General features: G+C 46.5%; 1 protein-coding gene and 1 non-coding gene across 2 annotated transcripts; one reads left to right on the forward strand and one right to left on the reverse strand.

Annotated features, from left to right (window-relative positions):
* Positions 1-38936: 38936 nt before the first annotated feature.
* LOC8054033 (carbonic anhydrase 12-like) lies at positions 38937-101638 on the reverse strand. The gene is made up of 5 exons (XM_040210740.1): positions 101557-101638; positions 101002-101163; positions 87093-87241; positions 63500-63721; positions 38937-39170 (listed from the first exon to the last, which is right to left on the reverse strand). The coding sequence occupies exons 1-5, from the start codon at positions 101636-101638 to the stop codon at positions 38937-38939; spliced, it is 849 nt and encodes a 282-aa protein (XP_040066674.1).
* On the forward strand, positions 97157-97227 carry Trnag-gcc. The gene has a single exon. It is a non-coding gene; the product is annotated as a tRNA-Gly (tRNA).
* Positions 101639-144179: the final 42541 nt, after the last annotated feature.

The following is a 144179-nucleotide window of genomic DNA, read 5'->3' on the forward strand; positions in this document are numbered from 1 at the left end:
GTGACGTAAAAATCCCTCTTGGCCGCGGCCGCAGCCGCAGCCGCAAGATGAGCAAACCGGCCCAGGTGCAATCGCGAATCAGTCTAAAATCCACTTGGCACGTAGCTTCGACGCGCGTATCAGCGCAGCGCACATGTACGCAAATTGTAACAGCGTACATAATACTGTACTCTGTTCAGTATTTGCTGTCAGGGCAGTAGAAGTTACGTGCTTGTTGGGTCAGTCATGAGGTTATACGTTTCCACGCGATCACTCTCTCCCGCCTATACCCACGTGTAAAAAGCAACTGGGCAAGGTAGGCGATTGGTTGGTCTGGTAAGTAGGTAGTTCCCACCGCCCTGTCAGCGCCTCCTATACTCCGTTTCGCAATCATCATTTATAGTAGATCATTCCGATTTCCCCGATAACGATACAATGCAGGCGCAAAGGTGACGACGAAGTACCGGGTATCGTTATCAAAGTCATCGGAACGGCCTACTAAAACTTTCTATTGCCGGATTTGGGGCAAGAAAATTCAACGGGTGTACTTGAAATGAGAGGCTTATAGGCTACTTTGTATATACACCAAGTTTTGCGATTTTGAAGTTCTCGTAATTGCAATAATCAATTCACCAACTTTCGTTATCTTTGACTGGAGACGAGGCAACATTGCCCAAGTTAGTCGCACCAGGTCCAGCCGAGATTAGAGACTCGGCAGAGGACTATGGGCAGACTGGCACTGGGGGCGCATGAGAATACACCAAATGAAGAAGTGCAGGGAGACATGGGCCGGACATCTTTCGAGGCTGGAGAGGCGATCAGTAGTTTGAAATTTGAACAAAGGCTTGACACAATTGAGGATACACGACGGGCAAGAAAGGTATATAAGCATCTATTCATCAAAAGTCTGAACGCTTAATGAATAAACCGAACCCGAAAATTAAAACTCAAATATCAACAGGAAAGTGCTGGGCCAGAGCAGACGACCTCTTTGACAAAGGAAGTAATAGAAGCCGAGAGAAAGATGTGAGAGGAAAGAATGCAGGGAAAATCAGCTGTAATCATGTACAGGGGACGAAAAAGGGAAATAAGTAAGGATAGATTGGTATGATAATTCACTAGAGAGCTCGTTGTTATTTGAGGCTAGAACAGGATTATTCAGGACAAAGACATATAGAACAAAGTATGAGGAAATGGATACGCGATGTGCCATATGCTGAGGGGATAAGGAGATTATAGGACATCCGGTGCTGAGGTGCACAGGGCTTGCTCCACCCTCCAGTAGAGGGGCACGGATTTGGTCGCAGCGCTTGGGTTTGCAAACCATAATGGGTTGTATCGCGATACAAAGAAACATTTAAAATGTATTTCGATGCAGGAATACAGATGCTGGTGGAAAAATCTATCGCGATACAGAAATAAGGATACGAAATGTATTTCTAAAATACCATCGCGATACATTTGTATCGCAATACTGCCCGAGGCTTCTAGAAGCATACTCTTTCACGCGGTCGCGTCTTCCCTGAGAGAGGTTCGAGCTGAATAACTAAATTGAATAAACAAAGAACGCAAAAGTTTTAAAGTTCTGAAAAAATATCGGCTCGCCCAGTTTGCACGTATACGTAAAAAATAAATATTTATTGCAGTTCTTGTATAATCGAACATCAGCGCAATTAAAAATATGAATATAATTAGTTGCATTACGAGAACGATTTGAAATCGATGAACCGGCGCTCCCGGCCTTCCGGAAACATCCTGCCACGTCTGAAACAGGCGTGCATTGCCGCCGATTCGTACATTCAGTCTCAAACGGGGTCCGGAGAGCCATTTAATTACACCGGTACAGTTGCCGGTCACCGGTCACCCGCCTGTGAAAAATCGTCACCGGTTTGACCAAGCGTGCGACAACCTTGCCCAAACGAGCGGCCCATTTGCCCAGACGAGTGACCCGCTTGCGATAGGAGTGACCTGTTTGCCCGATAGGTGGCCGTTATGGCTCATATGGGGAGCCCCTTTGAGCCACATGGGCGACCCCTTCCAGAAACTGGTGACCGGTATGGATAAACTGGTGACCGGTATGGATAAACTGTTACCGCTATGAACCCGTTTACATTAAAATAGGCGCCAATATATTTTTTTTCCAGTGCGGTATACAATAACTTACACAGCTGAGAAAAAAGACAGAAGAAAATTGGGACTCCCTCCCATGTGGCTCCGGCCCAATGTCTCCCCTCTGTCTCAAGGTGGGCCCGGCCGCCGGAGTAACGCCGAATAGGTTTGAATAGAGGAAAATTGGCGACACCCTCGCGAAAGGCAAACAGCGGGGGTGTCGCGTTTAGATCGCAGCTCTTAGGCCTCATTCCCAGAGCCGTTTTTTCCCCCGGCCCGACGAAAGCGCCGGCCGTCCTTTGCGCCGACGGGGAAGGTGTTGGGACCGGTTTCCGACTGAAATGGGGCCGCCGGAGCCGAAATGAGCCGAACGAAAATGTCCAACGTCCCCGGCACCGTCGGGAGATCGGGAACGCCGGCGCCCCGCCCCATCGAGGTACGGTCAATCACAAAATCGGAAACTTTCGCTGAATCTGGAGGATTCTCAAAAGTTGGGTGACCATGGGCACGGCCGTGGCAGGGAGAATTGACCGTACTGTGCCCTAACGACGAAGCTAACAAGGCTCTTTTCGGGAAGGAGTGATGCCAGCCGGATGACGGGCGCATTGTGTGATGTCTACGGCTCTTGAACAACGGGCATACAGAGATTTGGATTTACCGCTGAGCTGCTGCTCAAAATGGTGAGACCACATCGGTTCCTTTGTGATAGACGTAAATGCGATTTTAACGAAGAACAGCCGACGAAAGAAAATACGGTCGTGGATCATCGGGGACGAAATGCGGCGTAAGGAGTGATTGATGTAAAACGTGCTCGCGGTGGGTCTTGTCGTTTTTCTTTCGATACGTGGAGACAAATAATATGTTTTGAAACATGCAACATCGTTATCAGCGATCCATACGTAAGCTCCAAGGAACAAAACAGTTGGTGGCTGCGCCCATCGACGCCGATCGTCGGTTACATCTGGTGGTCGACGCCGCCACACTTCAGCCACAGATACGGGATTACAAGATTGGTAGTAGAGATCGAGGGAACTGTGAAATTGCCCACGAAATTAATAGGTTATACCGGTTATACAGTTTTACGCGATACAAACGTTCGACGCGGAATTTGAAAGTTGCAGAAAGATTTCTAAGCTAGGAGCGCAAGGTACTGCCCAATATAAGGGGACACAGCCGGCAATATCCATCTAATCCTAAGCCACCGCCGGCAGCTCCGTCGCCGCTGGTTCGAACACTCCTCCGTCCCCGCACCGTCCCGTATTTGGCACGGCGCCCATTCCCGTCAGGGGAGAGGATTTTCGGCCCGGTTTTCGCCGGAAAGCTGTGCCGCGCCGGGTGCCGGTCGACGTAGGAAGCTGCACTACGGCACCGGCGTCCCGACGTCCCGGCGGATGACGGAGTCCCGCCCCCATCGAAAACCGACCAATCACAAAATAGAAAAGTTTCGCTAAGTTTGGAAGATTTTTCATCGTTCGGTTGCCAACAGGGAGCCAACGCTTGTTGTGTTGTTTTTCTTGTTCCTTTTCGGCGGGAATTGCTAATAGCAGACGCAAATCCTTAATTTACAAAAAAAGAAACGTGCGCACTAATGTTCAGGCACAATTATCTCTTTATTTTGTAATTTAAGTTGAATAAATAAGCAATCCGATCCAATCCAATCCTGCCGTCGCGGCCTCCGTCGCTTTGCTTGCGCGGCCTGTTCGGACCTCGGACACCATGCCGCTACGTCCCCGCCCCGGCGTGCTCCCGTGACGGTGCCGGGATGGGAGAGGCGCCGGCTGTGTGAATGAGGCCTAACCGTGAAGTGACGTGCCCCCCCCCCCCCCCCCCCCCCCCCCCCCAAGGCAAATCCTTCTCGTGACGTAGCAGAGAAAGGCAATCAGGGGCGCGCGTCAAAGCGAAGGCAACGCGCGTGGATCGCCCGTCGTAACATGTTTTTAGTCACATATTCGTGCCATATTAGCTCAAATGAGAGCTGCACAGAGCAACGGGTCTAGAAAACACTTTATTACACGAGCAAATTATTACACCGTTAAATAATCGGTACGAAATGTCCCGAGGTATGCGTATAAGACGTCTATAAAAAAAAATGTGATTGTTTTAAGTCGAAAACGTTGAGTCACCAATTATTGTTCTAGGAATCCACATTTTATACAGAAATACTTCGACAAAATGGCGAGACACGCAGTGATTAGAAACAGCAAAACAGGTCAGTTAAAGATCAGGTTGACGTAGCCAACGCGGACAAGGCTAGACAAGTGTCACTTACGATCATGTAAGCGACGTTATCGCGTGCAGTCACTAAATTCTTGCATCTTACCCCGGCCACATACAAAAATTAATGTAATTTCGATCGAATGACATTATGGGGTCGACAGATCCGCTTGCGGCGCTCGTATAATCACTCAAGACCGCGAGCTGAATAAATCCTATATCACTCAATGAAAATAAATTAAGTTCTCCGTGTAGCAGGGGTACTAAACTTTCTACTTAGTCAACTAAATTACTTCTCTCTATGGACTCGAGCTCCCTTAGAACAAAATATAACTTATTTTGTATATAATAATACGATTGCCTTAATACAGTTAAGATTCTAGTATAAACGTGGTAAAGGCAATAAAATAACATTAGTATAAATAAACACAGAACCACAAACAACGCACTTGCAATAATCACACAAACTTGTTTTTCACCTTCCAGTGAAAACTAGATTACCGCGCATATTTACAAATGTCGACGCAACTGCACAGGAATAATGACAAAGAACAAAAGTCCAATCTATCACGCGATTAAAAAAAAAAAAAGAAACAATTGCAACATTCTACTTGCTACCTACATGACCAAGAAAGCCCGTAAATAAGTTGTTTCTCACCTGTCGATCGTATCCGTACGTCCCACAATATCCGTGACAAAAATATTTGACACGAACTCAAAAAGCCTCTCACTATCGAGAGAGAGGTCTATCGATTAATCGACCAGTGTCATCGTTGGTTAGTTGTCACAGATGCCACTCAAACCGTAGCCAGGACTTGTTTCACAAATCCCCGTAAATGCCGTAGTATCAAGCGAACACACACAAAAGAAGGAAAACTACCCGAGACTACGATGATGACAGAAATACGACGGGAAAGAAGTCTCAAAAGTACTACATACGAGAGCATCGGCGACGAAAGGTTTAACGTTGTCGACCCATCTCTTGCTCGTGTGTTCTCCCTGCGACAATGACTGGATGTTTTTTTCGGTTTCCTTCCCTTCTGAAGTGTCTCAGCGTTCCTTTTCAGACAGTCAGCAGCTCACACACGACGTAAATTTACCAGAATCGAAGCCCGTGTGAGGGAAGATGTGGCATCGGAGCCGGTTCTTTCGAAAAGTGTGGGGGGATGCGGGACTGCACGTAGTCCCGCGCTCACGGGGATATTCATAATTATAAATTTGGTACTCTCTACCTTGGTAAGGCATTGTATATTACGTGTATGTTACATATATAATAAATTGTACACGACTGCGCCTTTAAAACGCATATTATTGTCGGATAAACGCGCACGAACACCACCGCGCCGCTTGACAGGAAACATTTTTTTCACGTCGATAGCATCAAATAGCAGATATTTTTTCACGTAGTTGCGCCATGGCCTTCCTTTCTCCGACATTGTGACGTAACCTCTCAGAGCGCTATGGCCTTTTTCTCTAGGAGGTGTTGTCCGAGGTCACGTGACCCCCCTCCCCCGCGGTCACGTGACCCCCCCTCCCCCCCCCCGAGATCACGTGACCCCCCCTTGAGGAGGAGGGGGAGGAGGGAGCTGGAGGAGACGAGGGAAGGAGGAGGAGGAGTATCAGGCAGGATCACGAGGTGAAGTGGAGGGAAAAGGAGTGTAACCTCCCTCAGTACCCTTCCCTTTTCCTCTTCAAGAGCTGCGCTCGAATTCGGTGTTACAGGGAGTTGTAAACGGCTTTCTTTTTTTTAGAGCGCAGCTCTTAGGGGCCCGTTTCCGGCTTGAGCGGCGTCGCCGTCGGCGTCGCCGTCGGCGTCGGCGTCGGCGTCGGCGTAACCGCGCGGTGCATCATGGGAAATGTCCCATAATGCACCGCGCGAGCCCCCCACCAAGGTCACGTGGCCCCCTCCTCGAGGTCACGTGACCCCCGCCGATGTCGCGTGACCCCCCGATGACGTCATCGTCACTGATGACGTCACCGGCATCCACATCGTCATCGTCATCATCACTGATGACGTCACCGGCATCCACATCGTCATCGTCATCATCACTGATGACGTCACCGGCATCCACATCGTCATCGTCATCACTGATGACGTCACCGGCATCCGCATCGTCATCGTCACTGATGACGTCACCGGCATCCACATCGTCATCGTCATCATCACTGATGACGTCACCGGCATCCACATCGTCATCGTCATCATCACTGATGACGTCACCGGCATCCGCATCGTCATCGTCATCATCACTGATGACGTCACCGGCATCCACATCGTCATCGTCATCATCACTGATGACGTCACCGCCATCCACATCGTCATCGTCATCATCACTGATGACGTCACCGGCATCCACATCGTCATCGTCATCATCACTGATGACGTCACCGACATCCGCATTGTCATCGTCATCATCACTGATGACGTCATCAGTGACGTCACTGATGTCGTCACCGGCATCCGCATCGTCATCGTCATCATCACTGATGACGTCATCAGCGACGTCACTGATGACGTCACCGACATTCGCATCGTCATCGTCATCACCACACGTGAAGTCATCAGTGACGTCACTAATGACGTCATCGGTACCCGCACCGTCATCGTCACTGATGACGTCATCAGTGACGTCAGTGATGACACCATCGGCATTGGGGGTCACGTGACCCCCAAGGTAACGTGGCCCCCCCCTGGTTAGTTTAACCCCCCCCCCCCCAGTGCCCTTCCCTCCTCCTCCTCAAGAGCTGCGCTCTAATTCGGCGTTACAGGGAGTTGTAAGCGGCTTTCATTTTTTTTTTAATCCTTAAAGGTCATCTTGGTCATATCCCACACTGCCTGGTGATAGTTGCGAAATTGCAGAGGGCAAGCGAATCGGCGAAAGGAAGAAATCATACTTTCCGTTTCTATATTTCTAGGCTAGGCGGCGCAAGCTACCGCCCGTTCTGATAGAAACAGCCGTTAGCATCCGTTCATCTATCCAACCAAGAGATCCAACCATGGTGCCCATAAACCACGTGATCATGAACGATCTCTCATTCTAGGCGCCCCATGATCGCCCAAGCTCTCGTCGCCAAGCTACGATGAAAACCGCTCACCCATACACAGTGTAGGTGCCACGCCTCGCGTGGCACCCATAGTGTGGAATAGTTTTCTAAGTAGGTGCGGGAGGAACGTCAGTGATAAACTACGAGAAGAGGGAAGATTTAAAATCTTCAGATATATGGATGACTTGCTAGTTTTTAGCAGGACGACTACAGAGGCTACTGGTGAAACCCAATTAATACTAGATATGTTTAAATTTTGTGGTGAAGGCCTGAAGTTTACGCATGAAGTGGCGAAAAATGGCGAGTTGCAAGGGAGGATCTCATATGCTGGACGTATGAGCAGCGCTCCAAGGAGGGCATTCTCCCATACAGCTCAGCCAATTCTAAGTTTGTCAAACGAGGGATTGCTTGAATGTGTCCTGAGGCGTCCATTAAAAAATCTTGTGAGCACACTGCGCAAGACAGCTTCAAGAAACAGGCAGCGCGCCTGCAGAGGGCTGGTTTCCCTCCAAGTGTTTTGGTGGAGGTGGCGAAAAGCCTAATCTAGAAGCTGAAAGGCATGCAAAGGCAGCCTCTGGAAAAAAGGCACAGTTAGACCAGTTGTAATTTCGCAATCGCACTCCATTACCCACAGCCATAAAAAGGTATCTGACCGGTACGACGTAGCAGAAGTTTTCTCGGCACCTAATAAGCTGTCAAGACTGTGTCTCAAAATTAATTTTTCCGCTGATGCTGCAGACAAATGTAAAACTAAACACCGCAAGAAATACACAGAATGCACAAGGGGTGTTGTTTACCAAATTCCAGTGTCATGCGGGTCAGTATACATCGGTCAGACTGGCCGATGCTTCAACGATCGCGCACTTGAACATGACGCGGCTACACGAGAAACTCCATCTGGACATCTGGCGACACACTGCAACCACTGCCATTGCTCCCCGTTATGTAAAGACACAACATTTCTGGCCATATACCCAAATAAGGAATCCAGGGAGCTCCACAAGGCTTTTGAAATCAAAGCAAAGGGCAAGATGTGCACAGGTGACACGTCAATAATCTTATCTACAAAATAATTTGATTTTCTAGAAACAGGTCTACACCGTGCCTAGTCGTGACGAAGCAGTTTTTTTTTTTTTTACGGCTGTATAAGGGATTTGTGTTTTTTTCCCAATAAATGTTAGTTGCTAGGGCGCCTTTGTTTACGTCTCTTCTTGTCCCTGTTTTTTCGGCGCCTATCTTCGCTCACGCAACTAGACAACCAGAACGTTCTCGCCCCCGTCTCCTGTGACCTTCCACCCTGCACGCGTCTGCGAGATTGTCCCGGACGACGGCGACCACGGCGACTTCGTCCGTGACTCGCCGTCACTGGAACTGATCGCCAGCTGGTCGCAGTCAAAATGAGCGACTTCCAACACTTCTTGATATCAGTTACTCTCATCGCAGCTGCGATCAGTGCCGAAAACTTTCTCAGAAGCGAGCGATGCCATAGACGCAATCGTCCCGAACCGCATGCTCAAAACCCGGAAAGTAAACGAGGATTCTGAAGCTCGACAAGACGCCCGAGAGAGCCAAGTCTGTGAGTGCCTGCAAGAGGACGCCGCCGCGTGGTGAGCACGCGACGTCACCAACCCTCCAATCCTGGGGGTCTTTTCGATTGGTGTGGATCCGAAAGTCCACCCCCCCCCCCCCCCAAAAAAAAAAAAAATAGTTGGATTGTAGGCACATACAATGGTTCCTAGCAGTATTCTTATCTCATGTTTTATTTTTTCAGCCAGCGCTACGATTCGACGGAGGCAAAAACGCGGCACCAAAAGGGTACCCTCATGTCGCTCGTCGCCTCTGTGCGCCTGATAGCAACGGCTAAGACGATCACGCATAAACAATAGTGCGGAATCACGCCCCAGTATGTGCGCGTGATTAGATTAGCCAATGATAGCAAACGCACATATAGACGACGACCGCCATGACGGCATGACGGTGCCCTCTTAACAGGCTAAAGCGGAGATAGTTGGTTCATACTTCAGGTAAGGCCATCTGAACTAGAAAAAAAAACCTGCACATAATGAAAAGACCATACATACCGCTGGACTAACAACGGATTTTCTATTTCCTCCTCTTCTATTACGAGCCCCACTCGAGGGAAATATTTTATTTTCTTCTTTATTGCTTCCTAATTCTCCGGAAATGTAACCCCCGCAGGATATATTTTTCTTTCGCGTGCAGCGCGAGAGAAGGTGCACTAATGTAGTCATCGTCTTTTTCCTCAATGGCAAGGCCCTCTAGAATTTCACGCCCCAGCTTTGTCTCTTTCCATACCACAATGTTTACGTCGTAGAACCGTGCTGAACAATGCCACGCACGACAACGTGCAGGCAAATGTGCTGCTGGTGACAGGGTTTTCACTGATGCAGTGTGTTCCCTCGTCGGATCGTTAATGCATTGGCCGGTTTGTCCGATGTAACTTTGGCGGCATGTCAGCCCAATGTGGTACACCACCTCCTTCTCACACGGGGCGTATGGAGACTTCACACATCTTCTCGTTGGCCTATTCCATGTGTCGCAGAGTTAACCATGAGCGAAGTAAGAACGAGAAGATATGTGGCACAACTCACAACTGTCCATACGCCCAGTGTGAGAAGGAGGTCGTGTAGCACATACCGCTGACATGCGGCCGAAGTTACATTGGACAAACCGGCAGATGCATTAAAGATCGGACCAGGGAGCACGCTGCATCAGTGAAACCCCTGTCAACAGAAGGACATTTGCCAACCCAATGTCGTGCGTGTCAATGTTCAGACCGTTTCTATGACGTAAACACCGTGACAAGGAACAAAACAAAACTGGGGCGTGAAATCTTAGAGGCCCTTGCCATTGAAGAAAAGGGCAATGACTGAATTAGTGCACCTTCTCTCGCGCTTCACCAGAAAGAACAACGTTCTCTTTGGGGATTACATTTCCGGTGATTTAGGAAGCAAGAAAGAAGAAGAGAGAATATTTCCATCCAGTGGGGTTCTTAGTAGAAGAGAAGGAAAAAGAAAATGAGCTATTAGTCGAGCGGTGTGTATGGTCTTTTCTTTTTGTGTATGTTTTTTTCTAGTTCAGCTGCCCTGACCTGACGCTTTCTAAGAGCCGCTTGATGGACTCCGTCGGATCTTTGCGTTGATTACGGTTGGACAAGCGTGAAACGAAGTATAAATACTATGCGGAGCGCAGGTTCGTCTGCTTCTTTTGTAAGGGCTGCGGTGACGTCAGAACGCCAACCTCTGATTGGCTCTGATTGAAGGATAGTGGGTAGACCTCAAAGCTGCTAGCGTTGAGGTCTACCCAGTATCCTTTGATCGGGGCCAATCAGAGCTCGGCATTCTGACGTCACCGCAACCCCTGCAAAAGAAGCAGACGAACTTGAACTCCGCATAGCCATATAGTGCTGAATTTTCTGAGAAGCCCAAAAAAGGCTGAGATTAGACAGATCAGCGGTAGGGTGGGCCTCAGTTTTAATCAGTGGGAAGTTTTAATCAGTTTGAATCAGCGTGTTCCATGCGAATTTTTATATATAGAAGTCGAGTAAAGCCTGCCTGGGCCTTCTTTCGGTCACGCCGATATTTCGGCACCGCAACATTATTGAAGAGGTCCTCGCGAGCTGAGCGTCGTACAGAGTGGAGCGATCATGGTTCGCGGAAAAGGTGTATACCGATTCAGGCAGGTATAAACTTTAGCCTGAACAACAGAAGCGCACAATTTTGAGATGGTGGATCGTTGAACAACACGCCTCTCCATGTCGCCAGCATTTCGGTCCATACATAGTTAATAGGGAGTTTTAGAATAACGTACGCAATTTTAGCGCACGCTAGCGCTATATTTAGCGCTTGTATTAGCGCACGCGACGCAGAGGAGTTTTAGAATAGCGTTTCTCCGCCGCGACGCAAAAGCCTGAGCATCTCGCGCTTGCGACGCCACCAAGATAGTCAAATTTTTATTTCACACACGAAATGATGTAACTTTAAAAGAAAACGAGTTTTTTGGTCCAGAGTAGCATTTTAATTTGTTTAAACATGAGAACACGACGCGAGCGGTTGACCGGTCGTGTCCGCTTGCGTCGCCTCGGCAAGAGAGGTCTCATGTACTGACCTTCGCACATCGTTCCTTCGCCGTGAAATGTTCGCGCGTCGCACGCATCAAGTTGCCGGTGATCGCTGCCAAACCGAGTACAATGTCGTCCCGCGTTGAAAATTGCAGTCGCGAGGATGCCGCCGACGTCGCACTCACGACGCCGCCAAAGCAGCCGCCGACATAATCCTGGAAGCCGCCATTTTTTTCAACTGTGCTCGTCGTGGCTTTAGCCAACTTCCCATCACGAATCCTCCTTGGAGAAGCGCAAAGACTCTTTGCGTACGCACGCTATTTCCGAGAAATAGCGCGCGCTAAAATTGCGCACGCAAAGCGCAAAACCTGGTTTGCGTTCGGAGCATGTGCAGTGGCGACGACGCTATTCTTTGCGTACGCAAAGCTTTAGCGTGCGCTATTCTAAAACTCCCTAATATTGGCTTGCAACTAGACGACGGTGCCCGTTCATAGCCCTAGGCAACAGGCATTACCTTTAAAACACTCGCTAGTAGGCAGATCTCCCTGACCGTCCCTTATTTTGAATTTCATTTGAGGCCCCGCTTTGAAATCTTTGAAAGACCCGTGAAACGGCTGCAACTTTACGCCCCTTGCTTTTAGCGCAGAAAAGCTGCTTTAGCTGTAGTAAGGTGGTTAGTTGGGCGAGTTGGTAATGATTGAACATGCTCAAAATCGCGCGTAAATAGAAAGGAACAGTGAAGAGGGAAGAGAGAAAAGACGCGAGTGGTGGCCTCGGCTCGCGCTGAAACCGCGGGCTGTTCTTTCTTTTTTTCCTTCAATACAACGCGTTGTGAGTTTGCGCCTTGTCTCGTCTCTCTTTCCCCTTCACTGTTCCTTTCTATTTGTGGGCAATTTAACCATGTTCTGCTTTAAGCAGCTGATCGATGGTCTCATTCAAACAAGAATTTAGGCGGTTGAAAGAGCCTCCGTGGTACGTCCGCTACTCAGCATTACAAAGGGTACACTGGGGCGTGTTTGTTCAAAAATGCTTGACACAAACTGCATTGGAAGCGTGTGGGAGTTCCTAAGCAGATTTGGTGGTTGTGTTTTGTTGCTTCATCTCCTTGACGACCAAAGAACGAAACGGGGTCACAGTATGGTGCGCGGAACGCGTCCACGACTGTTCCGTTTACCGCCTCTTAAATTGTGATTCCTTAATTTACACCTGTTGACGTCATAGAAGTATCACACTGTCGCCGACCGCGACCCTGGCGGTGCTTTAGCGGCGGTGGTTCATGTTGCAGGCGCCGGTTTTCCTGCAGGTCAATCGGCGGCTGGACAGTCCAGGCAACCTTCGGGAGCTTGGAGTTGAGCCTCCGTGACGACAGCGACACCTGCATTCACTCGTGCCCTTTTATCAGGACCTCTAAGACCAACCGCCAGGGTCGCGACATCCGACAGCATAACAAGCTGGTTTCTGTGACGTTCTCGGTTGTTGCTTGGTGACCATTTTCCATGTATGGGCTGGGTAGGACCATAAGCACGCCAGTCGAAGACGCGTTCCAGGCACAGTTGTTATAGGGCCTCCCTTCTGAAGGCAGGCAGCTTCAGATTGCGGGAATTTGTGCAAACACCAACCAGCTCAAGGCGCAGATACTGCCAACGAAAATCGAGAGAACACAGACGTTGATGGGTAAGTTTAAAAGAACGTTTTCCAGCGGTGTTTTAAATTCACATGCAGACTATAGCAACTAGTCAGGGAGCGAAATAGTGCTTTTACATGAAAAATATTCCGCAGATTTTACAGAAGTTCGGATTCTAGAATGTTATTTGATTGAAATATCTCAGTAATCAATCGACTACTTTAATAATACACTCGTTACAAGCTATATTATGGTGTATTAATCCTTGCCGTGATGAATATTTTATCAGACTTTTATTTATATTCGTAAATCACAAAAGGTAACACATCGGGAAGACGAACTAATTTAATGTTGCAGTTTTATTTTCTTTGGCCAGGTTCCAGTTACACCTAAAGAGGCAACGAAGAATGGTGTGAACCTCCGGACGAGTCAACGTACAATCCATTCCTCCTGTTTGAAGACAACATATGAAACATTTGAATCACCTGCACTAATAGGGAACAACTAGCCACATATTGCGTGTTCGATTCAGCAAATGTTTTCTTTTCCGTGAACTGGAATCGTCTGAGGTATTACTATCACCTTAGCGTCTTCATACACAGACAACGCTCATGTTCGTCTATCATGAAGCCTCGCATATATAGTATTGTCGTGTAGGGTCACTCGCTCATGGCTGTGTGTGGTGTTTATTAGATCAGAACTTGAGTGAGTTGTGCCTCTTTATAGCACACTATTTAATCGGTATACGCGTTCAAGGGACTGTCCTTTGAAAGTTGCCGCTCTGAATCTCCAAAATGTCATATTTTCCCCTCCTACTTTTTTGTGCACTAATTAGATTGCTCGTGGGCGACGAATCGGTAGAACTGCATTCTTTAATGAGCGCGCTAGTTAAAAAGAATGGAAAATTAGTTGTTGCTTCATGTAACAAAAACTGGAACAGTGACGACATAGCGTTGGTGAGAATTTTGCAGAACAAGTATATTACATGCAGCAGTACTAATATGATGAAATATCTCGTTAGAGAAAACACTATCTATGGAATTCCTACTATTTTTATGGCACAGAGTGAGAACATATTAACTTGTCTTGATGCCTTTGATAATGTTAGTGACGTGTTTATGTCCACCTGGATAGTGTTGAACACGAAACAAGATGTCGCTCCGCTAGAGCTCAATAACACATTGGCGTGCACTGTTGTTGTCGCTCACACAAACGGAACTAGGCTTATAAGTTCAGATGTAGCCAGAGACCGGTTCTGGAACTGCGAACGGCATCGTCGAAGCGGCAAGCATGTTGCTTCGGCCATTATCCCCGATGTGCCTCGGTCGATCTCGGAGGTCTCCGGAAGGACTCTGAAAATACTTTGCGCTGCTGCCAACCCCTTCAGGACAATCGGGCCGACAACTTGTGATTTTGACGAACAAAAAATTATATTTAAAACTTTGCAGACCCTGAATGCTACGCTTGTCCCCACGCGAATGAGAAAAATCAATATAGACATGCTTCTTGAGAGAACGTTTGACGTTTACTTGGGTGCCAATGCCATTACCTACTCCTCCACTAAGAATCTCGACTATCCTGAGGTGATTGGTTATGAACGCTTGAAGTTCTTCGTTCCAACCAATGGTATGCGTCTTGTTTCCTTCTCAACTATTATCGCCAACTCCACATTGTGCGTTCTGTTCCTGTCACTTTCCTTCTTGCTCTGCGTCTCCGTCTTGGCGGTCATGGACTTGCTCGGAGACAGGAGGAAACCCTCCTCGTACGTGGCTGCCGACACGTCCATGTTTTTAGTCTCCACGTTCTTGTCCACTTCTTCCTGGCTGCCCACAACCCGTCGTTGGCACACCAGCCAATCGCTGATTGTCGTTTTCTGGGTGCTTGGATCGTTCTCACTCTCAGTTTTTTTCAAGGGCCAGCTGACATCCTGGTTAAGTCTTCAGATGCCTAATGATGTGATGGACACAACAGGTAAACTCGAAAAGGCTTTGGAGGCAGACTCTGTTTTTCCTTGTTTGGTGGAGCGCGGCTTCGCAAAAGGAATTCTAAGAATTTCTAAGGGCGTTTCGCTGACGGAGTCTCTTCAAAAAGCATTAGCCCGTCACCAAGAACGCGGTCTCCTCACTTCAAATACGGCCGGCTGTTTCTTCTGCGCACTAGGACCGGGAAATGTTTGTATTCATTTAACTACACGCTCTTGCTCGCCAGCCCCAACAGTCCTGAGATCTGCCTTCGTAATGTCTAAAGACGATTTTGGAATCGGCTTCTTAGGCTTTTGTGTGCGCAAAGACTTTCCCCTCAGACGTGCATTTCGAATGATGGTGCAGACGTTAATAGAATCGAACATTATAAAGTTGCACAATGATTCATGCGCATCTTACTCTTTCAACACTCAGCATATTGAAGCTGCTCAAGTAAATACCCTTCCGGCTTTTCATGTACTTTTGGCAGGTTCGGTCGTTTCGATCGTTACTTTCCTATTGGAGTTGCTATGCTCAAGGAGTAGAGTTCGCGTGGCGAGAATCTGAATACCGATTGGAACGACTACGCTTTATTTCAAGGAAAGGATCTGTTTTTCAAATGTCGCAGCTCGCCTTAGGAGTGGTAAGACATTGTCAAAACATTCTGGCGCAAGTTGACATTCACACACCGCGTTGCGCACAAAGGTTCCTACGGTTTTTTATGTTATGGCTAGTTTGGTACTGTCACTGTGGTGTTAAATACAAAACGTGTAAGAGCAAAGCAACTCATTTTACATTTTTAGTATTCCATTGTTATTTAAAAATTGTCAACGATCATAGTATTTCAAGTTTTCGGATTCGCACCGGGTTGAGAAATTTCACTACTGGAAGGCAGACTTTTCAATTCCTGCTATACATAAGTAGGCCAATCGGGCTTTGGTCTTTCGGTATTATCACCTCGTGTGGTGCCCGTAGCCGATGGCGGGGAAGTCTCTGGCAGTACTCGTTGATGAACCGCAGCAGAACCTGCACGGTCAGCGAGGTCTTTTAGAAGTAAGTTCCAAGACGGTTATGTTTTGTTACAGCAGGTGCCGGTTGGCGAGGCATTATTATGTCAAGTCTTTGGTCGGTGAGGTCTCGTCACAGCACCAAGTTCCGGTTGGTGAGGTCTTCGTGCGGCAGGTCTTTGGTCGGTGAGGCCTTCTTGCATCCGATTCTTGGTTGGAAAGGCCTTTCTGCAGCGGGTCCTTGGACGGCGAGGTCTTGTTGAAGCAGGTCTATGATCGCTGATATCTGGTTGCAGCAGGGTTTGGTTGGGGAAGTATTGTGGGTGACAGGTCTTTGGTCGGTGAGGTCTTGTAGCAAGTGCAGGTTGGTGAGGTCTTGTTGCTGCAGGTTTTTTGTTGGTGAAGTCTTGTTGCAGCAGGTTTTCATTGACGGAGTCTTGCTAAGGCAGGTCTTTGGTTTTTAATGCCTTGTTTCACCCGTTTTTTTGTCGGAATGGTCTTCTTGCAGCAGGACGTTGAAGGGTGGCGGCTCGCTGCAGGACTTCCTTGCTCAGTGAGGTCCGCTCAACGCAGGTCCTGGTTGGAGAGGTCTTGTTCTGGTAGGTTCTGGGTCGGTCAGGTCTTGTTTAAACAGGTCCTAGGTCGGGGAGGTCTCATTGCAGCAATGCGTTGGTCGGTGAGGCCTTGTTTCAGCAGGTTCTTGTTGGTGAGGTCTTGCTGCGTCACTTCTTTATCGTGAGGTCTTGTTGTAGCAGGTCGGTGAGGTCTTTAGCTGGTGAAGTGTCGTTGAGCAAATTTTTGTTGCAAAGGTTTTGTTACAACAGGTCCTGATTGATGATGTCTTGTTGCAGCGGGTTTTTGACCGGAGAGGTCTTGTTTCGACTAGTTCTTGTTCGGCGAGATCTGGTTGCACCAGGTCCTTGTATCACATGGTCATGTTACTGCATGTCGTGGTCGGTGAGGTCTTGTTCCAGCACGCCGTTAGTTAGTGAGGTCTTCATACAGCCGATCCTTCATATGCGAGGTTTTATTGCAGCAGGTTATTGGTCGGTGAGGTCTTATAAGAGGTCCTTGGTCGGAACGGCCTTTCTGCAGCAGGCCTGTGGTCGGCGAGGTCTTGCTGTGATGTGAGCCTTTTGTTCGTCAGGCCTTATCGCAGCAGCTCCTTTGAGGGTGGGATTTTGCTGCCTTCACGGTTAAATCACCTACGCGGCAGGTGTCACTACGCGGTTGCATCACTCATTCTCGGTTTGTCCCGTTGACTCTCCCAACACGCGTGCCGAAATATCCAGGTGCCTTTCGTCTTAACCGCTTTCCGTCCGCACGGGAGCTCATAGAGTTTTTTTTTTTTTTCTCCAAGACGTTAGGTTAATTATTGCAACAATGCAAGTTCTGGAATTATGAAAATACGCTTTATACCCACCGTTATGCGGGATTCGGAGCTCTTCGGACATCCTTCACACTAACTTGCCAGACTACCACTTGTAGGCATTCAGGTAGTTGGCAAAGGCACAAGGAGCACATATATCTATCTTATAATTGTCGTTAGCTTTAGCAAGCGTTGTACTTGCGGTAGCAGTAGTTTTAGTAATTCCTGTTGTAGTAGTTGTGCTAGTAGTAGCAGTAACCATAGTAGTTGTTCAATTGTTTGCGTTCAATATCACTTTCCCTGCAACTGCTACAGAGTGTACGGGGGTGCAAGAGCTTGTCAAAGCATCCGACGTGCCTTATTCTCTTTGTCCCGGCCCATCAATATTTAAACTTGGTGAATAATTATATTATAGTAGCATTTGCAGTGGAATAGTTTCAGTAGTTAAAAACATTGTGGCAGTGGGGTTAATATTTGGAGTATTTCTCGTTTAAAAAAAATGGTTGGACCTGTGGTTATTGTAGCTTTAGTAGTTGTAATTGTTATAGCAGCTGTGGTTGCGGTTGCAATAGCGGTGTTGTTGTTGTACTTTCAGTATGTGGTTATCGTTACATTGTAGTTTTAATAGTTTTAGTAGTGGTAGTTGCAATACTTGTAGTGTGGTGTTTGTTGTCTTTGCAGTGTGGTGGTGATAGGTGCTTGTGTGATTGGACCCGGCCGGCAGTAGGAAGCACATATTAAAATAAATTAAAAAACACTCTCCATTAAACCACAAATAGGTGTAGTTGCTATACTTGCAAGTAGTAGTCGTGGTAGTTGTTTTAGCTTGAGTGTATTGTTGTTTGTGTTTTAGTTTAATTGTCGTAATGGTTATAGTATCTGTAGTTGGCTTGGTAGTAGTTCTGGTGGTTGTTATAGGAGTAGTTTCAGTTGCAATAGTTGTAGTTATTATAGCTGTAGTATATGTATTTTATAGTTTTATAGTAAAAAAAAAAGAAAAAAAAAACTCATGCTTCAGAAAAACATCAAAAGAGCGAAAAGTAAAAGTAAAATTATCTGCAAATTTTCCAACTCTAGAAGACATTCAGACTTTTTATGTTTAATATTGAAACCTTCGTCTTCAAGGGATGGCGAATTGTCCGAGAAATCGTACTAAGCAAAAACCCTGGACCGCACATGACCGTGGCGGCACGACACGTAGTTGGATGCGGACATTTTTCACTTACTTTATATTATGTATGGATCATGCTGCACAATATTTCGTTAATATGCGCTAATCAAACGTTAACGTAACGACATGTTCAAATGTTAGCTACGCAAAAAAAAAAAAAACGTTTTGTTTTCAAATCATTGTAACTTGTAGCGTTAACTCGTTTCAAGATTGAGAAGGAACGAAGATCGAGCTTTCGTTCCTGATTTGTAAATGCAGGTACTACTGTTTTATACTCGGCGTCAACTATTTTGTCCTATATTGCCATGGCTATAATTGTTTCCCCTGTACCATACCCGGCAACTTTTGCACGACAGCGAGTGCGAATGAGATTCAAGACGACGCTACGTGCTCGTAGTTGTGAGGGACTTCAATACTGTTATATCCTCCTATATACTGTCAAAGCATGGCAGATCGAAACGAGAAGCTGCCACCGAAATGAAAAAGGCGGAGCGGCAGAGAACGGATGAGAGGAGAGCCACGTGACTGGTGCCCCGCTGCGGCGGGACGCCGAAAGACACTTCTACCGAGCGAAGAAGTGTGTTTTGGGTCATCACCGCTGCAAAAGCTGTGCGCTGACGTCCAGATTCCCCAATAAATGTGCTACCAGATCCTAGCGTTCCTAATCTGCGACCGGACACTCTAAGGCTCCGTCGTCGAACTGCCAGGCTTTGTGACTATAGAGGAGGCTGCGATACTATGGAAGTTTTGCTAACCTTGACAACGTAGCACTAAATAGTTGACATCGAGTATAGGAAGGATACTCCGTTATAATGCGAAGACCTCGGCTCTGTTTGGATAGTCTCGACGACTGGGTGACGCTCAGTGTGGATTTCCACTTTGAATATGGAGAAGTGTGTAACGTCATCAATCATTGTGGGCTCATCGCCTATCCCATATTGACATCAAAAAATACCACGGGGAACGTTTGACAAAAATTATAAGCTTTCGTTTCTTGAAGGCAAAGTTATTAAACAGGGAAGTTGCTTAACTTTAACCAGCTCGCTTGTTTAGTAACTACGTCTTCTATCGTCATTATCGATGCAGGCCTTGACTAATGTTCCTCAGTTGTTTTTTTCCACGTCTCCCGCCGTCGACTGTGCTCGTGTTTGCTTAACATATGCAAACACGGTGCGGGTTGTGTGAGAGGGTGGCGTATGAAAAATTTTGTGATAATAAAATATATTTAACGACGTTTGAGACGCGTGTTTGTGCCCTTGTCCTGAGTTCGTCTCCGGTTAAGAATGATCCGTATCTGGTTGCCTCTCTTAATCTAGGGAGCGTCCAAGTCACTGCTTTAAAGTCAATGAATAGGGCACTGCGTATGTAGCCTGTGTTCCCGAAATATGCTAACAGCGTGGGCAGCAATTATCATTGTATGTGATTTTCATAATACAATAGAGCGAAGTGAAAAATCCTCTCCACCATTTTGTTAAAGTCTGGTAAGTGCGCAGCAGTAACAATAAACCAGCGGGAAATGAATCACGGCTTCTGCTGCGTTCCTTTTTAGTTGGTGATTCTCTATAAAGCTCTGCATCCAGCACCTCCATAATGTAGCTGTCTATGACCACTACTGCACGTAAATATTTTGGTGTAAAACTAAGCGCGGTGAAAATTAGCATGTAAAATGTATTCTCAATTTCTGGAGTGTTTATCTCCATGAAATGCCTAGCCACGGGGTCTTATACGTTCCTCGCAAATTATAATGGAAATCATTATTGAGTAATTTGACGTGGAATCACCACGGGCAAAAGGAAACAAGAAATAGTCAGTAGATGATTGGACAGCGTGAAGGCGGTGTGCCATTCGCGGCGATATTGGCTCACGCTGCAGATAATAAATTTAGCCAGTGCACTAGGACTGCTAAACTTGGGTCTTCAATGAGCACCACGCGGTAGATACACTGCTGCAGGCCGGTACAATGATCATCCAGATCGAAACGGGCAGGAGTGGGGATGAAGCTCAGGATAATAGGTTTTCTACAGCGCGGGGTTTTGCTCCATGTGCTGCTAGCTGCGGTGCGCTAATACACGCGGCCACTAATCTTGTTCGATTGGAGTGCAATCGTCAGCCAAGGCGCCGACGTCATGCACGTTAAAAAGAAAAAAAAAACTGAATATGTGATCGAAGATACTCTAAGCTCGCACTAGGTCAAAAAGGCTAATAAAAATTGACTTTAATAGAAAAAATGCGAATAATACCAGAAAGGGCATCTCGGCTCATTCGCTCCTTCAAAAACATGCTTGTTTCTTTCCGATCAGTTATATAAGCATGCATTACCTGGCTGAAGACATCTAGCAGTGGGAGAGAGTACTTCTTTATGTTAACTTGAGTTTACGGGTAATCATATTTTAGCACAAGTGTGCGCAAACAGGTACTAGAGAACGCTTTGACATTTTTTTTTTACATTTTTTCGCGTCTGAACACTCAGGGAGGTTCGAAGATCACAAACTATTCTACTGCAATATTGCAGCCGTCCGTGTTAAGGTAATTGCAGGGCTTTGTTTTCACCCCTTGGGTACTTATATTGTCACAAATGACAGGAGCGCAAGCGAAGAAAATCCTGTTCCAAACTAAAAGTTTAGTGCGGCGAAAAACAAACAAGAAAACGAGCGCCAAGACAGCAGAAAATAGGGCGGTTATTTGGCGGCGTAACACCAAGCGGGAGCGAGACTGATTCGACAAGGTCACGCGCAGCTCCTCATCCGGTGTGAGTCGGCATCTCGAAAATTCGGCGCAGAAGGTTCGAACTTCAAGTGCTCGGGGTGAGAATGAACAGGAGCTTCCCAGCACAAGAGAGTAGGACGAAATTATCAAAGTTACGTCCCGAGTAAGAATAAACACGAATCTTCTAGAGGTCCGTTACCGAGCCTTGCTTGCTCTGCCTCTCGCGGCAACATTTGTCGTCGTTATTGCATGTTTTGTCCCACCCTTTGCCTAGGATTTTCGTTTGTTTCTGGTGTATACTGGCAGTACTATGCATTTTTAAGCTCATAAAATTATGTTTTTTTTATTTGATGAAATTATGAAATATTTCTAGGCTGAATAAATTGCGGTGAATAATCCTACGGTACCATCGTCGATTCCTTGAGCTCCATAGAACCACAATGATTCCGCACAGAATGTATGTTGTCATCTAAATGCCATTTAGGATACAAAATGAATTCTGTCATCAATATTTCTCTATAAAATATCGAATGTATTTTGTAATAAAAATGTCTTGAAATACAAATTGTGTTCCGTCATATGCAAGACTACATTTCTCATGTAAAAAAGCAGATTGACTCTGTCGTGTTTGTAAAAGATACAATTCTTGCATTTCTCGTTGCTTCGCAGTTATGTTGCGCAAACAAACTTGGTACGCATCTTGTACCGCGACGGCGCGAACATCGTCGTGCGTAGCGCTTATGAAAGAAAGCCCTGCCAAAGCTAGTTCTCGAAGGGGTTGGAACGCGAAGGGAGGGCCTCTTGTGGTTTCCAAGCCACGCCAGCTTTTAGCCTTCTTTTTCTCGTGTCCCCGTTTCGTTCGAAGAACGTACTTGTTCTGTCATGCCTGACCTCCCACATGCTCTCCCACTGCATGTACGAGCGGTCTCGCCCAGCACATTCTATACTAATTCTCACGCCAAAAAAAAAAAATGCTTCGCGCATTCTTATTGTTCTGCGCGAAGTACGTAGTCCTGAGAATATTTAGTTGTTGAGAGCAAAGAACGAGGCCTCATCGTTTGAAACATTAATGTCTTGATAATATAAGTTAAATAAATAAAGTTAATCAAAGATGCACCCATACTCTCTTTCATACTAAGTGGGCAACGCTGTCAAAGATGCACCTATACTCTCTTTCATACTAAGTGGGCAACGCTGTCAAAGCTGCTGGTGCGAGCACGGGGTTTCACCTCCCAGATCATTTACACGCTCGCGCCAGTAGCTGTGTCAGCGTGGATGAAACGGAGTATAACCCATTTCATCTCAGTAGTTGCCTGACCGCCGTATAGATGGCGCTAATGCAGTCGCCGCCATGAGGTTTCTTGAATTTTGTTGGTTTCGGTTTCAGCGGGTACGCGGCTGTGTTGCTTGTTTTTGCCAACTTTTGTGGTACAAATGCGTCTTCTGTCACCCACAATCAATGAACAAGTGGTACTGAGCCACGTTGAGAACCACAAACTGTTTTCGAGTTTCAGCGGTCATTTTTACGAAAACTTTGATGCATGACAGATTACGTTCATCGTTACTTTTGACAATGTTTGGAGAAGAAATGGCTGAACAGGGAGGGTTGGCATCATTTACAATCGTACACAGCGACACAAATTTACGGAAAAAGAAACAATGAAAAAATCTTATGCATATTGCGTCGTGAAGAAGCAGGTTACAATTTGATTAACAATATACTGAATCACACAGAACAGATGAACACGGAAGTTTACTCCTCACTGTTTGGCTTTCATGGACATCAACTTCTTGTTAATATTTCGACCTTGACCAAATAGGGCATTTCTTCAATTATCGGCCACGCTAAAGCACTTGTTAAAGGTATTTTGAAATATTGGCCCTAGCAAATAATCTGTTTGTTATACTGTCATCTGATTACATATGAGATAAACAACAGGCCCGTCAAATTAAGCCTGGTTTCCGTAAAATTTGCCCAATGAACTTAAAGAGGGCAAAGGAAGAGAGCTTAGAAAGTAAACACACAGCCTCCTCTATACTCACAAAACCTGGCAGTTTGACGAAGGAGCCATGGAGTGCCCGGTCGCAGATTTGGAGTGCGAGGATCTGGTGGCACGGAGCATCAAAGAACCATTTCTCGGGGAACCTGGACGTTAGCGCACAACTTTTGCAGCGGCGAGGACCCGAAATACACCTGTTCGCACGGTAGAAGTCTGTTTCGGCGTCTCGCCGCAGCCGGGCGCCAGTCACGCGGCTGTCCTTTGATCTGTTGTGTGCCCCTCCACCCTCTTTTCCTTTCGGCAGCCGCTTCTCGTAGCGATCTGCCAGGCTTTGTCAGTATATAGGAGGCTATGGTCTGTCTCTCTCGGCCAGGACATGCTAGTACTTTTAAGTACTAGCATGACCTTTTAATTTCAACCCTCACGTCGTCGGCATTCGACTTTTTCCCCATGCAGGGTTCAGGGGTTGCCCATACACCACTTTTACGCTTCAGTTTTCTTGTTTGATCAATCATGTAGGCAGTCGCTTCCGGCACTTGACGCAATATTTCTATCTGTACAATCCCTACAATCGCTTGCGTTCCTGGTGGGAACTGCATGCCCTCAGCGCTTCGCGGAACGCGTCAAACCACTCCGCGCAGTATTCACAACTGTCTTCGCCGGTTTTCACGCCATAAACGCTTGACAACTTTCTTCTAATCGAAGAACTCGCTTGCGCTTGTTTTTTTCTCCAAATACCTTCGCGCCTTTTTGGTCTTTTTTTTATATGGCTTTACGTCATTTTAATGGAGTTACCGACGGATTAGCAGCACACAAGTCTTGACTCACTTCAGCCAGAATTTCATCAGAGTCCCGGAAACAAGAGTTTGATGTACTTACGTTGTTAGAGGCAATCTCATTCTGGAAGTATTTTTAGCAATGCTGACATAAAAGGTCAGATTCGTTCACTGTCCGTGGAGCCAGTAGCTTTTCAAACTGCACCTTGTTGAGTCTCCCGACCGGTACGACGTGCTTATCGCTATGCACTTTCTTTTTGTGTCTCCGTAGATAGTCCACAAAGAACAATTGCACGGCGCTGTATCGTTGGGTCATGGCTGTTCAATCTGACACTAGGCTCTTACTCGCTTCGTAAGTGACAGAACTTACAACGTCCTCGCAAACGCCTATTTGAGAAGTTCTGAATTCCTCTCTCCCGGCTCCGAATATCCGGTCAGAGTTCCGAAAGAAAATGTCCTTCTGGTTATCAACTTCTGTCTTCCCTTGTAGATATAATCGGTGCGTCGCGCACGGTTAAGTTGGTGTTGCTTGTTTGCAGTTCCACGTATTGAGCAATAAAGATATTTAGTCTCCTGTAAGCATTAGCGATAGTCAGCCGTTTTTTTTTTTTTGTTTTGAATCACCGTGGGAAAGTTTCCTTTATTGTGATTTTTTTTTTGCGTTTTCGGTCTTGATGTGTTGTTTGTGTGTGTGTGTTTGTTGGGGAAGGGGGTGACGGCGGTAAAATAGGAGAGGGGTATTGGGGGTTCTGTCTCGGGTCGGATCACATAGCGGGGTGAAACTCATCTGTTTAGGTCCTTGGGAGAGGTGCCCGTTCCCGCTGCTAGTGATTTACTTTGTCCGGTTAGATTCGGTCAAGTCTTTGCAGTCACCTGTCTTTATCTTCCTTATTTTTTCTTTCTGTGTGGGCATGCATTTATTGTCGTTCTTCTTGTGAATAAGCTCAGCTGCGTTTGAGATTTCGTTTCGCACTGTTCGTTTTTTTTCCTCGTCTCAGGGTTTAGATTGCAATGCTTCCTGACCAACTGACCTGCGTATTTTTCATTACAACTACTCTCACCCAAGGCGAGAGAACGAGACATCGTTAAAGTCTACACTTTGACGAAGCACGTGGTACTCCTGATGTCATTCTACTTTATGCCGGCTCTGTCGAAGACTACTCGGCGTTTCTGAATTCCTCAGCATTAGTCTTGAGCGTGCTCCCCCGAGATGGCACAGCAGAACAACGAGTGCACGTCCCTCGGGTCCAATGCGATGTTTTTCTGCATGACTGGTATTAAGTTTTCCTTTGCCTTGCACAAAATATTTGGTGAGTGCCGTAGGCGAGAGATAAAGAACTACCACGAGCAAGCCGTTGTCGACCTTGGCGCCACAAAGTTCACCAACTTCGTCCGACGTTTCACAGAGATCAATGGGTACAGCACAGACCATTACCCATGAAGATGGCCAGTTGGATAACGAGTACACCACGTTTTCATACGTGCTTTTCTCTGATTTATGAGTGGCGATATCACTTGCCTGCACAATGGGTAGCTGGCATATCCCACCCTCCACCTCCCTCCTCCTCCCCTCCCCTCCTCCTCCTCCTTCCTCCTCCTTTCTCCTCCTCATTCCTCCACCTCCCCTCCTCCTCCCCCTCCTCCTTCCTCCTCCTCCTTCTGCTCCCTCCTGCCGCGACAGTGACGACAGTGACATTTCCCATAATCCGATGCGCGTTCCATTATGGAAACACCACTGTCGCATTTTGGGAAACGTCGCATTACGCCAAGTGTCCCGACAGCGAGAGCGTAACCACGCGTTGCATTATGGGAAGCGTCTCAGAATGCAACGCGCGATTACAACGACGGCGACGGCGACGTTTTGCATTATGGCAAACATCACAGTATGCGAAAGGTCCCCACCGTGACGTTTCGCACACGTCCCGACGGCGACGTTGCGCGCGGTTACGCCGACGGCGACGCCGACTCTGCCCAAGCCGGGAACGGGTGCCTAAGAGATGCGCTCTAAAAAAACGGCACAGAGAACCGGAAGCGCGTTTTACATTCCCTGCGTAATTCTCAACATGGCGTCGTGTTGCGGGCTGGACGTCTGAACGAAGCGGACTATGCGATGGCGGCGGACGACGGGCGTGGAACCTCTAACTCAGAACTGTTGTTCGCGGTACCGGCGAATCTATCTAGCTTCCAAAGAGAATTTTACCGATTAAAACAATTATGATTTCTTCCGCATGACACGCCCGACCACCAAGCTGATTCGCACGAAGACGTTGCCGAGTCATCACCCCTTCTTCTTCTCTGAAGACATCGCTCGGCATAAAGCCCGTTTACACACTTGCAACCATAGGTCGGCATTTCCGAGCCCACTCACTCACCATCACATCACTAATTACAGCAACATCCAAGAGTCACAGCCCTTCACATCACAAAGTACATTGACGTCCAAAAGTCACAGCCTTTCACATCACAGAGTACACCGACGTCTAAAAGTCACGGCCTTTCACATCACAAAGTACACCGGCGTCCAAACGTCACAGCCCTTCACATCACAGAGTACACCGATGTCTAATATTCACGGCCGTTCACATCACAAAGTACACCGGCATCCAAAAGTCACGGCCATTCACATCACGGAGTTCAACCGGACAACAAACTCATCCCCATCACGTCACCGCAATCTCTGAACTCACAAAGTCATTCACCGTCACTTCACGAATCCGTCAAGTTCACGAAGTACTTCACCGTCACATCACGAATCCTATAGAGTTCATGAAGCATTCCCCATCCCATCACCGCCAACTCTGAATTCACGAAGTCGCTCACCGTCCCATCACGAGCTCATTGAGTTCAGCAAGTCGTTCCCCTCACGTCCGTGAACTGATCCCGTTCATGAAGTCGTTCGACCGGTTCGACTTCACGGCCCTTCACCGAGTCACAGCCGTTCACCGAGTCACAGCCATTCACCGAGTCACCGAGGTCACGGAAAGCGGCGTCGGCTTCTGCAGCCGCGGCCACCGCCACTGCCTCCGGCTCTCAGCCATCCTCAAAGTTCTGTCACAGCGGCGCTGACGGCTCCAGATGTGTGTGTCAGTGTGTGTGTGTGTGTGTGTGGGGGGGGGGGGGGGGGGGGGGTATTGGGCTGGGCCGGGCGATGCACCCTGCTCTTGTCATTTTGTTTGTTTAGCTAGTTCCCTCTGGCTTTTAGTTTTGTTGTCCCGTTTCTTTTATTTTCGTTTTGTTTCGCGCTTTCTTCGTCGTGCGCTCATGCTGTGGAGAGCGAGCGGCTTCTTGACTTCCCTGCTCCGAACTTGGGAGATAAGGTGCTTGTTTCCGGGAGAGTTATAAGCCCCACGGATGCCCAGAACCAAAATGGCTGCTGTTTTGTCGGCGAGCGGTATTACAAAGGGTGGCATCACCCTAGCAAAGCGCTCATGAAGGCTCCCTAGACTTCGCCTGGTTGTCGGCGTTGTGATTGTGGAGGGGACCCCACCTCAAAATCTTCTGGCCTGTCTTTTTTTTTTTTTTTTTTACTTTCGTTGCGCACAATTTTTCTTTTCTCTTTTTTTTTTTTTTTTTTTTTTTTTTTAAAGAAGGCGCTTATATTTTTACCAACGACCGCTCGCCGAGGGGGCAAAAAGGAGAGACAGACACGAACCTGCGTGCACGATTTTTGTGAATCATCTGACTAACATTAATACGAGTCCATATTATGTGAACGAAGACGTTTTAGCGAATTACATTTTAGCGAATAGAGATCACATACGCGAGTCGACGTTTATTATAGGCATTTGTAGGGGCGGCAAACTGGGCATCCAAACAGACCGCGCCAGGTGGTCTGTTCGGAACGATAGCAAGGGGTGCTTTGCTATAGTTTGGGAAAAAAATATGAACTCAAGTTCGAGCGTCCATCGCCAAAGGTTGGCAAGCTCGAAAACAGGACGGCGGCGGCCTCCATTTTATCTATTCGGTCAAATGAACGCCGCCATTCGCTGAAATGTCATTCTATGAAACGTCGTGGGCCAGGGTTCTCTGGCTAAACCGTCGTTCGATCAGTACAAAATTGTTCTGTGTGTTTTATCTCAATAATTATGATCCATGGCAACCAGCCTATCGTTGCCTACCTCACTTTACGTCGTAAAATAGCGCGATGATGTCACTTTCATAAGAGATACCATAATAACGCAATACTTCACAACCGACCGCTGAATCACCCGTCTAATATTTTGTCACGGATTTCATCATATATACATAAAGTAGACGCATTAAAACAAGAGTCATCCATTCCCAAAAATTTCAGTGGACTGGAACTACCTTCCCACATCTGTTGCCACAATTGCCACTTACTATATAAAATTGCCGTAAATAATCTATACAGCTCAGACTGAGCTCCAAAGTGTACAGCTTTGTTCTGTTCTCTCCTTACTCCCGCTCACCTCTGTAATGCCGATGGCCCTGAGGGTGTGTCAGTTAAACAAATAAATAAAAAAAGTAAGTGCCTCCCCTGAAAAACCTCTTAAAGAGGCGACCTGCAGCTTGCCGAAGCAATGAAATCTGTGTTTTATTCAAACCCGTTGGTCAGAGTACACCTCATCATTAATTAAACCACTCATTGGATCATTCACCTCAAAGCAATATGTTTACTTCTGAGCGTGTTCGTGTCGCTCAACCTACTTTGAGCGAAATGCAGTCGAGATAACTAATGATGGCGGTCGACTCCACTTTTCTCAGCTTTGAACCGAAGCGAGGCGCGCGACTCACGCGCGCCTCGCGCTCGTTGTTTTACGCCGGGGTTTGGCTGCGCATAGACTCGTATTATAGGTAGCGTACTGTTTTTTCGGAGTTCATTTTTGAATAGAAACGGAGCGTGTTTTTCGGAGTTTATTTTGTAGCATAGGCTACACTGGCCGAGGCTGAGCAGTTTCGCTAGGCTTCTGGAGAGCCGTGCTGCGTATGCGCGAGGAGCAGTGACGTCAGTCCCCGATGCACGCGCCGCGCGCATGGACCCGCTCGAGATCATGGCTCGCTCTGTCCGGTTGTTCTGGGAGGCAGCTTGGTTGCTTGATAAATAACACGGCGCACAGCCGGCCAAACCAACGACGGGCATCTGGCACGCCCCAGCGGAGGATTAATTTGGACCATCTGGGGATCTTTTGACGTGCAACCCAAGGCTCGGTTACACGGCGCCTCCTCCGCAATAAGAAGAGCAGAGGAGCTTAACTCATCGGATCCCGAAGTAGTCACATAATCCGTAAACCGTTTGTGTCATTGAAGCAGCAGTAAGCATGATAATCAAGCTAATCCTAGACAACTAGACAAGGTATGTCCTGGCATAGCCGAGCTAAGCCACTGCAATTTTTTTACAATGAATTCGGGGTGTTTTTCGGAGCTTTCTTTAATGGTATACAAAATTCGGAGTTTGTCGGCTTCTTCTGTGGTGCGAATTAAATTTAGAAAACAGCAGTTTGTGAATTTAGTAAATCAGCCTTTTCATATGCGAGACTTCGACTGTGGTCGTAAGAGAAGCTACCTCATAAGTTGCAACTAGAAAAGATGACAAACGTAAAGCTTGTTGTGAATTCCGGGGAAATATGAAGACCTGTCGGCGTTATTGCTTCTGGCAGCCCCAAATATTCGGGGTTTTTCGGATAAACCCGTATCGGCAAAAGTTTAAACGGCAAGTGTTCTTCGGATTTCATAGGGTTTATTCGAAAACGCGGAGCCCTAATTATACTGTAGTGGGCTCACGCAAAATGCGGAGCTTACTGCATTCTTAACTTGGTTAAGACTGCAGTTCGAAGCCCCGAGCGCGCACTCGCTCCCTTCCGCCGAGATTCGCTGCGCTTGCAAGCTTGTGCTTTTCTGGTGACGCAGGTCCACGAAAACAACATGCATACAAAATCAACGAAAGACGAAGTTCCCGGGGCGCGCGGGATACGCATGCCTCGAGAGTCGAGGCACAGAGAACGTATACCGGCCCCAACAGTCGGATGCGCAGTGGTGACCCGGAGGCTAGAAACCTCGCGCTGCAGGCAGACCTTGCACTGCGGTCGTCACCGGTCACTGAATATAAGTACAATAGCGCAATGTGCTGAACGTGCTTGGCACGCTACACCTATGTCGATACCTGTGGGCGGCATGTTTCCGTATTTCGTTAAACTCCTACGGATCTGAAGCTCCGTTCGACTAAACATGAAAGGAACCGCGGCGCAAGAGGACACACACACAAGTAGAACAGCGACACGTGCACAGCGCTGTCTGTCCGCTACTTGCTTTCCCTGTGTCCTCTTGCGCCGTTTTTCCTTGTATGAACGGTCTTTGTCAAAAGTCCACAGCCCACCAAGCCGCTCCGGCCAGGCCGGTGAATGCTCCGAACTTGCTACAAAGACTGTGAACTATGCACCGACTGGCCCACCTTCAAACTTTACCACAGTTCGACTAAACATCTGTTGGACAAAGAGTCAATCATTTGCTAAAGTCCGACGGGGCGGTGTTCGCGAATATAATAGACTCGGAAACTTGATGGGACGCAAGTTCTTGAAGCGGGAATCTCTACGAAGCGTTTTATTAGAGGACAGGGTCTTCCAGTTTCACCCCATGGCATTGCTTTCAGTCATGATGGCACGCTGTGCGATTGATTGGGAGCTAGTGCGCCACTTTCCGCGAGAACACCAGTAATGCAGGCAGCTGCTACCTACGGAAAAAACTCTGCGAATGACAAGGACTAATGTATCTAGACTTAAAAATGAATTTTCTAACGTTATACTCACATGACGTGACGTGAGCATGTAAAACGTGGTGCTCAGTGGCACCGCATGTCACATCATTTTTCCACTATATTTTATACACCAACTCATGTTTACAAACAAACTGGAGCGCTCCTCACCGACGCCACCGGCGCCGCGCATGCGCGATGGGGTGTGGGCAAGAAGCTCGCCGCGTCGCCGATAAACAAACCATTGAATTGCGTTGTTCTCGGCGGCGGTGTGAGTCCCCGTGCACTTTTCTGCGTTGGAATTGTTGATTCTACGTCTTCCTGGCAATGCCTGACTACTTGAGCAGCCTCAGCGAAATTACCGAGGCTCGCTACACCACAAAACTTCGCGTGAATAATGTGACATGCGGCGATTCATTCCGCGTGGACGCCGCAGAGGGTACGCTAAAGCCTGATTCGCATGATGAAATTTCGGTCACAATTTTCAGTCATGACGTCGCTCGGGTTACAACAGCGTGAACCGTAGCTGAGATGTTCAACATCGATACTGAAAATCGCAAGCAGAATCGGACCAAGTGACTGAGGCATAACAAGTTGTTGATGGTCACTGGTAACAACGATCAACATCTCCTTGTATCCACTGTTTACATCGAGCCTGCTTACCAATTTTCGAAGTTAAGTATTTTGAGGCCTGCACTCACTTCTTATCGCAAGTACCGGGCCAACATTTGGTCCACGGGCCGGTGTCGTCTAAAAGAGCAGACGACGAGCAGAAGCGTTTGAAAAAGCAGATGACAGTTCGTGCGATCAGGCGGCCGTTCGATCTTGAAGACGCACTGAACGTCCGCATGCAGGCGGTCCCAACAACTTGGCGGTATTCCCGCTTTCATGACGGAACAAAACATATAAATCTGATGACAACAAGTATCCGTGAATTTAACCCAAACTGCTTCCCGCCCAAGCAATCGTGGTCCGACGGCGACTGGTTTTCCATTTTCACGGCACATATCCACGTTCTTGAACGAACCGAGCACATGAAAACTGATCTTCCAACCTTTCTCGACTCTTTTGGTACAGCCCCAGTCGCGGCGTTTTGACGAGAAGGCAAGTTTTTGTCAGGTTTTTTTTTTTTTAATACAACGCTAGAATACACGTCTCACATAGGGACTTCAGCCCCAGACCGGAAGTGCGCCCGACGCGCGACCATCGCGCCGTGACGTAACAGAGATGAGTTCGTTGGTTCGTGTATAGCCAGAACATAATTTCGGCGACACATTCGCCTATACATGAACTCATCTCTGTTACGTCACGGCGCGGTGGTGGCGCGCCGGGCGTAACAGAGATGCTCCTTAAAACAAAAACCAAAAGGCTCCTTAAAACCAAAACCGACAGACTCCACACGTAACCCGTAACAAAAAAGAACAGGTCACAACGGGTCGACAAAGGTCGTAAAAGGAAAAACCCGAACAGCGAACTTTTCCCTACACTTGGCAAGGTCAAACTTTGTACCTACAGGTTGCCTCAAGCTTGAAACACAAAAGCTTACCCCAAGCTTGAAACACAAAAGCACTAATCGCAAACGAGCGTGTTGGGGACGAATTAAGTAAGCGCTTATACTTCCTGTTTACACGTCTAAGAAACTAGGGAATTTTGTGTATTGTTCCAATAATCCCGATACTCTTCTGTCGTCTTTGTGCATGTATAGTATCGTTATTGGGTATCGTTACCGAGCACGAAAACCGTCTACAAGAACTCCCTACCGTTTATCGTTTTTCTAGTGAAATTAAAGACGACGTTGGCAAAGAGATGCAAGATAACTAATCTCGAAGGGAAGGAAAACAGAGGTCGTCTTCGCTCCTTCAGCTCCCCTTGATAACCGGTGATTTCTTCAAGCAGACAGAGCCAGTGAGGACGTCTTCAGTGAACATCAAACATAGTCTTTGAAATGAATAGAGGCAGGTTCTTAATTTTGTTTTTGTTACAAAAGAAGGGTCATTTTGGAACAAGGTCTGGTGGGAAATGCAAGATGGGAGGACGGGTAAACAGCTCGTTCACACTTCTAGACGGGCAACACAGCCTGTCAGAAAAACTGGACATCGCCGGCTCATCTGACAAAAAGGTGCAATGCCAGGGTCTAAAGAGCCTGGGAAAGTAAAAGCTCTTTGAGTGAACCGGCGATACGTGCCCCAGAACAGCACGGCGACGTGCATGGAAAAAGTTTAAAGGAACGCGGCAAGCCCGGTTCAATAGTTTTTCATGTTTTAAAAATAACAGGCTTATTCAGCTCTTTGCGCACCTCGTGTGTTTGTTTACCCCTCAGACGCTCTGACGTACCGCTATTTACACCTCGTTTTGACCAGTGACGGCGCGCGCTTTTTTGTCTCGTCTTCGCACGTTCTGTGCGCGCTTTTTATGTTTCCCGCTGATTGTTGTGCCATTCTTCGTATTTACTTCTTTTCAATGAGTCACAATAACGTTCGCAAGCGCGGAAGACACGTTTTGGTACCCCTACTTGCACGTCGTATAAACACTTACTTCGAATTTGACTTCGACCTCGACCGCGCACCTTGTTTTTCATTGGTAGCCTGCTTGCAACAGCAGGATGACGGTGATGACAACGCAATCGCGGTCTGCTTGTGGTCCTGTGTGATGGGCTCTCACTTCCGATCGAAGTGAAAGTTATTCGTATCGCTCCGACGCTGTTGAAAAAACTCAACAGACCTTTGAATGAGTCACTTGCTCAGGAAAATAACGAGGAGACGAATGTCTAAGCGCTTATGTAAGAAGAGTGGTCTCGATTTCAAATGGAAAAGCACTCTAGCAAAATGTGGCCGATATGGTTCGTATGCAAAACTAGCTAGCATAAAAAAAAAGAGATAAATTCAGAAATGGGGACGGCCTATCTGTCTCCTCCCTTGGAAAAGATTTATGTCATTTTATCAAGAATCTTTGAACACTCGTACTCCGCCTTCGCTTTCGAGGCGCTGTTCACGGAGTAAGGCTAGGCTGCTTAGTGGATTGAGTTTCGCCACGTGCTCGTCGCATATTTTCTTATGGGGTCCGGCTTTTACACACAAGTATCGTGCCAGTAGCTGACGTTTGCTCAAATAAACAGAAACAAAAATCTCTTTAGTCAATATTCACGTTCAACGGAAATCGAAGAACTCTGTTCGTATTCCTAGAATTCAACAACTCAGGAATATGCACGACTGTGATGAAAACTATTATCGGCAACAGCAAGCGAAGCCCCCACCTAAACGCCTGAGAGCACGTAAAATCATCTCTGCCTGTTATTGCAACGGACATGTCCGCGCGCTTGTTAGGAAACGTGGGCGACAAACCATGATGCCAATCGGCTGTTTCCTCACATTTTTAAAATTATCATAATTCTCTGGAATATGGATGAAGCCCGTAAACTTCCGTGATTTTTCTAGAATAGCGTCAAGCCTTCCCGAAATCTTAGATGCTAAATGGCGTTTGAAAAAATTCGGAAGCGGCCGAAACAGATCAAATCCAGCGCACGCTTTTTCGTGTGGACGGATAAAAACGAGCGTATGCCGCATATTACCAGCATCCTAGAATATCTCTAAGCATTATTAAGCGAGAGCGAGAAAACAAACATTGCATAGTCCAGTTAGGGTCCCACCAGTACTCGCGTAAAAGCTCCGGGAAGACGGTTTTATTTGTGTTTCCTTGAGGGGTGCGCGCACGCACGCGCTTACAAAAGACAAAAACATGGGCGCACGGACGCACGCAGATGCAATCAACGCGAAGAGAAACCCTCCCGTGGCAGAATAGCACAGTGGTAAAACGACACCTTCCCCGGCCCCCCACACACAATGACACACACACCGAAAGGAGGAGCCGCCAAGCCGCGCCGCGTAAACGGAACCCCACGGCCATGCAGGAGGCTCAAACGTCTGCCGCGCACAGACAAAGCCCCCCTAACGTTCGCTAAACTGCACATGTACTACGCGACGCGGGTACGCACGCCCGCAGTATCGGGGCAGAGGAGCCGAGGCCCGCCAAACTCGTTGGAGTCGCCGCTGAGTCTGTGCCGGTCCAAACATCCCCCCCCCCCCTCCCCCCCCATTCCCATCTGGGAAGCGCTGGTGCCGCTTCGTCTGCAATACACAGTCCCCTCCCCATTTCCGATTTAGCGCTTAAGCCGCGCACAGTCGCACACGCAAAATGTCACATCCTCTCTCAAAGTCCTCCAAAGCAAACGCCACCTGCAGTTGCTTCCCCCAAACGTTACCAGACCACCCCTACGAATCTCGTTCTGGGCTATAACAGAAGTTCCTTCCAAGTTTCTGCTCCGTCTGCAGCATGTTTGTGCGTATAAGGGCACCAACATGCTGCAGACACTGCCAAATGTTAAGTCGGCTATCAGTCGCGAAGAGTACGCACACGCAAGCAAATCCATACCGACATCTCCTGAGTCCTGACTCCTAGTTCACGAACTCAGTCCCCATCACATCGCAAATTCAGTTCACGAATGCATTCACCATCACATCACGTATATACCAGAGTCACGAAGTCCTTCACCACTGCATCACGGGTGCGTCAGAGTTCACGAGGTCACTCCCCGTCACATCACGACTCCTTCCGAGTTCATGAAGTCACTCCCCTTCGCATCACGACTCGTTCCGCGTTCACGAAGTCACATCCCCTTCACATCACGGCTTCTTCCGAGTTCACGGAGTCACGCCCGTTCACATCACGACTCCTTCCGCGTTCACGAAGTCACATCCCCTTCACATCACGAGTTCTTTCGCGTTCACGGAGTCACGCCCATTCACATCACGACTCCTTCCGCGTTCACGAAATCACATCCCCTTCACATCACGACTTGGTCCGAGTTCACGAAGTCATTCACAGCCCTTCACCATGACGCGGTGAGCGTGAGTGAGTGTGAGTGAGCGAGTTCGTGAGTGACTTCGCCGAGGTATGCTTGCAACTGGGCAGGACCGGCTCAGACACGACCGGATTTTAAGCCTCTTGCGACAGCTTAGGACCTGCTCCGCAGCAGCGCATCCTGTCCTACGCCGCGAATACAGGCTTAAAAAGCAATCTTCTCTCAGTCGGCCTTACTCGGTTGCAAGTGTGTGAACGGGCCATTGCGAACACGAATTGCTAAAAGCTTGAAGAACGCGCAAACGCACGACGTGCGTGTTTTTCATGTGTCTCGCACAAAAAAAAAAAAAGAAAAAAATTTGGTCGCCGCTTTTTTTACTTTACTTCCCCTTACTTTTCAGTTCAGTTTCAGGTTCGGTTTCGAGGATTTGCGTTTTTATTTATTACTTTATTAAAAATTAACAGTACGCATTAGCAAAATGATGATTGGGTAGTCTTCGAGCACCATAATAATTCGTCTAGCAAAAAATAAAAAATAAAAATATTTCGAGGGTTTTGAGGGACGCAGCCCGACAATACAAACTAATGGGGCCAGTCAAGCAGCTTCAAAAGAGCAAGTCATTTGGCCTTTTTTGTTTGTGATTGTTCAGCGTTGATAGAACATCTACAGAAATATTACGGGCACCATGATGTTGCACTTTTGACGCTGTCTGATTTGTCTCATCAGCTCGTAGCGTCGGCTGCGTATGGGCTTAAAAGGGGTGCGCCGTCATTTTATTCATAGTCCCCGATTGGCTTGAAAATTTGCTAAACACGCCAACATACATCGCCGAAATAGTAGGCTAAATATTGGGCCTGATTATGTTTTTTTCCCGAAGTTATTGAATTTACCATTTTGATCGTCACCGACGTCCATTCTCTACTGGCCACAATAAAAAAGTGGCGGCAGCGGAGAGCAAGCAGGGGTTCATTCTTTTGACTGGAGACTTCCAAACTGATTACAAGCAGTTTCATTGTCTCAAATGAATGCTTCGGAAGCTCGTTCCAGCACCCGCGCAGCAGCAGCAAACAAGTGTTCGGCGTAGCTCATTTTTGAACTGACCGCTCGGCCTGTAGAACTTTTTTCCGGAGGCCTGAATCCGCGTCTGGAAAAGGTGGGTGACAGGGTTCGCTGCTGTATTCGAACCTCCTTGGAGAATCGCAACGCGCGGTTTCGTTTGAATTATTCGTTGCTACCCCCTCCCTACGTTCGTACACTTCTCTGAAACCACTCTTTTTTTTTGCCTTGTTAAGTGTCCTCAAGGACCTCCATCGCCCTAGGCGCTCCTCCCTAAATGTGTCCGATTTACATTGGGAAAAGGGACTTTTGGGACGCCACTATCAATGTCAACGCAACTCGATGAGTCTACAAGATGTCACTGACGTGCTACGTGCGGCCAACAAGCGCTCGTTTTCTAGCCATGTATTCTCAAGCCCTAAATAAGGAAAAGCGTCCAATCCCGAGAGAACCTTACTTTCACGAATTTTGTAATTTTGAAATACCTGGAAATAATGGAGGCCCCGAATGATTAATTTCATGGTGATGAATATTTAGCATGCTACATGAAATCTGGAAAAATCCTGCCCGCGAAATACCTTCAACTGGCACTTGGAAGAATTTGGAAACCGTCGAGATCGCGAGCCGCCATTACTAAAAATGTGTAATCCGACGCCACTGCTGAGCGTGCCTGCGTGTTCTTCACATGCGCATTCATCAAAAACTCTGGCTGCCCGACCAAGTTCTAGTTAGGCTGTTATGTACGTGCAATGCGTGACGAATGCTTCATGAGCCAACTCTGCCGTCAAAATAAAGCACGGAAGGTGCCATGTCTAAAAAACATGAGTCCCGTTTGTTCCTAAAATATTTCGACATACATTATGTTGCATATCCAGAGTTGTTTCAGAATAAACTTGCATTGCAGCAGCAAACGCGCTTCATGAAGGTCATAAAGATCACAGCAAATGTGATTTTAAGGCAACTCATCACAAATAGACCACCCTTTTCTGACTTTTTATTCTTAGGTTACCAGCTTCCACAACTTTCCAGGTATCCTCGAACGTAATTGAATTACTTTTTAAAAGGGTTTGTACTCTATCCAAGATATTTCGCACTAACAATAATCTCAATAAAACTTTAAATACGTTTTCAAATGTGTATTTCGTATTTTATCTTAAATATATTTGTCGGTATCTGGCACAACAAGGAGCAGGAGTCGCAAGGATTTTATAGGTCTCCGGAACCCTCAAGCAGGTATTCGGATAGCACCGTTTGAACCGCCCTTTGGCTCAAGCATAAAACAAACAGATACGAGTATGAACGCACGAATCTGTGTTGAAGTTTTAGAAGATTTATTCTTGATATTCAATGTTCTGCTAGTATCTACATGTTTTATACCACAGTGCGGGCCAGGCGGATCGGACGCAGATTATGCATAAACGGCACTAAATTGATATCCCAAAGGTATGGCATAGATTACCACGTTGGGACATTTGATAAAACTGAAGATTAGAAAGAATTGCGAGCATATTTCGTTACCAGTTTTGCCAAATCAAGCCCTGTACCGGCGTATGTCTTTTTCTTGTCTTTACATAAAATGGGCTTAGTTCACACATTTCTTTTTTTCAATCTCCCTTTTTGTGTGGGGAAAATATTAAGTTGGAGAGATCTTCCCAAAACAAACGTATATCATCTAGCCGCACGCCTGCGATAAATTGCAGTGACGTGACCATGCACAGTCCATGTGATGGTTTGCCTGGAAGCTGTCTCAACCAACAAATCCTGTATAACAAGGCCGTAGTGCTCTATTAGGGACGCCACCAACCGGAGGTCATCTCGGGGCCCAAAGAAAACACGAATGCTGCGTCAACTTTTGGCTGGGACTTGTGTTCTAAGATAATTAAACGCGAGTTCAAGCCGAACGCTTACGCAGCACTTGTGTCAATACGCGCACAGCGCTGGCCCTCGGCAGGTGACCTATAAAACTCAACACTACGGCCTTGTTATCTAGGATGGACACGAGTCAATACCGCCTAGAAGACAAGGCCTGCGCATGACGTCATCATTAGTGGATCCCCGACGTTCCCCAAGCGCCAAACACGCGGAGGCTCGACGAGAGCCACTGCAAAGCCGCAGACGCGTCCGTCTTGACGTCGCTGCACGGTAACCTCGCGTTCGTTCTGAGATACTGGAAGAGGTGCTGACGGCAAGGCTGACGCAAGGTAGGCGGCGAGGTGTGGAATCCACTACTGGTGACGTTGGCGCCGGCCTTGTCTTATATGTGGTATTGCACTAGGCTCCCAGGTTAGGACTAAATCGTGCGGATGAACCCGTATACAAGGCCATGGCGAGCACGGTAGTACAGCTGACGGAGTGCACTAGTCTGCCGGATGCGCCGGTGACGCCGGTGAACTTGAACGAGCGGTACACTTGGGTCTCGAGCTTTTTGACGGGCCGCAGGTTTCCGGCCACCGTGTGCTTGCAGCTGCCTTCGTAGTGGTACAGGTTTCTGCGGAGGGCCTGGAGCTGCGGGGGAGTGGGAAGCAGAGTGCTTTCATAAAAAATTTTACTAGGGAATTCGTGCCCTAAGGCTGGTTCACAGACAATAGACCGGATGGATGGATGGATGAATACGGCTGAGCCCTTTGGATCGGGCGGTAGCTTACGCCACCTAGCCATTTTGTTTTACCATTTAAGCCTAGAATATTTAAATGTGAAATCTATATTCACTCCGCAGTGCAAAGAAAGTGAGGCTACGAAACCCCCTTGCCATCAGTGAATAAGAAAATACCTAGTTTTCTCTCGATTTCTGCCACCATTCACTTAATCTTTGCTTGGTAATCTCTACAGTCTTGAAATCCACTCTCCCTTCGCTGTCTCTAAAACCCAATGACTTTATTAAATCTATGTTGTCTTCGGTAGGCATAGGGTGAAGCCCTTTACAGTAGAGTATCACGTGCTCAGCCGTCTCGTCCTCCTCTCCACAAGCAGTGCACACTGTATCAATTTCCTGGTACTTCACTCTGTATGTTCTGGTTCGCAGAACACCCGTTCTTGCCTCAAACAGCAATGAGCTTCCCCTAGAATTGTCATAAATGCTTTCTTTGGCAATAACTCTTTTGTTTAATCTATAGCTTTCCAGAGCCGTCTTTGTCTGCATTCCCTCTAGCCACCGATCTCTTTCTGTGGCCTTAACTTTCTTCTTAACTGAGACTTGCTCTTCCGTATCTTCGCTATAGCCCAAAAACTTTCCTCTTAATATCCTAGTGCGCTGTCTCCACTTTGTGTCTACACTCCTCATGTATAAATAGCTGAAAACCTTTCGTGCCCATTGCTCCCCGTCCATTTGCCTCAACCTATCCTCAAATTCTACCTTGCTCACCGCTTCCCTGCTCTCAAATGATGCCCATCCCATGTCTCCTTGTACTCCCTGGTTTGGCGTTTTGCAATGTGCCCCCAAAGCCAGTCTACCTACTCCACGCTGTTTTATTTCTAGTCTCGCATGCACTTCGGATTTCATGCATAGCACTGCGTTTCCAAAAGTCAAGCCAGGCACCATGACCCCTTTCCAAATCTCTATCACCAGCTCAAACCTGTTGTAATTCCAAAGTGCTCTATTTTTCATTACAGCTGCATTTCTCTTGCCCTTACCTATTATATACTTTTCATGGTCTCTGAGATATTCTGCACCATCACATATCTATACTCCTAGATACTTGTATTTACTAGCTCTCTCAACTGTAATATTCTGTATCTTCAGCCTCTCAACTTCATCCTCGTTAAAAATCATGACTGCCGATTTTTCGCTACTGAATTCTAAACCTAATTCCTCTCCTTCCCTACCACAGATGCTCATTAATTCCTGCAACTCTGTCCTGTTGTTAGCCATTAGTACAATATCACCCGCATACATCAATCCCGGTAAGGATTGCTGAATTTTTTGGCCTAGCTTACTGTAAGAAAGGTTGAACCCAAGCCCACTCTTCTCTAGTCTATCCTCCAATCCTCTCAGATACAACATAAACAGCAAAGGCGATAACGGGCACCCCTGCCTAAGGCCTCGTCTTATCTCTATTTTCCCTGTCGCCTTTCCTTCCCATGTTATAATCACCTTGTTATCTTTGTAAATGTTCCTTAATAGTGCTGTTAGTCCTTCATCTAGGTTTAAGTTCTCCATTATGTCCCACAGGTTTCTTTGGTTCACATTGTCATAGGCACCCTTGATATCCAGAAATGCCAGCCAGAGTTGTCTGTTTTCTTTTTGCGCTATTTCTATACACTGTGTTAGAGAAAATAAATTGTCCTCCAACCTTCTTTGTTTTCGAAACCCGTTCTGTAACTCGCCCAGTATGCCCTCGCAATCTACCCATTCCTCCAGTCTGTTCTTTATAATCTGCATTACCAACCTGTAAATAACCGGTGTCACGGTTATAGGACGATAATTCCTAATATCAGACTTATCTCCCTTTCCCTTATATATCATACTCATCCTACTAAGCCTCCATTCATCTGGAATATTTCCTTTTGTTATCATGGTACTCACTACCTCCCTTAGTTTTGCCTTAGATTTAGGACCCAAATTCTTCACCAGCTTGATAGGGATACCATCTGTGCCTGTCGATGTGCCACTAGGGACTCTTCGTTCCGCCTTTTCCCATTCTCTTTGTCCAAAATCCGCGATGTCACAAACTGGACTGCTACTTCCTTCGGTTCTCCTATCTTCCACATGTAACCGTTCCCGAAATTTCTCCTCCATCACTGCTCCTATATATTGTATCGCATCATCTCCCTCTAATTGATCTCCCTGATGCGAGAGTATGAACCTCTGTCTAGCTTGCGTTGTTTCAACGAGTGAGTTCAAGTGCTCCCAAAACTTCTTGGCAGCGTTTCTATCTTTCTTACTTACATTACTCATCCATTCCTCACCCTTTCTCTGAATTTTCGCATTGATCAAACTGGATGCTTCTCGGCGACATGTTATAAAATTGTCCCATTTTCTTTTTACTTCCGTTTCGGACTCCCCACTACGCTTGGAATACCTGTGTTCTCTAGAGGCTTCCTGACGTTTTTGTATCGCTTGCTTCACTTCTTTGTCCCACAGCTTTTTGGTCTATGTCCTTGCTTCCCCTTTCGTTTACTCTTAACTTTGTCTAGTTCTAGAGCAAAAAGCCTAGTTAGGCTCTCATAGGTCCAATCTGTATGCCATTGCCCTGAAACTGCTGCCTCTATTCTTTCAACAACTATTTCCAACTCTTTGTCGCTGCAGAAAGTTTGCTTTGAATTATGTTGTCTAGTTTCAGCATTTACTTCTCTGGCAAAATTCAGCTTAATACGTTTGTGATCACTACCAAGACTTTTGGAACCTTCTTCATCTATTTTCATTACTTGTAACTTACCATATATTTTGTGTGACATGAGTACGTAATCTATAGTTGAATGCAGATTGCCAGTTTCCCAAGTTATGTGCCCGTCACACTTCTGTCTGGTATTACATAAAACTAAGTCATGTTTTTCCACCAGTTCTAGTAATATAATAGTGTCCTTGTTTCTTTTTGTATTTGGTCATATGTATTCTCGTGCCTTGTGCACCCCTGTAACAACCCTAACGGGTTAACAGTATACCTAAATAAAATAAAAAAAATAAAAAATATGCTTCCAGTTGAGTCCGTATACCCATCCAGACCCTCAATATGGGCATTCATGTCTCCCATAATAATTATTTCGGAGCCTTCCCCTAGTTCACTAATGTCTTTAATAATCAATCATTTTTCTGTTTTCCTCTTTAGCACCTGTCCCTGTCCATAAGTAAACCACTCCAAGGACTGTTGATTCCCCAGCGACTTTTCCTTTCAGCCACAAATGTTCGGCGCACTCCTTTCTGATCCTTTGAAAGTTCATATTCTTCTTAATAAATGCTCCAATTCCACCTCCCTTCCTCGTTCCCTCCATTCTGTTGCATTCTTCCCACACATAGTCAGGGTTGCAAGGTGGCTGCTCCATGTCTCTGAGATGTGTTTCCACAAACCCATACACCATAAAATCCTCCTTTCTTAGTTGCTCCTTTACCTCTTCCCATTTTAACCTATTTCTACCACCCTGCATGTTAATATATCCAATGTCTGATTGTGCTGTTTTTTTATACCTGTTCTTACGTTTTCTCCTCTTTTTAACCCTGGGTGCCTCTCCTGACTTCGTTGGGTTTTCAATTACTTCAGTGCCCCCAGGGCCCTCGGTCCCCCCAAAAAAGCGGTCACCGTGAGGCCCATCCTATCCCCCACCCTGTAACCCGTGGCCTCACTGTAGTGAATGCCATCTGCAAAAGGGCGGGAGCCAGCCTCGTACACCTCTCTGTTTACTTCCATTACGTCGTACCGAAGCTGTCGACTCATACCCTTAATTACTCCGTTGGCTTCGACAACCCTCCTTATTCAGATTCGAGCGCCATCTATCGGACGTGGCGCCAACCTTCCTTCCGACGCCATCTTTGAGGCGACTGGCAAAGCGCTGTGGCCGTTTACGGCGCGTGAAAGCGACGCTCAACGACCGCACGACTGCTCTGTTCCGCTATCGTATTCAACGAGGAAAAATGAAAAACAACCGATGTAAAGATTCGAATCCTATGCGGAGGGCAAGTTCGTCTGCTCCTTGCGCAGGGGGTAGCGGTGACGTCAGAACGCCAAGCCCTGATTGGCTGATCGAGCCCCCCTATCTGAGCGTCGTCTGCTTCTTTGCAACGTCGTCTGCTCGCAACGTCGTCTGCGTCTGTCTTACGTTTCCTGCGACTTTCGGGAGTGCAGAGGCCAGATTCACGAAACGATCTTACGCCAAAAATGTGCGTAAGACAAAACTTAAGAACAAATTCGTATTCACGAAACGAAATTTTCGTAAGTTTTGCGCAGGTTACGGCGAAATCCTACGACAGCTCCGAAGATCTTACGCACTTCTTACGATCAAGTCAGCATGGCCGACAGCGTCGCGGTCGCGACGACCCACGGACGTTTATTTTTCTACGTGAGCTTCTCACGCGTCCTGACTTCAAGCAGCAAAAAAAAAAAAAGTAAAAATTATTTGAAACAGAGCACGACGAACAAGAACGCAGGATCCACAGACACCGGGGAAAAGCTCCAACGGCGACGATTCCACCGAACGCGACCAAACGAGCTGGGCAGTTAGGCCTAGCAGGCACTCCGCGACTCGGCGACCGTCTGCCCACGACCGGCAGACGTGCTGAATGGAATATGCCCGCGCGACCCTTGTGAACCCTTCCCGTGTTATACTTTGATCGCTGACCTCAATTTTAAGATTAAGAGGTCAATTTCTTCCTCTTGTTATCTCCTTGTTTCCCGAGGCAACGGTGACTCTCGCCGGTGAAAAAGCGGCGAATCTCCGACAGACGCAGGAAAGGTAAAGAAGCCATCGCTTTGACTAGCAGACGTAAAGCAGACGACGTTGACTGCGCCAACCCGCCGGCGCCGTTAAAGAGTGAGGGTCTCGCCGCACACGAATGGAGGTAAAAAGTATTTGGGAGGGAACTTGCGGACACTAAGCAAACAAACCTCGGAGCCCCGGGACACCTCGCCAGTGAGTCCTTTGACTTCCCTCCTTGATGCGCGTCTGCTAGTTGTTAGACGAAAACAACGTACCGCTCGAGTTATTTCGTCTGCCCTCCCTTAAAGGCCAAGTCGAGTTCGCTCCGAAAGTCACAGGAAAGGTAAGACAGACGCAGACGATGTTGCGAGCAGACGACGTTGCAAAGGAGCAGACGACGCTCAGATAGGGGGTCGCCATCAGCCAATCAGGACTCGGCGTTCTGACGTCACCGCTACTTCCTTTCTCATGCGCAAAAAACGAAAATGAGCCCACTTGCGAGGCGTATTGTTTTCTTTTCAAGTTAAAGGTATTATAGCCAACGTTTTAATCGCCGTACCGCTTTCCTGCACTATTCATGCTCCTAACAAGAGCCGCCCGCGCGTTAGTGTTGTGTGCTTTTACGAGGCTTTTAAACCGCTTTTAATATATGACACCTTCCACAATGGCATGAAGGGCTCATGATGTTTGCATGTAACAACAGCGAGCATCCATTATTTGATGTGATTTTTTGGGAGCTCGATGTTGGCTAGCATCGTAGCTTCGCCCGCGCAGAGGAACGGCGAGGTCCAGTCAACATCACTCAGATACACTGGTTCGAGATTTTCTTTTTTCTTATTTTAAGTAAGTCTTTTACATTCGATTGAAGGCTGATGAACAGTACAGAAGAGCTTGGCAACGTTACAACTTCGTTTAACACATGAATGATAAAGACAACGATGCTAAAAAGCGAAGGTGAACGCCCGCTTACTTTACGCTGTATCATTATTATCACGGGACTCTTACATTTCGAGAAACATTTTCGAGATGTAGACGAAAGCTTAGAAGCGGGCTCTTCTTGACTGCTAACCTGGACCTGTTGGCGAGTTCAACAGCCGCGCTTGCTCGCTTCCCAACAGATCGGGCTCGCGCTGCAGGAGGAGCTTTTTTATTTGGAGCCAATACCGCAAGCAGCCACTTTTATTATCACTGGTCATATTCTATGGCTAGTAAGCATGAAATTTAACTCTATGTAACCGCGCTACCAGGAGGAGCACATTAAAATGTTGCTGACATTTATTAATGCACTTTCTCTCAAGGGCCAAGGAGTATATATGCGCTAAGTACTGAATTTATTCGTTGGTATTATTATTATGATTACAAAAAAAAAAAAAAAAGATCCAACTTTCTGTGAAATCGCTTTTTTTTTTTTTTTCATACGTTATATTTCGCATACTTGCATTGCCGCGACACGCCGGTCATTTCGTTTTACGCTTTTGTGCCTCGCATACGCTTTGGTGAGCATGCTAGTGTAGATCTTCAGCGTTGTTTTTTTTATTTTTTACCTGCGATAAAAACTACTACTATCGTAAATTCGTGATTTATCACACGCTGTCCTTATAATGATGTTTTGAGCTACCATTCGATGATCTCCCCAAGAAACTAAATAAAAATCGATGTAATATATTTGTTTTCATGCCTGTGTGTGTGTGTGTGTGTGTGTGTGTGTGTGTGTGTGTGTGTGTGTGTGTGTGTGTGTGTGTGTGTGTGTGTGTGTGTGTGTGTGTGTGCGTGTGTGTGTGTGTATGTGTAATCGTATCTTCAATATTCCTAAGGTTAAGACAACGGGAACCAAAATTTAATATTCAAGGCCGCAATCATATAATTCTGCAACTCGGGTCTGCAGACGCTGGGCCAATGCGCACTGGGTGAAGAACTCCTCGCATTATTTAGACCCGCAACCGCAAATGCCAAATAAAAACAAACTGTGACACAGTAGCTGACGGCTCTGCTAAATATATCATATAAATCGTCTTTGTGCGAACAGGCATAATCGGCGGATCAGGCAACTTAACGCACGATCCTAAAACAAGTGCGTGCGTGGCCTGCTCTGGTGCTGGAATGAAGCTCATTTTCATAAAAAGAGATTCTTAGTGAAACCGCTGAAAACAAACTTGAGCTTAGTATTCGCAAGTTATTCTCGAGCAACTAACACCACCAATATACAAAAAAAATATAAAGAAAAGAAAAGCGCAGCAAGATGCATGAACGCAACGCGCGGAGAGGGGTTCGTACTGCGGCGGGCGGCGGGGAGGCAAAGCCTCAGGCCTGGTTCACACTTGCGAATCGGCGGGCGAATCTGCGAGAATTCGGCCGCCGGGTGTAGCGTCCACTGTGCATTGCCGCGGCCGATTCCGCTTCGGCGGCAGCGGATTAGCTGTGAGTGTAAACCAGGCCTCAAAGATGGCACCGAACCTCTGATAGTATCCGTGGCCTCCGAGAGATGGCGCTAATAATGAATTAGGTCTATTGCGACTGCTTACGACCAGAGAGGCTAAAGGCTGGTTCTCTTACTTGCGACTGCTTACGATCGGGGCAGCTAAACGCTGGTTCACACGCTTGCGACTTCTAACAATTGGAGCTGCTAAAGACAGGATCGCACGGTTGTGACTGCTTATTATCGGAGACTAAGGACTTGTCCTCGTACTTGCGACTGCTTATGATTGGAGAGGCTATAGGCTGGTTCACACACTTGCGACTGCTTACGAACAGAGAGGCTAAAGGCTGGTTCACACACTCGCGACTGCCTATGAACAGAGGTCAAAGGCTGGCTCACAGACTTGCGAATGCTTATGATCGGAGAGGCTAAGTGTTTCTCCAGATACTTCCGACTGCTTACGATCAGAGTGGCTAAAGGCTGGTTCACACACTTGCGACTGTTAACGATTGGAGCTGCTAAAGGCTGGCTCAAACAGTTGTGACTGCTTATTATCGGAGGCTAAGGGCTTGTCCTCATACTTGCGACTGCTTACGATTGGAAAGCCTATAGGCTGGTTCACACACTTGCGACTGCTTACGAAGAGAGAGGATAAAGGCTGGTTCACACATTTGCAACGGCTTACGAGCAGAGAGGCTAAAGGCTGGCTCACAGACTTGCGACTCCTTATAATCGGAGAGGCTAAGTGTTCGTCCACACACTTCCGACTGCTTACAATCGGGGTGGCTAAAGGCTGGTTCGCAGGCTTGTGACTGCGAACGATTGGAGCTGCTAAAAGCTGGCTCACAACGTTGTGACTGCTTATTATCGGAGGCCAAGTGCTTGTACTCCTACTTGCGACTGCTTATTATTGGAGAGGCTAAAGGCTAGTTCACATGCGACTGCTTACGAACAGAGGGGCTAAAGTCTGGTTCACGCACACGCGACTGCTTACGAACAGAGAGGCTAAAGGCTGGCTCACAGACTTGCGACTGCTTATGATCGGAGAGGCTAAGCGTTTGTTAAGATAGTTCCGACTACTTACGATCGCAGAGGCTAAAGGCTGGTTCACACACTTGCGACTGCTTACGATTGGAGAGGCTTTAAAGGGGGACCAGCAGAAATATTCTTCCGCCTGGCGGAAAGTCCGCCTCGCCCTCTTTCTTTCTTGTATTGTAGCACGGCGAGGTGAGAGGAAAGGTCCCCTTTTGCGCCGGCTTCTTCTGAGAGCATAAGCCGAGAAAATCCCCATTCTGAGCGACGGGCGATGGGTGCGGCAGCAGCGACCTCGTGACTTGCGGGTATCTTCAGCTCGTATCGCGTAATCTGCCCTATTTTTTGGCTCTCGCCAAGCCTAGCCCTTCAGGGGTAGGTTTTACGGAGCTGCAAGGCTGCGCCCTCGCAGTCACCGAATTTGAGCTCTCGAAGTTTGGTTTAGCCCGTGGCAAAGTAAACGCATTCTTGGGAGCTGCGATGCATCCCCGCACCCATTGAAGGGACGTTTCATAAATATTCTCGGTTGATCAAGGAGCTCAACACACATGCGCGAGATGTGGTGATTTGAATATTTAAGGATGACTTACATCTCCACAAAACATTCCATCATCAAAAAAAACGGTTTATCACGCTCAAACCTACCTCAAATTGGGATCGATGAAAAAGAAAACGATGTACCAGGCGCGGGCATCTTGTAGAAGGTCTCTGTTTTCTAGCAGCGAGCACAAATTATTGAAGAACTTTAGCAGACTATGTTTTCAGGCCACGCTATATTTAGCGGGAGCTCGCGCTGCGACTTTGATTCTTTATCGAGTACGGCTATGGAGCGGAAAAGGCAATATTAAACCCCTTTTTGGCGAGTCTAGCGTGTCGTGTAATGGTTCAACGTTGCTTGTATTGCTACCATAGCACGGGCCGCCACTTCGAAGTATTTGTGGTGTCTCAAAGAAACTAAAGCAAAAGCAGACACTTTTTTTAACGTGACACAGAATTGTATTTAACATTATGAGAAACTTTTAGGTACCCTACGCTATAGGCGTAGGCGAGCCCCGATGCCCCGTGGGGGGCATCGGGGCTCGTGCCCCCCCTGGTGAGATCCTGGGGGAGAGGCAGAGCCCCCCTCCCCCCCCCCCCCCCCCCCGGGCCATGATCCTGACCGACATGCTGTTTACGCGCCATGTAACGAGCTTCTAGTAGTGGTATGTAAACAAAATAACGCCCACGTTGCCTTTATTGACAAAATACATGGGAAATGGAATCCCAGCGTGCTTACATTAGCTTCAAAAGCTAACGCGCAGCACTCCCCGCCCCCTCGGAAAAATGGAAAGTCTACGCCGCTGCCCTACGCCACGCAGTTAGCACGAACACACTATCGGCGGTGTTTCCCACTTTTCTTTTTTTTTCTGAAGTGAATGATATTTAGGAAACTGTTGATGCGAGTATCCCAGCTCAGCGGTAGATTTTAGTGCGAGCAAATACATTGCTGGAGAAAATAGCAAAAAGCGCCGATGTCGTGTTTGCGCTAACAGTGTCGCCTAATGTACGGATACCGCTGCACAATCAACGCTAACGGAGTGAATCAGTAAATTTAGTGGCCCCCCAAAAAGTGGTGTTATATTGTTTGGTTATTATAGTTGAAAAGTTGTTATTTTTATACAAGCAATTCCGTAAAGAGTGCTTCCATTGGGCACCAACTTACGAGGCATCAATTTGTTCTTTTACACTAAATTCTGCATGGCTCTTGCGTAAAATGTCAATATTGCGTTCGTGCTGGCTGTTTCACGCACAGTAAGGAGACCAGTTCATTGCTCGAACATTTAAACAAGGCCTTTCCAAAGAGACATTTTGCGAGTACGCTCTATTACTGGTGGTTCATACAATAATCTACGTTGTTTATTTGGAGAAAAGGAAGTGATGGTGAGGGGAGGGGGAATTGAATACAAAAGACGACTCTAGGGAACCTGGAACCTCGTAAATATTTCGCACAACCTATAATGCTGAGTTAATTAAATCACTTTTGCTTTGTCTGTTTCAGAACTTGTTAAAAGTCGCGCTAAAGGCCAAGACGAATGAAAAGTCAGATGCCCCTGTTCATTTGAGCAAGAAGCGTGTATATGCGAGATAAAACTGAAAAAGCATACGAGTGTAACCGTAGCAATCTAAGACCAAGCCTGAACCTCACTTTTTCTGAAACCACGGAGATGACTGCTTTTGACGACTTGATAAAGCAAGCCAAAGCCATTAATAAGTGTGACTCGTTGTCAGCTGTGATAATCAAGGCGCTGCGACGATTTCTTGAAACCTTTCACCTATTAAAATAAATTTTGTAATAAATCCATTGCCATATTATGCTTAATTGCGCTGATTTTGTAGCGGTGTGCGTGTATTACGTGGCACTGTTAGCCTGAACGCGACATCGGCGCTTTTTACTATTTCTGCCAGCAACATGTATTGTCTAGCACTGAGCTCTGCCATTTAGGTTGGATAGTTGCATAACAGTTTTCTAAACATCATTTACTTCTAAGAAATCAAAATGAGAAAGACCGCCGATAGTTTGTCCGTGCCAACTGTGTGGCAGTATACCTAACATGTGTTTGCAATGACAAATTACAAACGCGTTTCATATTTTAAAAAATCGGCTACATTTGATCTTTTTTTTAATGCTTTAAAATACTTTAAAGGAGCAGCACGTGCTATAGCACCGATTTAAGCAACGCTGAACTAAAACACGACACGCTTCGATAGCCGCACTCGATAAAGAATGCTCACAGAAAGGTTATAGCTTATATATTGTTGTAGGGTACGGTTATCCAAGAGCTAAAGACGATCCACTAAAACTTTTTGGTATCGACACACACCATTACTGCCTTCTCACCTCACCTGGTTGTTGGGATGCGTAAATATAAATGTCATCTACACATTCGTTGGCCATCATATAGTGTGAGTTACGCACACAATAATTTGTGCTCGCTGCTAGAAAACAGACCTTCGACAAGATGTCCGCGCCTGGTACATCCTTTTCTTTTCCATCGATCCCAATTTGAGGCAGGTTTGAGCGTGATCAGCCGTTTTTCTTGAAGATGGAATGTTTTGTGAAGATGTAAGTCATCCTTACATATTCAAGTCACCACATCTCACGCATGTGTTTTGAGCTCCTTCATCGACCGAGAATATTTATGAAACGTTCCTTCAATGGGTGCGGGATGCATCGCAGCTCCCAAGTATGCGTTTACTTTGCCACGGGCTAAACCGAAGAACTTCTACAGCTCAAATTTGGTGACTGCGAGGGCGCAGCCTTACAGCTCTGTAAAACCTACATCCGAGGGGCTAGGCTTGGCGAGAGCCAAAAAAAATAGGGCAGATTACGCGATAGGAGCTGAAGATACCTGTAAGTCACGAGGTCGCTGCTGCCGCACCCATCGCCCGTCGCTCAGAAAGGGGATTTTCTCGGCTTATCCTCTCAGAAGAAGCCGGCGCAAAAGGGGACATTTCTCCTCGCCTCCCGGTGCTACAATACAAGAAAAAAAGAGGGCGAGGAGGACTTTCCGCCAGGCGGAAGAATATTTCTGCAGGTCCCCCTTTTTTTAAGGCTGGTTCACACACGTGCAACTGCTTACGATCGTGGAGGATAACGGCTGGCTCACAAACTTGCGATTGCTTACGACCAAGTGCCCTAAAGCATTTCGCGGTCTCTTAGGTTGAGAAAACACAAAGTTGCCATCTATCGGTAGCCTTCAACAGTTGTCATTTTCGTATGCTTTCTCTTTTTTCATGCAACATTCTTTTTTGTGGCTTGAAAAATTTCTCGCAATGTTAAATCATCATTCCTCTTTATAATACCTGCATTTGGTCTTGGAAATACAGCGAAATCTTCGCTCTTCAGTGAAATGCAGTTGCAGGGCACCTCATAGTTGGTGCCAGCGTGCCAGTCGCTTTTGTCGTGAAAGGTCTGAAGAACTCGGTCGCCAGCAAGCTCAAGTGCGTGAACGGGCCTTTAAAAATCGGTCTTAAGTCTTTTGAAGTGTATTCAGCAAGTAATAAGAAACTAATAAATCGGTTGAAGCGCACTCGGTTGCAACCAAACGCAAGTGTCTAAACCAGTCCTTACTTCAAGAGAATTCAATGACTTCGGCGTTGACACCTTTTCCGTAGTATTGTGAGAGGTGCTGACGCCACCTGTCGTCGTGGGAACCGCAGTGAGATAGCAGGCACAGCCGTCTCTGCTGCCTTGGCGAATATCTTATCTCGCTGCGTCGGCGGCATCCCTCCCCCTCGGCGCAGCGCGGGAGTGAAACAGCGAAGACTGTGCGATGCGCATGTGTTCTGCCGCACGTGGAGTTTCCAATCCACTGGGGGAGGATTTGTCACTAAAGGCGTTGTCTAATGTGAATGAGGGGTCTAGAATGTATCCTCTTATACTCCATCTAACTTACAATTTCTAACTCCCATGACAAAGGCTTTTTCTTTTCTTTTTTTTCAAAGCGTGTTGGGAGGTTTTGTCGGTGGTTGTAATTCACCTTGCCCATTGTGTATATGCACTGAGGACGTGGTCTTTGTGTTTCCTGTGAGCCCTATGACTCTCTTTTGTAGTCAGGTGTGAACTGTAGTGAGCCTTTTGGCCATGTGCAATTGGAGGGCGGTGTGGAGATGACGGGTATAAAAGAAGTGTCCTGAATAAACTTTTAGTACCCGAGTTGGGGCGTTTGTGTTGGCCCCCTCTTTGTAGCCTCCGTCTTGAGTTTAAGAAATGTTTAACTTGAATCAGCTCGCCTGCCTTATTACGTTATCTTCATTCATCTAACTACTTGCACGCAGTGTTGCTAAAGGTACAGGGGTGAGAGCATAGCCCGAGTAGTTGGAGAGGAGAAGAAGGAAAAAATTCCCTCTTATGGTACGTTTACATTTGCGGATCCGCTAGCAAATCCGCCCAGCTTTTGTCGCTTGGGCGAAACGCTGGGCGGAAAACGCTGCGGCGAGACGTACAGGTCCAGGAGCTATTTACTGCCGCCAGAAGAGGTGCTTCGCTGACCGGAAGTGACATTCTTGCGCAGCCCTACACTGCCTACGTCACGAGTACACGTTATTCCTGATAGTTTTTGGCAATGGCGTCGACGGCATCGAAGACACCCAGCGTCGCTCGCATGGCTGGAAGACGCTTCAACCGCCCCAAACTCAGCGGAGATGTTGATTGGTGTCGTGAAGAATTATCCTTGTCTTTGCGACCTTCGGAATGCGTCGTACAGAGATAACAAATATAAATACGAACTATGTAGTAAGATGGATGCTCTATTTGGATTGACAGATATGTGCTCTCAAAATCGTGCGATCTTCAGAGGATTCGGGTTTAGACTGCAGTGTGTCGTAAGATTCCCGCATATTTTGGTATTATCTTGCGAATCGTCACATACCTCAGCATACGGTCCCATTTTTTGTCATTTGTTCTTGTAACAATGCAGCGGTGTGTCGCGGAAACAAGCAGGAAAGACGAGAGAAGAATCATCGCAACCTCCTATTATTCCTCTAATCAAACACCAGCTTCGCGCTGTTTTCTTCGTTTGGGGGGCAGCGTCAACGTGAGGCTCACGCCTACTTTTCGAGCCCAAAACAGCGAGACTGGGGAGCAGCAACACCCCGGAGAGACAACTGAGGTGGGAACTCTCGCGCCTTCTCGTCATATTTGACGGTATGTCACGTGAACAGCTGCGCAGTCGGCGCCGCCGCCGCCACTTGAATGAAATAGGTGTAAACACAACGCGCTCGTTGCTGCCGTTGTCGGGAACGAATCCGCTCCCGCGGCAGCGGATTTCTTCTCAGGTGTAAACGTACCATTACACGGGCCCTCTTTTGTGAGCTCGTCGTCGCTTTGCTCTCCTTCGGAGATTAGACTGTCAATTAAAGTTCGCACAAAAGCGGCCTTCCCCTCTCGCTGGGCCATAGATTCCGGACTACTGCACTCAAATAGTGAGCAGTCTTGGGTAAGTTACTTTTTAAAAGTATTTAAGTTGCAGTTACAGTTATTTAAAAATAAAAGTAACGCGTTACAGTTACAGTTCATTCGACAGAGTAACTTAGTTACTTTCAGGACTCTCATATGTGTACGCAACTATAGTAACATGGATTACAGAACAAAATGAGAAACATTTACATTTATTTCAGAATTTCTAAAAACTCAAAACTTTTTGAGATATATTTAAAAACGCCGTCTTATTATTTACTCTATGTTGTATCGAAGCAGCGACTGCTTTTTGAAGTTGTTGTCGCTTAGTTTTTCCCTCTTGATGCTGAAAATGTCCCACCCCTTGCTGAAAATATGTTCAACAGCTGGGCTAGAAGGACGTGCGGCATTGAAGCGTAAAAAAGATCTTAATGCTGAGAAGGTCGTTGAGGCTGGATCTCCAGCTCCACCTTTATTACAATTTTAAAGGGGTGGAGAAATAATCTTGGATAGACTAAATGTCAAGAATTTTACACTAGCATATTTTAAGCACTGGGCCAGCAAACGAAACATTCGTTTTTGTTTTATTTTTGTTTTTGCTGTCACAGGCCTAACTCCGTGGCTGAATGCCACTGTAGCCATCAAGAGAAACAGGGTTCATTTTTACGAAAAGTAACCGTAACTTTGCAGTTACCTTTTAGTTACTTTTACAAAAAAGTAATTATAATATCGTTACAGATACTTTTTGAAAAAGTAACAAGTTACAGTTACAAGATATTAAAAAAAAGTAACGAGATACACTATCTTGATACTAGTAACGCGATACTACCCAAGACTCATAGTGAAATAGTATATAGTAAAGTACTTTATCTCATTGTGGCGCTCGTCCGACATCTTGTTTACACTTTCCCAGGACTTATCACCCAGAAACAATATATCAAGAACAACGAACACGCAATTAGAGCGAGCCTCCTGATTGGTGACTTTTGCGAACTATGGTGTCCCATTTACAACTTCTTTATTACGACATTGTGAGCGAAAGTGGGCTGCTTTTCTGCTGCAGGTGTAAATTTTATTTTCCTCCCTTTTGAGTATTCTTCTCTTCTTTTTTTTATCTCCAGTTTGGGCATAGCTACTTAACCAAATAGCGATGTTTTGTTAATACATCAACACCGATCTCCGGGAGTTCCAGAGTGCCTTCTGCCATAAAAGCAGAGGTATAAATAGGCAGTGAACTTTCTGCATTGACAATGTTCACAAAGGTCTATTTGCTTGGCATTTTTATCAGGCTCAAATTTTCAAAGTGTAGGTTTTTGAAAACAAATTGCAAGAAAATAACAACTTAATATTTCTTGAGAGAGAAAAGGAAAACAATCCGTCTGGTTGCTATCTTAAACCTTAAAGGGAAGCTACGGAGCTTCTTGGAGAAAATGAGTTAGAAGTGAATTCTAGTGTATTTTTACCCCGTGAACCCGAATACCCAAACCATTTGCTGCGTAAGTATTGTTAAACGCGAGAAAAACGCGAAAGACAGTCGGTGTCCATGACGTTATCGACGGCTCTTTTGGCCGCCCAAGGCTAGGGAGGCGGGGCTTCAGTCCTATTTTGAAATTGCTCGTATGGCTCTCCGGCGCGTCGCATTGAAATACAATTTTGATATCTGTTAATCTAAAGGCCAAATGAACGCAATTCCAGCGTTTTTTCTCAAATGTAGAAGTGCCCCATCTTCCCTTTAAGGTAACACCGATAAATCAGTTACACAATACGACACTTCTGGTTGACTCTGCCATTCACGTATCTTAGCACATACCCACGTTTCTGATGAATCTGCAATAGGGTTTTTATCTCTATGAGGTTTTTCAGTTTGTAGAGATATAGGTGAGTATCAGCTTCCACCGAAGCTTGGAATATTTCTCACGCACGCATTGGAAGGAATGGCTGTAGCACGATTACCCCGATGCCATTTTCCCCCCTTCCCATAGGCCACGTGCCATTTCCCCCAAGTGTCAGAATTTCCGTTTTCGAAATCCCCGTCTCGCTTACCCCGGGTGTCAATATTTTCATGCCCAAATCCCCCTCTGTGCACCTGCGTACGCTTCGGTCCCATGTTTTGCGGTGAACGGACAGTTCGGTGCACGGATCGATATGTTTTCTTTAATGTAATACACGTCGAAGCACATACTTTTCGGTGCACGAAATATCCGTGTAAAATTACAAGTTTAAACGCCCACGTTCGCGTGGTCAGTTAAACTTGTAATTTTTCATCGGTCCTTACTAAAGTTTGTTTTGGGTTATTTTTTAACCTTCATTTTCATCTTCTGCACGTCACTTGTTTGGCATTTACTAATGCATTCGTGCCTCATGATAATGCACTCGTGTACCTCTGCTACTATTTTCAAATCAACAAAAACTGTTTTGTTTATTTTCGTGATTCTGTGTCAGTGTATATCTCCACAATATTGCAAATTGCAGGTTTATTTACACTATTTTTATGCACTTTTATGGGAGCAACGTCCACGACTTATATACCGCAATCTCGTAGCATAAGCTTCAAAAAATCTTGAATGCTCAGCTCTTCATTGGACAGACACTACTCGAGCTCCATGGTGGCCTTGTTCTCTATCTCCCAGTTCATTTGACACCTTCGGGCTTGGCAGCCGTTTGACACCTGGAGGAGGTGGACTCTGCCAGTCGCCTCGTCTAGCTTGGAGTGGTCGGCGAACGTGTAGACTAGGGTGCCTAGATGTTTCCGCCGCTCCGCTGTTTAGGGTGGCGACAACGTTTGTGATACCTGTTGCCGACAAACCAGTGTTGCCTACGTTGTTACCATGGCAACCTCTGCTGTTTTAGTCGACCATTTTGTCACACTCGCCGGTCGTGCGCTCGCACTACGCCGCTAATCCGCGTTGGGGTTAGGGAGTGCTCACCACTCTCGTTCCGACGGCGAGGTTTCGGCGTTCAATGCCGGTCTGTTGTGTTCCATTTTGTCGCAAGAACTCGCGTTTCGTTAAAAGCAACGCACACATCCTGCTCGCAACCTCAAAATATGAAACACCCGAATAAAAAGAGCGACAGTCACGACGACCGCCATCCCGCTGGGCCTCCGACTCCTCATATGAACAAAAACGGACGTGGCCTAACAGTATTTCTGGTGCTTCAAGACGTTTAGCGACATAAGAAGTGGAAAAAAAATGGCGGTGGGAGAGGATCTTGGAAAGGGTAACACGAAGTTGGCGCCACCCTAAGCGGAGCGGAAACATGTAGGCACCCTAGTGTCGACATTGGAATGATCTTTCCGGGTGACATTGTTAATTTTTCTGTAAATAAAAAATCACCTAGGCCACATCTCCTGGTAGATATGTAATTCGATAGTTTGTTGTTTGCGGGTTTTATGGCGCAAGAGCTCCGATGGCCATACTGCGCCAAACTAGGTAAGCTAAAAATGCATTGTTAAAAGTACACTAAGACTAGACTAGAAGCTGGCTATAGTTTGTGTAAAATATCTGTAGTTTTGAGAAAAGCTAAAAGACGTTCAAATGATATGAGAGGCTGTTCCCCTAGAACCAAGACAGGGTGAAACGGGATGTTGTATTTCAAAAATTCAGGAAAAAAGGTCTTGTATTGTTGTAGAAGGCCACGGCAAAGAAAGAGAACATGTAGAACAGATAAAGTTTCTCCACAGCACTTGCATAATGGCGGTTCCTCACCTATCAGCAGGTAGTGATGAGTAATGAACGAGTGGCCAATTCTCAAGCGGCACAGGAGAACTTCGTGGAAACGATTTTTATTATAGGAGGTTTCCCATGTGCCAAGTTCTGGTTTAATGGCATGAAGCTTATTATTATCGGCTAACTTCCATCCAGACTGCCATAACAGTGAAAGTGAAAATCTCACAGACATTTTAAGGTCTTGGTAAGGTATGCGGATATTCGATGGCAAAAGGTTCCGTGAAGAGGCGGCTAGTCTATCTGCAGCCTCGTGGCCTGCAATGCCCACATGGCTCGGGATCCAGCAAAATATGATGTCATTCCCACCAGCGAGTCCTTGTTGAACTTTGGCCCGTACGAGTTGAGTCAACTTATTCGTAGTTGATGTAACAGAACATTCTGCACAAAGAACACTTTGAGAGTCTACAAAAAGAATGGCTTTCATCACTTTGCTCCTGATTATATAGTCAAGGGCTGTTAGAACACCATATAGTTCCGCAGTACAAATGCTGGCGACATTGTTGAGGCGAGTGACATGAGTAAACGAATTTGAATAAACAGCGGAGCCGACATAAATTGAGGACTTGGCACCATCAGTGTAAAACTGGCAGTAATGTCTGTATTTTTCTTGCAGAGCTAGGAATTCCTGTTGTAGAATAAGTGGAGAGACGTTATGTTTATTAAATTTTGTAAAATACCAATCACAAGCTACAGGTTTAATATCCCATGGGGGAGTATGACATGCACTTTCTAGAAAATGAACATCCTCGCGTGGTAGGTTAAGGGAGTGGCGGAGGTTCTCAAAACGAAGACTCAAGGGTTGAATAACAGTTGGTTTATGGTTAAAAGTGGAACAAAACTTTGACTCTCGAATACTACTGTGGGTTGGATGGCTGGGTTCCGATAACACCTTGTAGGCATAAACTAGACTCAGATACTGCCGCCTTTTTTCAAGAGACATTTCATTGGAGTCAGCATACAAACTTAAAACAGGAGATGTCCTAAAAGCACCGGTTGCAAGACGCAACCCAAGGTGATGGACAGGGTCAAGCATTTTTAAGGCAGATGGCCGGGCAGACGCATACACGATAGCACCATAATCAAGGCGCGATCGCACAAGAGAAGAGTACAAACGAAGTAGACACCTCCTATCGGAACCCCAAGACTTGTGTGAAAGAACTTTCAAAATGTTCATCGCCTGTAGACATTTTTGCTTCAGCCACTTAAGGTGACATAAAAAGTTCAGCTTGCGGTCAAAAATCACACCAAGGAACTTATGCTCTGGTCTAACTGCAATGTTATTTCTATTTAAAGTAAGATTTGTATCTAACCAAAGTCCACGCCGCAGAGAAAAGGGCACACAGACTGTTTTCTCTGAAGAAAACTTAAAACCATTTTCATTTGCCCATTTAGTCATTTTATTTATAGTTAGCTGCAGCTGCCTTTCACAGCTAGACATATTACACGATGCTACAGAAATTTGAATATCATCTACATAAAGGGAGTATGATACGGAGGGAGGTATAACACGGCATAGAGAATTAATTTTTACAGCAAAGAGGGTGACACTCAAGACTCCACCCTGAGGAACCCCATTCTCCTGAACAAACAAGTCGGAAAGTGTTGTACCTAGCCGTACACGAAAAGAGCGATCACATAAGAAGTTTTTGATGCAGTGAAGTAATCTGCCGCGTACTCCATATTCAAAAAGGTCACGCAGGATGCCATGTCGCCAAGTGGTATCGTAAGCCTTTTCCAAGTCGAAAAATACCGATACGCAATGCTGCCTGTTGACAAATGCCTTCCGTACAAAAGTCTCCAGCCGAACTAAGTGGTCGGTAGTGGAGCGTCCAGGTCGACAGCCACACTGATTTACATCCAAAATATTATTTTGCTCAAGGAAGTAAACAAGACGCTTGTTGATTAACCTTTCATACGTTTTTCCCAGGCAACTTGTCAATGCTATTGGCCAGTTATTTGACGGGAGGGAAGGGTCTTTTCCAGGCTTCAGTAACGGAATCACTTCTGCCCGTTTCCACTCGTCAGGGAAGCATGAATCTCTCCACAGGCCATTAAAATAAATTAGGAGAGCTGAGAGTGATTCCTTCGATGAATGTCGAATCATCTCATAGTGTATATGGTCAGGCCCTGGGGAAGAGTGCTTCCGAATATTCAAAGCCATTTGGAGCTCCACCATTGTGAACGGTTGATTGTAGGGTGCAGAGGCTCCTCCTGCCAAGCTGATTCTCATTCTCTCTACATCAGATTTTAACTTCAAAAATGCCGAAGAGTAGTGCGAGGAGTTTGAAACGGCTGCAAAATGTGCACCTAACAGATTAGCCTGGTCGTGCAATGAGGATGCAGATGGAAAGAGGGGAACTGTGAAACAACGGTATCTGCCTTCGACCTTGTGAAGTCGGTCCCACACTTCTTTTGCTGGGACATAGCTACTACTGAGGACAAATATCCCCTCCAAGACTTCCGCTTGGCCTGCTTTCTTGTCCAACGAGCTTGAGCCCTATTTCGCTGAAACTCTATTAAGTTCACAAATGTTGGATACCTGCGAAATACGCCCCAAGCTTTATCCTGTTTCTTCTTGGAGATGGAACAATCGTCATTCCACCATGGCTTACATTTTTTGGCTATTTTACAGGAAGTTTGAGGGATGGAACGAAAAGCGGCATTAATTATCTGTTCAGTAATGTATGTTGTGGCTTCATCATGTGTTAAGGACCGGAACATGCGAGGTTTTAGGTCCGAGTTTTGGCTAAAAAGACTCCAATCTGCTTTTTCCAGTTTCCAACGAGGGGTACGTTTCATAAGGCTTGGTACAGAAACCAAACTCTCCAGGACGACTGGAAAGTGGTCACTTCCGAAGGGATTATTTAAAACTTTCCATGTAAATAAAGGAAACAATGAGGGGGATGAGAAAGAAAGATCAATAGATGTAAATGAATTGTGAGCTGCACTAAAAAAGGTTGGCTCTCTCTTATTCATAAGGCATAGTCCAGATGTTAATAAAAACCGCTCAAGATCCCCACCACGTGAGTCTTGACGGGCGCTACCCCACAAGGGGTGGTGAGCATTAAAATCTCCTAAAAGTAAAAAAGGATGAGGAAGCTGTGCAATAAGTCTTTGGAGATCATGAAGATGCGGCGGAATGCTTGGTGGAATATAAATAGACACAACAGTGATAAGGCGGTCCAAAAGAAGGCGCACAGCCACAGCCTCAAGAGGCGTAATGAGAGGAACCTGAGAGCAGGCTACCCCCATTTTGGACAACAACTGCCACTCCACCAGATGAATTAGTTGCGGGGCGATCTTTTCTAAAAACTTGATGGCGACACAACACTGACTTATGATGATCGCTAAGATGAGTCTCTTCTAAGGAGAGAGCAATAGGATGTAGATCATCCATAAAAAAATTAACATCGTCAATATTGCGTAAAAGACCGCGGCAGTTCCACTGCATAAAGTGAAAGTTGGTCATTCCTCTAAAAAGAAGTTAAAAAGTTGCTAGACTAAAGAGTAAAACTAGTTAAGAATATGTAAAAAGTTGTAAATCTGCCGGATATGGCAACAAAAAATCAACGTCACTTTGGAGGGATTACAGGTTTCTTGTTTTTGTGCTTACTTTTAGAAGTCTGCCACTCCATGTTGTCTTGCTCAGACGCATGAGTGGAGACTTCTGTACCCTCATCCATTGCCTCTACCTCTTGAGGCGAGGCCTTTGCTGCTGGTTTGGGCAGGCTCGGAGGATGGGGCGCCATGCCCCGTCCACGACCAGCCCCAGTCAAGTGGGCGGAGGAGGTGCTGGGCGGAGAATCGCCCAAGTGCACCCGTTCCTGCCCCTTAGATGTTGCAGGAGCAGCACGAGAGCCATGCCGCTCCTTCGATGATGTTCTCTCCAGGGAGTGTGGGCGAGAGTGTTCACCCTTCTCCCTGGAAGGAGACTGCGGAGGAGGGACGGTTGCGGTAGCCACCGGCCCATCCTGGGTTTGGGAAACAGCCTGAGAGGACACAGGCTGTTGCCCTGTTGGAGTGCGAGGGTTCGCACTCTGGCTGGGAGGGTCCGTGGACCGCCCAGCCGAGATTGCATGCCCTGGGAGCTGAATCTTCAGCTGGGGCGTAGGGGACTGCCGTGGCTTCCCATAGTCCAGAAAGGACGTTTGGGTCGCCACCGCTACCATCAGTGGTGCAGGTCCCCGCTGCACCACCTGCGAATAGCTGCCCTTGCGCAAGAATGCGAAACAACGGCGTGCCTCTGGGTAGGAGAGATTTTCTTTGACCTTAAGAGTAAGTAGTTCCTTTTCTTCCTTCCACGTTCAGCAGGATCGAGAGTATGCAGGGTGGGGTTCGCCGCAGTTTACACAGTCTGGGTCGTTGGTACAGGACTCTGCAGGGTGGTCAGATTTGGCACATTTCGCACATGTGGCTTTTCCACGGCAATGCTGGGAGCCATGGCCAAACCGCTGGCAGTTGAAACATCTCCGAGGGTTTGGAACATAAGGCCGAACCCTGCAGTGCAGGTACCCAGCCTTCACCGCGTCAGGAAGTGTGGTGGATTGGAAAGTTAAAACTATGTGCTTGGTTTTACGTTCTTGGCCATCACGACGGAAAGAGATGCGCCTTGCAGCAATAACTCCTTGATCAGAAAGGCCCTCAACTATTTCGGTGTCACTCGTCTCAAGAAGGGCATCCTCGGAGATAACTCCTTGGATGGAGTTTAAGGTGCGGTGAGGTGTGACCGTTACTTCGTGATCAGCTACAGTCCTCAAGGCAAGGAGAGCAGCACTTTGCTCACTTGATTCAATTTCGACAAGTAGGTCACCTGATGGCATTTTCTTGGCTTTAAATTCCTTTCCGACAACACCTTCGAGTGTTTTTGCGACAAGGAATGGAGATAATTTCGACAGCTGTTTCTCACTTTCAGAGTGAAGAACCAAAAACTTCGGGAATCTGGTAGGTGTAGGTGGTGTCTTCTTTGTGGCTTGGACTTCGGTGCGGACCCTTTCCAGGGGCCGATCGAGGGAGGTTTTAGCGCGAGAACCCATAACATGGGGAGGAATGTTCAGTGCCCGGGTGCACCGCCCACCACGGAGCCCAACAAGGGGGTAGGTAATGTGCCATAGCAAGATGGGCTTGGCTGACACAATTACTCTACCAGTGCTGCCCGGGCACTATACCCTAGTGTGGTTGCAGGGACAGGACCTGTTTCCACTCAAGGTTGGCCCTTGCCGCCTAAGAAGGTGAAAAAGGAAGGAAGAGAGTGTAGAAGAGAAAGAGGTGGGAGGAAAAGTAAAAGAAGGAAGAATAGGGTAGGAGAGGCGACTGGCTGAATCATCCTGGTCGGGCCAAGCCAGGACACCCGTCTACGAGAAGTAGGGGCCGAAGCGGTGTATTGCCTCGCCCGGGGGGCCCCGAAGGGTCCAAACATACCCCGGGCTCAGCTCAACCACCAGGGTCCCCTTTTCCCCGGACACAGGTACGCCACGCACAGCCAGACGTGGGTGGGCGAACCCACATGGCTCGGGGTTCGTAGTGACGCCACTCACCAAGCACCTACTCTAAAGTAGGTGCCCCCTGCGTGCGGGTATGGTAGCCCACGTGGCTGGGGTCCGTGGTGACGCTACTCACCAAGCACCTAGCACACAAGGTGCAGGCGCCCCCTGCGGGGCTCGGGGTACGTGGAGACGCCACTCTCCAAACACCTGCTTTCACAGGTGCCCCCTGCGGGGATTCGATAGTAAGATGCCAGAATTTTATATTATTGCAAATTGTACTCACCGGTCCTAGGCATCTTTGAATTTCCGGGCTTCGTTGCTTTGGTGGTGCTTGCACCGGTGCCCACACTCAAATGAGTTTGAGACCTAAGGTATGGATGAACTCTATAGGCTGCGCTTTTGCAGTGTTAAACTGTTCTGCCCTTTTTTAGAGTGTTTCTTATCTCATCTAGTTGTGTTGGTAGCTTTCCGTTCTGTCCGTCATCACTTAACGAGACTTGAGAGAAAAGCTGGGGAAACTAATAAGAGGCTAGGTCTAATGGGGGTTCTGAATGCAGTAAATTCTGAAGACGGCGGAGAAACGAGAGAATTTGCAGCGGGGATCCTGACTCACGTATTTCGGGATTGGGTTAGTTTGTGCGCCACCCGGAAGGATCACGTTTTTATTTTCTTGCATTTCCCCCCCATGAACCTAAACTCACCAAATTTGATCACGATAGGTGCACCACCAATAGAGCCCTTTGCCTCCCTATATAACATGACAAAGTTTTCACATAAGACTTGGGACCAAGAAAGTGGACACACACACGCAGGTTTTTTGTCCCTAAGTCTCGGGTGTTTAAGGGGTTGAAATTTCACCAGGTGACTGCATCTCCTCCGTAATAACTTACCTGGCCTTCTCCGATGTCTACGGGCTGGCTGAACACAATGACGGTGACCCCAGCGGTACAGGGGGGGAACGTGAGGGAGCCCAGGTACAGGTAGTATTTGGCCGTCGAGTTGGGCAGGAAGAACGACAGGGGCGTACTCAACGTGCTTGAGTTGCCCCTGTGTGACAGCAGCGCAGTGGCCCGTACGAAGCTTTCCAGGTACTGGTTGGCGAACTTGCGTTTCTGCACGGTCGTTTGGACGAGTGTAGAAATGTTTTATATAATCTTTTTATTGTAAAAAATGGTAATAATAAATTCACTTCAACTCGTTCCCTCTAGGCGACTGGGCTAGTGGCGGCCAGTCTAGTTGTCTAGGATGGTGGAAACTGTTAACATCCGGTCGCCCTATACTTACTTCTAGCTCCTGGTTAGCTCAGTTGGTAAAGCTCTCCGCCAGTCTTGAAGAGGTCTCGGTATTGAATACCGGACCAGGCGGAATTTTTCAGCGGTAACCAGTTGCATAAAACTCGGGAGCTATGCCAGGTGGAGTACACGTGGGAAGACTGGTTAAAAGGACACATAACGATAGGAGTTTGGAATGTTTCTCAATTTACTCAGCCTACTGCCGCTTGTACTGTCCCAAATATTCTCGCATGCAACGACACTGACCAAGAGGGGTCTTTGTCGCGGTGTAATTTAAAGTTTTCTACCAAGTAATTATCGAAGCATATCTTTGACAGGAGGATGGTTTACCGAAATTGGTGTATAATTCGGTGATTATATTATAATATTAGACAGTACGAAACCCCTACCGTTTTCAAACAGTCAGAAAAATCTGACAGTTGGCAGACGTGAAGTAATACAAAAATGAAAGCCGTTCAGAACTCCCTGTACCGCCGAATTGGAGCGCAGCTCTTGAGGAGGAGGACGGAAGGGTACACAGGGGAGGGGATACCCCTCCTTTCTCCTCCTCCCCTCACGGGGGTCACGTGACCTTGGGGGTCACGTGGTCTCGGAAAGGGGGGGGGGGGTCACGTGACCTGTGAGGGTCACGTGACCTTACGGTTACGGCAACGGCGACGCCGCTCCAGCCGCAAACGGACGCCTAAGAGCTGCGCTCTAAAAATAAAACAGTTTTCAAGTAACGGCTAATTTATTTTCAGGTAATAAAATAATCGAGTTGAATACTTTTTAATGAAGTGTAATTGTAATTGTAATAGATTACCATTTTATGAGTAACGTGTACAAGACTGCACAACAAACGGTCCACGCACGCTGTTGTGGCGGCATTCGCTGACTTTGCCATCAATAAACTGCACGCTCGTTCCTGTTGGCAAGCAGCACTGAAACCCCTTGACCTACTCCTCAAAACGTCCTCGGCGAAAAAACTGCGATTTTCTCAGTTGCAATTTTTTCTATTCAGTGGTCCCTCTGAAAGAACGATGAAACAACCTGTCTAGACGTCCGTCCTTTGCCCGAACACTAAAGTTGGAGGGCACAAGAACGTGTGCATGATATAGCAGATGCCCTACGTAAACAGCTGAAGAAAGGTTGCGGTCGCTTTGTGTGCAACTCTCTTGCTTTGGAAAGAATGCGGACACCAAAGACACTGTTCAACTGCTTGCGATCATGTGTGCACTGTTAGCAAGTGCCGTGTATTTGGTGAATATTTGGGGTGAGAAACACGCTATTTACACAAATTACCATAAATTTACACGATGAGTAACGGATAATACGTTCAGATATCATGCGAGGTTGTAAAAAACGTGTTTTGGTTGGGTCATACACGCATAACCGTGTAGCCGATCTCGATAACACGCATCGCCTCCGGCGACGACCGCGGCATTGCCGGCTATCGAAGCACCGGAATGCTTGGGGACACACTTAGAAAGGACCGTCGAGACAAATGCCGCGGAAAGAAACATGTCTCAGAAACAGATATGCACCAAAAGCAATTACGCCATGTCGCGGGACGTTGGCGAAACCCGCGCTTACCGTGGCTCGCCGCCATTTTCTGGTCGATGGCAATGCGGCTTCCCTCATGTCGCCCATGTTTGCATTTAGTTTAGGGCTCTTGATAATAGTTTCTTACACACCACAAATAAAGTCATGGGTCCAATTATTCGTTCAAAACAGTTAAAATGGATATAAAAAGCGTGTCTTCGATGTGAACACGTGACATTGCAGTTGGTTTCGTTTTTGCTTCAACCTTCAACCACTTCAACTGCTTCAACTGCAAGCGATCTGGCCGATCTGGCCATGGCGCAAGCGCAACGTCGATGTACGGTGGAAGCAAGAGCCGGTTGGCTTTCGTTCTTTTTGTTTGACCGGAGAAATTTCTGGCAGCCGCTATTGTTTTGGTTTGACGGGACGCGAGAAGCTTCGCATAGAGCTTCGCAGTTTGCGAGCACATAGTGAAGACGTGACCGGAGAAGTGCCCCTGTGATGTTCCCGGAAGACGGAAAGTACCATTCGTCGTGTGTGCTTTGAAAGCGAGGGGAGTCACAGGGTCCACGAGTGCGCAACCACAAGCCAAGGTTCACGACAGCGCTGCGTTCTGTTCGTTCTGTTTGGGGCAACACGGCGATGCGAGAAAGGGCCGAAACGTTCGTGGTGTGTGGTGCGGTGCTTGTAGGTAGAAACCCGCACTAACGCGGAGCTCATATTGGTTGTTGTGGGGTTGCGTTTGACGGGTTTAGCCCCGTCGTCGTCAGCTGATCCGGTCCAGCTGGTCGGGGAGGACGCAGCGAGCGTTCTTACTAGTAAATCTTCCTTCGTTCCGTTTCAAAATGTGGAAGATTCCCGACGCATACCGTGAGTAAAATGCTGCGGACGTTTTCAACAAAATTACGTCGTTTTAATTGAACAAGGGACTTCGGATAGTTTCCCTAAATCTGCCGTTTCTATGCTTCGTGTCGTTAGACTGCATTTGCACAGCGACGTGTTCGCACAGCGACGCACACCGCTCGAGTAGATGATTCGGTCCCGCAAACGACCGGTTATACAGAATTTCAGGGAAACTTAAGTCACCACCGATGTTTTCCTGTAAATCTCGTGTGACTCGTGTGAGTTTGTTGCGCTCATCATGCGGTGTGAATAAACTAGGGCAAGATTTTCTACCTGCCCACAGATGCATGAACTGAGACCAATTTTTTACGTAGAGAACATAGTGGTTTTTCTTTACATTGGGAAGAGGCCCGAATTTGTCTCTTTTCCCTCTGGCACTGCCCCAAGTTTCAAGTTCCAATTTCAGTAGACATGCCTACTAACAGGTACAAACTGCTCTAAAGCAGGTAAAAGACTGGGAAGTCAGGACGGTGCGGACACCGTGTTTTGCGCTTCTCGCAAGGTGACTGATGCTTTTGCGAGGTATGCGGAATATGCAAACGATTTTGTTATGCCCTTCTTTTGCGTCTCCAGAAAAAAGAATAAGATTATTTACAAATTTAGGCGCAATCACAAGCCAAGATTTACGATAACAGTGCGTTCGCTTCGGTGGTCCGTGTAGTGGTATTATACGCTGCTTTCTGCAACACCGCGTCATGACGAAGAGCTGGAACGGTCACGGTCTGTGCTGGGCTAGCGGTTGACAGAAACCCGCATCGCCCGCATCGGCACCGAGTGCACTTGGGCTGTTGATGCTCGAGCCTTTCATACGCGGCTTGTCGCCAGCTGATCCTGCTGCTCGACGGTGAGGAAGCGGCGAGTGTGACCTCTGAAGTAAATGTAAATCCTCGTTCATCCAGTTATCCAGTGTCAAAGTGTGGAAGATGTCCAACGTGTACTGAGGGCGGGAACTACGAGCGTTTTGCCTTGCTTTTATAACCGAAACCAGAGCAGCGAGATAATTGCCTTGCGTGCTCCAAAATGACGCAAGCAATAAGTTTCAACAGGTCGAGTACGTCACCGCGGATGTAGGCGAGACTGTGCACTGTTTAAACGCTTGCAGTATCCACGAGTGCTACCAGAAAAACGACGTCAACAGAGAAGGAGCTCGCGATTTTAGCATAATGCAGTGCCACGGGCTCGTGAATTTTCACTGTGGCTATATAGAAATATTTAAAAAAAAAGAAAACGCATCAGCGCCACAATAATGATCACGAATAACACCGGTCACAAACTCCCAAGCCTCACCGCTTCGCTCGACACCAACACGACATACGACAACAATCTGCATCAAAACGCCCCAAAAGTGAAGGCGTCTGCTCCCGTACGCGTACTACAACTAGCGGAAGTGAAGTGTTGGGCGGATGTCCTTCACAATAATATATATAAAAAATGCCTTGCGCAAGTATAATTTCCATTGATTATTGAATACGTACTGATAAAATCCCAATCATTTGTTTTTTTATCTGATTCAAGCGAGTCGGACTGCTCATAACACTGGTCGAGCATGAAAATAACAAAAATTTGAACTTTTTCATGGCCGGTTTAAGATTTATTGTTAGTACATCGCTGTTTTTCGGAAAGGACTCATTTTACAGATTTTGCCTCCATACTTTTTAAATGCAAACAGTTCTTACATACGGCTGTCCATTGTGCCGTGTTTTGTGTCTTCTATAAATCGGTAACGGTCAGCGACCAAAGAGCTCACCCGTACATGTCAAGCATATATACGCCGCGGGGAGAGTCCGTTGTTAGTAGGAAGTGTCGGGCGTAGTGTCGGTGTTGTGTTTGTGTATGTGTCGCTGCTGAGTCCTACGTGGTGCTCGTGTTGTCTGTGATGTATGTAGAGTTGCAGTCTACTCGTGATAGTTCCCAGCGTATAAATCGACTCCTGCTTTTTTTTTCATTGGTTGCTAGAAATCGCACTAGGTGGCGCAAATTACCGCCCGATTACAAGAGTTTGCTTGAGCTATTTATCCATGTAAGTTCAATATTCGTTTTTTTTTTTTGTTTTTGTCTAGCGGTTTTGTCGTAGCTGCCGACGCCACCGACCGCCGACGATGCACGTAGGTACCTTTGCACGTAGCTACGTCCGCCGCTCGGAGACTGTTTACTGTGCATAAAAGACATCGAACGAGAACGAACGCGTCCTGTATGCTTTCAGTTCGGCTGAAAGGCGCGGCTGGCTGGGCTCGTCCCTCGCCTGTTCTCGGCTGCTGGCCGCCATGTTTCGTAAGGAACACGTTGAACCGTGCTTCTCGGAAGGCAAACACGGTGTAGCGTGTTAACTTTACACAGCACCTCATGTGTAGACGAAAAACACAGATGGCTCCGTGTAAAACGAACACGTTTCGACGTGTCCGCTATGGGACAACAGTTTACACGTCTGGGCGTGTTATTTTTGCTAACAGTGTGGTGTCAATGAAAACTTCGAGGTAATTCAGGGACTGGAATAGCTCTGCTCAATGCATGGATGGACTGCTGGAGAAGAGGCAAGCAAGAAAATCAAAGACGTAGTCGAGAAGCAACAGCTAATGTGGGGAAAATTGGCAGGTGCAGGTCTTTTCCATGGTGCGGAAAAGAAACGAAGCCGAGCGTACAGAGGCGTAGAATTGAAGCAATGTCACTTCGTACTTCACCAGGAAGCGCTTTGCGTCAAAGTGATAGATTTTCAACATGTAATGAGAGTCGTGACTTCGGTCGTTAACTTTATAAGTGATCGGGGACTGAAGCACAAAAAGTTTCAAGAGCATGGGCATTCCGTACAACACCGAAGTTCGGTGGCTGAGCCGTGGAAATTTCTTGAGTCGCTGTCTTCGTGCTCAGTGTCGACATCATCGCTTTCTCGGGCGAAGAAGGGAAACAAATGCTGGAAGAGCAGCAGTGCATGGTCACGAGATTTGGCATTCCTTACAGATATTCAGTCATGCGAACGAATTAATGAATGGAACGCCTTGCTAGGAACAGAACGGTGATACAGAATGATCAATCTTTTTTGGACCTCATGATTTTTTTTCATCTCACAGAAGGCCTAAGTCATCGTTTCTACGTATATTTGTTAATTTTTTTATAACTTTGTAGGAACGAAATGTTTTTTATCGTCTTTTAATTTTTCAATAATGTGTTGAGGCAATCTGCTTGTTTAACCTTTTCTTGCGTTGATGTGAAAAAAAATTGTCTGTGTAATGCCAGACGGGCCCTTAGGGTAAATAAAGAAATAAAAAAGGCATCGCAGCAAGACTCGCGCTGCAGCTTTTGCGCTAATCCCACACTTTCAGCGAATGTCCTTATGCTTATTGAAGTTATTTATGCACCCGACGACGAGGCAGTGATAACCAGACGACCGTTGATTTTCGGAAATTGTTACACAATAAAAACCAATCACTCGAAACTAACTTATTTGCTACGTCCGTCTCTAAGCTTTTTTGCTCATACCCTTAGCGGTTACAAACCCTGCCTCAGCGTGCAATTAAAAAAAACGCTGGGGCTCCAATCCAGGCTGCGAAGGTTGTTGGCCACCGAAGCTGTGGTATCACCTGCAACGATGGCCCACTGCACTATAGACCCTTTTTATGGCAAAGGCTACCATGGTGGTGCTCCCGTCTTTGGCGTCCCAGAGAACTTCCGGTTTAGGGAAAAAACGAACAATGGCCACCTGAACACTGCTGATTGAAATGTAGATGGAACGTTTAAACACAAATTCTCCAGGTAAACGCCAAAAAAGCGAAGGAGTGTAAGATAGTTTAATATGTTTCAAGGATTCTTGTAAAACAATTTGCCTCCTCAAGATGTAATATTGTACAGCCAAAGGCTCTCGTTAAATCCTTAACTTTGTTGTTCATATAGCATTTAGGCTTTCTAGCACTGGTGACATAAGCGAGCTCAACAGGCTTAAAAATACGGCGGGACCGGATGTCGCTTAAGACGCAAGGGGGAGTTCATGTTTGCAAACGAGAAAAGGTTTTATAGCAAGTGATGGACGAAAGAAAAGCAAATTCACTGTACCAAAACTATTTTTTTATGTATGAAAGACTTCGTACGTTGCTGTTGCCGGGGAAGCTTGTGCAAACCGCAATCTTTACCGAGAAACGAATGCGAGGAGCGCTACGTGCTTCGCATTGTTCCCCGGTGCCTTATCATCTACCATGTTGTTTTGATACTTGTTTTGTGGTTTTCTTACTGAGAAGTGTCAAAACCACACGATAGATGATAAGGCACGCGCGAACGATGATAAGGTGCGCGCGACGGTTTTCTGGTGATGGGTATGAAAAAACCCGAGCAACGAGTCTTATAGAGACTCGCAGTAAAATGTACCGTGTCAACGGTGCGCCAGTTGCGCGCAGGTACGAGGTTATTTAAAAAAGGCCTATAAACTATTAAAAAAAAAAAAAAAATTAAAAAGAGAAAGAACCGACACCGTAAAGCCCCAATCACGAGTAGCATTCAAGAAAAAGTATAATTGTAGGGCTTGCGATCACGTATGCCAACCTTAGGAGCACCAAAATTTTGCATGCCTGTGAATTATACATTCGCGTGCTCGCTGCACGTGCTTGAGGCTTGTAGGTTTCGGTTGTTTCTGTCTGTCGCTCTTGTGGGGCTCAGGCATAGATGTTAAGGTCGGTGCTTAGATTGTTCATATCAGCTAAACTCCTAACGATTGTACGGCAGGGGCTGTAACACCAGCGTAACAAGATCTTGCTGTGTCAATACATTGATTTAGCATAAAGAAATTGTTCGTCATACCTGAAAGAGCACGACGATCATTGCCACCCCATATTCCTTGGCCAAGCATTCGCTCGGTGTGGGCTTGACCGAGGACAGCAGCAGCTGTAACTGCAGAAGAAATACCACACATTATGCCCATGGCCCTTCACGAAAGACGTGCACTTGCAAGCATGTCCGGGAAACGCTCTGCAGCGAAGGCAGTCTGGCAACGGCCGACACGCCTGAGAAACGCGCTAGATGGCGCGACCTGCCGGGCAATAGCAGAGCCGTATATGGGGAGAGTTTGGTCAGTCTATGATCTCGCCGCCGTAACGCTCTCCTCCCGAGTGAGCCAATCAGAACGCGGCGCAGAGCGAGTGGCATGAGCGCATGCGCGTGAACTCCTGGCTGCTCCCAGCTGAGTGGGGGGGGGCCGCCATTTTCGTTCATTCTCCCGGCGGAATGCATGGGATCGGCATCTAAATTTCGATTATTTCCATTTATATCGCTAGCTCTGTCAAGGAAATGATATACTGTTATTCCTGGGTGGGTTAAAAAGCTAATGTATGAAGTTTGTCAACGTATGGCCCCAAACTTTCATTCAGGCGAAAAAGAAGTCGGCCCGTAGCAGACGACGCGTAGCCTCAGCAGTGCTCTTCTCCGACCAGTCTCTGACTGCTTTGCGAAAAAATGGTGGTCGTGTCCTCTCTGCTCCCTTCTTTCTTTCTCTCTCACTCCTTCGGCGCTCTCCTCCCTTTCATTTACTTTTCTCCTCTCCGGCGCCTTTGTCGCCACACCCACTGGCCAAACTCTCCCAATATACGGCTCTGAGTAATAAGAAGGCTGCGTAAAACAGCTTTTTTCCTTGGCACCCCCATCCCCCAAGAGGAAATAAAACAATGTCTAAAAATCCGTACCAGCCGTGCTTGCAGAAGTGCTCGTGCCGTTTCAGTTTTTTTCAGAAGAACATGTAACATTTCAGAAGGAACTGAAGGGGGTTAAATTATTCTTTTTTATCGCCTACGAAGGCCTGATTGGAACGTGAGTGGGTAAGTTCGCGTGGGCCTGGGCGGGGGTGGCTGGGATGCAGCAAGTACTTTTCTTAACACAAAATCTGTTTTATCAGACGAATTCCGTGAAAAAACAGTCACGAAGCACTGTCGCCAAGGGCTGTGATATCGCTTGACATCGTGATGTTATGAACATTTTCAATTCCCGTGACATCATCAAGTCACAGGGTATCGTGAAGTTGTATCACGTCGTGAGGTCAGCCTGACTCCTTCAACCAGCGTAATTAGATTACGTCAGTTGTGGAACACCAATGGAGCGAGGCAACCCCCTCTCACTCTATTCAATCTGCCTCCCGTCATTTCAAGCGCCATTGAGATCTTCGTTTCATAACAGTGTGTTTCATAGACTGCGGTGAAACGACACTCAGACGCTGTGCCAGTGGCAGATTGAAGGTGTGCGGGGGGGGGGGGGGGGGGGGTTGCATTTTCCTTCTGCAAGTTGCAGGAAACGACTCCATGTAGTGGTGTCGTTTCCTGCAACTTGCCAGTTAAGATGATAACCAGGGGCCCCACGCATCAAAGCGCACCTTCATGCTCCAGACAACGCGGCGTGGAAAAACAACACATGGAGCGTGTCTTCATTTGACAATGGGCATTAGAGTAGCGACCTTCACCGTCGTCCGCTAAGGGCTTCGGCCGACCTGAGGGGATTAAGCGTCGCCATCCTTGAACAGAAGAAAGAACGTCGACAATAAGCAGATTTGAACACGACACACATATGAAACCCTTCCAAGGGCGTCGTGGTGACTGGTCTTTGGGGGTCATTACTTTCCTTCGAGCACCCGGTCCAGGCGAGCTACCTTCGAGCTACCATTAGCCTTTCTATGTGAGAGAGGTCATGGGTTACCAGCTTCAAATAACTTCTGTTCCCATTTTCGCGAATCTATTCAGAAAGGCAAAAAGAGAGACGCTAGCGTTACTGTGAACAATCTCAATGTTATTGGCTTTAACTCTGGTCTCTTCATGTCCAAGCGTAGGGACATTAAATCAATGTTTTGCGTACACGAAGGTGGTCAAGACTACACCATATGGCCACACTGAATGGCAACGAGCGATTGAATTTGATTCCCGGAATTTGTCATTATAATTTGGCTCTGTATGGTGACTAAGCCGACCAAATCTTGCTTGCCCGTTTCGACCTTACCTGTCACATCACATGCAGAGCAGCGTAAATAGTAAGCCTTTTTATATTGCCCTTAACTTATTTAGTGCTTGTTTTTCTGGTTAATGTTAAATCAATCGAGTTTGGCTAAGAGTGTGCTCAGGACATAATTTTATAACATATTCGAAAGTGCTTCCTAGGCTTTATTGTACCACGCCTTCTCGTGTTGAGTTTTTTGGCATATGTTTCGCCACATTAAAAGCCGAAGCACAAATTTTGTGTAACTATCTCAAAATCTGAAATTTATTATGAGGATCCGAAAGATATGTTATCTAATCGAACTCGACGCCCGTGACCAGAGATTCTGTCGCACATGAGTACGCTTGCGTGTTTTTGGTAAGTCCTAAAAAAAAAAAAAAAAAAAAAAAACAGAAAATTGACCTCCAACCTGCTTTTATGAAAATCAAAAATAACGAAAAAAAAACGTATTGGAGCTGCTTTTAAACACCTGAAAACCAAGATTCACGGGAAGAAAACCTGTATTACCGCTGTAATTTTGCTTTGAACGGGAACACCGCCGTCACTGAACTGTCCGCGAGGCTGCTTCCTCCTTTTTTTTTGTATCGCCTTTCTTTCTCTTATTGGTACGGGATTTACACGCATGCTTCATTGGAGGTAAGGGAATCCTATGCCCTTTCTTCTTCAACATAAGCCCTGATAAACACAGATTTTTTCGCGAGTCACCCTGTTCAACCTCCAGAGCGCCGTCTAGCTAGCTAGAGCTTTCATTGTTTCGAGGGCGTCTCTACGCGTTGGTGCTGCTTAGATCATAGGTTTATTAAAATTTCGTGTCTTCGGGGGTTATTTTTCTTATAATTCGTCGATGCTTTTCCGGGATTTACTTTTTCTCGCAGAGTCGGTTTCCGCGGAACGTTCACGTATTAATCATTGATAAACCCCAAAATATGGGGTGTATCGGAGATTATGTTAAATAAAATGGGACACGGGATTTTCCGACCTCCGCGGAACATTTGCCCGACCTGTACCAACGAGGAAAATAAACGACGTATGGGGATCCGGAAAAAAAAAAAACACCCTCGTGGACAGCTCATTGGAAGCACTCCTTTGTACCAAAATAAAACTGTAGATGGAGATTTGCTTCTCGGTAATCTCGTTTTTTTTTTATTCAAGTACCGATTTTGATAAAACCAACTGAGGGGTTAATTTTTCGTGGTATTTCGGGATTTACCGAAAAACCTAAACCATAGCCTTAGGTAGTGCGAAGGGGGCACAGGGATAAATTAAGACTCCGTCATCCCCGGCTTCGAAGAGGGACATATCGCAATCACGTCCAGAATTGCGACACTTCGTGTCGCTGTGGAGAGAGTACCTCATTCTACTATTTATTCGTTGGTTTAAACAAAAATCCAACACGAAATGAGGGGTGCAGCAAGTGTTCCCTAACCGCCCCTTCCCCTTTTCCGCCACTTTTTGTTTATTCCTGGCCCGCCCCCTTCTTAGGGAGCTACTTTGGATCCACACTTGCGCTGTGATTCGAAACATACACTTTTCATAGAACACACTGCAGTTACAATAGCTGCCGTTCGCCAAATACTGGGGAGCATCGAACGACAGGAGACGAGGCCGGGGTGGGGGGGGGGGGGGGGGGGTGCTGCTCCTACAAGCAGCGTCTCTAGGCAGTTCCCTAACTGAGCTAATCTAGTAACGTTAATAGGGAGTTTTCGTAGACCGTTTTTCTGCCTCCGCTACGCTTTCCGGAACGACGACGCCACTACTGCACGTACGCGGCGATAGACTTGCATGCAGAGTCCCGGATTTTGTAGCGGGTTGCGAAGAACGTTGCGTGACAGCGGAGGCGGTCTACGGAAACTCCCTAACAATCGTTGGCGGTGGAACGTTGTAACCATAAAGGGCATTGCAGAATAAACTACAGAAACCCAGGAACAGCTCGAAACAACAGTCAGCACGTTCCTGTTAACAAGTATTAACGTCCACTGGTTGTTTTCGAACGTATTTACCGATCAGAGCCGAAATGGCAAAACTTTCATCGTCCAATCATTATAAAGCGCTTAGATTCCCGGGACAAAATGGCAATGTTAAAGATCGCTTTTAAGCTTCAACGCCTCGAGACCAAGGTATGGATAGAAGAGGACTAGTCTCTGAGGACGCGCATGGCACGCAGCAAGCTCTGGGAAAATGGTGAGACATTCAGAGCTAACAAGACAACAAAACTTGCTTACGACAAGTTGTACGGGGACGACAAGGTATTTTTTATAACTTCCAGAGTGAACGTGTCATTAAAAAACCTGTTGGCTGCATTATGCACTGTTGACTGTGTGCCACGAGGTCACCCAAACGTGTCTTTCGTGCCCATCAAGTTTTTTTTTTTTTTTTTTTACAAATTTTCGCAGCGTTTTAGTAAACAAGGTATTCTGTTGGAAGTTGCGCACATGACCAATTCTCAGTTTATCATAAAAACTGATACATGGTTGAACAAGGAGATACCAATTAAACTGGTTTTTGAACAAACATATTCGATCTGCCTTAAAGATCGCATCACACTGCCATAAATGGTTTACAGTCCTTTGCTATTGAACTCTCCACTGAACTTGAACTTGTATTAATGGAACTGAGAATATTGCATTTAAAATTTATATTGGGAGTGTATTATCGCCCGTTCAGCTCTGAAAGATACTCTGTTCAGAAGCTTGGCGACAACTTGGAAAAGATCTTTGTGACATGTCCAAACAGTGTCAATGAAAAAACTGTTAAAGTGCAGGCGAGCTGGTGTAAGTTATACATGATGATTGAAAACCTGAGTCTGTGGTTTGAAAAACAGAAAATCGTGAAGTCCGGGGGAGGTGCAGTGTTGTATGCGTTACCGAAAAAAAGTAACTAAATACGTTACTCGTTACTTGCAAATAAAAGGAACGCGTTACCGACCTACGTTACCTCAAAATAAAAGGAACGCGTTACCGTTACCGTTACTGATAAAAAGTAACGCACGTTACTGTTGCGTTACTTAGTATTCACGAACTAAAACATTTGCTGTTTCGACGTCTGACAAGTGCATAAGCGCCATAGCTAAAATATGTCCATGCGGAAACTTAATTTCCCTCTCTTTACATGCTTCTTCAGGTTGGAGCTTGAGGACTTGGCACAACATAAGAGTTTCAGCTGTGGCTGACACAGAAGGCACTTAAAAATTAAATTGTCATCTTTAGCTTCTGTCAGTTCGAAATATTTATTGAGTCCTGGCCAAGGCGACGAAGCTGCGCTTGCCGTAGCCATCCTACAGGTGACGACAACTGCTTGCGAATTGCTTTCGTGGTTTCTTTTTATCGTCTTCAGCTCTGACAACTGGTGCGCGACCTTGAACATCCGCGTCCAGCACGGTTCAGGAGAAATCGCCGGGAAGCGTCTCTCTGGCGCAGTAGGATTGGGGGTTCACTCTCGCACAAAGAATAGCCACTGGGGTTTTACGAAGGGTTAGATTAGGATAGTAGAAAAAACTGAACCCTCTCTCCTCGGACGATTAGAAGTTGACCTCGGAGGACTTCTATCATTGTGCCTGCCACTGCCCGCGACAGCGTTCGTCGAAGCGGGTCGATGGGCGTGGCGTTGGGGTTTCCGTAAAGCAGGAATGCCTGTCCAAACAGGACACTACAAGAATCGTCAGGCGACACGACTTCGACGAATAGTTCGGTGCTCTGCTTCCGGGCGTATTGTTATTTTTCTTTTTTTGCCGGGGGAAAGTTCTTTCTGTTAAATCTCGCCCGGGCCCTCCACGGCGGCCTTGATCTGCTCATCATGTGGGTCCGGGGAGCCACTCACACGCTCTGTTGGCTGTCGGTCAATCGCTCAAGGCCTCCTCCTTTTTTGAAGTCCCGAAAACGGGAAAGAGAATGACACGAAGGTGCATTAGGGAGTTTTAGTAGACCGTGTTTCCCGCTCCGCTAGCCCTCCGCTACGAAGAAACTGCCACTGCGCTTGCGCGCCGATGGCCTTGGCTGTAGAGTTCCGGGTAGTGGAGCGGGAAACACGGTCTACTAAAACTCGCTATTCTCTTTCCCAGCGGGAAGCGAAACGCAGACTTCGACGCAGGAATCTCCCAAATCCACCCGAAGCCGGACCTGCTTGGCCTTCCAGCCGAGGCGACGGCGGTAGCGAGGTCAACGAGCCGCGGGAGAAAACCAGTGGCAGACGGCCTGTGACGTCAAATCTGACGAGCACCGACGTCAAAGAAATGTGGAGGACAGTGGCATTTTTTGACTAAGGAATTTATGACTGAGCACTTAGAAACACAAAAAAAAAATTAATTTTTTTTTAAAGTTTTAGGACGTAAAGTAACGTAACGTAATTTCGTTACACGTTACTCAAAATAAGTAACGTAAGTACGTTACCTGTTACTTCTTTCGAAAAGGAACGAGTACGTTACTACGTTACCAAAAAAAGTAACGCGTAACCGGTAACGCCGTTACTTGTAACGCGTTACCGGCAACACTGGGGAAGTGTATATAAGACGTAGAGGCAATAAAGTTTTTAGCTGAGTTTGAGACGTTGTATGTCCCTTTTTCTTTCTACTTCACGATTTTCTGTTCTTAAAACCACAGTCTCAGGTTTTCAATCATCATGCGAACAGTGCCATTATTTTGGCAAGAAATATTAACTTCCCGGGTAATACGTGGAAGGACTGTATTGCTTCTCCCGCATGCAACAACCCATCAGAGTGTCTAGACTTCATTAACCTTCTCTCTGCATTTGGATTTCATCAGTGTGTCCTCGAGCCGACACGTGGTGATTCAACCTAGACCTGTTTTGCATAGCCCATCTTGAAAACGCCTCTTCTATACAACTCCTATCACAAGTTAGTGACCATACCCTTATAAAGATCGCTCTAGCGGTCAAAGTTCCGATCAAGCAAAAGGTCACCCAAACAGTCTGAGATTGCCCAAAAGCTGACCCAGAGCGTTTAAACTCTTCTCTTCTAAGGCGTTTCCAGGTCTTAAAAGCTCGTTTAGTGATCGTTCTGCCAGAACCAATTATAACTTATTCAAGAGAGCTTTGCATTACTCCGCAAGTCAGCTCATTTCAAGAATAGATACTTTCCTCAATCACATCGCCTTGGTTCTCTGTAAAAAGTAAACGGATATTATATACAAATAAACGTTAATACCGCAAAGCTGTGCAGTTAAACAAGGAGGCAATGATGCTTCCTTTTCGAGCGTTCTCCAAAGAGTGCTATCATTAAATCAAGAGAAGAAAACATAAATTATTCAATATCCTGTACACCCTGAGATGGGGAAAAATAAAAAAAAAAAACGGACGAAGACAACAAAATCTCAAACGCAGCGGAAATGTATTGATTTGAGCACACCGATATATAGACTTCCAAACAGAAAGGAGAAAGAGAAAGGGAAGGAAGGAATTTAATGCATAAACAAGACGATCAACGAGTTCTACCCAGACAACATGCCACTCCCTTCTGGGTTGGGGCAGGAGTGGGGAGGGGGAGGGGGAATTGGGAAGGGGGGGGGGGGGGAGAGAGAGACAGAGAGAAACGGGAACCGGTTGCTTCTTTTGTTTTGTTTTTATTTTGAGTGACCCACCAACAACTTAACGCCCCTTTAGTGGTGCATAAAAACGAAATGTTAGGACAAAACAATAGTCTCAACACACTTTCGAAATTTACGCTCTTCGTCAAAAATATCACGACTAACATTCCCACAAACCTGTTCTAAATGGTTTTACGTCACTTGTAGGCATGTCATGAGTGCAGCATGGTAAAAATCGGTGAGGTAAAACAAATTATAAAGTTTACTACACCCACGAGGAACGTGCAAGTAGATGTGACTGAGTAGCTCTGGAAAATCCATTATACCATTTACAATATTATACAAATATGTCAGTCCACGAATAGTTCTCCTGTTGTGCAACGAGTCTAACTTCACGAGTTCACAAATCCTCTCATAACTATAGAAATAATTCTGTTTAAAATAACGATCAAACAATACACGAACGAATCTACGTTGAGGCTTCTCAATTATACCTGAATTTTTGACTCCAATACAATTCCAGACAAGTGAGGCATATTCGACATGATTACGCACCAGTGAAAAAAAAAAAAAAAACGTAGAATACAAAGTGGGTTTGAAAAACAGCGTGTCACACGCGTAATGGCTCCCAGCACTCTTTAAAGGAAGCATTCGTAATTGTAGTCACATTATGATTAAAATTAATTGCAGGATCCATAAAATCGCCTAGATCATGGATGACCTCAACGGAGTAATATCGGTGCATAGGCAAAACTCAGAATTTCACGCTTCCTAGGAAAGGACATAACTTTCACCTTGATTCATTTAAGAGTAGGTCATTTGAAAAACACCACGCCGAAATAGAATCTATGCCACGCTGAAGACATTCACAATCGTCAGCCGTTTTAACCGCAGTAAACAGTTTAATATCATCAGCAAATAACAACGACCGCGTGTGTTTATACAGGAAGCTAAATCATTTACGAAAATTAAAAACAGCAAAGGACCGAGGTTACTGCCTTGAGAAACCCAAGAAGTAGATACAAAAGGAGCCGATAATTGGCCGGATACTCGCATAAAGTTCAGCCGATAAGATAGGCAACTATTGAGGAGACGACAGTACTTACGAGACAGACGTAACTACAGAGTTTACTCAACAGTAGTCAATGATTAACTTTGTCAAAACCATGGCCCATATCAAAGTACACAGCATCCGCTTGTACTGCGTTATGGACAGATGGTACCATTTGATGCAGGAAGGAACACAGGTTTGTTTCTGTGGAGCGGCCTTTCATGAAACCATGTTGCTCAGGAATAATCTTCCAACAAAAAGTCTGCATAAAGGCGGGTGTGGAAAGCAATTTCATAAACTTTAGACAAACTACAGAGGAGGGTGACTCGCCTATAGTTGTTAACCATGGATCGATCACCCACTTTATGTAATGGAACCACAACAAAGCGCTTCTGAGTGGCAGGAAATGCTTCAGATGCAAGTGATAAGTTAACTATATGCACCAAAACTGTGGAAGTAAAAATATTAAGCTTAGGATTTAGCGGTATGGAGGTTACCTTGTGTGCTGGTCCTTGGGGTTGTTGTTCAGGTGGCGGTTCCCTTCCCAAAGGGGTGGAGCCGGGTAGTAACTTATGTTGTCTGGGTCGAACTCGTTGATCGTCTTGGTTATGCGTCTCAGTTCCTTATAGAGCGCAGCTCTTAGGCGCCCGTTCCCGGCTTGAGCGGCGTCGCCGTCGGCGTAACCGCGAGTAACCCTCGTAACCCTCGTGAGGGTTACGAGGGTTAATCTCGCGAGGGTTACGAGGGTTAGTTACCCTCAAAAGGGTTACTTTCGCGAGGGTCACGAGAGTTACCCTCACGAGGGTCACGAGAGGCCCTCACAAGGGTTACTAGGGTTACCCTCACGAGGGTCACGATGGTTACTCAGGTCACGTGACCCCACTGATGACGTCATCGCCACTGATGACATCCCCGGTATCCGCATCGTCATCGGCATCATCACTGATAACGTCATCAGTGACGTCACTGATGACGTCACTGACATCCTCATCGTCATCACTGATGACGTCATCCGTGACGTCACTGATGACGTCATCTGTATCCGCATCGTGATCGTCACTGATGATGTCATCAGTGACGTCATCGGCATCGTCACGTGACCCCTCCGACGTCACGTGACACCCCAAGGTCACGTGAGTCCCCCAAGGTCACGTGACCCCTCCCCCAAGGTCACGTGACCCCCCCCCCTCCCCCCAAGGTCACTTGACCCACCCCCCAGTACCCTTCCTCCTCCTCCTCAACAGCTGCGCTCTAAGTCGGCATTACAGGGAGTTGTAAAAGGCTTTTATTTTTTCCCCTTTCTCTTTTTCCATGAGCTTGGAAACCTATTTATTGGTGTGCTCAACCCAATAAATTTCAGCTGCGTTTGAGATTTTGTCGTCGTCGTCCGTTTTTTTATTGTTCCCCATCTCAGAGTCTACTAGATGTCGTTTCACGACCAGCTCGCCTGCAATCTATTGTTGGTTACAATTTATCAACGATGATTTGAAGAAAGCATTAATTAAAAACACAAAGAAGTTTTCGTCGATCGCAAATCCTAAACCTAGCGGTGTCAACATGCCCACCACCGATTCGCAAGGCACCTTGCTATGCCCTCAGTGGTTGCTTCTAAGATTAATATTGTTTTGTAAAACTTTTAGTCTTGAAACTTTCCCTGTTCCACAATTACCCATCTCTGAATGTCTCACGCCCATGGAAGATCTTTAACTCTCAATAGGGGGTATTGTTAATGTTATTAACCGCCTTCCTTTGAACGTTTAGCCTTGTAGTAATTGAATTAACATCTGACTCTTCAAATTGTCCAAAGTTACATCAGTCGAATTTTTGTTTGCAATTTTTGAGAAATCTCTTAAACTTCCGAACTGCCGTCTGAATGGCTAAATAAGAAGAAAAATTCTTAAAAAGTGTTGTTCTTATTTCGTGCAATTTATATGAACGAACTAATTACAGGCCTATATCATTGACTAGTGTTTTATGTAAATATTTAAAGCATATTGCCTTCAGAAACATAATGCCACATCTGGATAGCCGGAATGCTTGAACTTACTAATTATATACATACTAATCTGCATGCTTCCAAACAAACAAACGCAATCTTCATTGACTTTTCAAGAGCCTTTGACCGGGTCCCTCATAACAAATTAATATACAAAATCACAAATCTAAACGTCAACAGTAACGTTGTTTTCTGGATTCAGGCTTTCCTGTTACATCGTTCTCCATCTGTGATCGTCGATAATACAACTTCCCCTCCTCTTAATGTCATATCTGGCTTCCCTCGGAGTCCTGTTCTAGGTCAGTAACTTTTCATAAATTTTTATAAACGATAGTACCTCTCCATTATCACCTATAGTACGATTATATGCTGATTACCTTGTGCCTTATCGAAATATTTCTTCCATTGATGACTGCATAAGTTTTCAAGACTATCGAGAACCATTAACAGCTTGGTGTGATTCATAACTCATGATCATCAACCCGGATAAATCTAAAATAATTTTATTTTCAAAATCACAAAACAAAGTTGTTGTTTTCATATTCTATTTCGTTTGGCGACGTTGAGCGGGTGAAAACATTTAAATATTTAGGGGTGTAGCTCTACGAAGATTTATCATGGAAAAGTCACGTCAATTACACCTCTTCTGAAGGTAACAAAACATTAGGATTTTTAAAAAAGAATTCTTGCGAAATCCTTTTTTTAACCGATTAGCTTATATTACGCTTGCCAGAACTAAGCTGGAGAATGATTCGGTAATATAGAACCCGCATCGAAGCCATTTAATTAACCAATTGGAATGTGGCCAAAATCGCGCTACTCGTTTTGTCTCTGGTAAATACTCCCCCCCCCCCCCCTCCCCCTATTTTCTTTAAAACAATCCAAATCGTTACAAACTCTCGACATTCGAAGAAAAAGAGATCGGCTGTCTTTCATGCACAGGTTGTAACATAACGCCTGGTCTCCCCGAACCTTTATTTCGCCGTCCCACCACATTTCCTCTAGCCTCGAGCAGACCTGCAAAATGAACCCATTTTTACAAAACCAACATATTTAAATGCGCAACCCCTTCCATTATGCATATCATACTGGAATAGCGTACCCTCAAGCTTGGTAAGTAGTAATAAGAAGAACTGTTCTTAGCTAGAAATTAAAAAAAAAATATATTTGGAAGTTTATATAACGTTATTTCCTGATTTTTATTTTTTTTACTTCTTTTGTGCAGTGTTTTTTTTTTTTAACTATAAAAAATCGAATTTGACATTCTTCTTATGTAATGCCTTCCTCAAGAGGCCCTTAAGATTATAAAATGAAAAATAAATTAAAACGTTGCTTTCAACAGATACCCCGTGACACCTTGGCGTCACGGCCATGTGACCAAATGACGTCACGTGGCGTCACACAGAGGATAGCATGTGCCCAGCCCATTTCCAACACGTTGTGCTCTCCCCGGTCTTCGCTAGCATGAAGCTATGGTGCACATCTTACTGTTTTGCTCCATCTTTTGATTCTATCCTCAATGTGTTGTGCTCACAATATAGGACAGGCTAAGCTTGTTACCCTTCATTCCCATATGATGACCTTTCGGTAGAGTGTTTCCATAACGTGTCTGACCAAGGTCTCCTGGGAAACCAGGTTGCAGTGTTTGATTCTCAACGTCACGCTGACAAAACAAACGCGTGGCACCGATTGAACAACGATGGTGCGTCATCTTTCGGCCGAGGTTCGTGTCCAATCGGGAAGGAGACGAGTCTCAGCCGAAAGCTGACGCAGTACTCGTGTCTGAGCCGTGCCCCACGTTTGCGTCTTTAGGTGGCGTAGAAACTCCTGCCCTCCGTTTTCGTTTTAGCATTTAGGAGGCGGTAATCCGACCTCATCTTCGGGAGAAAGAAGAGTACACCAAATGAAAAAGGTATGAACACACGGTCAAGTTAGACTTGCATAAGTAAACCATAACTGCAAACAAACTTAAAACAATAACCAATAACCACATGCGACGTTTTAAAACGTCCCACGAGATTCTCCTTTTTTCGTTGTTTTCTTCATTACAGCAATAGTTGTTACAGAGGCTTCTCAGCTGCATTCCCGGCGTCAATGTAGTGCTGCTCAGAACACTCCTAGACATCGTCAAATCACGTGACCACATCCAAACAGATTGGTTCACCGCTCGGCCGAGATAAAGGCGAACCTTTTCGAATAATAAACGGCTGGCTCTCCATCGGTGCTTTACTTGCTACAACGGGCAGTGCATGATTTCTATTTCATTTCCAATAAAACGCATCAAATGGAAAAAAAACTAATAAAAACGATGGTTCGTAGAAAATTTTCAGCTACATGGCGCCGGCTTTCGAAGCGACTGGGCAGCTGCTCAGCTGCCGTAAGCCGCCTGGGCCGCTGCCGCCATCTGTCGGTTGTTGCGCCAGTCCGAGAGTGCGCGCTTTGCAGACGGGCCCTATTAGCCCCGAGAAGTTTGCGTAACGCCCCCTTACGGCGAACCGGGGTGACGTCACGGCGAGGAGAGTATTTTTCCCCGACTCGCCCCGCTCGCCCTGTGGAGGCTGTGACGACGCTAGCTGTCGGCGCGCTCGTTTCTATTTAATTTTTTTAGGCGTGTTTTCCGTAGGAAGTGTAAATTTTTATATGAGCCTTTATTTAGGTATGGCCTGTAGCTACAGGCGAAACTTCAACAAACATTTTAAGCATGTTTGACAGGGCAGGCAACGCATAAATCGCTGCTGGTATATGAAAATAAAGAAATATGGCCAAAATTGCGGGAGCATCATTATAGATTTACACCTCGCACAATAAATGCTGTTGATGGTCTGAATAAATTGGCAGGTTATGTATACGATTTTTCTTTTGTATCTCTGTTTTTAAACATGATCGCCGAAGCAGAAAAGCTGCATGCTCCTCGAGCAACATGCTAAATACAGCCTGGGCCATGGGGAGAGAATCACAAGTAAGACAGCCCAAGTGCAGGAGCAAAGTAAAAAAAAACAAGAAACATTTATTATATACATTGCTCGCATTTAACCTTTGCTAGAATCGGATAGTATTTTGAAAGGACTACACGGGTGATATTTGTGGACTTGTTTATATCGACCTTTAAGTAATGTATAACAAACGTAAGCGAAGGTGCCTAGCTCGTTATTAGACCCTTAAGCCCTAAAATTGAGATTTTACTTAAATCGAAGTGTCCTGAAGCTAAAATACCAGAAGCTTTTCTCACGCAGACTGTCGCCCTTCACAGGTTCCACATTTTCTGCTACTAGTGCTGCATCTACCACTGGACAGACGTTCGAATGCTTGCTTTTACTCCTGTTTTGCTCTGTTGTCAGAGAGTCCAGCTGTAGGGAGCTTGAAGGCTGAGGAAGCTTTTGGGGACCTGTAGCAGTCTGTATTAATTGGAAATGACAATTCATACTAAACCGTGTATTTTTTAATACCCAAGGCTGGAATAAAGAATGTCAGGAAAAGTATAAACATTCCGAATTACAGCACTATTGCTGTGCATATTTTGGCCAGTTCAATACATATCATACAGGCACCTGGAGGCAATTCGGCCGTTTTTGCTGCTGCCATACAAACTAATTTTCAGTAATTGTGCATCTTCTAAGAAATATGCCTGCATACGTGTATAAACTATATAATTAGTTCACGAAGAAGCTACAGTTATGTAAAACAGCCCTGTTCCACGAGCACTTCAAAGACCATCAGCCGCAGGGCCTTTAAAACTTCTGCGAACCAGCGCATGCAGAGTGGAAGCGCAGAGTCGGCGGTCGCGAGCTAATTTGCCGACCACTCAAAGGCCCATGATATAAGTGCCACTTCAAATGCCTTGAAAGCGGGATGTAATATCGGTGCTGGGAAGCGAGCCGAGGCGAGATCGCGGAGCGGAGTACTCCCCCTGACGTCACGGTACACCTCACCCAATCAGGGCGCGGCGACCGCAGCGACGCTTGTGTTCGCTCTCGGGGCTAATAGAAAGAAAACAACTATAATCCGTCGCAACTCAAGAAGGTAGGGCGAAGGTAAGACGGGCCGGGGAGGAGAAAGGAGACGCAACTCTGAAGAAGAGGAAGGGAAACCTCCTTCTCTATTTAGCGTTCCAACGGCTTCCTCCTCCCCGGCCTGTCTTATCCTCGCCCTACGTTCTTGAGTTGCAACGGACTATAGTTATGTTTTAGAGCGCAGCTCTTAGGCGCCCATTTCCGGCTTGAGCGGCGTCGCCGTCGCCGTTGGCATCGGCGTAACCGCGCGGTGCATTATGGGAAATGTCCCATAATGCACCGCGCGAGCCCCCCCCCCCCCCGAAGTCACGTGACCCCGGGGGGGGGGGGGGGGGGGCTCGCGCGGTGCATTATGGGACATTTCCTACAATGCACCGCGCGACCCCCCCCCCCCCCGAGGTCACGTGACCACCCCCTAGGTCTCGTGAGCCCCCCCCCCCCCCCGAAGTCACGTGACCCTCCCCCCCCGGAGGACATTGAAGAAAGAGGAGAGGAGGAGGAGCAGGAGGGGTATACCCTCCCCTGAGTACCCTTCCCTCCTCCTCCTCAAGAGCTGGGCTCCAATTCGGCGTTACAGGGAGTTGTAAACGTCTTTCACTTTTTTAGAGCGCAGCTCTTAGGGGCCCATTTCCGGCTTGAGCGGCGTCAGCGTCGGCGTCGTCGTCGCCGTCGGCGTAACCACGAGGTCACGTGACTCCCCTCCACCTAGGTCACGTGACCCCCCCCTTCCCCCACCTCACGTGACCCCCTCCACCGAGGTCAGGTGACGCCACACCCGGAGGGATTGAAAAATGAGGGCAGGAGGAGAATAAGGAGGAGGAGGGGTATACCCTCCTCTCAGTACCCCTCCCTCCTCCTCCTTAAGATCTGCGCCCTAATTCGGTGTTACAGGGAGCTGTAAATGGCTTTGACTTTTTTTAACCCCTTGGTCAGGTAAGTTTTCTCTTGGAAATTTTGATGCAATGCTTCCATCTCCTTTTGGCACCTTTGTGGTAGATCGTAGCGCGACACGTTTCCATGCCGATTAATGCGATAACTGTAAAGGCTTCTCCAAAGTTGGGACTCTGTTCTAGAACCAACCGCCAGGATCTCGAAATCCAACAGCATAACGCACCAGCTCCTGTGAGTCGATTTGTCGCCACTTCTAGACCCGGTTCGCGGCAGGGCGAGTTCGGGACGGAAAGCACGATAGTCGAAGACGCGTTCCAAACAGCCTTACCTCGGCGTCGAACGCCTTCCCGTCGATTCTGTGCTCGGAGCCTGCCCCTGTGCCGTTCCCGAAACGGAAAATTCCCTTGGACATGTTGTGGCGGACCGTGAGAGGACCTCCGTATGTTTCCAGGTGAGCCCCCAGGGGCGTGATGTACACTGCCGAGAAGAACACCAGTGTTTTTGCGTCTTTGTTCAAAGGGGTCATGCGAGAATATTGGATGGGAACGCTTCTCGCTTTACACAGGCTAACCGGTACATGTGGGACCCGAGTATACAAGCACGCAACACCACTGAAAGAGAAGCTTCTTGATGGCGGTGTCATTTCATGGGTATTTTTTTCCAATCTTTCGTTCCCAAAAACTTGACGACGTGGTCACAAAATCGCAGCGTTGACATAACCTTAGGGTTACCCATGGGAGCGATATTTAAATGCTGCTCATTGATTGAACACAAGCACTGCGACAGCATTCGATTTGAGCTCGTGACAGTCAATGTCTCACTAGCTGGAATGACTGGAATTGCCGACCCCTAACATTGTCCGAAACTCAACGCGTGCCCTGTGTTTTGCCAACCCCACCGAGTGACTGTGATAAACACTGGCGGCGTATTAATGGCGCCAGATCACGCGGTCCACTGTTCTGGCTGCGAGTCGAGGGCATGAGCGCTGCTCGTTTTTCTCAAATATTTACTGCGGCTGATAATGAGTGAGAAAAAAAAACAAATAAAATAACCGTATTTTGTTAGTTATTGATGACAAGGACAAATTTTAAGCAATATATAGTAGAAGTAAAAATGAAAGCCGTTTGCACCTCTCTGTAACGCCGAATTAGAGCGGAGCTCTTGAGGAGGAGGAGGGGAGAGTACCGAGGGCCACGTGTTCTCGGGGGGGGGGGGGGGGGAGGGGGGGGGGGGGCCACGTGATCTTGGGGTGGTGTCACGTGACCTTGCGAGGTCAGATGACCTCGGCGGGGGTCACGTGAACCCCCAGGTCACGTGACCCCCCAGAGAAATTTTTTCCGCTCGATGTACGGGGAAATTGTTCCGCTAGATTTAGCGGGCAAATTTTTCCGGTAGATTCAGCGGGGAAATTTTTCAGCTATGTTTAGCGGGGAAATTTTTCCGCTATATTTAGCGGGAAAATTTTTCAGCTAAATTTAACGGGGAAAATTTTCAGCTAAATTTAGCGGGGAAAATTTGCCGCTAAATTTAGCGGGGAAATTTTTACGCTAAATTTATCGGGAAAATTTTTCTGCTAGATATAGGGGGACATTTTTCCGCTAGATTTAGCGGGGATATTTTTCCGCTAGATTAAGCGGGGAAATTATTCCGCTAGATTTAGCGGGGAAATTTTTCCCCTAGATTTAGCGGGGAAATTTTTCCGCTAGATTTAGCGGGGAAATTTACCCATAATGCACCGCGCGGTTACGCCGACGGCGACGCCGCTCAAGCCGGAAACGGGCGCCTAAGAGCAGCGCTCTAAAAATCGCTGAATCGCCTTTGTAAAATGGGCAAGCTCGCTGATATTTCTAATTTGAAATTCCTCCTCAGACGAGTGCAGTTTTCAATGAACGGTCCGCGTCCATTCATCGAGAGGGGCACGCTGAGGAAACATTACCGCACAGGTGTAATTTACCAGCTGACGCAAAGTCGTTTCTCGAGGCATCGCGGTCAAACGCACTCAACCGCAATTGTCTGCTAAGACATTTAAAGGGGTGCGGCAACGAAATTTAGTTTGCTTAGATGTGACCTATGTTGTACCGGCAACCCAGAAACACTCGCCTAGAATCAGTGGCATAGCCAGGGGCGAGGCTTAGAGGGCTTCAGTCCCTCCCCCCCCCCCCCCCCCCCCCCCGAAACCCAGCCGACCGTTTAATATTCGCAAGCATTTTGACCCCTCTCCCTCCGCAACCCGAGTCATGGACATCCCCTCCCCGTTGCATATGTTAACCTCCACAGTGCTTTCGCAACGTGCATTCCACTCCACCAAGATCGCTGTTCTTTGCAAACGATAGGTAGGAGCTTGATCCAAGGATACAAGGACTAAAGTAACTTGTGGGAAAGTAGCGGCGAGCTCTCCGTATGATCGTCATTTTGGATCACGAAATTATAAATTTATTCTTGACCTCTCCGTTCTTGATGAGCCGGTCTAAATTCGCTGGTGACGAATAGCTTTGTTGAGACGTTTCTTGTACACCGTTATTTTCCTATCCACACACCGGCGAAAACGGTGTACGTATTCGTACCATATCCACCACATCCGGTGCCGTTGCATGGAGGCATCGGAAAATAATTTTCCATTTTTGAAGCATGAAAGATCAGTAAAATTGTAAGAGATCCGTGAAGGTCGGCATGAATGATAACATAGTAAGTATGCAGGCGAGCTGGTGAATTAATGTTAACCATGTTGAATAATCCTGAGACTGGGGCAGAAATGAACATTTATAAGTCGAAGGAGCAGAAGGAGACGTCGCCCTGTCCTTTTCTGTTTCTTCGACTCATATGTTCATTTCTGCCCAATAGACTCAGGTTTATTCGACTTGAGTGATAAGTTGATCGTACACACAGTTCCAAAGAGGCTTATATTCGCGAGGAACGCCTTCAGTACGATGATGCTTCATGGTGATCTTGGTGTCACTGGATCAGAACGACCCTCTCGAAGCTTCGAAATCTTGAAGGGGCCGAAATGGAGAATTGCCATAGCAACAGGGACCGATTAGCCATCGCCTTGCAAGGTTTTGGACGTCTGTATGTTGGTGTTTGTTTGTGTTCGGCTGACAGGCAGGGAAGGCAATGACACTACTTTCCCCAGGATCCAGTGACATTAGCGGGGACCTCTGCCAGGCCAAACGTACCACTACCCTCTGTGAATGAAAATTCACTAATGAACTTTTCAATTAGTGAAAATAGACATACGGTTCCAATAAGCAGCTAGCGGGGCGTCGTCCGAAATCCCTAAATCAGTCGTTTTCAGAAAGTCTTTCAGCGCGTGAGAAGCGCACTAAAGCCACCACTCGTGGAGCAGGTACAAGGCTAGCGGTTTCGGTAAGGCGCCCGCGCAATTTTTCTGTCTCTTATCTAGCCCCAGCCTTGTACCTGGTCCACGAGTGGTAACTTCAGCGCACTACTGCGCTTCACAGGCGCTCAGTCTTTCTAAAAATTACTGGTTTAGGGGTTTTGGACTACGCTCAGCAAGTTTCTAATTGAAACCATATGTCTATTTTCACTAATTAAAAGTTAATTAATGAATTTTATTTAATTAGCCGACTTATCATAAAGATTAGCAAACTACATAACGTCCCCCTCGGCGTATCACTCTCGCACAAACCGCATAAGTGCAGCGTTCACGGCTTCTCTTAAAACAAATCTGCAAGAATAAAAAAAAACAAAAAAAAACGGTATTTATTGTGTTGGTAGTTGACTCTTCGACCCTCCACAGCAGGAGCAATGATAAACTGTGCCGCGCTCGGCTGTAGCAATTACCCGGTATCCCGAAGATCGTTTCGTTAGCATAAACCGCGAGACAGTAGGGAGTTTTCGTAGACCGCGCTACCCCCCTCCGCTAAGCGTTCCGCAACGAAGGAGTCGCTACTGCGCCTGCGCGCCGATAGCCTTGACTGTGGAGTTCCCGCTATCGTAGCGGATTGCGGAGGGCCTTGCGGGACGGCGAAAACGATCTACGAAAACTCCCTAGTGTCCGTCAAGTTAGAGAAAGTACACGCGGGAGGAGAGGGATACGCCCGCAGATGACCTAGCATTGTTTACCAGTATTTCGCAAAATCGTAACAATCTTTCTACAAGCGACTCGTAAAGCCGCTCGTCAAATTTTGGAACGCGTAATTAAGAGTCTGTGCTGCTGCTGTTTCTTGGCGACACGTCAAAACTTTGTCGGTGGCATGTCGAAACTTTCTGCTTGTAGCGCAATCGCACCAATGCCGAAACATTCTGCACAATGATTCTACAGGCTGCCAGGAGATAAACGCGGCCTAAATCTAGAGGTAATCTCGAGGAATACATTTAGGAAAAACGATCAATTGTCACGAAGTAGGTTGCAGCGCACTTACGTTGACGAGACGCGACTTGAAAGGTGTTGTTCGAGGGAGATGTCGACACGGCCACGGCAAAACAACCACTCGAACACAGAAACGAGAAGGTGCCCGTGAAGATACTAAACGCATCACAAAAAAATTCTTGGGCTTCTTTGAAGAAATCGCTTGCAGAAGCAGACATACGCGTCTGCCACAGAGGGAGAATTCACACGCCATACTAGGTCCTGCTAAACGCATTCCGAGATCGGCAACGGCTAATGCGTCATCCGTCAAACCACGTGACCACTCGCCTTTTACAACGCTTTCAGCTTAGGAAGAGAGAAAAGGATCGAAGGAGAGGACAAAACCGGGTTTCACGAACAAAAGGCTTATCTTTTGGGGCCACAACGAGGAGATGTGTCACAGGTAACGAAAGTTGACAGTGCTGTGAATGCTATGTGTGGCCTTGGGCGCCAGGCAGGTGCGATGTCCTGCTTTGTCACCAGAAGTTGGTCCTGGTCACCAGATTCTAGACTGTAGTCACGTGACCCTAACCGGAGACACGATTGGCCTAAAACACGCGTAGCGTCTACCCTGCTGTCAATAACGAGTGAGCATACAGCTCTATGAAGTCTAGCTTTTGAACTGAAAACGATGCGAGTTTCAAGATACTATGTTTTACGCTGTATAACAATTATAATTTTAAATGAAAAAGTTAACGCGACTATTTTTTTTTTGTGCATGATGTCGACAAATAAATAGATAAATAAATATGTATATATATTTTTACCAATAAATTTAAAATCACGTGTACACTGTTTCAAACCTTTTTACGAAAGAGTTACACATAAAAGACACCACGGACAGCACATCTTCCGACTTTCAACACACGATGAATCGCCGTCGCTCGCAAACGAACGGATGCGATGCTGCGCGAACGGTTTTGAAAGAGCTGCGTATTGTACGCCGGGCGCAACGGCTTCCGTTCGAAGGGTAAAGGATTCGGGACGGCGAAGTAGCGTCTTGCACCTTGAGTAAGCTAACGGTTCGCGTTTACCCGCTCAATTTAGCAGGGAAACATAAAAAAAAAAAAAATTGTTTCACTGCCAGATTTCGCGGGAAAATTGACGTCACGTGACATACGTACCAATTCAATTTATCGCTAAATTTAGCGGGGCGGTTACACACGCCAACACCGCTTAATTCGGAAACTGGTGCCTAAGAGCTGCGACTAAAATCCATTATTCGATTAACTCGCGTTCCGATCGCACTTCGTCATATTGTCACACATCAAACATACAAACAAATTTCATTTGTCTTTCAATCGTCATATTGCGCAATTGATTAATTAGTCCAAATACCTGGAATAACCTCACTTTAAGGATGTTGACAATAGTCAAACAGTTACATGAGACTCATGCAATATAGATCAATCAACTAGTGTCTTAGCGAGTGAATATAACTTGTTGCTTGCACGACTGAAACGGGCCCATATATCATTATCAGTTGCGCTATATTTGCACGCGTATATGGTCTGACATATCTGACATTTTCGTACGGGGATCAGAACGATCACAGAACTCAAGTTAGAAGGAACAGACGCCACCATGACACAGCGCTTCTCCCTCCTCTCTTACCCCTTCCCTTCAGTTTCCTATTCCCGATTCCCCCTCTCCTTTCCTCACCTCTTATCTGAGTACACATTTCGAGTAGGGCGTGAATTGTTGTCACCACAATCTAATGGCGTTGCTATTGGAAAGAGTGTGATCGTCCGTGCACATATTTTATGCTGAAGAAGCTCCTCGTAGACAGTTCAGTGAGGACAGCGTTCCGGGTAAAAACATAATAGAACTACAGACATTTTTTTGTTCATGTGAAGCTTATGCATAGGTTTACGGACAGCTTGAATTTAGGTTTTCTCCGTTTTTCCTGATTTTCGGTGTTTTTAGGTATTTACCCAAAAACGCGGAACCCTACTTATCAGGTACCATATCAGAATATTTGACGTGACATGCACGACACAAATATTAATTCGCTGCAAGAACTTGCCTCCTCCAGATGAGACCAAATGTGTCTCAAATCAACTTGAAATGATACTATGCCATGTAGTTAAATGAAAGGATGGCTGTCGTTCGACATGCTCCTTCATAAAGACTGCGGGTGATTTCTCGTTCCGGGGGTTTACACTCTGTCCTGCTGTAGAGATACAAATAAATGTCCTGCTTGGTTTTCTCTTTGACGTTTATTTGTGTTCTCTTTGACGAAATCACAAAAACACCGTCGAAGTTCAATTTTCCATGAATTTCACCTCACATTTTTCTTATGAAAACTGACTTTCTTTGACGTTTAATGGCGCAACGATCACTAATGAACTAAACCTTAGGGTGAAATGAAAGCTTATTAAAGGGACACTGACACCCCCCAAAATTGTTTTCTTTTTTTTTTTTTTGCCAGGCGCTTTATTATGGTGTCGGAGGACTACCCAATTAATATTTTGCAACAAAGCAGCGTATTTTTTTAATAAAGCCAAACGACGCAACTGCTCGAAACCTGACGGAGGTTGGAGAAGTGGAGAGAAGAGAGTGAGTGGCGGAAGTCACGAGGCTACACCCAACCGTGTGTTTTTTTTTTTTCTCTCCTTTCCGTAGCAGACGACATGCGGCGTACGGGAACTGTTCGCCGTGCGATTTTTTTGCAGTTATGTTTGTTCCGCTCGTTGTTCTGTACTCCAAGATGAGTTGTTTTGTAGATTGAGGAGCTGGAGAGGAGTAGTGAGTGCCCGTGGTGAATTTTCATGATCGGCTCCGAAAAGAATACTCCCAAGATATTGCGTGAAGAGCTGGCTCGCATGTCCTGCGTCCGAAAAAAAGAGGCATTGTGTGACAGAGTTTCCGAAAGATCAACGGGATCGGGACCAATGGCTGGGTGCTATTCCTGTAGACCATTTACGGGCACCTCGGAAAGCGGACGCTACCTGATTTATATGCTGCTTGCATTTTGTGGAAAGTGATTACATTGAGTTCGCAGGTGTCAAAAAGGAAATCCCATACCATTTAATTCAGCGACGTGGCGTCCACAACATTTGTTTCTTATTTTTTTTTTGTTTCTTCAGTGATAATTGTAAAAAAAAAAAAGAAATGTAGACATCGAAAAATGTTAAAAAAAAAAAAAGGTTTTACGGGGGATCGAACACGGTCCTACCGTGTGTGAAGCGGACGTCTTTCCCACTGGGGCACCTCGATACTGGGGGACCTTTTCCTTAGTAATAATTCAGCCGATAAACTGTAAGTTGGAAAGTTTGCTGCCGATTTTCCTCTAGCAAAAGCACTCTGGGGCGAAGTCAGGAAGCACCACGCATTGGCGACATTCGCACCTAGTAAATAAATCGTACGCGTGCATATTCAACTCAAAGTAGACACGTCGTGCTTGACGTTTGCGCGAGCGATGTCTTCAGCCACGAGACGGGAGCGACGGCTCGGCGACGTCTTCGTGCAAATCGGCTTGGTGGTCGGGTGTGTCGTACGGGATGAATACCAATTCTTTTGATCAGTCCCAAATTTCTCTTCTAAAGGCAGACAAAATTCGCCGGTACCGCGAACGACAGTTCTGAAATAGAGGTCCCACGCCCGTCGTCCGCTGCCATCGCCGTCCCCGCTGCCATCGCCGTCCCCGCGAGTCCCACGATACGCGAAGCGACGCACGCATAGAATGCTTCCGGTTGTCTGTGGAATTTTTTTTTAATCAACGTATATGCAGCTTTTTAGGTCTTTCCTCAAAGTAAATGGCGACGTAAACTCTGATTTGACTCTATACTGTCTTATTTTGCGTTTTTTTTTTTAACTTGCTTCATTACAAGAGTCAAACAGCAATATAAGCGGCGTTACTGGTTATTTCATGGAATAATAGTAGCCCGGAGAAGAAAGGTCCGGAGGGAAGTAAACAGAGCTAGTAAATTCAATTCAATTAATTTTATTTTCCTAGAAATATTACTGGAAATTAATATGGGTTAAAAGCTGTATTAACAACTTCACGAGGCGTATAGTATAAATCTCTTCACTTGGCAGTCAGTTTTGCGTCATGAACGTGACTTTTTTTTAATGATACAAAGAAAGATTAAGAAATACTTTATAAATAACAGACATTTGTTACCATATAACAACAAACTATTTTCACAAAGTTTATGATTCCGGGATACTGAGAAGAAAAGAATAACAATAGGGAAAAGTGATAATGCACACGCACATAGAAAACACTTCAAAGGTTCAATGATTGAAATCTACGGATATCACACCATATACACGATATACATTTCAAGTTTCTTAAAAATGAAGTATATATTTTGTGTGGATTAAGGAGGTATGGTAGATTGAGTTGTAATGATTGTAATATAGAATTTGTACGAAGTTTCGGAAGCAACCAAGTATTCCCCGTGCTAAATGTAGCAAGTTCGGGTTTTAAGCATGCAATACTGGTCAAGAAGTTCTGAAAACATACAAGAGAATTACCTGCACCGATAAAATTATAACAGGGAAAAGAACTGCGCGTCGAAGAAAGGTACTCAAGGTTTCCGTAATGACGATATATTTTCTTTTGTATGAAAAATCTTCTTATATTGGCTTTAGTTGTGGTTGCCAATACTAAACTACAGTCATTATTTATGAAAAAAAAATAGAGCATGTTAAGTTTGAAATCAGGAAACTCGGAGTCATAAAATCCTCGTTTCCTATACGCACGACGCCCTAAAGGGGGGTATGCTTGACAAACAACCACCTTTAAATCGTCCAAAGATATTTCTGACGCCGATATGTGGACCCCTTATTGTCCGCGGCTTCATGTAGGACAAAAATAAAAACACACGGTTCGCGTTTGCTTCCTGTCGGTAGCCGAGGCGCGATATGGGGGTCATCGGCTTGCATCGCTCGCTCGGTGAGTCGCTAGGCAGTGGATATTTTTGCGTCGGGTGGCCCAGGTTTGGTTCCTGGCCGACGCATATTTGTTTAACATTATTTACGAAATATTGTTATCTCCAAACTGTGGGTAGCTTTTGGTTGCGGGGAGTCTACCCTTTCCTGACGTAGCGATATAAATAAATGTCCAGTCCGGTTTCTTTACCGACAAATATTTGTGTTCTCGTTGGCGAGACCACTCAATCACAGTCGAACTTCGAATTTCAAGAAATTTGGCTTTACATTTCTCTATATCAGAATGAACTTTGCTGGGAGTTTAATGTGTTAAGCACCGCAACAAAACAACGCCTTAGGCTAAAATTAAAGCTTGATGTGAAGGCGTATTTCCTCAACAAAGAAGGGCGAAATTCTAGCGCCTACTTTATTGTCTAAATGTCAGCCACGTTCTGAACCACACAACGGAAACACCAAGTTTCTCTAGAAAAGACACTAAAACATTATTTAAAAAGGAGTAAACTTAATGCCGTTACGTCACGCTATAGTCTGAACTTAGAATCAGCGCCGTTTTTCAGAAAGTATGGCAGGAAGCTTCGTGCGAGCGAACCCTCCGATGGCTTATCTGTGAAAACTCGCTGGAACCTGTCCTTTGGAAAGAAATATAATGCCATCTGTTCAATATAGAAGCGTGCGATTGTTATTATTAGAGTGAGTTGATCATAGCTATTAGTAGAAGTATATTTTAAATTTAAATTGAATATTCCCCTAATGGCGGTGTAAGTTTTGATTTCACTCTATATTTTTGTACTCTTTCTTTTATGTAACTTGCATAACCACAAGGGTCAAACAACAATAGAAGCCTCATTACTGTTTATTTCAAGGAATAATTGCAGCCTGCAGAAGAAAGGTCCGGAGTCAAGCCTACGACAACTAGTAAATATATTTTAAATTCTCGTTACGTACAAGCACGACGCCCTAAAGGCGTGACTAACATCCTCGTTCAAACTGTTCAAAGAGGTTCCCGGCGCAGAGGTGTAGTTCCCTCGAAAACACAGTCCGCTCCTGTTGCCCGTCGGTAGCAGAGATTTAGGTCATCGGCTTGCCCGACTTGCTCGGACAGTCGCTGGCTCTCTTCCTACGGCGCGTCGGTGGTTCAGTGGTAGAATACTCGCCTGCCACGCGGGTGGCCCGGGTTCGATTCCCGGCCGACGCAGGTTTGTTTCTATTTTTTTTTTTTTTTTAATTTAGCTTCAATACAAAAAAAAAGGGCTCTTTTCCCCTTTTTCTTTCCGCCCCCGCTTCAAAAGTTAAAAAAAAAAAGTAAGATGGGTGCAGATATTTCTTTTTGGCATAGTTCGGCTCTTAAATACGATAGCATTCCTTGTGTTCGTTGTAAAAGACTATAAATTGCATTTCCAGACGTGAGGACAGAACACGGGAAAATCGCTTGTGGGCAGGCGTCTCCCTGGATGTGATTAGACTTCTGAAGGATCTCCAAGACGAGTATAACTTTGAACACATTGCGAAACTAGCGGATTTAGAAAGAAATGTGCTGTTTACATGTTTTTTTATAATTTTCCCAGGGCCGTTTGGAGAACATTAATGGGCTCAGCGAAGGTGTCAGTAAAGTACTAAAGTACGAAGCCGTTATTGTTTAGTGATACAGGCCTATAGTAACAACGAAAGTTTAGTTAGGGACAGTAGGAAATTAGTTTTTTGTCTTTAAAGGTCAAATAAACACGCGAAGGAAAGTTTGAAAAAAAATGTACGAGAAAGAAAATTATTTTAGAGCGCAGCAAAAAAAAAAAAATTCAGAAAAGTTCTTAGTTTATATTTTTGGCTAGGAATTAGGTGACTGAGTTACGTGGTTACTAAGAGGACCCGACTCAGAGCAAATGCGCGCATTCGGGATTATGCACCGTGGAACTAAAGCAGGGTCAAGTCAATAGGGATGGTTTTCGCAGACATATTTTATAAGGGATAACCGACACGAGCGAGAGCCGAGAAGTGTCATTTAGGTGAGCAGCCTACACGACGAGCGATGAGCGAGGAACAGAAGCATACCCGTTTTTAGACCCCATCGCCCATTGAGTCCAAATTAAGCCAAACTATGGAGCCTGGAGCGCGTCTTCGACTGGCGCGTTTGGCGTCCTCTGCCACCCATACATCACAAGTGGCGTCGAAGTGGCGAAAAGTGACCTCACAGAAGCCCCCGTGTCATGGTGTTGCCTGTCGCGATCCTGGCTAAATTTAGCGGGGAAAATGACGTCACGTGACTCGGTGTCACGTCACCTAGTCACCTATGAAGAAATTCGGTTTCTCCCCTAGATTTACCGGGAAAATTGACTTCAGGTGACCTAAACAGCAATTTAGTTTCCGCGTTAAATTTAGCGGGAAAATTGACGTCACGAGGTCTCAACACTAATTCAGTTTCTCCACTAAATTTATCAGGGAAAATGACGTCACATGACTTGGTGTCACGTCGCTTATGAACAAATTCAGTTTCTCAGCTAGATTTAGCAGAAAAATTGACGTCACGGGACCTCAACATCAATTCAATTCTCCGCGAAATTTAGTAGGGAATTGAATTGCCGTTGAGGTCACATGGCGTCAATTTCTGAGCTAAATTTAGCGGGGAAACTGTGGGAAGAGGGGAGAGTATGAAGGAGGAGGAACGGAGGGTACGGAAGAGCAGGATGGCAGGATGGGGAGCAGGAGGGGAGAGGAGGAGGGGGAGGAGGAGAGAGGAGGAGGAGGAGAAGGAGGGGAGGAGCAGGAGCGGCATACCCTTCCCCCGCGTTCCCTCCCCTCTTCCTCCTCGCACGCTGCGCTTTTATTTCGCGTTACAGAGATTCATAAGGCGTTTTATTTTTTATTGTTTTATTTTTAAGCACCTATTACTCCCTGGAGGCTTTTTTTTTTAATTTTAAGTACCCTCAGGTCTAGGGGCATCACAGAGGGGAGTGATTCTCAGTAAGGCGATTTGTTACAACTCTCCGAAACAAGGCGCCGTCGCTGATGGTGACCATGTACTCCGGAAGATCGTTCCAGGTCACAGCGGCGTCGTGCAGGACAGAATAAAGGTAGGCCGTTTAGCTGAATTTGGGCCGGGCTATTTTGGAGGAATGATCAAACCTTAGAGGGACGTAAATAGAGGCTGGTTAACAAGGTACTAATCGAAGCTTGAGTAGTAATACATATTGTGCAGAAGACAAAGGCAGGAAATGTTACGACGGATAGGAAGTTCGTTAAGGCTGTGTTATACAGTGACGTTGATCGCAGCGAACTCAGCGTAGCGCAGAATGTACGACTTTCGTGGGCCGGCGAGCAGGAACTGGATATCTGTGTCCATTCAGTTTCTGGGAACTTTGCGCTACGCCGCCTTTGCTACTCTCAACGCCGGTTAATGTTAAGTTGAGCTTTCATGGCAGACAGACCGGAGAGACGCTAGTAGTCAGAAAGCATGAAAGGAACGACTTGGTTGTGGACCAATTTAGTTAAGTTTAATCAGATGAATTGGGGATGATTCCAAATCAATGCCCCATATCCTAATTTAGGGCGGACAATTCCTTACCGAAAAACCCATTGTATCTTTGCGCTATCTCGAATATGGAACTGGAAATCGTTCTAGGTTCTATCTGGATATCATGTTTTCATAAATTATTCCTTCGTCAGCAACCTGAATTTTAGGTCTCCAAAATCAAATATTCAGTTCCACAATCCGGATAGTGAAAAGTTATACTGAGTTTTTCTTCGGGTAACGAAGACGTTCAACGACAGAAGACACGGACTTAAGGTTTCGGCGCACATGCCCAAAACTGCGAATTTCTGAAGCTGTGATAGGATTAATTTATTAGTTTTGGGTTGCAGGCCATCTAGTACAAGGTACACCTTGAACTTCGTATGACTTTACCGAAGGTGTTTCCAATATGTTTGAGTTTGAATTATAAACCATAAATAAGAGATTGTCTCTGATATACAGGGGTATCGAAGCGACGAAGCCCCAGCCCGAGGAGTCAAATCCAGCCCTCGAAAGCATTACGTCCGTCTCGTGCTGGCCGCTGGTCCTTCCAAAGTTCCAATGAAGCCCGACCTGCATCCTACTTCCAGCAGGCCTGCCGCAACCAGCGCAAATATAGCGCATAAAAAAACGGCATCGCAACGACACAGTTTCTTTCTTATTGCTTGTCCTGTATACTTCTTGTCCCTGCCTTTTTTGCGCTGTTTTATATTTTTAATTAAAACGGCGTCGCAATGCGCATCAACCGCGTTAACAAAAATTCGCAGTCAAAACGAGAGAAAGCAGTCTATCCTATGGCGTATCTTCTCGTCATAACATTCGTCAGACATATCATCGCCAGCATTACCATTCATAGCCTCCTGTTTTATATCTGCGTAACTACGTATGGTAAAATTCCTTTTGCGGGTCCTCCGTCGTTCTGTGTCCTGCGTCGTTTCGATTGCCTTTTACAGCATCAGTTCTATCATTCCCATCAGTCTTGCGCACTGTGTGACCATGCCAAAGTTTTTACGCGCTTCGATTTACGCCTGGTGAGTTTTCTGTTTCCCAACTATTGTGCAATGTGATAATTAGCTATATATTAAAACTTCTAAATAAAGTGCATGTATTCATCCGCCCTAGATTCTCCTTTCTTATTCTTACCTTGAATGTTGCATTTGATTGCTTACCTATAATTTTATGTAGATTTCTTTTTTCATTTCCTTGTTTATTTCTGGCCCCCTAGACAGCTACAGATCACCGATGCAGCCATAAGCCAAACAGTTTGGAGCCCCTCTCGTCAGATTCACTTCTAGTCCCTGGTCAAAGAATGATACCTAAAAAATTATAAAAATGCATCTACAGATCGCAAGTGATCGGGGGCATCCTTATAATAGGTGGCGCCAGCCTGGTAGTAAGCTGCTACACGAGAACGCAACTCACCGGAGCACGCTCAAACGCAACTATGTGAGGCAGGTTCGTGCTCACCGGCATGGCCCCCGTTCTCGACTACGAAGGGGTAGTCCACGCCGTACCCGAGGAAGTAGAGGTCCTCGAACGACATGAAGCTGGTCTGCATGAAGTTGATGTCCACGGGTGACTGCATACTGCTGCCGCAGGTCTTGTACGTCAACTCCCATTCGGTCTCCTCTGGAAGGACAACGAGAGATTGTATTTCTTTCTTTTATATCAAATGAATATACTTGAGTTTGAGTCTAAGACAAATAGATGGGAGCGATGTAGCTAAGGGATTTGGCGCGCGGTGAAGTATGTTGTCGTAGAAAACAAAAGTTTTAACCCATAATTTGTAATTGTTTTTGCGTTTGTTTAGAAAGCGCGAAGTTAGTCAGCCCGAAGGGGCGTCTGATGTTGCCACTGTAGATGAGAAATTTTGCCAGTCCAGTAGTAGTGCTAGCCTGGGGTTTTCCACGTGCATCACGCAGTAGTGATATACGAGTTATATATTCTAGCTGAAAGCAACACATGCATAATACTTTGCATTACAAATATCTCCAATGCTGTACAAATTTTCATCCGCACAACCAAGGTAACACAACTTGTTGGCTTGTGTTGTTGGCATTTTCTTATTGGTGTATGTCTTGAAAGCTCCAGGCACGACTGGCATGACTACAAAACGTGCTTTGGGGGCAAAGTGCTCGGTCTGGGGAAGTGTGGTCTTTGATTAGATATGATGCACTTCCTATCGTCGGGGTTGTATTGTTTGTGAACTGAAGTTCCCACTTCGAAAGTTGGTTCACCTTTTGTGAACCAAGTGAATCCTTTGAGTGATTCAAACTGTATAAAAAAGGTTCGGCAACACGTGTTAAGAAAGAATGGTGTTACGACATCCGTGGTCAGAGTTAGGCGTGTGACCCTAAGTAAAAATTTGAGGAAATAAGCACAGTATATGAGTTTGAGGAGTTCTTTTTCCCGTGTCTTTCATATTTTGCTAAGTTTTTCCTTCTTTTATCAGAGGCTCGGGCAATTTTTAACATGATCCAGATCCAACAGCTCGCTTGTAGATTCACTCTACTTTCAATATCCGTAAGGAGCTTTTTTTTTTTTTTTTTTTTTTTTAAAGCTTTCGGGTGAAATCATTATGTAAAATATGACGCGCCTAAAGAATGCACTTGAAAATGAAACAAGTGTGTTGTCATGTCTCAAAAAGGGCCAGTAAAAATGTTTCAAAAAAGTATTTTTCTGCTTGACAATTTTGGCTGCTTATCTTTTCGCCTTCGGCTATAGTTGGGCTATTACTGCCAGCCGTTTCGCCGTTTGTTGGCCAGACCGTCAGGCAACACTGGGCGTTGCGGCTCCCAGTGTGCCTTCTGCGCCACCTACCAGAGGCCAGCGCGAGGCGCTGATTGGACACGAATGTTGCGTCAGTTCTCGGCTGACACTTGGCTCCATTCAGTGAGCGCACGAGTTCCAGCCGAACGCTGACGCAGCACTCGTGTCCAATGAACTGATGCTGGGTATCTTAACATCGCCCCTTATCGAAATAGGTTGCAGCATCAATGAATAAGAACGTCGATGGATGAATAACAAAGCAACAAGCGTTAACATAGTGAGCCTTCTAAGCGTGAACATAATGAGCCTATTAAGTGGGTAGATAATAATCCTTTAAAGCGTGAACAGTCTTTAAATAATGAACATGATAAGCCTTTTAAGCACAAAGAGTACTTTAAGCGTGAAAATAATAAGATTTTAAGCGTGAACACTATGAGCCTTTTAGGCGTGAACACCCATTTAAGCGTGAACATTATAAGCCATTTAAGCATGAACTTCCCTTCAAGCGTGAACATAATAAATCTTGCAAGCGTGAACGTAGGCTTAAGCGTGAAAATAATATGCTTTCAAGCGTGAACAGCTTTTTAAGCATGAACATACTAAGAATTTTAAGCATCAACAACATAAGCCTTTTAAGCAAAATTATAAGCCTTTCAAGCCCGAAGCCTTTTAAAGCGTGAACATAACGCCCTTTTAAACGTAAACGAAATTTTAAGCAGGAAAATAATAAACTGTTTAAACGTAAGCATAATGATCGACGCTCTGCGCTTCATTAGCTGTCTGTGTCAGTGGCAGAGGGCAACGCCACTGCCGCTTTTCGGCGTACTCTCCTCGAGGTTCATTCACTCTGCAGCTCAAGGACGCTTTTGCGGAAACGGGATGCACTTTCTCTAAAAGCATCTTTCAGGTAGTTCAGTTTCGTGGTACACGCCGCCAACGTAGTCTATGCTGGTGAAAGGAAGATCATGGATTCTTTGTGCGTTCCCTTTTGTGGGACTGTCATTCGAAAGGTACTACTTGCCTTTGACGGTCGTCAGGTTGGAACAATTGAGCCTGTGGTAAGTCCATGATTGGCTTTCGCAGTATTCGGGCTGCCTCCCTACGAAAAGTATGTTGTTATTGACATGACAATAAGTCAATGGACGAGGATATCTCGAAAAATAAGCAGCGTTCATTTTGTTCAATTACGGACTCAAAAAAATGAAAGACGTTTACAAATCTCTGCAATGCGAAACTAGAGCGCAGCTCTTGAGGAGACTGACGGTATAGGGTACGGAGGTAATAGCATGCCTCCCTCTCTTCCTCTCCTCCCCTCCTTCTCCTCTGTTCCTCCTCCTGCTCCTCTTCCCCCTCCTCCTCTCCTGCCTCTGAATTCGTTCATAGGTGACGTGACACGAAGTCGTGACGTCATTCTCCCCGCTAAGTTTAACGGGAAGACTGAATAGGTGTTGAGGTCACGTGACGTCAATTTCCTCGCGAAATTTAGCGGGGAAATTTTGGCGCTAAGTTTAGCGGGAAATTTTTCAACTAAATTTAGCGGAAAATTCTTCCGCTAAATTTAGCGAGGAAATTTCCCCGCTAACTTTTGCGTGGAAATGCCTCATAACGCAGCGCGCGATGTTACCACGACGGCGACGCCGCTCAACCCGTAAACGGGCGCCTATAGAGCTGTGCTATAAAATGTAGTGTGTATAATAGTGTAATAGCGTATCCACAACGGACTCTAGCGCTGAAAAACTAGCCGGAAAAATCTGCGCCTGCGCATCGAAAACTCGATTTCAGACCGAAGTTTATCTAGGCCTAGCACATGCAAGCCGTGGGGACAGCTATGGCGGCGGCTTCCCGAATGCGAGGGGAGGCCGCATTGCTCGAAGAGGGCGGTGATCCCTCGCCCTTTTGGACGAAAATGCCTCTGGCGCACCCTTGTGAATGATTGTGGACGCGACCCATCGGAGGGCTAAGCCACACCACCTACCTCGGGAGCGGCCATTCGCCGTAGGCTAGATAGGCCTGCTGCGAACGGAGGCCGAGACGCTCTCGTTGGGAGAGCCTGAGGTACTCGGAGCCTCATTATTTTTGGCGCTTCCTCCGTCCCACGGATCTGCCTAGTACGGTAGCGTGGGCCTCCTTCAGGTGAATATGTCTGACACGACAGCGCCGACATTTTTCCGTTCCTTTCCTGTATTTGTTTGGCCAACGGGCAAAGCATGGCGGCGAAGACGCCAATAAACCCACGTCTTTGGAATTCTTTTGTTTCGGAGTGACTCCTTCCCATCGGAGCTCACGGCAGTCTTCGAACGGACCCGGCCGTAGCACTCCTCAATAGCGACCTATGGAGTGGGATCTACCTCGTGGTACAGTAAGGTAAGTGGAATCCCACAAGCCACACTTAGCTGAAGCATGTTACCTGGTGAAATTTCAAGGTGTAGCTCCCGTCTTGGGAGAAATGGGGATCTAGATGCTTGCTATGGTCAACGGCGGACGTGTTCGCACAAGTCCGAATCAGCAGTTGTTGTAAGTTGTGGCACAATCTACCGGTAGACGCAGCGTGCAGATTACGGCTGTGACGTCTGCTTGCCGCATCTATCGGAGATGGTGAAATAAAACAAGCACGACCGTTGCTAACTTGGTGGCGTTGACTTCTGCCATTGATCGTCGACAGTTTTTTGGTTCAATTTTCAACCGGAAAAGAGCTGCGCCTCACAGCTTCGCCAGGTAAAATGCACCTGCTAAGTTCACATTATGAAACGTTGAACTTCCTGTGTTCCCGAACAATTTTTGGCGGCTCGCTTTAAGGTTGCACGCTCCATAATGGGCACTTTAGGTACAGTGGTACATGTATGCTCCATCAATCATATGAGCTTAAAACGTACCAGGAGCAAAGTCCAGAAATATAAATAATGGTAACCTGTAAACAACTCTGACGTCAGGCCTTCAGAGAAAAAAAAAAGTAAATGAGAAAAGAGAAAAGAAAAAATATGGCCTAAAAATTAAAAAAAAAGGAACAAGGCAGAGAAAGGAGAACCTGTAAAGAACTTGAAGGGCCAGTGGGAAAGGGAACGGTAAAGTCGAATGTCCCGATGAGGTCGGCAACACCTCCAAGAAAGCAGGACCGTGTGCAGTACTGGATTTTCTGCGCCACTTACCAGAGGCCAGCGCGAGGCGCTGATTGGACACGAATGTTGCGTCAGTTCTCGGCTGACACTTGGCTCCATTCAGTGAGCGCACGAGTTCCAGCCGAACGCTGACGCAGCACTCGTGTCCAATGAGCGTCCCGCGCTGGCCTCCGGTAAGTGACGCACAAAATCCATCACTAAAGCCTGCTGTAGACCAACTCAACTCTTTGACGTCACACCCCTACGGTGGCGCTGTTGTCGGAACTTCTTTGCACAGAAGCCTTATCTCACGCAAATCGGGTTTCTGCGCACGTGCAGTGCTTATCCTATATACTGACAAAGCCTGGCAGATCGAAACGAGAAGCAGCCGCCGAAATGGAAAAGGTGGAACGGCAGACAACGGATGAGAGGAGAGCCACGTGGCTGGCGCCCCGCTGCGGCGAGACGCCTAAACACACGTCTCCCAAGCGAACAAAGTGTGTTTCGGGTCCTCGCCGCTGCAATAGGGTGACCACCTTCCTGCCGGTGGAATGCGGGACACCCTGACCGGGGGGGGGGGGGGGGGGCGGGGGCGGAAGTAAGAGGAGGACGGTATTTTCACGACTCAAGAAATAAGTATTAAGGGAAATTCACCAACGCGCAGACCCCAAAATCCTGTGCTGTCCGAAAGCGTATTATACACCTGAAAATTGTACGCGGCAATTAAACTAAGATAAGTTTCACTCACAGTGATATACTTTTGTTTATTTGTAATGGTATATATTTTATTAAAAGTATCAAAGTTGAAAACATAAAGATCGACTACACCAGACCCCAATGCATCAAAATGAAATTTAAAAAAAACAGTAAATATTTTTCGCCTTATTGTTTCCTGTCGATACTTACTCTGATATTAACATGCTCCAACACAAAAATAAAACCTTATGTTGTCGTTGTTTTGACCGTTGTAAGTTTCAGGGTTTTTTTTTTTTCTTCTGTACCGTCTTCACTAAAAAAAAACAGCTTTCCACAACAACCCTTTCGCATGATACAGTATGATTTGCAACTAATTACAATAGTTTATTTTTCAGCTTTTGGCGAGCAATTTTCGCTTGCAATATTTTGCCATCAAGGGGAGAGGCACAACGGCGCATGTGCGTCAGTCTCCAGCGAGAACGACGGTTGCTTCCCGCAGTGCTTGGCAATGAAATACCATCAAGAATCGCACATTTATCAGCGACCTCCGCGGTTCCCCGTTGCCCGTTGTTCGGAAGCGCCATAATTTGCGCAGTGAATGTTGCGACAATGTGAAATGCGGTACATTTTGAAGATTTCGGAATTTCTTGCGGGACGCGGGACACGAGACCTCAATGCGGGACAGTCCCGCGAGTCGCGGGACGGGTGGTCACCCTACGCGGCAAAAGCTGTGCGCTGACATCCAGGTTCCCTGAGAAATGGCTTTTTGGTGCTCTGTGCTACAAGATCCTCACGCTCGCAACCTGCGACCGGGCAGTCCGTGGCCCCGTCGTTGAACTGCCAGGCTTTGTGAGTACAGAAGAGGCTGTGGCAGTTCACACTCGTGCAGTGTGAGCAAACGAGGGCTGGTGTGTCAACATTGCGTTAAAACACGAGCCCTCGATGAGAAGGCGTTGTCAACATGAGGTGTTGACTGAGTCCAGGCCTCCCCGACGTACGTTCAAAGGGCCGGGGAAGACAGATATACAACATATATTTATCTTCCATCCAGTCGGTGGAAGAAGGGAGCTTAAAAATCAGCTTAATGGGCTCCCTCCTCCCCAGAAATTATACAGGGTGTCTCAAGTAGCGGCCAGGCTATTTAAATCGACCGCAAAAATTGGGTTCTTAACCTATTGTGCTACGATTCTGCGCAGCGTTGCCCACATGAGATGCATTTTTTGTATAAAATTCGCAAGGAGCGAACTTGCCGGAGGAAAATGTAAGAACGGCAAAAGGCTTAACTTCTATGGAAACGCAGCGAAGCCTTCAAACAATAGGGCGCTTTTTTGCACGGGAGACAAGAGATGGCGCAAGCGGTCGTGACGCCAACTGCCGATAAGGAACGAGCATGCGGCGCCGAGAGCAGGCGTCATTAGCAGATTTTTTCGACTCAAAAGCGGCGCGCGTGCGCAAGCGCGACAGTAGCATCACCAAAAACAGGCGCCGGAACAACAAAAAAGTCCAAAGCAAACGACATGAGTACCCCCCCCCCCCCCAAAAAAAAAATAAATAAATAAATAAATAACTTGACAATCCATTTGTTAATAGAGTATATGTCCATTCAATGTGCTTTATTAGTAAGGATGATAAAATGCATTCGCAACTGACATCGAAAAAGCTCGCGTTGCTTTTGAGTCAAACATATCGTCTGCTATTTGAGGCCGGCTCTCGGCGCCGTAGGCTCGTTCGTTGGCAGCAGCTGGCGTCCACTTGCGCCATCCCTTGTCTCCCGTGCAAATTGCGCGCTAGTGTTTGAAGACCGGTGGCTCCGCTACGTTTCCATAGGAGTTAAGCCTTCCTCTTTCTTTACTTTTTCCTCAGGTAAAGTCGCTCTTTGCAAGTTTCACAGAAAAAAATGCAACCCAGTGGGCAACGCTGCACAAAATCGTAACCCGATGGATTAAGAAACCGATTTCGGCGGTCGATTTAAGAGCCTGGCCGCCGTTTGAGACACCCTGCACAATTAATGGTCAAGAGGGCAATCCTTACAGCAAGCGTAGCGCTGTATAGCGCTAGCGGTCTGAACCTGTTGCCAAAGTTTCAGAACTAACCGTTATCGTATTTTAAAAAATTCGCAAGCGATGTACACAAATATTCAATGCAAAAATGGTAGCCGACGGAACTCTCGATTTCATGGAGCTGAATGGCGACAGTTACCGAAAACGTGCGAAAAGGGACCCCACCCCATCCTCGCATTGAAATTTTCAGAAATTCCCCTAAAAGTGTTGAATAGAGATGAATGTTAGTTCCGTAAGTCTGGCGTATTTTTCGGGCCGCTAGGGCTGCATTTGGGCGGAGAGCGAGCGTTGGTCTATGCGTAGTGCACTGAAACTAAAAAACAAAAACAAAAAACCTGCAATATTCTTTAGTTTTATCATCTTGTTTGTTGAGCACAGACTGCATCAAGGAGGAGAAAGAAAGGAGGAGGGAGGACAACAAGGGGAAAGAAGAGAAATGTAAGGAGGAAAAGAGATAGAGAGCGAGTGTTTAAATCTTTGATGCCCGTGGTGCTGCGTTGTCTTTTTTTCAAGTCTGTGTGTGTGATTGGTACAGGCGGTGAAAGCAAACGCACAGACAACATGCGCCGTGAGGATGGACTACTGGAACTTCCCGATTGGCTACATCGGAACATAGCGCCTGCAGCGAGTCAGAGAGGGAACGGGAACGAAATCGACGTCCGTTCCGAGCTACTCGGCCAGCCGGATCGCAGGACCATTTGGGACAATTGTCTGGAAGCATTGTTGATAAAAAAAAAATTGCATTTTCTATAGAAAGACTCTCTTTTCGGCTACCAGTCTACTAGAGGAAAGCTATAAAATCGCCCAAGTCGTCCTGAGGACAAATAGATGAGCAAATACCATTCAAAAACCGAGCGCCTGAATACACTCTCAGCTCCTGGTTCCTGTAGCACCGCTGTTCACCATAGGGCCATTACTCAGTACCTTGAATATTAAGAGCGCGTCTCAGGAAACCTCTTTTTTCTCAGGGGATGGTGAGGGATATTATGTTCGAGTTCCGGGAATAGCTCCTTACTTTGCCTTTACGTATAATGGCATAAAACAAAAGATTTTTTGTTGTTCCCTGAGTACGCTGCCTTAAAGGGCCCCTGAAAAGAAGAAAAAAGTTTTTCAAAAACAGTCTGGTTGAGACACGCGTGTCGAAAAATGAATTTTACGCGAAAAAAAAATTTTTTTAGAGCAATATTGACTGCGCCAGACGCAATTTAGTGGGCAGTCACCTCCTTTCCACTTTTCTCTCTCTTGGGCATCTCGGGCGCGTGGAGGAGAGGTAGTCCCCGCCTCTTCGTAGTGGATCGGCTTGGCTGCTTTCCTGGCTTGGCTGCGCCCCGCACGAGAGCCATTGCTACTTCCTGGCCGTGTTCCAAAATTGACTCGATCTTACACCAGGGTGAGGGTTTTGTACTCTTGGCGTTCTAAAACCTACCCGCGTACAGCGTTTTTCAATCTGTGCTGTCACGTGATACGATCCGCCGGAGAAACTCGGATCCATTTGGAGATTTGGAACACAGCCCCTGGCCGGCTGTCTGCCGGTCGAACGACATACCGCGTCGTATCGTGCACGTACCGTGGTCCCCGTGGTCGTACACACAGTACATAGTCGTCGCGGTGGACCCCGACCTGAAGCGTCGGTTGCTTCAACGCTGCCAGCAGCTGGGCCTTCGTCCGTACGAGGACACGCCTCGCCAGCCGGAAGGCGTCCGCTCCGATCGCCGCGAGGCACCCGCTTCGCCGCGGCGAAGCGGGTGCCTCGACGAGTTCGTTCGAGCCGCACGATCCTTCAAGCCGCCGCGAGGACACGCAGTGGTAACTGATTTTTTTTTTTTTATTAAACGTTGAGTGCGGTGCCGCGTGCCTCACTAAACTCTTTACGGGAACCACGGGAACCGGCATCTAAACAAACATTGGCACTGGCGCGCGCCAGAAAACAAACAAAAGATGAGGTAAACGGGACACACGAATCGCGCAAAGAAGAGCAGAAAAACAGAAACCTGTCACCCCGCGCCACTTTCTAAGTACTTACTATGACTGACTAACTAACACAAGCAACAAGCCCTCTTCAGAACGCGAAGGCGGCGACCACGACAGAAAACAAAATGGCGAAGCTTTTGTTTGTTGTTTTGTTGTGGTATCCGAACGGAAGTTACGATTTTGTAAAACGTTTGTAAACAATTGCGACATTCATTCGATGGATTGTTTCTTAAACCTAAAAATATGTAATTCAAAAGGCGATTTAAAAAAATCACGAAGATTTTAAAACCAACATCTAAGCTGTCACTCATTCTATTGGCCAATGAGAAGCTGAGTTGAATGACCATCGCTACCAATGAGAAGCCGAGCTGAATGACCATGGAATTTGCGCGCAAAACTTCAAATAAATCTCTCGCCGTCAATATTGCTCTAAAAAAATTTTTTTTTCGCGTAAAATTCATTTTTTGACACGCGTGTTCCAACCAGACTGTTTAAAAAAAACTTTTTTTTTCTTTTCAGGGGCCCTTTAAAGGGACACTGACACCCCTCAAAAAAATTTTTTTAATTTTTTGCCAGGCGCTTTATTATGGTGTCGGAGGACTACCCAATTAATATTTTGCAACAGAGTAGCGTATTTTTTTAATAAAGCCAAAAGACGCAACTGCTCGAAACCGAAACCGAAACCCGACGGAGGTCGGTGAAGTGGAGAGAAGAGAGTCAGTGGCGGAAGTCACGTGGCTACACCCGACCGTGCGTTTTTTTGTCTTTTTGTTTTTCTCCTCTCCGTAGCAGACGACACGACATGCGGCGTGCGGGAACTGCTCGCCGTGCGATACTTTTGCAGTTATGTTTGTTCCGCTCGTTTTTCTGTACTCCAAGATGAGTTGTTTTGTACATTGAGGAGTTGGAGATGAGTAGTGAGTGCCCGTGGTGAATTTCCATGATCGGCTCCGAAAAGAATACACCCAAGATGTTGCGTGAAGAGCTGGTTCACATGTCCTGCATCCGAAAAAAAGTGGCATTGTGCGACAGAGTTTCCGAAAGATCAACGGGATCGGGACCAATGGCTGGCTGCAATTCCTGTAGAACATATACGGGCACCTCGGAAAGCGGACGCTACCTGATTTATATGCTCCTTGCATTTTGTGGAAAGTGATCACATTGAGTTCGCAGGTGTCAAAACGGAAATCCCATACCATTTAATTCAGCGAAGTATCGTCCACAACATTTGTTTGTTATTTTTTTGTTTGTTGCTTCAGTGATGATTGTAAAAAAAATAAAAAGATATGTAAACATCGGAAAATGTTTGAAAAAAAAAAAAAAAAAAGAACATCACGGGGATCGAACCCGGACCTACTGCATGTGAACCGGACGTCTTTCCCACTGAGCTACAGGGGCATCTCTTTTGTGGTGGATCTCTTTTCTTAGTAATAATTCAGCCGGTAAACTGTAAGTTGGAAAGTTTGCTGTCGATTTTTCTCTGGAATACATTTTAGCGCTCAAAAAACAGGGACAAAGAGGCGAGAAACAGACAGCACAGTGCGCTACTAACAACTGATTTTATTACGTGAAACGACACTTTTATACCATCCGAGTTTCTGATTTTGCTCCACCACTAGCCAACCCGGTGCCAGGCCGCGTCATTGAGGAACGCACGCTCCTTGTCCAGTAAATCAATTGAGGCCACGCTGACACATGCTGCACCACCCTTCTTAATCTCATCTGCCTCGACTGTCTCCCTCACAGTTTTTTCCTTGTGCCGTGCCAGAATCTTGCTCTCGGAAAACAACGGCATACACTTGCAACTTTCACAATGATCAGACAGATGACCGTCCCGATAATTTCCTACTTTAAGTTTGTGCTCCCTCAGCCTATCATTAACACACCTACCTGTCTGACCTATATACTTGTTTCCGCATGATAAGGGGATCTGATATACTACTCCCTCGGCACATTCAACGAAGGGATCCCTGTGTTTTACCGCGCAGCCAGAAGGGGCCTTACAAAAAGGATCTGTCATTCTACATAATCTACTAAGTTTGTTTGGTGCGGAGAACACTACCTTCACGTTTGATCTATTGGCCACCTTTTTCAAGCCATGCGCCGTTTTGTGAATGTACGGTATCACCGCGACCTTCTGTTTATCTCTGAGAACCACTGGGCAAGGGCGATCTTCACTACGCAATCTTTTTAATACGATCTCTGCAACTGAGACCAAAACATTCTTCGGGAAGCCAGCTTCCAACAACCGCCTATACTGCGTGCCCAGGCCTTCTGACATCACATGGTGGCATGATTTTTTGAGGGCGTTCAATACGCACATATTGGCAATACTCCTTTTTACCAGTTTTGAATGAGCTGAATTGTACGGCAACAGGGGTTTCTGGGCTCTAGGGTGGTACATCCAACACACATGTCTTTCAGAAAAGGTTAGTCTGATATCAAGGAACTGCAGCACACCCTCTACTGGTAGTTCCTGGGTTAGTATGAGGGGGTGTAAGACATTTTTAAAAACAGTAAAGAGGTCATCCACTCTCGACTGGAATTCTGCAGGCCCATGCTTGAACAGAACAAAAAAATCATCCACAAATCTAAAAACTTTGATTTCATTAAAATCGTTGCCTTCATTAAAGCGCTCAAAAAGAACTTTGTCCTGATGGGCTAAAAATATGTTACTGAGGATGGGTGCCAAACATGAGCCAATGCATACCCCTTGTTTTTGTATATAGACCCCGTCATTCCATTCCACAAACGTCGATTTAAGATAAAACGAGAGCATTTCAATAAAACTCTCTTCCGTCATGCCGATTTGATTCTGGAAGGCCACTGTACCAAAGCGATCGATACAATGTTCCACGGATGTTAGTAACCTGTCGTGCGGCAAAGAGTAGTATAAATCTTTAATGTCAAATGAGCAGGCTGAAAATCCTTTGTCGGAGTTATCTTTTAAAAAAATCTAAAATATCGTCAGAATTTCTTACCAAAAATGGATCGTTAAAGCCTAAAACTTCCAATTTGTCTTGGAGGAAAAGCGCGACCGGCTTCTGCCATGAGCCCCTCTCTGATACTATGACCCTCAGGGGACATTGGTCTTTGTGGGTCTTGGCGCTAAACATGATTTGCAAGCTTCCATCTTTGTTCTTATTGATGCTCTGAGCTAGCTGATGAAGGTTCATCATTTTGCATCGTCTCACTGCCTCTAATCTCAGCTTTTTTAGAGACACATCATCTCGGCGATTAAACACTGATGAGATCGCCTCAATGGCTTTGCTACCAAATTCTGCTTCCGTTAAAACTACGAATCCTCCCTCCTTGTCAGCTGGAAGGAGCGAAAGCCGTTGTTCTTTTAAAAACGACACCACTTTTTTGACCTGACCTTGAGACACCGCTGGTTTGTTTCGAACAATCACGTCCACTCCCTCCGAAATACACCTTTCTACCTCCCCTTCTGGAGCAAATCTCGAAACTCTACGAACAAGTCCTATAAGTTCTGGTGGACTCAACTTTGGTTCAACGGCGAATTTCGGTCCAAAACCGAGAACTCGTCTTACATCATCTGGGATGGGCACTTGACTCACAGATTGGACGTTCCCACGGGCCACCGGTTGCCTCTTCGGAAGACTGGCCCTGAGCTTCTGTAGTGTCAGCCGGCAAAGGAATTCCGTGTTGCGTTTAACGATGTTGAAGAACTCCCGCAGACGGTGGTTGTCCTGATTTCCTTGGTTAGAGTCGCACAAAACGGCTCTCAGCAGGTCCCTGTAGACACGTGCCTGCCTCTGCCATTCAGCTCGCAGGATCTTCATCAACCTTGTGCTGTGCCCAGCTGACGGCTCAAAACCTCCAAAGAGCCTCTTGACTTCCTCAGGTGGATTCATGCCACGAATGCAGAACGACAAAGTACGGGCTTGGCATGTGGCGTGAATCAGAAGTGGTACAATGGAGCATGGTTTCAACGAAGAACAAATAAAAGGGCCCGTTGTACAAGAAATAAATTTCAGTAGAGTAGATTGTTGGGCTAGTTGGTTTTGGAATTTGGAATACATTTTAGCGCTCAAAAAACAGGGACAAAGAGGCGAGAAACAGACAGCACAGTGCGCTACTAACAACTGATTTTATTACGTGAAACGACACTTTTATACCATCCGAGTTTCTGATTTTGCTCCACCACTAGCCAACCCGGTGCCAGGCCGCGTCATTGAGGAACGCACGCTCCTTGTCCAGTAAATCAATTGAGGCCACGCTGACACATGCTGCACCACCCTTCTTAATCTCATCTGCCTCGACTATCTCCCTCACAGTTTTTCCCTTGTGCCGTGCCAGAATCTTGCTCTCGGAAAACAACGGCATACACTTGCAACTTTCACAATGATCAGACAGATGACCGTCCCGATAATTTCCTACTTTAAGTTTGTGCTCCCTCAGCCTATCATTAACACACCTACCTGTCTGACCTATACACTTGTTTCCGCATGATAAGGGGATCTGATATACTACTCCCTCCGCACATTCAACGAAGGGATCCCTGTGTTTTACCGCGCAGCCAGAAGGGGCCTTACAAAAAGGATCTGTCATTCTACATAATCTACTAAGTTTGTTTGGTGCGGAGAACACTTCACGTTTGATCTATTGGCCACCGTTTTCAAGCCATGCGCCGTTTTTTGAATGTACGGTATCACTGCGACCTTCTGTTTATCTCTGAGAACCACTGGGCAAAGGCGATCTTCACTACGCAATCTTGTGAAAGTTGCAAGTGTATGCCGTTGTTTTTCACTACGAAATCTTGTGATTCACTACGCAATCTTCACTACGCAATCTACGCTATCTTCACTACGCAATCTTCACTACGCAATCTTGTGAAAGTTGCAAGTGTATGCCGTTGTTTTCCGAGAGCAAGATTCTGGCACGGCACAAGGAAAAAACTGTGAGGGAGATAGTCGAGGCAGATGAGATTAAGAAGGGTGGTGCAGCATGTGTCAGCGTGGCCTCAATTGATTTACTGCACAAGGAGCGTGCGTTCCTCAATGACGCGGCCTGGCACCGGGTTGGCTAGTGGTGGAGCAAAATCAGAAACTCGGATGGTATAAAAGTGTCGTTTCACGTAATAAAATCAGTTGTTAGTAGCGCACTGTGCTGTCTGTTTCTCGCCTCTTTGTCCCTGTTTTTTGAGCGCTAAAATGTATTCCAAATTCCAAAACCAACTAGCCCAACAATCTACTCTACTGATTTTTCTCTAGCAAAAGCACTCCCGGGTCGAAGACGGGAAGCACCACGCTTTGGGGACATTCGCACCTAGTAAAGAAATCGTACGCGTGCACATTCAACTCGAAGTAGACACGTCGTACTTGACGTTTTCGCGAGCGATGTCTTCAGCCACGAGAAGGGAGCGACGGCTCGGCGACGTCTTCGTGCAAATCGGCTTGGTGGTCGGGCGTGTCGTACGGGATGAATACCAATTCTTTTGATCAGTCCCAAATTTCTCTTTTAACGGTAGACAGAATTCGCCGGTACCGCGAACGACAGTTCTGAAATAGAGGTCCCACGCCCGTCGTCCGCTGCCATCGCCGTCCCCGCGAGTCCCACGATACGCGAAACGACGAACGCACAGAATGCTTCCGGTTGTGTGTGGAACTTTTTTTTTCAATCAACGTATTTACAGCTTTTTAGAAGCCACAAAAAATGGGTTTCATAATTTTTTTCTATTTTTAATATTAAGTGTGTGCCTTCAGTGACCCACGACTTTGATTAAATTTGGTGGTCGCATCGATACCTTAGAAAACGGCCCGTGACCGCGAAAAAGAGAGTGAGTGAGACTCGAACCGGCCAGTTCTTGATCGGCGATTTTCGGGCGGAAAGAAACCGAATTTCGAGCCGCAAATTCTGTTCTGGGTAGTTGAGCTCTCATATGTCACGTACAACTAAAAACCTCGGCGAGCATAAATACCCTGTCAGTGTCCCTTTAAACGCTTCGTTTTCTTGTGTGTTTAGCGCTTTATCCCGGCCATACATTAAAGGTGGTCTCAAAGTGGTGACATATAACATTAGAGAGGCTGGCGTGTACTGGTCTTCGACGTTGCGATCCTCGCGGTTGGCGATAAAAGTTTCGGCGAAAATTGCGAGCGAACGCGAGTGTCGCTGTCGTCGTGTCGTCGCAACCCGTGGAGGTATGCAGCTTCCGGGGGCTGTCGAACTGGAGCGCAACCTGCAGCCGGACAGGCATTCGCCACATCCACCACCGGTGTTGTGACGCCGCCAGGGTCGCAGTCAGTGACAACATGCCGCTTCTATGACGTCATCAAACGGAAATCGAGGGACTAGTTTTTTGACCGCGGCAAACATAACAGTTACAGATGAGACCCAGGCGCTGATGTTATTTCGAGGCAGAGTCTGGAAAATCTGCAATTCCTACTTAAATTATGCGACGCGATAAAACGTGCTTAAAGATTCCCTTTAGAATTATTTTCACTGCACGATGCAAGCAAGTTCAAAGCTGCACGGGCTGCCAGGTGCAATTACGAATCAGTCGAAAATGCACGTGGCACGTAGCTTCGGAGCGCGTATCTGGGAGCCACGCATGTACGCAAAATGGAGTAACATACGCAATCTGTACTCCGTTCAGAACTTGTCGGGGTGGTGGAGGCTACGTGCCTGTTAGATCAGTCTTGAGGCTATCGTTTTCCACGCGATCACTCTCTCTCGCCCACACCCACGTGTAAAGAGCAGCTGGGAAGGGAGGGGGGGGGGGGGGGAGGGGAAGTGATGAAAGCTAGTCGATCGATTGGTGTGCTGAGTATGTAGCTCCCATCGCCCTGCCAACACCTCCTATACGTGGGCTGCATTGACGTCACGTTAACCGGCATTGCTACACACCATGTTCTTGTGCCCGTACCTTTTGCAGCATACATTCCGCATCATCGAACTTGTTTATCTCCACAAGGATTGCCCAGAAGAACAAATTTGGTTTTGCGATATGTATGCTGCAGAGAGTAAGGGCTCAGGGGCATGGTAGGGAACAATGACGGCAGCTACGGTGCTATATGACGTCACATATGCAAGGCAGGTATACTCCGTTTCACAATTAGGAGTTTTAGTAATTCGTTCCGATATCCCCGACAACGATACAATGGACGCGCAAAGGCGACGACGGAGTACCGGGTATCGTTATCAGAGTAAACGGAACGACCCACTAAAACTTTCTATTAAAAGGGTTAGGACCAGAAAAGTCAACGGGTGTACTTGCAATAGGATGGTTATGGGCTACATTGTATATACACCTAGCTCCGCGATTGTGAAGCTCTGGTAATTGCAATAAACAATTTACGATTTTTCATCATCTTCATCTGGAGACGAGGCAACATTGCCCAAGTTAGTCGCACCAGGTCCAGCCGAGATTAGAGACTCGGCAGAGGAGTGTGGGCAGACTGGCACTGGGGGCGCATGAGAATACACCAAATGAAGGAGTGCAGGGAAACATGGGCTGGGCTTCTTTCGAGGCTAGAGAAGCGATCAGCAGTTTGAAATTTGAACAAAGGCTAGACACAATTGAGGATACAGGATGGGCGAGAAAGCTAAATAAGCATCTATACATGAAAAGCCTGAGCACTATATGGACAAACCGAACCCGAAAACAAAAACTCAAATATCAATAATAGAGTCAAGACTGCCTCTGTGAAAAAGGAAGTAGAAAAAATGTGAGAGGAAAGAATGCAGGGATAATCAGCTTTAACGATATACACGGGACGAAAACAGAAAATAAGGAAGGAGAATTTTTATGGTAATTCACGGGGAGTTGGTTGTTATTCGAGGCTAGAACAGGAGTATTGAGGACTAGGACATATAGGACAAAGTGCGAGGAAACGGACACGCGACGTGATGTACGCCAAGGGGAACATGAGACAACAGAACATGTGGTGTTGAGGAGCACAGGGCTTGCTTCCACCTTCCCGGAGGGGGCGACGGATTTGGCCGGATAGCTGTGGCTTGCAGACGAGAAGGGAAGATTGGATGTTAAGTGGATTGTAATAACAAAGAGAAGATTAGAAGGCTGGGGGAAATTATTTAGAGAGAATTCAATGACGTACAGCAAACTAACACAGCTGGGAAAAGAGAAAGAGGAAAATTGGGACTCCCGCCCATTTGGCTCCGGCCCAAGCTCCCCATCCTCTCTCCCAGTCGGCACTGTGCCGGGGTAACGCCGAATGGTTTGACCAGAGGAAAATTGGCGACTCCCTCGCCGGAGCGAAGAGGGGGGGGGGGCATGTCTTTTGTCTTTAATTTTCATGCCCAATCCCACAAGGGGAATTCTGGTGATATACCACACCGTCTGGTGATAGTTACGAAAGTGCAGTGGGTAAGCGAATTGGTGACGGAAAGATATCATACTCCTGGTTCTTAATTTCTAGGCTAGGCGGCGCAAGCTACCGCGCGTTAGGAAGGGCATCCATTCATCCATCCAACCATGGTGCCCATAAAACACGTGATCATGAATGCTCTCTCATTCTAGGCGCCCCCATGATCGCCCAAGCTCGCCTCGCCACGGTCCGATCAAAAGGGCTCACGCAACTCCGCAGCCACAATGCTCTCACGTCCAGCCCCTTTGACCTTCCTCTCTGCACGCGCCCGAGAGATTATCCCGGACGACGGCGACCACGGCAAGTTCGTCCGCGTCTAGCCGTCGCTGAAACTGGTCGCCAGCGTGTCGCAGTCAAAATGAGTGGCTTCCAACATCTCTCGATAACAGTGTCGAAGACTTCGACAAAGCGAGCGATGCCGTAGACGTAATCGTCACGAACCGCATGCTCGAAACGCGGAAGGTAAATGAGGAATCTGAAGCTCGACGGGACGCTCGAGAAAGCCAAGTCTGGGAGTGCATGCAAGGGGACTCCATCCGCAGGGCAGGCGACATCACCAACCCGACAACCACGGCAGCCTTTTCGAATGGGGCGGATTCGAAGGTACCTTCGAATCCGCCCCATTCCGACCATTCGAAGGCACCTTCGGACCCGCCCGCATATAAATCGATTTACCCTCAAAACTGTCGAGTAATCTTGAAAAAAAAAAAAAGTAGCAAGGTTGTAAGCAAATACCGTGGGTCCATTGGGTCCAATCCCTACCCCAGCCCGTGTCGATCTGGATGAACATGGTACCGGCGTGCTGTTGTGTATCACTACTGCGTGATGCACGTTAAAGACCCCAGGCTAACGTTTGTACTGCACTGGCTAAATGTTTCATCTACAGCTAGTGGCTCTTCGCCCGTTGAGGCAGACCTAGTTCTAGACTGTATAAACACATACACAACCCAATTTTTTTTTTTTTTTTTACAGTGGGTTTTAGCATCATTGGTGTCGCATGCTTTATTTTCGGCCGCCTACGTTACGACACGATGGAGGCTATCACGCCTAGCCAAAAGGGCGTCGTCATTTGGCACGTCGTCTCTGTGCGTCTGCAATCAACGGCTAAGGCGATCACGCGGAAACAATGGTGCGGAATCACGCCGCATTTAGCGTGCGTGATTAGCTTAGCCGATGACAGCAAACGCACAAATAGACGGTCAGCGCCATGCCAATATCCTCTTGGGGTTGCTTGATTGACCCTATCGAATGTGTGCGCTGATTGCGGTCGGACATGTGTAAAACGAAGTATGAATACTATTGTATCCGCAGGTCCGTCTTCTTCTTTTGCAAGGGTGTCAATGACGACAAAACGACGAGCTTTGATTGGCTCTGATTGAAGGATAGTGGGTAGACTTCAAGGCAGCTAGCATTGAGGTCTACCCACTATGCTTCAATCACAGCCAATCACAGCTCGTCGTTCTGACGTCAACACAGTCTTTGTGAAAGAAACAGACGAACTTTCCCTCCGCATAGCCATAAAGTGCCGAGTTTTCCGAGACGCCTAAAAAGGCACAGATTGGACGGCATAGCGGTAGGCTGGGCCTCGTCTTCAATCAGTGGGAACGCGTGTTCCAGGCGAATGGTTATATATAGCCGTCGAGTCAGGCCTCTCTAAGCCTTGTTTTAGTGACGCCGATATTTCAGCACCGCGACATTATTGAAGAGATACACGCGAGCTTAGCGGCGAACAGGATAGAGCCATCAAGGTTCTCGTAAAAGTGTGTATACCGATTCAAGCAGGTTAAAACTTTAGACTGAAACACAGAGACGTTCAATCCTTTGACGGTGGATCGTTGAACAACTCGCCTCTCCATTTTGTCACCATTTCGGTCCATACATAGCTCAATTTGGCGTGCAACTAAACGACGATTCCCGTCCATAGCCAGAGGAAGCACGCATCGCCATTGAAGCGCTCGCTGAAATGCAAATGTCCTCATCCATCCTTTATTTTTAATTTCATTAGAGGCCCCGCTTTGAAATCTTTGGAAGACCCGTGTATCGGCTGCTACTTTACGCCCCTTGTTCTCAGCGCAAAAAAAAAAAAAAAAAATGCTTGAAGCAGCTGATCGATGGTTTCATTTTTACGAAAATGAAGGCGGTTGAAAGAGCCTCCCTGGTACGTCCGCTACCTGGCATTATAAAGAATACACTCAGGTGTGTTTGTTCGAAAAGGCTCGACGTGAACTGCGTCGGACGCTTTTGGGAGTTCCTAAGCAGATTTGGTGGTTGTGTTTTGTTGCTTCGTCTCCTTGACGACCAAAGAACGAAACGGGGTTGCAGTATGGTGGGGAACGCGTCCGCGACTGTTGTATTTACCGCCTCTTAAAATGTGATTCCTTGATTTCCACCTGATGACGTCATAGAACTGTCACGCTGTCGCCCACCGCGACCCTGGCAGTGCTTCAGCGACGATGGTTCATGTGGCAGACGCCTGTTCTTCTGCAGGTCGCTTTATGACTTGACAGTCCAGGCAGCGTTCGGCAGCCTGGAGTTGAGCCTCCGTGACAACAGCGACACCCGCATTCACGCGAGATTTTTTACCGGGACCTCTAGGACCAACCGCCAGGATCGCGACATTCGACAACGTAACAAGCCAGTTTCTGTGACGTCATCTGTTGTTGCTTGGTGACCATGCTTCATGTATGGGCTGGGTAGGACGCTAAACACGCCAGTCGAAGACGCGTTCCAGGCACGGTTGTTATAGGGCCTCCCTTCGGAAGGAAAGCAGCTTCTCATTGCAGGGCGTTGTAAAAACACCAACCAGCTAAAGGCGCAGGTATTGCCAACGAAAATTGAGAGAACAGAGACGTTGATAGGTAAGCTTAAAAGAACGCTTTCCAGCGGTGTTTTAAATTCACTTTAATACTGCTAACTAGTCGGGAAGCGAAAGAGTCCTTACAGATGTAAACTATTTCGCAAATTTTACGAAGTTCGGATTTCAGAATATTATTTTAGTGTAATCTCTTTGTATTCAATCGACCAGTTTAGGAAAGCACTCGTATTACGGTATATTAATCCTTCCCGTGATCAAAGTTTTATCCGACTTTCGTTTATATTAGTTAATGAAAAAAGTTAGCTCACCGGGTGGACGAACTAATTTAATGTTGTAGTTTCGTTTCTTTTTACCCAGGTTCCAGTTGCACATGAAGATCCAACGAGGAATGACGCGAACCTCTGGACGAGTGAACGCTTATTCTATTTCTGCTGTTTGAAGACAAGAAATGAAGCATTTTAATCACCGGCACTAAGAGGGAAAGAACTAGCGAGATACTGCCTTTTCTATTCAGCAAATAGTTTCTTTCACTTGAACTGGAAAGGCCTAGGACATTCCTATCATCTTAGCTTCTGCAGACGCAGACAACGCGCATGCTCGCCTATCATAAAGCCTTAATTATATAGTATTGCCATGTCAAGTTACTTCCTCATGGCTGTCTCTGCTGGTAATTTATTAAGAACCTGAGCGAGTTGTACCCTTTATACCATTATATTTAATGGGTATACGCGTTCAAGTGACAGTCCTTTCAAAGTCGGCGCTCTGGGCTCTCGTTTGAATTCCGAAAATGTTATATTTTGCCTTCCTACTTTTGTGTGCACCAATTAGTGTGCGTGTGGGCGACGAGTCGGTACAGCTGCACTCACTAATGAGCGCGTTAGTTGAAAAAAAGGGGACATAGTTGTGGCGTCATGTAATCAAAACTGGAACAGCGACGACATAGCGTTGGTAAAGAATTTGTTGAACCGGTTTATTACAAGCAGTAACATAAATATTATGAATTATCTCGTTCTAATGAACACTTTTTATGGAATTCCTACCATATTTATGTCGCACAATGAGAACATATTGAATTGTCTTGATGCTTTTAAAAGTGATGTTAGATGATAGTGTTGAATACGAAACAAGATGCCGCTCTACTAGAACTCGGTTACCCATTTGCTTGGACTGTGGTCGTTGCTCGCATGAACGGGACAAGGCTTATAAGCTCAGATATAGCCATAGACCGGTTCTGGAACTGCAAACGGCATCGTAAAAGCGGGAAGCATGTTGCTTCGGCCATTATCCCCGATGTGCCTCGGTCGATCTCGGAGTTTTCCGGAAGGACTCTAAAAATACTTTGCGCTGCTGCCAACCCCTTCATGACAATCGGGCCGACAACTTGCGATTTTGACGAAGACAAAATTATATTCGAAACTTTGCAGACCCTGAACGCTACGCTTGTCCCGACGCGGAGAAGGAAAATAAATAGAGTACTGCTTCTTGACAGAACGTTTGACGTTTATTTGGGTGCCTCTGGCGTTACCTACTCCTCTGCTATCTATCTCGATCATCCTGAGGTGACTGCCTACGAACACTTGAAGTTCTTCGTTCCTACCAAGGGTATGCGTCTTGTTTCCTTCGAAACTATTATCGCCAACTCGACATTGTGCGTTCTGCTCCTGTCAGTCTCCTTCTTGCTCTGTGTCTTCGTCTTGGCGATCATGGACCTTCTCGGAGATAGGATGAAACCCTCCTCTTAAGTGGCTGCTGACACGTCCTTGTTTTTATTCTCTATGTTTTTGTCCACTTCTTCATGGCTGCCCACAAACCGTCGTTGGCACACCAGCCAATCGCTGATCGTCGTTTTCTGGGTGCTTGGATCGTTCTCACTCTCCGTCTTCTTCAAGGGCCAGCTGACATCCTGGTTAAGTCTTCAGGTGCCTAAAGATGTGATAGACACAACACTGAAACTCGAGAAGGCTTTGGAGGCAGAGGCTGTTTTTTCTTGTTTGGTGGAGCGCGGCTTAACAGAAGGAATCCTTAATCTTTCTAAAGGAGTTCAGCTGATGGAGTCTCTTCAAGAAGCGTTTACCCGTCACAAGGAACGGGGTCTCTTTAGTTAAAATACGGACGGCTGCTTCTTCTGCGCACGGGGACCGGGAAATGTCTGCTTTCATATAACTACACGGTCTTGCTCGCCCGCCTCAAGAGCCCTGAGATCAACCTTCGTAATGTCGAAAGAAGATCTTGGAACCGTTTTCTTGGGCTTCTCCGTGCGCAAAGACTTTCCCCTCAGACGTGCGTTCCGAACGGTGGTGCAGACTTTAATACAATCGAACATTATAAACTTCCACAATGATTCATGCGCATTTCACTCTTTCCACACTGGGCATATTGAAGCCGCTGAACTGGATACCCTTCCGGCTTTTCATATACTTTTGGCAGGTTTGGTCACTTCAATCGTTACGTTGCTATTGGAGGTGTTATGCGTCAGGAGTAGAGCTCACGTGGGGAGAATTTGAATAACGATTGAAACTACATCTTTTTTTAAAGAAAATGATCTGTATTTGAAATCGTCCAGCTAGCCTTTTAAGCTGTAGGACACTGTCATAGCATTTTAGCGCACATTTACATTCGCACACCGCGTTTTCGGCGAACGTTCCGAAGACTGTTTTGTCTTATGTCTAGCTCGCTACTGTCATCATTATGTCGAATACAAGACATGTATAATCAACGCAACTCATTTTATATTTATTTTTTAGCATTCCAGTGCAGTTTGCGATAGGTTTTTGATCACATTATTTCAACTTTTCGAATTCGCACCAGGTTGAGAAATTTCACTTACCGAAGGCAGAATGTTCTATTCCTCCTATAAATTAGTAGACCAATTGGGCTTTGGTTTTTTGGGACTCCCACCTCGCGTGGTGCCCTCACCCAATGGCAGGAAAGGTGCTGGCAGCACTCGTTGGTGATTCGCCGCAGAACCTGCTCGGCCAGTGAGGTTTTGTTGGAGAAGGTTCCAGGACGGTGAGTTTTTGTTACACCGAATGCCAGTTGGTGAGGCCTTTTCACAGCAAGTCTTTGCTCGGTGAGGTTTCGTTGAAGCAGCATGTCCCGGTTCGTGAGGTTTTGGTGCGGCAGGTATTTTTGCATCCGGTTCTTTGTTGGCAAGTTCTTTCTGCAGCAGGTCGTTGGTCGGTGGGGTCTTCTTGAAGCAGGTCCTTGATCTGTTATGTCTGGTTGCAGCAGGTTCTGGTTGGCAAAGTCTTGTTGGTGGCAGGTCTTGGTCGGTGAGGTCTTATTATTCAGGTCTTTGGTCGGTGATGCCTTGTTGGAGCAGGTCCAGGTTGCTGAAGTCCTGCTGCGGCAGGTCTTTTGTTAGTGTGGTCTTGTTGCAGCAGGTCACGATTAAAGAAATCTTGTTAAGCCAGGTGTTTGGTTTGTGAGGTCTTCTTTCACTCGGATTTTGGTCGAAAAGGTCTTGCAGCAGGACGGGTGATGTCTCGTTGCAGCACGTCTTTGGTTGATGTGGTCCGGTTGAGGCAGGTCGTGGCTGGTGCGGTCTTGTTTCGGTCAGGTCTTGTTTCAGCAGGTCCTAGGTAGTGGAGGTCTCGTTGCAGCAATTTGTTGGACGGAGAGGCATTGTTCCAGCAGGTCCTGGTTGGCGAGGTCTTGATGAAGTAATTCCTCGATCGGGAACGTCTTGTAGCAGGTCGGTGAGGTCCTTGTTACGGCAGGTTTTGATTGGTGTAGCGTCTTTGAGAACTTTTTTTCTGTCGAGGTTATGTTACAACAGGTCCTGATAAATAAAGTCCTTTTGCGACGAACCTTCGGTTGGTGAGGTCTTGTTATGGCTGGTTCTGGTTCGGCGAAATCTTGTTGCACCAGGTTCTTGGTTGGCGTGGTCATGTTACAGCATCTCCTGGTTCTTGAGGTCTTGTTGAGGCAGGTCTTTAGTCAGGAAGGTCTTGATACAGCACGCCCTTTATATGCGAGGTCTTATTTCAGCAGGTTACTGGTCAGGGAGGTCTTGTAACCGGTCCTTGGCCTGAACGGCCTTTGGGGATCGGGCCTTTAGTCAGCGAGGTCTTGCTGAAGTAAGTCCTTTGTTTGTCAGGTCTTATCGGAGCAGGTCCTCTGTCAGTGGGGTTTTGTTGCCTTCACGGTTAAGCCAATTACGCGGCAGTTGTCCCTCAGTGGTTGTATCACTCATCCTCTGTTTGTCCCGTCGGCTCTGCCAACAAGTGTGCCGAAAGGTCCAGTTGCCTTTCGTTTTAACTGCTTTTTGCCATCACGCGAGCTTGTCCATTTTTTCCCAGAGACGTTAGGTAATCAATGAATGCAACAATGCAAGCTCTGGTATATTGAAAATACGCTTTATACCAAACCACTTTGCGGGATTTGGAGCTTCTCTAACATCTTTCACACTAACTTGCCCGACCACCACCTGTAGGCAATCAGTTGGTTGGCACAGGCACAGGGAGGAAAATATTCATCTTATAATTATCATTAGCTTTACCCGGCGTTGTACTAGTAGTGCTAGTAGTTTTAGCAGTTCTTCTTGTAGTAGTTGTGCTAGTAGTCGCAGTAACCATAGCAGTACTTGCTCAGTTATTTGCATTTGAAGTTACTTTCTCTACAAATGCTGCCGAGTGTACGGGTGTGACAGAGCTCGTCAAATCGTCCGACGTATCTTTCGCTCTTTGTAGCGGCCCTGCAACATTTAAACTTGGTCCATATTTTATTTATTAGAATTTGTAGTGGAATAGTTTCAGTAGTTACAAAAGTTGTAGAAGTGGGGATAATATATGCAGTATTTCTGGTTGAAAGAAATGGTTGCAGCTGTGGTTACTATAACTTTAATAGTTGTAATTGTTGTAGCAGGTGTGCTTGCGGTTGCAGTACCGGGTGTGGTTGTTGTAGTTTCAGTAGGAATTTATTGTTGTTATATAGTAGTTATAATAGTTTCAATAGTTATATTTGCAATAGTTGTAATATGGTGGTTGTTGTCTTAGTAGTGTGGTGGTTGTTTTGGCTTGTGTGACTGGACCCAGCAAATTGTAGGAAGCACATAATAAAATGAATAAAAAAAAACACTGCATTCATCTAGAAATAGTTGTAGTAGCTATATTTCCAGGTAGTAGTCGTGTTATTTGTATTTCACGTGTATCTTTTTTGTGTTTTAGTTTAGTAGTTGCAATGGTTGTAGTACCTGTAGTTGCCGTAGTAGTAGTTCTGGTGGTTGTTCCAGTGGTAGTTGCAGTAGATATAGTTATACTTGTTGTATATGAACTTTAGGGTTTTATAGTGCTCAACTGGAAAAACCTAAAGCTCCAAAAATTATCAAGATTGTACGGAGCAGAGTGCCAAGAAACGACGTTCCTGGAACGTGTTGTGTTTGTTTTTGTGTATTTATCTGCAAATTTTCCGACTTTAAAAGGTATTCAGGATTTTCATGTTTGATTTTTCAACCTTCTACTTCAAGAGATGGTTAAATGTCCGAAAGGTAGTAATAAGCAAAAAAACCTGTACCACACCCAATCGCGGCGGCAAGACTCGTAGTTTGATGTGGATATTTTTGCTTGCTTGCTTTATATTATTTATGGATCATGCTGCACAATATATCACTAATATAAGCAAATGAAGCCTTAATGGAACGACAAGTTAACATCTTAGAAACGCCATTAGAACGTCTTCTTTTCGAATTATTGGAACTTGTAACGGGAGCTCGTTTCAAGGTTGAGAAAAAACGAGGAGCGATCTTTCGTTCCTACTTTGGATTAAGGCGGACAACACTTGGATATTCAGCTACTGTAGTATACTGAACGACAGTCCTTTTTCTTTTTTTTTTTCTTGTCTCCCGCCGTTTACAGTGTTTGTTTTCGGCCAACCTGCAAACTCGGTGGCGGTCGTGTGAGAGGGTGGCATATAAAACATTATGTGATTATAAAATTTATCCAGCTGCGTTTGAGACGTGTGTTTGTCCCCTAGTCGTCAGTTCGTCCCCGGTTTAGAATCATCTGTATCTGGTTGTCTCTCTTAATTCACGAAGCGTCCGAATCAGTTCTTGAAAGTCAATGAAATAGGCACTGTGTATGATAGTCTGCGTCGCCAAATATGCTAACAGCCTGGGCAGGGATTGTCACACTTTATCTGGTTTGTTTCATACAAATAAGCGAAGTGAAAAGTACTCCGCAGCATTTTGTTAAAGTCTGGTAAGTGCGCCACAGTAACAAAAAATCGGAGATAAATAAATCGCGGCTTCCAAAGCGTTCCTTTTTGATTGGTGATTTTCTATAAAGCTCTGCATCCAGCGCCTCCATATTGTAGCTGTCCATGATCACTACTGGATGTAAATGTTTTGGTGTAAAACTAAGCACTGTGAAAACTAGCATGTAAAATGTATTGTCAATTTCTGGATTGTTTACCTCCAGAAAAAATATAGCCACGAGGTTTATACGCTCCTCGCAAACTAGAATCGAAATCATCCTTCTCTAATCTGACGTAGAATCCCCCCGGGCAAGAGCACATAAAATTAGACGCTTGATGTTTGGACAGTCTGAAGACGGTGTGCCATGCATGGCGATATTAGTTCACGCTGCGCATTTTCCATTTAGCCAGTGCAGTGGGACTGCTGGACTGGCGTCTTTAATGTGCACAACGCGATAGATACACTGCCGGACGCTGGTACAATGCTACAACAGGGCAGGGGTGGGGATGAATCTAAGGATACTAGGTTTTCTGCACCGCGGGGTTTTGCTCCGTGTGCTGCTAGTTGCGGTGCGCTAAAACACGCGGCCACTGTTCTTGTCCAATTGGAGTCCAGTCATCGGCCAAAGCGCCGACGTCATGGACGTTAAAAAGACAAAACAGAATATGTCGATCGAAGACCCACTAAAAAAGGCTAAAAAAAGAGTAGAGGCGAATGCAAATACCAGAAGGACATCTGGGCTAATCCACTTCTTCAGTAACAATTTACGATCACTTATATAAGGTTATATTAGATGGCTGGAGACAAGTGGCTGGTGGAACCAGTACTGCATTATGTTAACTTGAGTTTTCAGGTAAACATAATTTAGCACGAGTGTTTGCGACCAGATGATAACAAACGCTTTCACATATTTTTCGCATCTGAACACTCAGAAGTTTTCGAAGATCACAAACTATTCTACTACAATAGTGGAGCCGTTCGTGTTAAGGTAATCGCATGGCTGTTTTCACCCCTTGGGTACTTATATTGTCACGAACGACAGGAGCGGTAGCGGCGCGAATCCTGTTTTATTCTGAATGTTTAATGGGGCGACTTTGTGCCAAGCAAAATAGAAAACGAGGGTCGAGACAGCAGAAAACCGGGCGTCGATTTGGCCGCGTAACATCAAGCGAGAGCGTGACTGACTCGACAAGGTTACGAGCAGCTCCTTATCTAGTGACAGTCGACATCTTGAAAATTCGGGCCAGAGGGTTCGGGGGTCGAGCGTTCGAGGTGAGAATGAACAGAACCTTTCAAGAACAAGAAAGTAGGACGAAAAGATGAATGTTACCATGCCGAGTACGAATAAAAACTATTCTTGTAGAAGTCTCTGACTGAGCGTTGCTTGCTCTGCCCCGCGCGGCAATATTTGTAGTAGTTTTCGCACGTTCTAACCTACCGTCTGCCTAAGATTTTCATTTGTGCCTTGTGTATACTAGTAATACTATGTATTTTAAACTCATAGTAAATATGTTTTAATTTGATGAAATTATAAAATTATTCTAGGCTGAATAAATCGCTGCCAATTATCTTACGGTACTTGCGACGATCCTTTGACTCAACAGAGTATGTATGTCATCATTTAAATGCCATTTAAGATAGAGAATGCATTTTGTCATATAAATCTCCTGTACAATACCGAATGTATTTTGTTAAGTAAATGCCCTTAAATACAAAATCTGTTCTGTCATATACATGCCTACATTTGTCATGCTAAAATGCATGCTGACTTCCTCGTGCTTTTAAAAGATATAATTCTTGCATTTTGCGTTGGTTCGCAGTTCTGTTGCACAGACCAACATGGTACGCATCGTGTACTTCGATGACGCGAACATCGCCGTGCGTTGCGCGTCTGAAAGAAAGCCCGGCCAAAGCTAGTTCTCGAAGGGGCTGGAACGCGAAGTGGGCATCTCTTATCCCAGCTTTTAGCCTGCTATTTCTCGTGTCCCCGTTTCCTCCGCAGAACGGACTTGTTCTGTTATCTGTGAACTCTCACACGCTCTCCCACTGTAAGTGCGAACGGTCTCGCTTGGTACCTTCTATACTAACTGTCACGATAAGAAAGGAGAAAAAAACGAAGCTTAGCGCATTAATAATGCCCTGCGCGGAGTACGTAGTCCTGACAACACTTAGCAGCTGAGAAGAAACGATGCCTTTAGCGTTGGAAACGTGTATGTCTTGATAAAAAACCGAACATTTATTCACCAAATGAGCCTATAATCTGTTTAATACTTAGTGTGCAACGCTGTCAAAGCTGCTGGTGCGAGCATAAAGTTTTATCTCACAGAGGTCTCTCGTTCGTTCTCGCGCAAACGAAACCATAGATAGAGCCACGCCCTAACGCCAGTAGCTGTGTCAGCGCTGTATACAATATATGAAAAGGAGCATAAACCTATTCCTCTCAGTAGTAGCACCCTGACCATGAAATAGATGGCGCTGATGTATACTGGCCGCCATGAAGTTGCTTCACTTCGCTTCACAACGAGCCCGCGGTTCTGTCCCTGTTTTATTATGTTTTTGCCTAATTTTGCGGTACAAATATGACTCATGTCGCCCACAATCAACAGGAAGTTTTCGTAGACCATTTTTGTCGTGCCGCAACGCTCTCCGCAACCCGCTACGATACTCGGAACTCTGCAGTCAAGGCCACCGGCGCGCAGGCGCAGAAGCGGCTTCTTCGTTGCGGAGTGCTTAGCGGAGGGGGAAACGCGGTCTACGAAAACTCCCTAATGAAACAGTGGTACTGAGGCACTTTGAGAACCACGAAGTGCTTTCGAGTTTCAATAGCGGGCATTTTTACGATTAACTTTGATCTATGACTGATTACGTTCATTGCTAATTTTGGCGATGTTTGGAGAACAGAACAGAGAGGTTCGGCATATAGTGCATTTATTGCGTAGTGAAGAAGCAGGTCCGTATCCGATTAACAATATACTGAATCGCGAAGGACGGATAAACGGAACGGTGTGTGTGTGTGTCCTAGCCCTCGACTGCGTTCGGACATATGATGCAACGTATAGTATAGCAAAGACTACGCACCCCAACATTGATGCCATCACACCACGGCCGAAGACACGTCATAAGTGCTGCGTCGCCATAGGGCTGCAACTCATGTTCGATAGTTGTATCGGGCTCGCGCTGGTTGTGCAATCGCTGAGCCGTCTCCATTTTATGGAGAAAGCGGAGACAGCGTACAGGCTTTGATTAGTCGAGGTGGAGTTCGTAACGCTCCTCCTCTTTGTTTACAGATAGTTTCCATTTCAGACTTCCTTGAAACCGGAAGTGCGGCATTCGGCAATTGGATCTATGAATGAATGGATAGTACAGATTAAACCCTTTGTATCGGGCGGTAGCTTGCGGCATCTATAGGCTAGTATTACGAAGCCTAGAACGCGTATCCGACTGGCGTCTATAGCGTCCTATTCAGCCCCTGAATCAAAAGGAGTTCCAAAGTGGCAACAAATGACGTCACGAAAGTCGGAGTGTCATGCTGTTAGATGTCGCTACCCTGGCGGATGAGCGTAGAAGTAATGAAAAATAAAGCTCTAGAGAACGCAAGTGTCGCTGCCGTCGCGGCGTCCCAACTTCTGGCTGCCAAAGATTTTCTGGACTGTCATGCTGGAGGGCGACATGTAGCAGAACAGGCGTCTGCCACTTACACCACTGCTGCTGTGAAAACGCCAGTATCGCTCCGGCAACATGACACTCGTATGACGACACCGGGCGGAAATCTGGTGACCACATATTAGGGCGTGGTAAACACCATCTCAAGACGCGGTCCAAGTACCGTGGTGGCACCCAGCATCCGTGAGTTATTGTTGCCGGGATGCAGGACTGGCAAAGCTGTACGCTATATCCAGTTTCATACTTACAGCTTGATATAGTCGTCACCCCTTGTTGAACGGAGCGCATGATCAGCTGACCGAATGCGCCAGCCAGATTCGCCGAAAACCAAACACCCCAAGTCACCACGAAATCTGCGAGAAGTTGAATGGACCTTTTGTCAGTAAGAGTCTGCACATGCCTACACAAACCACCCCTAACATTGCTTCCACCGGTCGCCAATTTCAGAGGGCGCGATCAACACTGTCAGCACCTACCTTTGCCCGTACTTCGCCTCTTATATCGACTCTTTCTTAAGCATCGGTAATATGGAACATAAACAGATGTGAAAACCGACACAACGGCACAGTCTCAATATGTTCTGACAAGCAAAGGCATCTTCAGCTGCCCTCCATTTGTAGTTTGCAGACGACCACCCAGATGGCGCTCGTTACCCGAAAAGAGTTCATTGCGTCGCCAAGCTCAAAAACGTACACTTCCAAGTAGTGGAATTTATAATTTAGATCACAGAACTGTATGTGCTCCGCCTGCAGGGCAGAGTACCGCAATGGTCCTCCTTTTTAACTCAAGCATTGTGGGGAAGCGACCGTTGATCTTTGAGGAGAGGCCGCGGTGTGCGGCGTCCAACTTCGTGCCACCATGGTCAACGCTGCAGTGGCGGTGCGCAGTCTGCTTGTACGCAGTCTCTTTAAGAAAAGCACAGCAACAGGAGAGGTAGCCAATCCACCCCGGACAGCGGCTGTAGTTCCAGCTATCGCCGCTGTATGAGGAAGGCTTGCGCGTTTGAGAAACTACATCTTTTTGAAATACACTATGGTGATGGATATTCTAACGCACACAAGTACGGCAATCCCCGCATTTTTGACGCGAAACATTTATAGGCCATTTCTTTATGTGAAGTCAAGCCTTCGAGAGCCTAACCGCAAATTTTCCCGCGAAATTTAGCACGGAAAAGGATGTCAGATGACTTCATGTCTCATGACCTATGCACATATTTGTTTCCCTGCTAAATTTAGCAGAAAAGTTTACGTTACGTGAAATGGTCACGTGACTTATACGCAAATTCAGTTTCCCTGGAACGTTTAGCCGGAAAATTGACGCCACGTGACCAACACCGATTCAGTTTTCACGCTAAAATTGACGGGGAAAATTACGTCACACAACTTCGCGTCACTTGACCGGTACATCAGTTCACTTTCTCGCAAGATTTAAAGATAAAATTTACGTCACGTGACCTCAACAGAAATTTTGTTCTCAACTAAATTAAGCAGGTAAAGCTACGTCGCATGAGGTCGCGTCACGTGACCTATACAGAAATTTAATTTACCCCCTAGATTTAGCGGGAAATTGACGTCACGTGACCTACCCATATATTCAGTTTAACCGCTCCCCGTCATTCCCTGTTCTCTGTGGACACAGAACGACCAAACGGGGAAAGTCAATGGGTCAATGAGTAAATGAGTCAATGGCACGAAGAGGAGTGAGTGGAGTGAATGGGGTGAAATTAATCGACGTGTGAAGAGACTTAGAGGCACAACAGAACAATTGCAAAGCAATTTGCGATTTCTTTTTACTTATAATGCATTTTACGCGTACCACCTCGGCGTTCAAGTGCGTTCGCATCGATCTGCTGCGACTGCCGACAGAGAGCCGCCGTTTGCGCTTGCACCTTATCCTGTTGCTTCCGGCTCCGTGCGAAACCTCTTGTACACCAGCGCGCGGCGATGACGTCATGCCGCTGCGGTGGCGCTGCTCTCGGCAGGGCACTTGCGCAGCGCCCACACCTCGTGCGGAAACTGCGCGTTTGGCTCCATGACAAGGCCGTAGTGCCGGATTTGCTACGTCACCTTCCGGAGGCCAACGCCGTGCACGGATGACCACGAGTGCTGAGTCATCGTTCTGTGAGTACTCGCGATTCTGCGGACTGAACGCGACCTCAACGATACGCTTGCCCAGCACTCATATTCAGTCTGTGCCCCTCGCTGGTGCCGGAGAAATTCCACCAACGCAGCCCCGTTGAATATAGGTGTCGCTCCGTTCCGTTCGCCTCACGCCGCCAATACGTCACTTGTATGCGACGTCGTTTCACCTTACAAATAGTCATTATTAGACGTTCCTGTTAGAAAAAAAATATCAGGTAGTGCACAATATATATGTTGCAGAAAGCAAGCGCGTACTACTTCCTCGGCAAGGAAATTTGGTTTGACAGGTGGTGCCCTCCTGTGCGGGGTTTTTGAAACTCCGACACTACCCGCTGGGGCAATCATTGGATCCGATCTTGAGCTCGAACGTCCGTTCACCCTTGCCGATCTCTGACACAAAGTTCATGTCAAATCGTTCTGTGGTTAAACCATCCCGAAGTTGCCATTGCGGCCACCAACCGCGCTGGCAAACAGCCAGCCGACCGGGGAGCTTTCTGTTCACTGCCCTGGTGCCATAGCATGGTCCTTCAGAATGGAGGCTGATGTGGGGTCGGGGCAAACCCCGTGTCCGATGTATTCACCGAAGCCACGCCTATCATTTCGTTGTTATGAGTGTCTGGCGAGCGCTGAAATCAAAGATTCCTTCCATGGCATCCTCAAATACGGAATGCACAGGAGCTTGTAAGTATCATCACGCTGATATTGAGCACCGAAATGGCGGATTAACGTCAAATCGCGACTTGTGCGAGATCAACGGCGCTTGGCTGCAGGAACATAAAGCAGTGGCTGCACGTTCGCTCGCAAGCTTTTTCGAGCAAATCAGATATTCACAGCGCTTGGCGGTCTAAAGACGAAGCCATGTAAGTAAATCACGGCCAGGCCGAACCAACGTTCATAGAAAAAGGTAGTTTCGTAGGTTCCCACTCGCGCCCCATCCTTGGCGTGGCACAGCGGGCGTCGCTGGAACACACGACGCTGCAGTCGTGTGTTCCAGCGACATTCCGCTTGATTTGTGTTCCAGCATTTTCTCCGTAACGCTTGATGAACATGTGTTGCTGTCTCCGGCGTGTTTCCTCAATGTAACAAGGCCTTTACTGCCTTCTATCTCGTTGTGGAATTTTTTCTAGTCAAATAGGGGCGTAATCACGTCACCCCCTAGTACTGCCTGAGCTATTCTTGTCAACTGTTCGAACCACCGTGTTTGAAACAATGTATATATGGGCGATTTCATTTGGATTCAGGCAACCAGTGAGTGGCAGTCGTATTTTTTGTATTTTGCTTCAAATTTTTATATTTCGTGGCGCATGTTCCAAGAATAACAATCCTTTTTATTTTAATGTCCTGACATGTTTAGTTTCTGGGAAAACAAATCTCAAAGAAGCGGGAAAGAACAACGAGGTTTTGACGATTGTCGTGTGTGGCCTTTTTGAATTACTCTCAATCTCAAAGTATTCAAAAGAGAGCGTCTATATATTTTTAGTGTGACATATATGCAATTAGGTAAGACGACATTATAACTACTGTTTATTATTCGTCGCTCCAATCTTTGTAAAAATCCCCATACATTCCTCCGCGAACAACTGTGACCTAAATTGCGGATTTTGTTTTGAGTCGACTATGATTAGTATCGCTTTTAAAATAATACTACGTGTAGAACCTTTTATTGCCTTCTAAACTAAGCAAAGTTTGTGTTTTTTATCATGTACGAGTATTGAGAAATAAATTATGAAACAGAGAGGGTTTTCACTTTTCGTTCAATTTCAGCACGCATTAAAATTGCAATAAAAATAACTCTTGTTTAAAAAACAACTCAGCCTTTTCATTTTGGTGAAGAAAGAAGAGCAGCGGAGGTGTACTATGTGCCGCCATCTATGAGCGACACCGTCAACCAGACAACCGGCAAGTCAGTTTTCTGTTCACCGCCTTCGCTCAAAGGTGGTGGTAGCTGTCCAAAGGGTTCTGTCGAGATTTACTTGTCCACGAACACGAAACCGGGGAAACTAGCCGTTAAGAACACCACTTGAAATCGTGCCACGATTTTTTTGTGCCACACCTTCCACGAGCGGTTCGCCGCCATTCGCTTCCAAGGGCCTCTCATTTCGGTGCTTTGCCGCCATTTGCTTCGAAGGGTCGCTCGAGACACAGGTAAAGTGACACGGGCATCGTGCATTGGCGCATTTGTCGTTAGTTGCAAAAGAAAAGCAAACACTTCGAGGGGTTTCAGGTGAAACTAAAGGCTCTCGACATGTTTGCGCGTTTGCCTTGCAAGTAACGTTAAAGGGATACTGAACCGAAATTTGGATTTCGCAAAGTGAGGCTGCAGAATTGTTGAACGGGACGCTACGAACCCCAAAACATCGCTCGTACATCGATATCTGAAACGGATGACCGTACTTTTGGAAAAGAAGGGCGCGATCAAGCGAGTGCTTTGACGTAACTGTCCTCCGGGAAAATTTGAGAACGAGGAGAAGCGGCCTCGCTTCTCTCCTCCTCGCTTCGGTTCACCAGCTTGACGGGACGTATCGAGGAGGAGAGGGAATGGGAATCGTGACGTGCCTTGCCTCGTCGGCCTCGTCGGCCGGTTTCGATCGCGCACTTCTTTTCCAAAAAATACGGAGATCCCTTAGATATATCGCCGCATGAGTGATATTTTTTTTGGTTTTGCAGCTTCCCGCCTATCCGCCCGGCCTTGTTTAGTGAGCTCGAAATTTCGGTTCAGTATCCCTTTAAATACGCCAGCGCACGAGGACCGTGTCTCGAGCGGCCCTTGGAAGCAAACGCCGGCGCAGCACTGAAATAAGCGGCCCTTGGAAGGTTATTATTAAAGGACCTCTGACACGCCAAAAAAATACAAAGTTCCCGCCAGTGCCCTGTTAGGTAACAATGTACCGCAAGGTGTCGGGGCGGTCAGAAGGGAGGCATCGACCTACGTCACTAAAAGTGGGTTCGCCGGAAGTCACGTGAGTTTCACTCCTCGTGCTCTCCACAAACGTGCCTAAGACATTCTTTCTTCTTTTTTTTTTTTATTCTGGTATTTTATACGAGCGATTATAGAAAACGAAGTCTCAGTTCCACTAGCTTTTTATCGCTGCACCGTTGGTTAGTTTGCGTGCTCTAAAAGTTGAGGACGGAGAGTCAGTGGATCGATGTGATGGAGGTCAACGATGGAAGCGTTCCCAAGTACAAGCAAGTGTACGGGTGAATGCCAAAAGTCCGACGGTACAGAGCCATGCTGGGCACAAAACAAGCTATCGAGATTTCGAAAAAGAAAAAAAATTTAGAATGCTCGCAGAAATTAGGATTGCTAGCATAGGCCACGCCCGATCGCATTGCTGAAGGTTCAGACACCGAGGTCGTCGAATCATCGGATACTCTCCAGGCTGAAGATGCCTGCCACCTAGAGAACACGAACTGGTGAGTGTACCAAGTACAATAAACGTCGAGTATAAAGTACGTGTTTCGTCTAGAACATGAGTAGAACTTGTTTACTAGGTTCACTGACTCCTCGTCTTCGACCTTTACAGTAACATTAGGTGTTGAAAATTAAATAAAAGAACCCTTGTCTGCTTAAATCGCTCGCGGAGGTGGGGAGAATAACAAAAATATTAGAAAAAATATTACACGCGTCGGGGTAAGCACGAGGAGTGATACAACTCACGTGACTTCCGGCGATGCCTCCCTTCTGACCGCCCCGACATCTTGCGGTACATTGTTACGGCACAGGGCACTGGCGGGCACTTTGAATTGGGCTTCGTATTTCTATTTTTATTTTAAAAAATCTACGCAACTCTAAAGTCAAACAATACTTTGGTGATATCCTGATACACCATTTAAACGCCTAGCATGAAAAAAAAAATTTTTTTTTGGCGTGTCAGAGGTCTTTTAAATGATTTTAAGTCAAACAAATTTGCGGGGGGGGGGGGGGGGGGGGGGGCTGCAGTGGGAAAAAAGAACTACCTTTCTGTGAAGACCGTAAGAGAGCGCGCCTTTTCTCTCTCGCACGACCGTGCGCAGGTTCAGAAAGACGCGATGAAAATCGCCACTTTTCGAATTCCAAAAGACCACGTACGATTCGCACACGAGTCAAAGTTCGAGTTTCTAGCGACGAAATTGATAACCGTGAGCGCATGACGTTAGCGTCGGCGCTCCTGTAGCGCTGCTTTGTTTAGATTTGGCGACAATCACACGATCTTCCTCACCTATGACGTCATATCTGCAGCTGATACAAAAGAAACGTTTCTACTGTGCTACAATAAAAACAGGCAGAGAACTTACTGGGGTGCATCTCACGCCGGCTGCTTGGCCAACTTCTTCCAGAACGGCTATTGCAAGCCTCTTCTTTTTCGATTCATATTTGGCGTGACCACGTGGTGGACTTCCACCATGTCAGTCGTCGTATACGAAGCCAACAAGATTCTGAGCCGTAATGCTTTAAAAAAAAAGCCTACAACCGAGATGGATATCCTGAAGCAAGCACTGATACTCTCCTGCAACCTGGAACAAAACTGGCTGAAGTTCAAGCAGCGATTAGATTGGCACCTGAAGGCCACAGGCGACGTTGGCCACAGGCTTCGCAAAGAAAGAAGACGAAAACGATGGAGCACCTGGCAGGGCAGACATCGCTTCGCCACCGTGTTCTGCTCCCGAAGTAACGCTGGCGACGGGTGAAGTGGCAACTTCAATAACCGCGTCTGCCAGGGCTGCGAGGCCTGTGAGATCGAGGGCCGTAGCGGTGGCCAACAAGGGAATCAAGTCCTAAAACAACATCATGTCTTGACATAAAAAATAACTAGCAATCCTGCACGACACTTGTAAGTTCGAAGCCCATTGCATTCCACGCAAGAATAATACCTGCAAGCAGTTACGTCTTTAGAGTCACGCAGCAGCTGGAGGGAGAGCCTTTCGAACAGTTCCTTCGAGGCTTAAACACCAATATTCAGTTGTGTGATTTTCGAAGCATCACAGTTGTGATGCTGCGCGACCTGATTGCGTTTGGAATAGCGTACAAAAACTGCGAAGAAGCTCCTGCGAGAATCGGACCTCGCGTTTGATAAAGCGGTCCGCATCTGCCAAGCAGCAGAAACTTACGAAAAGCAGAATCCAGCATGGGAGACAAATCAGAAACAAACGAATGCCAAAAAAACAGGTGCAGGAAAGATGCGCAACAAGCAAAGGAATCGTTGCGGTCAGATTCAACATCGCTCACGACTTTCAACGTTTACTCTCCTCCGGAAAACTCTGCCACAATTGCGGAGAAGCAAAGCATTTCGCTGCGTGTTGTTTGCCTGGTTGACAAGCAACAGAGGCCCAGAGATACTTTGTAAGCAAGAACAGAGACACAGTGTACAGTGGAGAGAACTCTGTCTCAGCGATGACTTTGAAATTCTGGATGTTTGCGTCAAAAAGCCACTAAGTCAAGCAGACTTATTGCGAGAGCTTTTACCGTCGAAGGCAAACAGATTATGCAGAAAGTAGGTACCGGGACTCAGACGAACATTTTGCCTTATTCGCACTACACCATGCAGCAGAAAGTGTCGAAAGTGTAGCCACACTTGTAAAAAAAAGACCGTTCAAAGGGCCACTGACTACCCCAAGATCGATATTTTTACAGCCTCAAAAACTTCAAAAACGCGTGACAAAAAAAAAAAAAATCAAAAACGATCGAGAAAAGCAAGTTTTGTGGCGTGAAAACTTACGTCATAGTTTGTGTCCTCCTTCCACAAATTAAGCTCATTCTTCCTTCTTTTTTTGGTTTTCATAATTGGCGCAGGCATATTAGAAAACGTAGAGCAGGGTCGAAAGTTGCATGTCAATAATAATTAATAATGCCAGTCATAAATTACGTTTCCTTTTGTTTGTTTTTTACGATAATGTTCAAGGCACTACAATGTTAACTTCGAAAAATGACAATCATATACCGGAAATATTAAGAACGACACATCAGTCGTCTCCTAGCTTTTTCTTCATACTTTCAAAATGGCGGCACCCGGCGGCTGTGCTGAGAGCGTTGAGATAATTGCAGTCGACGTGAAAAACGAAAACAGGACGGAAAAGATTTTTTTTTTTCGGTGCCGGACAACTTTTTTTGATGACCTCTCATACAGCACCTTTGCGACATCGGCCCTCGCATCGCTGACGAAGGGCTGCTACCCACCATTTTCTTCTTCACCTTTTTACAAATCTTTGTAGACCTACTAACACTGCTTAAAAAGAGGCAGGGAGGACAAGGCTCGATCACACTGCCCCGTTTTCTTACGTTACGTTACGAAAAGTCACCGGAAAATCTGTGCTTCGTATTTAAGCGTGGCTACATATTCAAGCAGATAGCCCGGCACGCGACATTCGAGACACGAATGTTTCGGTGACGACGAGCGAGGACGGTGAGTTGCCATGGCAACCAAGGACACTAGGTTCGTCGTAACGTAACGTAAGGAGTTGAGCTCGGTTCAACTTTTCACACAGCATCGTTCTCTGGCGTAACGTCTAAGTCACCGAAACATTCGTGTCTCGAATGCCGCGTGCCAGGCTATCTCCTTGAATCGGTAGTCACGCTTAATACCAAGCGCAGATTTCCCGGTGACTTTTCGTAACGTAACGTAAGAAAACGGGGCAGTGTGAACTAGCCTTCATCTGCACGGGGAGAAAGGTCTCGCGAAATACTCTCGTGGTTGGCCGGGTGGCTCGTGCGACTGCTCATCAACGATGAGAGGGAAAAAGAGTAAGCTAAACTGTTTAAAGTACTATAGTTTGAAGTCATCCAGAAAGTCAAGGAGTGCATCATTGTTCTATTATTAAAATACGACGACCAACCAATCCCTAAATCAGGGGCCCAACGTTTCGAAGCCGGTTCGGCTTCTTCTTCAGGGGCGACTATGGAGGAAAGGAGCCGAACCGGCTTTTTCAAACCAACGTTTCGAAGCCGAACCGGCTTCGAAACGTTGGGCCCCTGATTTAGGGATTGGTTGGTCGTCGTATTTTAATAATCATTTCCCCAACCAGACAGACTTCTGTCAAATGTTTCCTTTTAAATCATTGTTCTATCTACGGCATAGATTCGGCCGGACGTTTCAAATGATGCTTCCACAAAACGTGTTTTTTTTTTTTTTTCGTGTTTTGTTTTTGAATTTGCCGTTTTCAAGCTTCAAAACTTGAAGGCGACCTGCAATCCTATTTAAGCGTCTGCTTTTTTTTTTTTTTTTGCGTTTTTATATCTCTTGTGATTCGGGCAACTCAGCGGGCATGGAGAGAGTCACTAAATATCACTGCGTCATATTTTAGCAGGACGACGCGGAAACCTCTTCACCCTAGGGGGGCGCCCTGGGGTGCCGAACGCGCGCGGCATGTGAAGTATTCGTGACAACGTCGGTCCCGGTCAGTTCTTTCCTTACGACTTGTCAGAACCGACAAAAGATTATTTTCTTCTTTTTTTTTCTTTTTTTTTCGGAATACAAAATATAAGTGGCGCGAACCGTTTAAAATATTTCTGAAAGTAGTTTTGCTCAGGATGTTGGATGAGGAAAGAAACAATTGCAGTTTAGAAAGTCGGGAAACAAGAAACAACGCGCGATGATCCGTCGACTTACCCGCCACCAAGCGCTGGAAGAGGCGGTGCGCAGGCGCTCCCGCGGATCCTAGCAGACGGCGCCCGACGCCGGCGGCACATTTTTCAAGAAGCGGCAGGATGGTGCCTGGAGCGCGTCTTCGACTGATTTGTTCAGCGTCCTATGTTGCCCATACATCAGGAGTGGTCCCGAAGTGACAACAAATGACGTCACAGACGCCAAAGTGTCATGCTGTTGCACGTCGCGATCCTGGCGGTTGGATTGAGGACAAGAGCCCAAAAGACACGGACAAGTAGACGAACAAGACAATGCATTACCAACTAGCCCAGCAGTCAATTTTGATACTGACGGTTGGCTTTAGAAAGGTGTTATGTTTAAGGGGGAATGGCCTATGTCGGCACATAACGCCGCCTTACCTCATACTTCATCTAGAGTCTATGCTTGGCTGAGTACCAATGACGAAGGGTGGCCGAAAATGCACAACTAACCGAGTTGTCAGACGTGGTTCTACGCATTGGAACGGCCCGGTGATTCCGACTAGGGACACCAACCGTCAATAGGTCCGATCAGGGGGAGATCTCGTCAAGGTGGCGGTTCAAGCAAAATCCTTCGCGCTGCCCTCGCGCTGCCCTTTTTATTAATCATTCAACAATGTAAATGCGTTACAACCAGTCACGACAACCTGGATGTCCTTGTGCAGACGGCACGTGGCAAAGAGCGATGGCGTTCTGCTGTCAGCGTTGCATTCCAAGACAACCATTGCCCATAGCTGCCCCAGATGGAGCTAGCTTACACACTACAAAGTGCTAACTAGTAGCTGCGAGTAGCACAAGCCAAAGCGAGTGCCGCTGTCGTCACGGCGTCCCAACTTCTGGCTGCCGAAGCTTCCGTGGGATGCCACACAGAATAGCGAGGTTCAGCAGAATAGGCGTTTGCCACCTACATCACAGCTGTTGAGACGCCGCCGGGATCGCGACCGGCGACAGCATGACGGTTCTCTTACGTCATGGGGCGGAAATCGATAGACCAGTTTTTTGGACGTGGCGCACACACCAGTCAGAGATGTGTTACAGGCACCATAGCGAAATTACGAATTCGTCTCCTGTGGTCTTGTGCGACAGGAGACCCGCCCGGAACTTTCCCTGAACTTGAGCGTCGCCGAGATAGGGCTGAGAGTCTTAACCAGCGCGCTCCGGACGCTTGCGAGGAGTGTCTTCGTTTGGTACTACTCCCAGTTTCGCACTTCTATTGAGGATTCCGAGCTCCAACTCCGCCAAACCCGGTAAATTCATGCCGGCAAGCGCGATCGAGGGCTGAAGCAAGTAACGAGCCGTTGACGCGCATGCGGCTACAGGGGAAGCGGCCAGCAGATTGGCCAGTCAGTCGCTTCTACCATTGGCCACCCAAGCCAGGACCTGGAACGTCATGAAGCATGCTATTTCTTGCTTGTTTTCGTAAATTTAATTCGCCTGTAAATTTTAAAATAAAGCGAATTTTCGGAGAATAGTTTCACTAGGTTACCACGTTCAGTGCACTCAGGTTCGGCGCAAATTAAAATTCAGTGAAAACGTCGATGCAGGGCCCCTTTAAAGGGAATGCCACGGAATAATTTTTAGTCGTTTCCAATAAAAAAAAATCAATACTGAGGTTCTCAGTGGCCCTTTAAGTAGGGGACATACCCTTGCTAGCCTTTCGCAGCATGTTCTATATCTGGAGTAGGTCAGCCTCACTGAGTACCGACATAGTATATTCCCTTTGACCATCATATCTCAGAACTGAAACACTGCCCTAAGTTAGTCAGTCCGAGAGCATACCCTAAGCTGTACTAGTTCGAGCATTTTGGTGGAAGCTGGAATGTAGCTTGACAATCAGCGTCACCTTTTTTTATGTTTAACTTTCTCTCCTGAAATCCTCCCCTTCTGGTTGATTTAATCAATATTCGATTGTAAAGTTTTCAGTGGTGTGAATGGATGGAATCGTTATGAAGCACCCTTTATAGAAACCAAACGTTCCATTTCGGGCAGTAAAAAAATAAAGACGGTCTTAGCACAAGCTTATATTTTAGTCTAATTCCTTGCACTGCAAACGTTAGGATAGGACTAACTATTGCGCTACGAAGTTAGAAGACAATGCCTTTCTCGCATTCCCATTCGTTTGAAACCATTCGTTAGACTTCATTGCATGGCAGAGTATAATTTCTATAAACTGTCAACTAGCTATTAAGTCGTGCTTCAAAGAACAATACACAAAAATAATAACGTTGTGACCAGCACCACCTTAATCGCGACGTTTTCTTTTCTTTCCCTTTTGCTGTAGAGCGCGTGGAAGATCATCGGCAGGGACGAGCTTTTGCATTGACAGTGGTACGGCATTTCGTTTCTGTTTTGCAGCTCATAATAATTCAAGCGCCAGCTATTTTAATCAGAGCGTCCCTGAATTTAATCCAGGTGTACTCCAATGTAATCCAAGTGGTCATCAATTTAATCCAAGCGATATAAACTTTATCCAAGTAATAACCAATTTAATCCCAATGCCATCCATTTAAATTGAAGAGCCACTCAAATTAGTATGTTTATTTTTCTGAATTAACAATGACTGCTGCCCATCTGTCAGGACTGTTTTAGAGATCTGAGGTGCTTGCAAATCATGACTAAGTCTTAAGTGTATATGCGGGTTTTATGATTGCTTTCTCAAATTCCAAATTCCAAAGCCATGCCGTGGCATTATGCCTTGTTCGAGGCGGGGTTTAGGCCGCACGTCCGGAAGCTTCCTGGCTCGAGACGACGTCCATTCCCCGAAGTGAAGAACCCAGGGGTTCAGTGGAGGTGGGAGGCTTGGTAACGTAACGAACGGTTTAATTACATGGTAGCGATACAGTCGTCAAATCCGAGAGAGAACAACGGAGCAGCCTCGCGCTCCGCCTTATATAGGGTCCGTTTCTCCCTCACTCCCCGCCAGGGCAGCCAGTGCGATGCAGCAACCCATCGTCCAGTGTGACGTAGCCAAAGTTCTCAGCAGTTAGGCCATGCCTCTCTCCCTTTCCCGAGCGCACCAACCACCACGCACACACACACACGTCCCGCTAACGTCACGGGCGCGTTGAGACTTGTTGCCGCAGGCCCCGTCACGCAGGCGACGGTCCCGGACTCGTCGGGACTCGTTTCGCGCAGGCCCCGACAAGCGGGCGACGGTCCCGACAAGCGGGCGACGGTCCTGGACTCGTCTTGACTCGTTTCCGCAGCGTTGAAACTCGGAAGAAGGTCGCCGAAGGTTCCATTCTTAACAGCCTGCTCCGTGCCACGGTTTAACCATCGGGCGTTGACTCCTCCTTT

Source organism: Ixodes scapularis, unplaced genomic scaffold (genome assembly GCF_016920785.2).
Source record: "Ixodes scapularis isolate PalLabHiFi unplaced genomic scaffold, ASM1692078v2 PGA_scaffold13__105_contigs__length_92229423, whole genome shotgun sequence".
NCBI classification, from domain to species: domain Eukaryota; kingdom Metazoa; phylum Arthropoda; class Arachnida; order Ixodida; family Ixodidae; genus Ixodes; species Ixodes scapularis.

Bases quoted from the DNA above. Each gene is read 5' to 3' on its own strand.
- LOC8054033 (XM_040210740.1), bottom strand. From the start codon at position 101,638: ATGCCAGTCGTGCCTGGAGCTTTCAAGACATACACCAATAAGAAAATG. The intron at 101,164-101,556 runs GTTGTGCGGATG...TTGTCCTTCCAG, and splicing joins CAACAAGTTGTGTTACCTTG to AGGAGACCGAATGGGAGTTG. The intron at 39,171-63,499 runs GTAAGTTATTAC...ACTCCCCCGCAG, and splicing joins TAGACATCGGAGAAGGCCAG to CTCCAGGCCCTCCGCAGAAA.